Here is a 144,179-nt window from a genome sequence, read left to right as displayed (position 1 = left end):
TATTGCCAAATGCATTTGTGTCTGTTTGGCCCCAGTTAGTTTGATCTAGATTTTACTTCTGATCTACTTCACTGATAGCTTGGTTATCAATATTGGAAATTCACGGAATCACGGAATCACGGAATCTTCAGAGTTGGAAGGGACCTCAAGAGATCATCTAGTCCAACTCCCCTGCTAAAGCAGGATTGCCTAGAGCACATCACTCAGGGCTGCATCCAGGCGGGTCTTGAAAATCTCCAGAGAAGGGCACCCCACAACCTCCCTGGGCAGCCTGTTCCAGTGCTCTGTCACCCTCACCGTAAAGAAGTTTTTCCGTGTATTTGAACGGAACTTCCTATGTTCTAGCTTGTGCCCATTGCGCCTTGTCCTGTCACTGGGAACCATTGAAAAGAGCCTGGCTCCGTCCTCCTTAAACCCACCCTTTAGATACTTGTAAACATTAGTCAGGTCCCCCCTCAACCTTCTCTTCTCCAGGCTAAAGAGTCCCAGCTCTTTCAGCCTTTCCTCATAAGGGAGATGCTCCAGTCCCATAATCATCTTGGTTGCCCTTCGCTGGACTCGCTCCAGTAGTTCCCTGTCCCTCTTGAACTGGGGAACCCAAAACTGGACGCAGTACTCCAGTTGTGGCCTCACCAGTGCAGAGTAGAGGGGGAGAATGACCTCCCTCGACCTACTGGCCACAGTCTTCCCTATGCAGCCCAGGATGCCATTGGCCTTCTTGGCGACAAGGGCACACTGCTGGCTCATGGATAATTTGCTGTCTACTAGGACCCCCAGGTCCTTCTCCTCAGAGCTGCTTCCCAGCATGTCCACCCCTAACCTATACTGGTGCTTAGCATTCCTCTAAGTCACGGAGACATCCCTTAAAGGAAGGCACAAACACAGTATTATATTACCCAGCCAAAATGCTGTTGAACTACTGACTTGGATAAGCTCAGAGAGCTAAAGATCAGAGTCGAAAATCCTATTCTTCCTTTCAGACCCTGTGCTGGCTAAAATGACACTGTATTAAAGTACTTAACATTCCCTTCCACGCTGAAGGGAACCACCCTCTTCACTGCCTCCCTGTGTGGCTGCACTTCGTGCTACACAAATTTGTTCTTCCTTGTTTGCTTTGGAAACTCGTTGGCAGGAAGCCATCTCCAACTGCACATGGCATCTGGAGCTCAGGCTTTGATTCAGCGTGCTTCTCTCACACTACAAGGGATGAAAAGGGCAGCTCAGTCAAGCAGGTATTTTCTTCTTCAGTTCCCAGGATCGTGACGGCAGCCTCCTTCTCCTTTTGGTCAAAACACATACTTAAAGGATGTACCTTCACATTTCTGTGCAGATCCCAAAGGGGAAGGCAGTTAAACTCGGCTTCTTTATCAAACTTCAGAACAAACAACTTGATGCAAAACACTTAATTTTGATGACATGCAACAGCTGCACTTTTTTTAGGCGGTACTCTGAATTTTTCCTTCAACCTCTAGTAACTGAACTAAAATGAAACAGAAAAATGCCAAGAATCTAGAAATAATGTTCTTTCAGAGCTTGTTCCTATCTATTTTTTTTCAGCCTGGTTTCTAAAGGACACAAGACTTCTGCAATCTTTTTGTATCTGAGTGTCTGGTCCTGGGTGTCCCCTTCTTTCTCACCACCCCCGCTACACACACACACTAATTCTTGAACCACTTAGTTAATTTCAATCAAATTTGATACAAAGATCAAAAGCACAGTGATACTGAGACACAAGCAGTTTTATGGGAATAAGCTACCAAGTAAAGGGAGAGATCATTAAAAACACCCCCATCAAGGGGAGGCCCCTAGCTCAACCCATCAATCACAAGAAATCGCACGTGGTATAGAGACATTCCGAATAACCCACCTGAGAGAAAACCCCTCAGCCTCTACTTTATTAGACACCTGAGAATCCAGGCACGAGACACAAGTCCCTAGGCGAAGCATGCTTCGCTGCTTGTTCTGCTGCTAGAGCTGCTGATTTGAAAACAAGCATTAGGAAAATTTCTCATCCCTTTCATCCGTGTGACTCCTTTGACCTCACTGGATTCCAGCATCTGCATCTATCCTTCACTCTTTCAGGCTCATTTCTTTACCTGATGCCAGCTGATAATGGTTAGGCGGGTAGCAAACCAGATAAGGCTCATTTCTTTCCCCAGTGTTTACCGCTTACTGAGGGGCAAACCAGACAAAAAATGCACAACATAATTATGTTCACAAATTCTGCACTCAGATATCCTATGTAAAGAAAAAGTGCTATATCTTTATTAAGGGTAGGTGGAGCCTTTCCCATTTAATTTCTTTTTGCAGGATTTTTCTACACCACCACCACTTTTTGAGGAAAAAAATATTAAATGTTCAGGAAAATATTTCCTTTGCATTTAGCTTTTCCCCACACATTTTTAATTATTCCTCAGTAACCTACCACCTTTTCAGCTAAGACTTGTTTTGTTACTATCTTCTGTTCTCTTTGCACTTTCTTTGGCTGCTTTTCGTGCCTGTTACTTACATCTTGACTTCAAACCAATGCATCTGTCCCGCTCTTAATTCCTGGGAAATCCCAGTGCCACAGCTGAGCTTCCCATGTAAAGATTTAATTTCTGGGCAGCACCTTGCTCACTGGACCTCAGAGGTGCACCTACATTAGCACTTCAGATACAAAGTGTGGTTTTGGAGAAAAACTCCTGGCCATTCTCACCAACCATGCTTTTTCTTGTCATACCACTATGGCCTCTAATGAGCATTCAGATCGTGGGACAAGGCTAGAACTAGTCCGAAGTAAAAATTCCCTGCAATGTGCCCTGTGTGGGTGCCATTTCCTCAGGACCAACTGTTTTGCTCTATTTTAGCAGCACCTTTTCCAGTGACAGTAGACACCATCGAGCACGAGAGGAGAAATTGCTCCAGAATCTCTGAGCTTTTCTATAATCTCAATGCACCAGTGTTTATAACTAACCCACGTGCACCCTCAGCATTTTATCTCTGCTCATTTGACTTGTTTGAGGGTAAGTTTGCCGCTGCCTGAGCCCATTTGGTGACTAAACAGCTTTCCAAGTTCAAGTTCATTAATAACAGTTAGACTTGAGCTTAATGCAGCTGAATAGGATCCAGTCAGGCTGGGAGGGTTAAAGCTACATTGCCCCCAGGGGAATAAAATACAGAAAGCAAAATATCCAAGAAAGTTTTCAAAATTGTGGTTAGCCCTGCAGTTTGGGAATGCAAAAATGGCACCCTTGTTCTATAAATCTAATTGGCTGGCTGCATAAAAGGTTGTGTTGCGTTCTGCCGTCTGCTTGATCTGTGGCAACTTGGTTTATCACACATGCAGCAAGTTACACAAAATAATTAAAAATGGACTGTCAGAAGGCCAAGCTGCGATAGCAGTACACTACTTTCTGTTACACTTGTGACACATTGAGACCTAAATTCTCTTGACTTCACTATTACTGATTCTGACACTCATTGGACTACCGTGATACCTAAGTGAACAAGACCAATCTCAGTAATCTCCCCGGGTATTCTTGTTTTTGTTTTGTTTTTCATTTGTCAGTGCTGTGATATTTCTGTGTAACGACATTAATGAAGTTACAAGGCTGAAGACAAGATATGAAGAGACATCAGTATACTTCAGTGCTACTGCACAGAAAAATAACAAACTCCTAAAAGCACTTACTGAGCTTCCTTCTCTGAGGTTTACTCTGTTTTAGATGGAACTAGAGTCTGTAAATAACAATTCAGCAAATCAAATTAATGACATCGAAAGGAATTACAGAAGCATCTGGGTTACACATTCATCTAACCATATACGAGTTCCCCTTAGATGGCATTTTATGTTTTTGCAAATTGAATTAGACACAATCTCGCAGTGTACATTAGCAGAAATTAAATACTGAACTAGTTCCAGAGAAGCTACATCCCCAACATGCCCCCAAAACCATTTTATTGATGAGTATGAAACAGTTTCTGTAGGCTCAACAACAGCCCATGCATCTTTATTGAAATGAGTGAGTTTTACATGGGAAATAAATCACGATTATAGCAAACATGAATGCTCATCATTCTCTGACCTCGTCAGCCTGACATCCCCAGGGGCCCATGAGGTTAGTTCTGGGTTGCCACCGAGATTCACATAATGTAAAGACCAGACAGGAAAGAGATTTCTTTTCCTGGTTTCAATCACAACAGCATACAGTTATGGAGTGTAAGCCAGGGAAATAGCTGCGAGACAGAAACACTCACCACAGGTCCTTCTCCCCGAAGCCGTGCCTGCTCACTGTAGGGCTTACGGCAGTTTGGCACAGAGTTGCTGTAATTAGCTTGCACTGACTTGGAGAAGTTACTTTCTGTTGTGGCTTTTTTTTTGTATGGTTGATTTGAGAGTGGGGTTGGTGGGTTGTTTTTTTTCTGAAACCATCCATGTAGTCTATGTTTACAACCCTGAATATCTACCAGCCGAGGTGCATGGAAGGGCAAGAATAACACAGCAGCTGGCCTCCCCTCCTGCTTTCCACCCCAGCACTCAGGTGTCGTGCTCATTATCACCACACTCCAAAGTTTAAAAAAGTACAACTCAATCTGATAAGACTCTGAATGAACTGAAGCGAGCACCTGCCTCCCAGCAGATGATGGCCACCAAGAGAAGGGAAGTGACCTTTTCTGTTCGGAAAGCCCCTTGGATATAAAGAACATTCCCTTATATCGAAGCCCATTGTGCCTCTATTCTGGTTTATTCGTTTTGCATTGGTCTGGATTATGAACAGACAACCACTGCAAGGAAATACTGAAGCTGCGAAAAGAAAGGACAGAAGGAAAAAAGGTGCTTCAGTCAAGATGTGCTAGTCAAGGTGTTAACTGAAGTGAACTGGAACTGGAAGGTAACAAGAAGCATCTGGCATTTAATGTAGCCATAGCGATTTTGTAATTAAAGGAAAATAGCTACTGTGCTGAGGCTGTAAATATCAAGGCACTCTGGCCTACTTATCGTTCTAAATCGCAGACTATTGCCAAGCTGGCAAAGCTATATGGACTTTAATGATAACAAAATAGCTTGTGTCAGCATCCACTGACTTTGGTAGAGGTGTCTGAGAGAAGCGGATGGAGGTGTGCTGCAGCACAGCCTCCGTACCTTGGGCAGGAGTTGCAGGCACGGTAGAGGAAAAGACAAACACTGGTTTCTCTGCCCTAGCCATGCCCTGCAAGAATGAGAGCCTGAGGGCTTCCTAAGTGCAATGATTTGTTCCTTGAATGGCACTTTTTTCTTCTAGTGTTTCAGGTGTGAACATAAAATATTTGAAGGAAGGGGAAATTCTAATAATGTCCTGTCAGACCTATTTTAAAACTGTTGTGGTCAATGTTCTGCTGTTTATACCAGTCTAAAGGAATTCAAATCAACACAAGGTTATAAGTAGTTATTAGCTGTCTGACAGCTTTTCCTCCCAAACCTCATTATGGGAATCTGTTCCAAATGAGGCCATTCATGCTACACTGTCTCCTACACAGACAGCCTTGAATTTTAAATGTTTCACTCTCCTTTGTATGCCTCCACATTGCAGCCAACACCTTGCACAAAAAAAAGCTATATTCCTGCATTATCTGCATATAAGCAGATCCTGAGTTATGTATCAGAGGAATCATTAGCTCTGTCCACTCTTGTCAGTGGATTAGATTCATACGTACATGTCTCCTGAGGGCATTTCTCTACTGTGAAGCCAGTGGTCCATGGGCACACAAGAGGTGCAAAAGGGGGAAAGAAAGCAGAAGCTTTTTGCCTGAAGCATTTGTAGTGATTTGTCTGGACAACTGTCTGAGCTATGATTCTCTCTCGACTTCTGCTGGGCACTCAGCTGGCTTCTGTCTCTCCTGTCTCTTTTCTCCTTATGTTTACAGGTGAGAAACCACCGGTTTGCGTGCACCAGTAACTGATTTGCTGTTGTAGCTGCCTGAAGCTCTGAAGCTCTGCTGCTCCACTTGCTGCCTCCGGACTAGATGTGGTACAAACACAGAAGAAAACTGTTTCATAGGGCTCAGGTACCAGCTCATGTAGCAGCAAGATGTAGCTACCTGGGGTATTTCCACCCAACTTTGTCCCCAACACTTGTCACCACTCCTCTGCTGAGGCTGGTGAGCAGAAAAAGGCACCAAGGGCTCCCCAGCCACGTCAAGACAAAGGTGGCTACTGGGTAGGTTACATGACGAGGCTTCATACTGAAGCTCAGCTCAGCTCACACACATTGCTCTGCCATCTCTGCTTTGGGGCAGGTGACCTACGTCAAAGGAACGGGAACAAGAGGCTGGTGAAGGAAAGAGCACCACAAATGTCACAGATGAGTATGGTGTATGAGCATGAGCACCTACGAGCTCTAGCAGCAACTATGTTTTTATATTAATATCTCAGGTTGGTGTAATGTGGTATGGAAATACAAACTAGAGATACTGAGGAAGATTAAGGACCCTTTGTGCACCATGCTGTTACACTCACCCACAGCCAGAGGTGGTTCCCGTGTTAGAAAACCCCTACGGAGCTAAATAGGGAATCAGATGGAGTGGAGAAATGGGTGGAACAGGGAGTCGACCCAGCCCTGTAGTAGACCTTGTCCCTAGTAACAGAGCAAGGACATACATCCTCGGAGTGATCCATGGTGAAAACAAGTAACAAAACTCTAGTAAACTGTTCTATAAAACCTCCTCCAGTACGGTGGGTGGGTGGGGTTAAGTTCAGAGCCTGAAAGGCAGAGTCCCCATTTGACCTACAGAGCAGGCACAGGTTAAAAGCAGACTTACCAGAAACTTCTTTGACTGGGGTCATTCAACCATGACACAGAAAAATCCCTTTCTTGGCAAAAGCCATGCTATATCCTGCTGTCCTTGAGACAGGCGGGTAGCTTGAAGTGAGGCATCGTATAAATTGAGAAAGTATTTCATTTTTTAAATTCTGCATGCATATAACTCACCTGGTCACTAAACTGATTTATAAAAATCATCTGCATTTTTCAAGTGAAGGAAATGTTGGAAAAGAAATCTCAGAAGACGAGGCATTTTTATTACAAGATCTGCCACACTGGATGCTAGAAAAATAAGGAATCTGTGCTTTCACTTCTCAGTCTAAATTCATTTGCTAATTCTACTCTGAACTCCATTCATGTTCACTTTTAGCCTTTGACAGAAAACTGGAGCAAAACTTTAAAAATTCACTATAAATTATTATTCGCTATATTATTGATGTTCAAAATAATGTGTATTTGTATGGATTTATTTATAGCAGCAAATTCAACTGTAACTTAACAATATACGCGAGTAGTCTTTCTTGTCCTAAAATGAGTGTGCAGTATGTAAGAGCTAATCCTCAAAAACCTATCAAAAATATGCTGAATTGTCCAAACTTGCAACAAATGGTGCAATGTAGAAGAATGGAATGCAGTAGTAGAGAACTACGGCAATGTAGTAGAAGTGGAAACATTTTTTATTACTGAAATCTTTAAAAAGAACAACCCGCCACAATAGACACAGGCAAAGAGGACGAATGAACGGTGTGGCTGCACAGAGTGCACATCTCCTATTCTGGATAGTTATTTTAAATGGAAAACAATTTAGAGTAATTTTGTCCCTGGTATAAATCTATTAGCATTAATGGTGTTGTGACTGCTTGTACCAAACTCAGATTTGCCCATATCTTTTAAAGAGAGAACCATTTAATCAGTGGCTCTTAAGACTGCTAGCTGAAATAGCTGTGTTAGGACGAAGAGCTGTATAGGTACAAGCTGTTGGGGGCTTTTTCCTCAGCAGAGGGGGAACAAAGTGAACTCACCGAGTTCAAGAGAAACAGGGACTGTGAGAGAGAAAAGGCGACCAAATCCTTGCAGCCTCCAGGGAGGATGAAATTGCCTCGTGGCTTGGGTTGGATGAGTGAGGATGAGAGGTGATGGTGGTAGAAGGTAAAACAAGGGAGCTGGGAAGAAGAAATGGAAGAGAAAAAAGGATTGCTTAGGGAAGGCTGATGGTGGTCAGGGCTAGCAGCCGTGCCTGCAGCCCTTGGGGGCCAGGGTAGCAGCGCAGTGGAGCTGGATATCTAGGGAACAGGGAAAGGCCCTTCCGTTTTGGATCAAGGCCAAGCAGCTCTTAAACCAGGCTGTGCTGGCAGAAATACAAAAGCGGGTCTGCGCCTGGGCATATCCAAGGAAAGTTCTCTATTGAACACATTAGGGAGGAAAAAGTAAATTTAATACAAGCTCTTCCTTCTCCAAAAAGACAAAAAAGCATCCACCCAAAGCAAGATAACCAGTTTCTGAATCTGAAACTTGCTTGAGGCTGCAGAATTGGTGCTGCTTTTGGGGTCTCTGTCCAGGTTCCTGAGAGCACAGGAGCGTAAGGAGGGAGGACAGTCTGAAGCATCTTTCACCTGGTCCTTCAAATTGTCAAACTGTCACTGGCTGCTTTGGATGTTAATGATTCAGACATTTCTAGGACTTTCTCCTAAGGTTTCATGAGCTTTGTCCAGCCTGTCAGAAAATGAAGAATTTGAGAATGTGGCAAAAATACACGTTAGTGTGGATGAATATTTAATTTTTAATAATACCGGAAGACCTCTGGAATAGCTCTGTAGTGGCCCCCTCAGCCACATGGTTGTTAGTGGACAGTATTTGCTCCTTAGCAAAAGACTATGTGCTCTGCAGCGGTTCACTGGAGAGCTATCAACTCCGAAGTTTCTCTTTGATATCACGTGCCAATAATTCTGACAGATTTTCACAGTTAACCAAAGCAGTTTCAGGGAACCTGGTGTTAAACTCCCATTTAGATAGTAGCAATACCAGACTTCTTGCACACATGCATTTTTCCAATCTTCTGAGGAAATGATGTCTGAAATAAGATAGGTGCGTTACCCATCATGCTACTACAAGTTTTTTCCTACGCCTTTTCCTATGTGTGGCTTCTGTCGTTGGTAGCATGACCAGTGATAAAAGACATTTAAAGCACTGATCTTTTCCAAGGTAGCTTTTGGACAGTTTTGCTTCCAGCCATACCATCCATGCTCAGACACCTTGCACCGTGTTGAAGCAGACAAAGTGGTTTGAGTCTATAGGACTGGTAAATGGCAGTAGACAGGTCTAACGCGTATTGTTTTTAAGTGGCTCACTGCTCAGAATGAAAAATGACACTGGGTATTCGAGTGTGAGCCAAAATAAATACATTTTTAAATGGTGATCTCTCTCGCTGAATAAAAATTGAAGGACCATACTCTGACAACGAAGTACAGCCACCTACTTATGGCACGTCAGGATAGCAATAAGTGACTCACCCGCCCACCTACACTCCAAGGACACCAGGGCCTGATGTCTCTATCACGAAGCTGTCACAACACTGAATTTAGACAGTTTTTCCTACTGCCCACAGTCTGTACAGTACTCACCGCTTGTTCACTTTTCCAGGTCATCAACCACTAAAATATCTCAAGGTGAAAATGAGTGGGAGTGACACTATACAAACACTTCCCTTTCTTAGTAAGCTTGTATTAATATTTGCTTTAAAATCTTTTTGTTGATAAATGCTAATTAAATACCAACTCAAAGCTTTATTTTGTCCATCTCTTGGGGTATTTTGGACTCCTTAATTTGTGGGGCAATCAACAAATCCCACCTAATGTTTTCTGTAAGGTGATTAAAACCACCACTAAGGGAAAAAAAAGAAGAGGATTTTATATAGTGAGAAGAAAGTGGAGAGAAACATCTGGAGCAGAGAGATCATGAGAGTTCCTAGCTGTGCCATCAGTTTGTTGATGATGTGAAAATGAAGCACAGAAGTGGCTTTTTCATGTGATGGTCAATGAGCTGCAGAGAATATTCCATCTGCGAAGAGATTCAAGAAGTGGTTTGTCCAAAAAGATATCACACTTGCAGAGCTAAGCTGTCTCCTTCGTAACCTCCTCCCAAATATCCAGTACATATTACGCTTTAAACCATCATCCAGACATTGCCTGAAAGACTGGTAGGTGGCACAGAGCAAAACAATATTGGTGACCAAAAACTGAGCTACACATTAAGCATTACAGGTGATGATATGCTGGTGCACTTGCCCAAGCTTCGTTTCTGCTTTGTCTTTAAGCATGGGGGAGTCAAAGGAGACTGAATTCTGCCCCAAAGATTGTATATGGGGGCCTTACACACAGAGAAGCTTGAGGTGGAAGGGAGCAGTTTGACTGAGCTCTGTACTGTCCGCATAGTTGCTCCATCTGATTTATCAGTCAGATTGAGCCACTTGATATTTAAAGAACATATTCTCACCTAAGTTCCCAGTCTCCCAGAAGAGCCTCAAGGCATCACGTACACTTGCTAAAAGGTAGGATCTCAGCCCCTGCAATCAGTGATGACTGTATCATGGTGATAGCTGAACCCCCTTCACGAAGCATCCTTTACTTTCTGGGTTCTTAGATACTTACTCGGGAGTGAAGCTAATTCCTCAGTATACCAGCACAAGTGTAACCCCCCCAGGGTCACTCTGCATGCACAGCAGAACCAGAAGCTTCTCTGTCCCTTTCATAGGGTGAGACATCATTTCCTCCCCAAATTAGCTGTCCTTTGGTGAAAGGAGTCTTAGCAATGAAGCTGAAGGGTGACTGTTCAGGTCCAATGGCATCGCCTCATTTGTCGATCACTTCAGTGTAATCAGGCACTGGTGGTGGAGCCGCAGTTCAGGTCTGGGTGCTGCCTCTTGCCACCCTCTCCCCTCATCGACGTAGCCCGAGCTTTGGGAGCTGAGGAGGGTTTAGGTTGTTTTCACTGGTTTTAGGCAGAGAACAAAGAAGCATTGTAGGATTTGAACTAGTTTGTTCAGCAAAAGGCAGGTGATAAAAAATAATAATCCTTAAACCCCCAGATACTCAGACTGTGTTATTATTTGAGAATCTCAGTTTTCATTTAAAAACTAAAGCAGGAATTTAGTCCTGATTGCCTGAAAATGAGTCCCAACACTCCAAATACCATATGGCAAATAAAAAAGACCCAAATGTACTGTTTTTGTTCTGTGCATTAGAGGGGCTTAGGGAACAGAAAGATTCATTTTTATATGCCTTGCATTAGCAGTCTGATACAAAAATGCTTATATCCAGGTAACAGGAAGATAATTTTCTGAGGGCAGGCGCAAGGTAGTATAAAGTGTGTGGAGAATGTGACAGTAAAGATCAGACTACACAGAATTAATGGTGGCGAGGGGAGATATACAGTCTTGGGTATGTTTCAGAGGAAGTGCACAGGGCAAAGCAGGACGATGAGTGAGGAAGAGGGCAGAAAGAGAGCCAAGGCCATGGTGCAGGTTTAGGAGATTGACTTCTGGAGTGCAGAAAGCCAAATTTATGCTATGAGTGCTGTATGAGGTCGCTTGGTATTGAGAGGCTACGCTCTGGCAAAGTGTTCATACTCCAGTTGCAGGTTACACTGGGAAAACTCCACTTCTGCTGACAGAGCTTTTTTGCAGCCCTCTTGAAAAAAAAAGAAAGAAAAAAAAGTCATCCTGTAAAAGAGCACTTTTGCTGATATGTCTTGATCCATACTAGGGGCTTCTGCTGGCACAGCTATGCTGGCTGCAGATCACACTTCAGCGCTCCCCTGATTGATGTACATACCTTGCAACAGTTTGTCATGCTGATCCAGCCAAGGTCTGTGCTAGGTGAGAGGGAGTCAGAGGACCAGGCAAGGAGGGTCAGAGAGCAGAAGAGTAGAGAGGTTTTCGTGTTGCAACCAAGCAGAGAGTGAGTAATGGCGGAAAGAAAATCAACATAGTAAGAATAAACAGTATTCACCACGGTTTACTGCATCGACTTCTAATTTGAGCCATATAAACTTGGAGATTTTTTTGTTTAAAAAAGAAGTCTCTGTTTTATATTGCTTTCTTAGCAAATACAGCTTTGTTAGCTGGTGTTTTGTTGAAAGAGAATTATAAGATATATCCTTTCTTAATAGGAAGATATATTAGCATGTAAAATTGAAAGACAGCCTGTGCTTGTTGAATGCATGGGCCTTTTAAAATCACGGGCTGGTGCTTCATGACATGTAAAAAATGCTTTATTTTGATCAAAACATTGTGTTGCCATTGCACTTCTCCTCCACCCTTTAAATTTATTATGCTGGCTGCTCTTCAGATTTCTTCTAACTACTGTTGATACACCACTCTTTCACTGGCATTTTTTCTGGTTTCCCACGTGTTATTTATTTAAAACATTAGTTATCTCAGGTCCAGTGCTTTTCTTGCAAGGCATAGAGGAGCTTGAGTTGCAGTGTGAAATTATTGTTGTGGCTTAATGCGTGTGATTAATTTAATAGAAGCAAGCAACGCCCTACTGAAATCTCTCAGATTACAATAGCATTACTACGCAGTGTACTACATCTCTATATACTATGCAGAGATAGATCCAGTGTGTGTATGCACCGACTATGTGTATACATACAATGTGTGCATGTATGTGTGTTTATATTGTGTACATATGGTGGGTGTTGTACAGTATATATAGCCTATTTATGGTCACTCTCAGTCATGCAGGCATTAGTGGCATTACCTGATAATATTAAAACACAGACAATAAAAACCTCTTTAAATTCAGGCCAGCAGGGAAGACTGGAGTAAGGAAAGAAACATGGATCCCTGACACTGCTGACAAAACAGAAGTAGCAATTTCCTGAGCCAATAAGCCAGCACAGCACCATGGAAGTATTGTTCATGGGGAACCAGTTGGAAGTTTCAGCTTCTGGACAACAGGGGGGGAAGAAATACACATTTTTTCCATCACTGAGAGTTACTTCCAGATCAGAAGAATGCCAAAACTCATTTTCTGTTTTTCCAAACATGGAAAAAGCTGGTCGATTGTAAAAAGCCTCCCCTCCCATTTTAATGTACCGTCTTTGATATACAAGCTTCTATCTATTGCATAAGTGAATGCTGAATTAGAAATCATCTTTCAGCTGTTTCTGTGTCATACATCACTGGTACCTAGTTGTATCTGATGCTTATATACACTCCACTGCCATACAACCTTGAGTAGCTATTGCTCGCTACACCATAGAGAGATCTAGAGAACACTCAGATGAATCGCTATACCTAAAGTATACCAATTTCACTATTACACTGAAAAGAAAAAAAAAAAAACAAACACAGAAGAAAAAAAAAAAAACAAACACAGAAAACCCAACAACAAATAATGAGTGTCTGAGTGTCTCTGAGTTTTTATAGGTTTTTAAACTGTTGGGAAATTCTAGGGAATTCATGAGATCTCTTGAACCATCTTCAGTAGAAGCCAGATCAGGTATATTCAGCATTGCAGGAACACTTGGCTAGATACTGTTACTAAAAGCAGGGCTTCACTGAAGTTCATTAGCTTTAGTAGGCCAAAAGTATGTCTTATTTCTTACGGCCAGTGGCATATAATACAAACATAGACACTAAGTTTGACATGTATCACAGTGTTCTTAAAGTATGCAGTCTCTTAGCAGTCCGTGCTTGGAATTTTTAAGGGCGTAGCAAACAAATACTTGGATCCTGGCATTCATCACTGAATTTGGGCATAGGTATTATAAGCAGAAGTAGTCAGGAGCTTGTGTTGCTCTATTACAAGGAATTTTCTACTTTTTTTTACATTATTTTGTAGATACTCTGAATTGGTCCCAAACCACTCTTTAACTTCAAGTATTTTTCAGGATGCAAGTTACCAAAATCTTGAATTTGACAGTTTCTCTGCTAATGCCAGCAGACACTTTAAGAAGCCCACAAGCTGCCCGAGCAGCTAGAAGGGCCCCAGGTACCAGGGATGAGCGCTGCGGAGTCAGGGATCCCAGGCCTTAGGGCATCCCTTGCCTCTGCGGCAAGTGGAAGAGCAGACTGGGCAAACCTCCCCATAAGCAGTATCACCAGCCTTGTGACAAACCCAGCAGGTACCACAGAGAAAGCTGCCTTAATTACAGCAAAAGCTCTTCGGGCTATTAGGTTTCAGACAAAGCAGTCAGGCTCAATGAACCAGAATTTTTTCTGATCAGTTCTACTTGCAGATGAGCTCCCCATAGGCGGGAAAGTCACCCTTTCGGTCTCCTTCTGTTGAGGTTTTTTTCTTCCTTTTCTCTTCAGATCTTGTTGTTTACAGCCCATTTACAACATTTTGTACTAAGCCTGGCCATTCTGAGTCAGCGCTAGGCAGGTGACAATCAATCAGCGCTGCCCCAGACCTGCAGCAGACCGAAAGCGGCAGTCACCTTCCCAGGAGAAAGAGCCTGCAACCACCTCTTTTCCCCGCATAGCCGGCATCCAAACTGAATAGGAGTCTTGCTTTCACCCTGCAGAGTCACAAAATCCAAAGGCAAATCTGACCGTACTGACCAGCCAGCAAAGAAACCATGTGGTAATATTGGTTTGCACAACTTTCTCTTCAAGCCATCCTGACTAATGACCGAATAGCAGAAGAGCTTCAACTTTCCTTTGTTAATTCTCCAATGAAGGCACAGCTCCCCTCAGACAAATCCTTGTAAAAACTCATTCAAGCAGCTCCAATTAGCCTTTTTGGGAGAAGATTTTAAGAATGTTGCAAAATGTAAGCGTGATGGGTTATTAAATATCTCTTAATTTGAAGAGACATCTAATTTGGCATTCAGGAGCTATATTCTGAGACAGTATTTTCTTTTTAGAGACATGTGAAACCGAGACTTTGACGCGTGCAGGAAATCCTACAGCAGCTTCTATACAAGTAGAATCATTGCCAAGCACTTGGTGTAAAAAATTACCAGGATTAAAAAAACTCACAGAATTGCTTTAAGAATCACAATGGTTTCAAAAACATAAACTCATGTCTTTTTATATTCTCCTATTTGTTTTCTGCTTCTGGGGTTCCCACTTTCAAGCTTTTTCCAACCCTGGTTTCTTGCCTTAGTGAGCTAAGATTGTTTCAAGGTCCCATTATAGAAGGATATGCAGTTTTAAGAAGAGCAACAAATATTGTGAGACTCGCCATAAAATAGCAAGAGCTGGCAGAGCCGCAGAAAGGATATTAACTTTCGTGTCCTCCTAAACTGCAGTTTCTATAAATAGCAGGTCTGCTTTTACTCCTTCTGCAGTTAATTACATAGATTTTCCTGCATTTCCTCTTCTGCAGTGTCCCTGTGAATCAGTATGTTAGCTGATGGACTGAAGCCATGCTTATGGGTGTTCCCCAGCAAACACCTTTGACACGAAGCTGTTATAAAAAAAAAAAAAGTATTTCTGCAGGTGGGGAGGTTAAGTGGGTAAGGAGCTGTTTCTGCATTCCCACTGCAGAAGGGAGCAACTTGCCACTGTGTATTCTATTTTTTGGCCAGGCACAGACAAGTGGCCAGAGGATGATGACATGGCTGGGGTTTCTCCTGCATGCGTCTCCTATTGTGGGTGCCCCATCCAGCTTAACCTTGTCTTTCACAGTGGAGAGCTGGTTGTTCTGTGGTCTGCACTGGCTTGGGCAAGACATGAAGGAGGGAATTTACCTCACCCAGCTTCGCATACCACCAGGGAAGCACCTTCCTCTGCACTAGTCACTTAAGACTTCTTCTACAGTCAGTGGAAAGTGGTAAGCGCTTTTGAGCATGGGCTTTAGCTGACCTGTTTACCTATTGACCCACTTTAGGATGTTCTTGGTGCCCTAGAATTGCCAATCTCCCCCCAGCTGTGACGGCACTTTTTCAGTTATTTGAGATCATTAGAGGAAAGTTCCAGATCTGACAGCTCTAAATGATGATCAATGGCTCTATCATTAGTTCTTACAACTCAAATATTACTGGTCATTAAGTATCCACAGAGAGGTATTTTCCTCAAGAATCATACCTATAAGCTAACTATAGCTACATGAAAGCTTTATTTCTTTCCTTTCCAGCCTCTGCTACATCTTGACTAGTTTCTTATCTAGTTTATTATACAGTAGTATAGATTTCCGAATCCTTTGTCACCAGTCCCTTGTGTCTCTCCCAGGGCCGGACGGCTCATTTGCCAGAGACATGTATGCAAACATGTTCACAGAGCGGACGTGGCCGTTCAGGTGGTGGAGGAAAGGACGTGGCACCCCTCTGCTTTCCCAGGCAGGCTTCTTTCCACAAAAGACACCAATCAAAAGTATGTATTCCACGGCGCTGTAGTGTCCTTCCCACTCCAGCACCCCACATGGCAGACACAGCCTCTTTGCAAACCACAGATGAGGCTGAAGACCTGGGTCAGGTTCATGGTGTGGTAGAGCAGGAGACCCTACAGTGGACGTAGCTGTCAGGATATGAGATGCAGGTGCCCTCAGGGCACTGTAGATGGGAAAAACATTTCAGTGAAAGGCGTGCAGAATGTGAGAGACTGGCTAGGTCCTCGCAACACTGCTCTCACTTCCGAAGGGCAGAAGCTGTTCCTCAGTGCCTTACCATTGCACTGAAAATGTCTAGCAGGGCTGCTCAGGCCCTGCACAAGATCCACTTCCCTTAATGCTGCAATACTGAGCATCCCTCTTGTGCCTGTCACACATGGCTCCTGCTCTCCTTGGGACCCAAATCTCCCCTCTCTGGCTGTTGAGAAACTAAGGAATGGGATTTGGAGGCTGCTTCGGGTACATATGTGTATATGCCTCCGTGCCTGCATGTATGGGTCTGTGTATCTATGTATCTCCTGCAGAATGGAAGGAAATGAGGAACGATGCCATTTTGGCTGTTGTCTCCCCTCATCCAATTCTGGCATTTTTAGCAGGCTGTTCACACTACAAGCCTCTTGCCTTCTTTCTGCTGTTCGAAACATGTATGCCTGTCCCCTTTATGCAGAGCCAGATGGGATATGTCTCATCTGCAAAGGGCAGAACAGATTTTGTCTGATGTGTGGTACCATGTCTTTACAGCTATTTTTGTAGTTCTTAAAGTCCCAGATTCTGACTGAGGCCTCTGGGTGGTTCCATAATATTAAGCATATCAATATTAAAATAAGTCCTTTGGAACAAAGGTGATTTTGAGAATCAGGGGTAATTTGAGAGATGTTTCTGGCAATATCCAACACGAGAAATCATTATTTTAGGATCATATAAATATTACAATAGTGGCCTAGTAATTTAGACTGTGTTAAAATTAGATTTGCTTCACCTTATGATGATAGGAAGAAGTTAATTGTTAAAATGGAATAATGATAATGCCAAGCATTCAAAAACCACGACAAGCCAAATCATGAGTTATTATATCAGTAATATATTTAATATCCCTTCTCCTCGCCTATGGGGTTTTCATCCTCAGAGTTCAAGTGGATGCCATTTTCAAACTGTTCCATATAACCATCAGGCCAAAGGCATTTTTTTGGTCAATGTTGTGATTCTCACATACCCACAAAACCCCAAACCATAGGAAATACTTAAAATATAATCAGAGCTGATGACTCTGAAAGGAGGGAAAAAAATGTGTATCATCTCATCTCCAAGCAACCAGCCTGCTCACATAATAAGAACTCAATAATGATTTCAAGCTGTAGGGTGTGTGGCATCTAAAAGACCAAGTCAATACAATATCTCAGGCTGGACAATCCTGTAGCTCCTTGTAGCCTTAAAAGCAACGTCATACCTAAAGACTCAGCTTTTAATGGACTAGGCTATCAAACATGAGCTCATTAGGCATATTATCAGCATAACTGATGCTTAGAACCTCTCTCTTTTTTCAACTTTAGTCCTTGATCTGAAGAAAATCTGTACAGTTGAAGCATCAGGCATTGAGAAAGTCTCTGTGGAGAGCTTGAAATTCAAGAGGTACTGGGCATCAGGGGCTGGAGGTTCAGGTTAATGGCAGGAGAAATCAGAGAGCAGATACCCAGCAAAATGGAGAGCAGTTTGGCCAGTGAGATGGAGGATGGTCAGAAGCAGCCATGCAGCCACAGAGGAAGAGCTCTGCACAGGAAGGAGACAACAATGGATGGCAAGGATTGCTCAATCGTAGCACAGAGTATTCCTCAGACATTCCCCAGTTATAGTGCTTTGCTCCAATGACCCTAAAAATAGTAAAGAGCCCACATTTTAGTTCAGATTATACAGTAAACCTAGTCCTTGGCTCTTGCCTCCTCAGACTTTTCCAGTTAGCTCACGTTTCTAGAGGGTGATACTTTGTAGGGTTCCTGCGTCATCTCGACTGATTTAAAGCCAATCCACAGAAGACCCCATAAAAAGGAGATGCAGGTGTACTGCAGTTAACAACAAAAGCAACATTCTTGGCATTTTGCAATCCAAAAGCTAGGGCCAGACTTGTGCATGTGCACTTTGAACCAGTGGAAAGCTGAATTTGCTGCCTGACTCTTATTTGCAAACTCACGTACTTGGATCGTGTGGGCAAGGAGAGCTCAGACATGAGTTCAGATACAAACATTTATGCTTTCTCGAACTTCATGTGCACAGTTTCACTTAGAAAAGGAAAGACTAAATTCTTGGGAATGTCTACATTGCTAAAATCTTTGGCTACAAAGCCTGGCAAACACTAGATTTTATAGGTTTTTTAAAATAAGGCTAACTCTTGTTTTTATTTATCATGGATTACGTGTCTTCAGGTTTTAATATAAATATCCAGGATTTTGGATTCCTCATGTGACTGAGAGGTTGTTATAGTCAATGGAAAAATTTTCACTGCTTTGTGATAATCGAGCTTGCCTGTATTAGTAAAAAAGCAGTTTATTAGCAACAGAGAAATTCCCAGTCAATATGAGAACAAGACTTTTTCAGCTTTTGATCATTGGCGTGTTGCATACTTTCTACTCTTTTTTTTATAGTGAAGCTTTGCAAGGGTTGCCCTTGACTCTGATGTGCTCAAATACAAAGGCTTTAAACTGTTTTGAAAGTAAGGATTTAGCAAACAAACACAGGAGTCTTCAGAGGCTCCCACCCAATTGTTTGTTATCTTTCTGCTGCTGTATCTATTTGTAAAAGCCAGCTATGTGAGCTGGGGATTACATAAGAACTTTCAGCTTCTGTTTAATATCTTTAAACCAAGTTTCTTTCCTGTTACTCCTTTGTGGAAGAAAGCTTGTTAATGTGAACCCTGAGCACTGCAAAACAAAATGCAAGTAAAACAGGTTTTAAAATATAGCCCCCTGGCTTAATAGAACATTTCTCAGAGTTGTGGGGTTGTTAACTGGCAATTTTGGAATATCTGGTGTCACGGGTTCAGCCAATATCACAAAGTGTAAGCACAATTCATCACAGGTTAGGCTTTCCAAACTTCCCAATACACAGGTGTTTTCTTTAAACAAGTAGCTTAAGGGTTACGTGAGCATTTGTCTTTTCTTACCTTGCCTTGAGCACTGTGATTGAAAGTTTAATGTCACCACATATCCAATCCTCAATTCCCTTTCAGTTACTGTTTGCTAAAAATGCAGTGCAAAACCTGATCTACACACCATTTCTTACACGGCATCAGAGTGTGGAGGACCATATCTCAGTGGCTCAGCAACTGGTTCACTTCCCCTCCCAGCACAGGCTCACGAGACCCAGCAGCATTGGTGTCTACACCATCTTTCTGCTCAGATATGCCATACTCGAGCCACTTGTGAGTCAGCTGGCACTGAAAGAGATACAAACAGTTTGAGAGGTGATGCGCTTTGACATCAGGAAACAGCAAAGATTACTGTTGCTTCTCCTCTAACCACCAACTGTTGTGTAAACAAGCCAGAGGGCCGTCCAGAGAAAAGATGAAGCCCGAACGGTGCCTGAGCTCCTCGGAGCCAGTGGTGAACCAGAGCCCCACAAAACAGTGGGGCACAGAAGCCAGCAGACAAGTGGCAAAAAGTCCGGCAACCCACTTTTTGGAGTATCTGCAGCTGCCTGCAAGGAGCCCTCAGGTGGGTGAAGCTTGGTTTCTGGGAACATTGCAGAGTGATACTGTGTCCTCCTCATCCCATTCCAGCATTTCTGAAGCACAGGAAAAGGATTTTTGTTCATTCCATCTTATGCTTGAAGTTAATCCCAAGTGTAAACAAGTCGGCAACTGGTTAACCAAGGCAAAAAATGAACACAGAAATTTCAAATTCAGAGCTGCTTTTTGTCTCCTTTTCCTGTACAGTATAACAATTTTGTACTTCTTCCTTATCAAGAAAGGAGCAGACCTGGCAAAGAAACCTAGGCCAATTCTCCCTTTTCCCCTTGCACAAAGTAAAACCTTGTTGTTTCCATATTCAAGAGCTGGGAAACCCAGGAAATACCTGCTAAGTTTGCAGTAGCATCAGAAGAGTTGACAGCAGGATTGATAAAGGGTTTGTGTCTTCACACAATCCCTTCAGGCCATGTGCTGAACTAGCACTCACCTAGTCCCTCAGGACCTGAAAGAGGTTCATAATTAGAGAATCATAGAGTCATTTAGGCTGGAAGGGACCTTGAAGATTATCGAGTCCAACCATCAACCTAACACTGCCAAAAACACCACTAAACGATGTCCCTCAGCACCACATCTACATGTCTTTTAAATACCCCCAGGGATGGTGATTCAACCACTTCCCTGGGCAGCCTGTTCCAACGCTTGACAAACCTTTCAGTCAAGAAATTTTTCCTAATATCCATCCTAAACTTCCCCTGGCACAATTTAAGGCCGTTTCCTCTTGTCCTACTGCCTGTTACTTGGGAGAAGAGACCAACCTCCACCTCACTACAACCTCCTTTCAGGTAGTTGCAGAGAGCGATAAGGTCTCCCCTCAGCCTCCTTTTCTCCAGGCTAAACCATCACAGCTCCTTCAGCCGCTCCTCATAAAACTTGTTCTCCAGACCCCTCACCAGCTTTGTTGCCCTTCTGTAGACACATCCAACACCTCAATGTCCCTCTTGTAGCGAGGGGCCCAAAACTGAATGCAGTACTCAAGGTGGGGCCTCACCAGTGCCGAGTACAGGGGGACGATCACTTCCCTAGTCCGGCTCACCACACTAGTCCTGATACAGGCTAGGATGCTGTTGGCCTTCTTGTCCACCTGGGCACACTGCTGGCTCATATTCAGCTGCCTGTAAACCAATACTCCCAGGTCCCTTTCCACCAGGCAGCTCTTCAGCCACTCTTCCCCAAGCCTGTAGTGCTGCATGGGGTTGTTGTGACCCAAGTGCAGGACCCAGCACTTGGCCTTGTTCAACCTCATGGGCCTCAGCCCATTGATCCAGCCTGTCCAGGTCCCTCTGTAGAGCCTTCCTACCCTCAAGTAGGTTGACACTCCTGCCCAACTTGGTGTCATCTGCCAAATTACTGAGGGTGCACTCGATCGCCTTGACCTGGTTGTTGATAAAGATATTAAACAGATACTATGGATATTATCTACACACTTTTAAAAGTAACTACAAACATTGCAAATAGAGGAAGGAAGGATGAAAACACAGCACCGCATTATAACTACTGACTGTGAGACTCAGAAGTAATGGCTTTCACTTCTTGATTTTCAGGGATTTTGTCACAGCAGCATCTGAACTGTGGGACTCAGGTACTCTCCCCAGAAGGTGTCGTCTCCTGGCCACATATCAAGACTAGACGTGTATACTCTATATCTGTTTTCCGTGATAACAAGACACCTGCTGACAAGTATCAGGGGCTTCCTATTGTATTCAATGCGATCCCACCTTGGCATATCACAGGATCAGGACGAAGGGTCACACCACAAAATGCATCTGTGCTATACAGTTTAGACACAGCCTGGAGTGACCTGTGGAAGCTTTTTATGCTGCCTGAGGAATCCCATATTCAAAGGGTGTGCTATTAAATCCCAACTTAAAGTGATGCTGCAAAGTCTCATGTCATGCCCGGTAGCAATGATCTTCCTTATTATAATATTATTTGTTCTTAAACATCTGCATACATTTACTTGCTTGTGACGTTGGACTAAGTCTTTCAACCTGGATTATTCTCTTCTGTATTTCAAGTCACGCTCTCTGTCTCCACCCGCAACTGCATGTCTCTCCAGAAAAATGCGGAGCGCAGACCTCAGAGCATTTTCCATCCCTCGCTGGAAGCACCTACCACGAGGAAGCAGAAAAATCCATGTAAACCCGAACACTGGTCACAGCACCCCACTGCCTGGGTGTGCGCGGGGCTGGCGGCACCCAACACTTTCCATCAAGAATCCTCCTTTTTGGCTTTCCATCAGAAACCTCCTTTTCGGTTGCCACCTTTGGGGTTGTCCCAAGCACCTGCGGCCGCCACCGAATGAACCGGGGGGCACCAGGCAGGAGAAGTCTGGAGACGCCGTGCTGTACCACGGAGGCAGATGCAGGGTTTCGGTCAGAAGACGGAGTACTTTGACATGAGTCAGCTGATAAAGACTCCCACCGGCCGCTGCTCGGGGACCTTGGATACGGGCCGTTGCGGCGCTGCCAACGCCTCAGTGGCAGGAAATTTTTTCCTTTCTACACCCAAACCCCCCTCCTCCTCCTCCTCCTCCTCTTCCCCATATCTAACGGAAAGTCAAAGCAGCCGATAAAATGTCACCCGTGGGTCCGCACCGCGGGGCGCAGAGGGGAGCGGGGCGGGGGGAGTGTCCGTACCCCGGGGCGCCGGGTCCCGGCGCGGGGAGCGGGGCGGCGGCCCGGCCCTCGGGGCGTGCTGGGCGCGAAAGCGCCGCTCACCCCTTCCCGCCCTGGGCCGCCCCCGCCGGCGGCCCCGCCATGGCGTACGGGACGGCGGCCGCCGCAGCCCCCCGCGCCCTGGGCCGGCCCGCGGCGCCCGGCCCGCCAGCGGGACGGGGCGAGGCCGGCGGGAGGAGGCGGAGGAGGGCTCGGCTCGCCGCCTGCCCACGTCCCCTCCCCGGCCGAGGAGGAGGAGGAGGAGAAAGCGAGCGAGGTCCCGGCAGAGCGGTTAGGAGAGGGTTTGAGAGAACCCTCCTCCTCCCCCCACACCCCCCGGAGGGGAAGAGGAAAGGAGAGCCGTGGCGGGCGGCGGAGGATGATAACTTAGGGCCGTGCCTGGCGGTGGGAGCTGCCCGGGCGAGGGCGGCGGGGAGGGCGGCAGCGATGTCCCGGGGCACGGCTGGGGGAGAGGGATCGCGCCAGGTGCTGCCGGAGGGGAAGGAGAGGCAGAGGAAGAGGAGGCGGAGGAAGAAGAAGGAGAGTAAGACGCGGCTGGTGCGCTCCAGCTTGCTGTTACCTGAGGCCGAGGCGGAGAAGTCCAAGAGGACGGTCCTGGCCAGCAACCGCCTCAAGACCACCAAGTACACGGCCCTCTCCTTCCTGCCCAAGAACCTCTTCGAGCAGTTCCACCGGCTGGCCAACGTCTACTTTGTGTTCATCGCCCTCCTCAACTTTGTGCCGGCCGTCAACGCCTTCCAGCCGGAGCTGGCCTTGGCCCCCGTGCTCTTCATCTTGGCGGTCACCGCCATCAAGGACCTATGGGAGGATTACAGCCGCTACCGCTCCGACAAGGAGATCAACCACATGGAGTGCCTGGTGTACGGCAGGTGAGGCAGGGTGGGCGCCGGGGACGGGGAGGGCGGTGGTGGCAGCCGGCGGTGGGGATGCGGGCGAGCGGAGGTGTGGAAGCAGGGCGGCAAGCAGATCCATCATGGAAGGGCTTTGGTTTCCACTCCAAGCGCGAAGAAGCTCACACTTGCCCCCGGAGCTGGTGTCTCTCATCGCTTTACTGGGAACGGTGGAAGTTCCTACAGTCCTGTACCTTCAGGTGAAAGCAAATCCTCTCGGATCGGTGGGATCTCGCAGTAAATCATTGATTTATGAGCAAGCAGCATTTTTTTTATGCTCGGGGCGTATTAGTGTTTTGCGTTTTAAAGGAAGGACAGTGTATGGCAAAGTGAATGTAAGCATCACAAGTAGTGTTTTATTTGCAAGCCTTTATGCGGACACTTCCCAGTGTGAGCGGTCAATTACACCACTGTATAGTTTCAGGTATTAATTTGGTTTTAGCAATATGAGACCTCACTCAAGTAATCTGCTATTAAATCTTCACTGAGTGAAGGAAGAGGCTTCTGCGTTTGAGTTAGGACTGTGAGGTTTCACGACATCCAAATTAGCGAGCCTGAGATATGTTTGCTTTTCTAAAGAATGAGGCAGTCTTTCCACCGAATGTTTACTTCAAAGCGAATGCTTTTTATTTATCATCTCAAGTGTCATCATTCCCTGTGACTTCGTGATTCCCGGTGCTCATGGATGGAGTGTTAGGTCATTTATCTCCTTCAGAATTTTAAATTTTTTAAATGATCTGGGCTATACATTTAGAGCACAGCCTTGCTATCTGTAAATCAGACTGAAATGACTGTTGCACCAACATTTATGCACTCAGAATCCAGTTTTACAGAATTTTTGTTTTGCTTTTCTCTCCGTGCCAGACAGTCATCTCGTAGTAGCTAAGGCTAAGGTTTTCTGGGGACTGAGAGAAGAACATATTTTCCGAGAAAGCAGACTTTAGTTTTCTTTCCGATGCTTCTAAGTCTAACAGAAACGAAACACGTGCCAAGAAGCTTACACTCTGATTCCACAGGCTGTCTGGGAGGGGTCCTCTAGGCTGACGTAAGCACCGAGGCAGACAGTGACTCTCCTCTTGCAAGAAAGGCATATGAAAAAAAACAAAACAAAACCAACCTTAGAATAGGCTGCGTTTTCAACATCGGCAGACTCAGCTTTTTATTTCACAAACTCATATCGCACAAGAAATCTCACCCTGGGATATTCCCCCACCAGTAGGTACACATGCATGGGAACACAAGTAAAACGGCCTTATTTCTGTAAACGAAACCAAAAATAGCCTAGCCAAATCACACACATAGGCATCACTAACCTAAGGCTGTGCCTGGCACCTTGCTCGCCTGTAGTTGTCCTTAACTCCGAACACTTCTGGCGTTGAGGGAGATGGGTGGCAGGAGGGCTAGTAAAGGACTATTCTTGCAGTTAAGTAATAGTGCTAATAATCTAGCCTTTACCAAACAAAATAGATTTAGAAATAAGGTCTCATGTCTCCTACATTGAAAAAAAAGAAGTACCACCTGTTGCCGAAGCTGTTAAAAATATTAACAAATACTGGTACTGGGACATTAATTCTGGAATGCTTCTCCCCCCTGCAATTTTCCATATCGCTCTCTGCTGCCAAAAAAGTAGACGTGACTATGAGAAAAGGTGTACCTTTGGTATTAATGTCACTTATGCTCTTTTGGGAGCCCTAGCAAAGTGCCTTGCCCTTTGTACTGCTTACGCTGCGCCAGAGTAAAAGTCAGAATTGTTCCTTTTACTGCAGAGTTTGGATTACTGTTGAGTGACACTTACACAGATTAATTTGGGAGTAGTTTGCCTTTGCATCTGCATCAAAGGCACTTGTCGGACTAATCCCTGTGGGGCAGTGAACGTGGAAGTTTAGGAACTCCGTCACCTGTTGAGGCACAGCTTTTTGGCTGGGAGCAGAGCTGAATGAGGTGTCCTTACGGCCCTCTGCAGAATCCTAGTCCCTGGTAGCAGCTCACCTATCTCCACCTTCCAGCAGTCCCTAGGAAAACCTCCTGTCCTACAGTTAAAAAATAAAAAACAAAACAGGAAGTTAGAATAATTTGCTTATATATTTTTAATCTGCTCACTTTTCCTTCTTTTTTAGCCTTTTTTAAACTTCACCAACTCACCTTTTTGAACATCCTCCAACCCCAGTGAGTGAGGTGGGACTAGAAACTTGCTATTTTTGGAGATAAAAACTAAGGTTCTCACTAACTCCAGTGACAGGGAACCGAGATTGAGAGGTTTGTACCAAGGTCATGAAAGTTGCTGGGCGTGAGTTTAGAGAAGCTGTTTTCTCAGAAAGGTGTCATGCCAGGAGAAACACAAGTGATTGGACGTGACTTTTACTTTGTTTCCTTAGACTTTTTTGTTTCTGGAAAAAATGTTGAAGTATAAACATCACATAAGGAAGTAATACATGACAGCTTTTCTCCCCACATCCGTCTTATGCTGATGACTTTATCAGTTTTACCACCTTTTGACCAAGCCAGACTCACTCTCTCTCTTCCCGCCCCAGCTTTGCCACTTCCCTGTGGTGTCGTGCAGGCAGACTGTGATGCAAATGCTGTCCTCGATAGAGATGCTTGTGTAGGTAGGGCAGGGTAATGAATGTATAGCTGCAGCTGTGTGCTCCCCTAGGCCTGCCAGAGAGCAGCAACTCTTCTCTGGCTGACTTCGTACCTACGTAGTACTTCATAGCTCTGAAAGAGGCCTTCTGCGAGACGGGACGTATCTGAGTGCTAGGGCAGTCCTCTGCGCCGTTGATGGGCTCCCTTTCGTGCCAGCCTCCCGCACAGCTGCAAGAGAGACACCTCAAAGGTGGACTGTAGCATTCAAACACAGACTACAGCAAATGACAGCGAATTACAACAGTCACCTACTTGAGACAGGGACTTTTGCTTTACAGTAGCAGAGGAAAGTCCTCTATTGCACATTATATACTGGTTAGTGACCAAGTAAAGATTCAAGTCAGACCCTGTGCGTTCTATCATATATCCTCCACATGCTGCTCTCCTGGCTGCTGAAGTATCTGTCCCCTGTTAGATACAAGCAGCAATTAATGATGCAAGATCTACAGGACAGAGAGAAAGCAGGGGCAGGCAGAGCCTACTGCTGCTCAGGCCAGCTCATCGGGAGGAGGTTCAGCAGCATGCAAGCAGCGTCCGCTGCGAGGTCCTCTGGAGCAGCCTACACAGGCAGATCATGCCAGTAATCTGATGTGGAGGAAAATGACTGTTCTCCTGCTATGCTGACCGCTTGGCAGCTGGTGCACAGGCTGGGCCTTCTTCCTCCTGTCTTGCCGAGTGGTGTGGACTCGGATGACCCATTCTCATGCAGCCACTGCTGAATCAGTGACTCAGTGGCTAATAGTTGGCAACACTTATCAGAGGATAGAACGGCAAAGGGTGATGCAACCTAAAGTAAAAAGCTGAGGAGAGGTGCAGCTTGTTTTCGCAGAAAGAAGACAGCTTTCATTGAAAAATTATGGATATTTTGGAGAGTCCCTCAAAAGATACTGCTTTCCAGAGTCAGATGGTGGAAAGGGAAAAGACCTGATTCTTTGAATAAATTGAAAGAAACTGTTGAGTTTGAATTGCCAGCGTATGTCGAGGAATGAAACATGCTGGAGAATTGCAGACTTGTGTTGTTCTGTGATGGAGTTTGCAGGTCCACCTGTAAGAGCAGTCAGGGCCTTGACAGGTAAAGAGGGAAGGTTTCTTAGCCAAGTGAAGTTAATAGGGCCTCTCTCTGGAGGCCTTTAAGGGCATCTCTCCTGTTTGGCTATACAGAGGAAATTAGGCACTTAGTTTAGGAGGACAGTTTCACAGGTCACCTAGAACTTAAATTCAATGCAGATGCTTAAGTTAGGAATGCTGGATCACAGCCAGAAGTCTTTCTTAGTTGGTTTAAATGTAGCGAAGTTACAAAGGCGTTAGAGCCCAACCTGTAGAAAATTGTTTTGTGTGTGGTGTAACCTTTGCAACCCTGTGATCATCTTAGTCTCCTCTCTTTGTTCCTCTTTCTCATTTCCATCACCCAGGGATGGAGGTTGAAGACTAGAGATTGTAAATTTGCAATCTTAACAGTGAAATCATGTTTCGCTAGTTACTTTTCTGCGTTATTATCTTGGACTGGGAGGGTGGGAGGGTGATCTTTTCTTTGCAGTTACAGTCCTCCAGTGCTCACCAGCTATGGCTGGAGTTGTGGATCACACATGTAAATGCTTGCTCCAAATAATTCGGGATGCACACATTGCTGCTGCTGTTAAATATTTGATAGAACTAAATTTGTCACTGGAGCAGAAGTGTTAAAACTCTTCTAAGCAAGGGCTTTGTTTTTGGTGTGCTGTTACAAAGTACAGTATACATTTACATGGTATGGAAATAGAAGATGAATAGTGATAACTACAATCACAACAAATAATGGCACTCGTCCAGCAGGGAATTACATTTTATTACTGACTCAGTGCTGTGCTGGTGAAATAATCTCTGCTAACGTTTTTGTAGGAGCCTTATTTTCAAAACCAAAGGGCTTTGCTTTTCTAATCTATTCTCTTAACTCTTGCTGTGTCCATGAAGAGTATTGCTGAAGAGTGTAATGGTCTCTGCATACTGATCAGAGAGTGATAACAGCTTCTTCTGTCAACCTGTGACTTAGAAAATCCATGACAAATTGGAATTTACGACCGGATATTAGTCTCCCCTGAGGTGTGGAAAATGTTTAGTGGGGCATTCAGGCAGCTATCAAAGCAGGCTGTTTTACATTAAATGTCAATTTCTTTCTTCAAAACTCAAGAGGAGGAGAGAAGAGAGTTTGATGTGGGCAATGCATACAGTTTCCAAGATAGCTCCCTTCTTCCTCTCTTCTGTCAACTTGCCACTGAAAGCAATTCCAGCCTTGGAGAAGAAGATACAGCTGTGTTACCAAATCCTTAGAAGGGCACAGCAGATCCCACTCGTGGCCTCTAAAATAGCCACATGATGACTTGCCCTGCGACCACTTCACTTCTTAGGTGCCTTATTTTGCTGGCAACGCCAGTCTATGGGGAGTTGGGTTGTGATTATCTCCCACTACTACCCGAATAGACCAGAGCAGCTTCTTGTCCCAAACCATGCTGTCAGGGTAAGACATTTCTCACCAGAGGAAATAAGCTTGTCTCATCTCTTCCAGAACACAAATGTCACTAGATGTGATTCAGAAGGAAACTACCTGGGATTACTCAGTTTCTTCTGTGAGTGAGCTTGGTGCACCAAAAGCTGAAAGCAGAAAGTAGCAGTCTGAATCTGTTGGTGAAGTCAGTGTTCACTCCTTGAGTTTCAGAAAGGTGCGGCTCCGCTCATATTACTGTGTCTTTGTCCTTCAGTTTGGGCCGGGCTGACAGTGAGTAAACTCATTGGGGGATGTAGCAGAGGCTCTTCTGTTAGACTGGTAGGGAGCAATTTCATTTGGTAGTAGAGTTTATTCTAGTAGCAAGGGATGTCTGTGCGAATCTTCTGAGATGTAGCCAGCTGCAGTGCACAGGAGAACCCAACTATAGTCTGTCCAACTATATGTATGCAGTTTATTTACTCTTCAGGTACATTTTCCAGCCTGAGCTTCACTACTGGGAAAGAAAAATGCTTGCCTTTTATTACTAAGCTCTTTCATTTGTATAGGAAGTCATGAGAGCAGTTGTAGGCTGTTTCACATGCCTCTGGCTAACTGCCAAAGAAGATACTGTTAATCTCCACTGAAAGACCTAGGGATGTCCGCAGATTAATTTTTGCAGATACATGCTGCACCCTGGAGAGACACTGTAGCTTGTGTTAAGCAGACCGCAGCCCAGAAGTATAGGTGGCTACCTTGTGCACAGATCTACTTGCTCTCACGTGTCCGTGTTATCTTGAGACCATGACTATTGCTAGAGGTGGCCAAAAGAATCTGTCAGAGTACGTTTCCAAAGAAACTATACAAGAGCAAAGAATAGCATGTATTGTTCAGCTCTGTCTGATGCTGTGATTCCAGATTCCACCTTCCACATGTCATCTAGTCAGCAGAACTGAAAACCAGAATTGAAAATCCTGACAACCATGCTATAGACCAATGTTTTATGGAACGGCTTATTAGTTAGGATGGCATAACTTAGCTAGGGCATTCCTCCTGCTAGCAGATCAGTCCTCCAGAAGAACTTGTTAGAGTAGTGGTCTCAAGCACTGTCTGGGAGGCCTTAATTTTACTATGGTAGTGTTTGAGGACTCCAGCGAATAAACAAGACTTAAATGGGTTCTTCTGGGTTTCCCTCCTCCTTGTTACTGATGTTGGCTGGTCAGGAAGATGAAAATAGGGAAAGAAGGGGGCTCCCTGACACTGGGCAGGACTTGCTGAGATGCCTCATCCAGGCTTACACAACCTTTATGGATGGACAGGCTGGCTACCTTGATGCAGCAGCAGGAGAAGTCTGAACGCCAAATCTCCTCTTGCCGTGTAATCCAGGATGCTACCCGTTTGCAGGGGTCTAAGAGATGCCGCTCCTTTCCCCTTGCAGCACTAGGCCTTTTGGGTATGTGGACCTTTTGTGTATATATACAGTAAGGGCAATGCAGCTGGCAAGCCAAATGCACGACTTCAGGGTTATGCCCAGTTTGCAGGATTTACCCTGTGCAGGCTTGGTTTTAGCAACCACATATACTGAGAGCAGTTAAGTTAATTAAAAGCAGAACAGTTTGTTTCACTTCACATAGCTGGGGAGGCGAACCAGTTTCCACGGCTTACCTTTAGCCTCAGTGTTTTCACTTGGTAGTTGGCACTAAGGCAACTATGTTAGTGGCCAGCCGTGTTTGCACCCAGAAGAGATCCGCAGCAGAAACATGATATAAACCCTGCAGCAACACACTGCCTGACCTTGTCTCACCAGCATGTGGAAGCAAGACAGTGGGAGCCTCCATGTGCTGGGCCAGGGAGAGTTCATTTCAGTGAATGGCATCATCATCAGGTGAGGAGATGACTCGATGCTAAAAGCCAAGACACTGACCTCTTACTGATAACTTTGCATAGGCATGGGCAGTAGCTTCCTCTGATGTATGTCAAGCGCAAAAGTTGACCCACACCCAAAACGCAACCATAATGCAAACGTGCGAAAGGCACTAGTTTATAGCTTTTTCTAGGTAGGTGCTTATGGTGGTGAGGAGGGGAGAGGAGATGCAGAGGGCATAACAGTGACATCCTGTTCCAGGAGCTTGAGTGACCCTAACTTTGAGCTCAACTGAAGAAATGTACATATACAAATGTATCTTGGATTCTGAAAAATTTGATAAAGCAAGCCTTAGATTTAGTTTTAGGAAGATGACCTGCACGTTTCTGAATGAATTGGTTTAATCTTTGCTGCGTGTCCAGGAAGTGGTAACGAGGGGAGTTCAGACTAAGCTTTCGGTGGATGCAAGATGTAAGCTGAGAGAAATAAGTTTGTCCCTTTTACTATTTCTAGGATCCACCTACACAGCCTGTCCATAGAAGCTGCTAGCTACCCAGCTAATAGGGTGTTCTGTTCTGTGGACTGCTGAGGATATCTAACCCTTATGAGCTGGCAAACTACCACCTAGTTCTTTACTCCAACGGAAGCAATGCTTTATTCTGTTTCGAGAGTATTGCCGGTAAAAATCTCTGTCATGGTCAGCCTACATCCTTAAGGCCATGTTGTGTGGTCAAAGGACAGTCTTGAACTGCCAAGGCATGCATTTTCAGGGGCAAGGTATGCATTTTAGGGGTGGGAGACATCTGCCATCTCCTCTGCTATTTTATTACAATTTTATTCTTGTCTGATAACCATTTCTCTAGAGTGACAAATAGGCCAGTCTCTCCAGTGCAGTGGCCAACACTTGCATCATGCCCAGCCATTTCATAAACCCAGATTCTGCTAGAGATTAGTTATAACGGGCACGGAGGTCACTTGTTTTGTTTTTTTGTTCTGGTTGCCTGGAAATACTGACCTACTTCAAGGAAGAGTTTAAATGTTTGACTGACAGCTGCACTCCAGTTCTTATATATCTGTGCTGCTGTTATAGTAACACCGAGGGTGTGAACACTGTTGCAGAATATTTGGTATTTCTGTAGTTTTGATGGAGGTTTTAGTTTTGACCCTTTGGAGAGAAAGTTCATTACGAAGTTACAGCATTTGCAACCACAGCTCTTCAGCTTTGTATGTTATCTTATGCTTACCAGGCTTTTTCTAGGTTGCGCAGTCATATACCTATATGCTTGCCCCTTGTTGTTCACCTTCCTGCCTTCCAGTAACAACCCGAATATGCCTGTTTTGGCTATGTTAGCTGATTTTGGTTGTTCACTAACAAGTTGTGAAATTTCCCAAAATATTGAGGCTAACACACGTGTGGAACAACAGTCACCTAAATACAACTGTTGGCATGTTCAGGATCTCTCAAAGTCTAGACATGGAGTAAGATGCCTCAGAAGACATGCCAGTGGACAAATTTTAGCTGGCAGATTTAGCAGTCAAACCCTTAAAGTTGCAGGAAGTTCAATAAGTGCATTAGAGAGATGTAATCTATTTTGGGCAAAAGTAGATTATGAGAAATCAAATCTAATCGGCCCAAGTTTGATCTTGCAGTTGTAGTGCATTATTTTTCGTGGGGGCTCACACTTACATTTGTGGGTTCAGATGCTTTCTGTATTTTCTTTTTCTCCCTTTTTAGAATTCCCATGTTCTCATTGTCAGCTTCCCCTTGCTATACTTCCCTCTTTGCTATACACCTGCAACACTGTGAAGAGCTTGATCGGATACAGTTTACCAGAATAAAGACATATCTTGGTTTTATCTGCACACTTGAGAGCATTTTGATCTTCCTTCCTTCACTATCATATGTTCATATTCTATCAGAGATGCTTGGATAGTGGTGCCTGTCTCCTGATAGACAAGTCGATTTCCATCCTAACTCTTCTGCATATGCCATTAGTTGTCTTCCCTGTAAACAGTAGGGAGCCACTGATTGTAGCTGGCTGGCAGGAAACCCTCTCAAGTGCTAATTAGGTTATCTCTGACCTGACAAGGGTATTTCCTGAGGGAGTTTCTCAGGTTCTTTCTGGGACATGAGGTGAGATTTATTTCATGTTGCTTTTAGCTAAATGGTATGTGCCCAGTCTGGCCAAGTCATCTACACTTGTGCCACAGTCAGTGAAGAGCACTGAACGGTTTGTTGGGGAAGGGGAAATCTTCCAGGCTATTTGAGGCGCTTACCTTAGGTTAGTTTGAATCAGGAAATCTTTACCTCTCTCCAGTAATGACACAGGTGAAGCTGAACTAGATGACTTGCTTATACAGCTAAGTTCAGGTGAGATGAATCTCATTAGTAAACTCAGAGGGAATAGATTTTAATTCCTGTTAATGCTCCATATGATTTTTCGACTGTGGAAGAGTAGCCTGTCCTGCTCAATATATTTAATGATTTATTTAAGAACTACGCTTTGGAATCACAGATACAGGTATGCTCACCTGTCAGGTGAAGGGCATAACCCAGTACCCACTATTTCCTCTCCAGCCATATTCTGCCATCAGCATTAGCCATTAACATATTGTTCATACTTGTGAAATGTATTTATAGCATTTATCTCAGTGCTGAGAAACAATGTAAGAGATGAGTTGTTATCAATAAGTATTTTTCCTCTTTGAATAATTGATTACATTTGCATTTCTGTGGAGTTTTTCAGGCTGCCCACATAATGTGAGCAATCTTGGTATTTTGGGATGTTATTTGCTCTTTAACCTCAGATGCAGCTTTTGGGGAGGAATGTTGAAACATAAGGTAGGAGGTTCTTAGTTCTGCAGTCTTCTGTTTGTCTGGATGTACCTAAATATTAGGTCAACTAAAACCACTTTGCGAGCTTTGTGTCTCTTAAAATGCAGAGGGCAATTGTGTGTTTGACATAATCATGGCTTTTACAAGAGTGAAAGTAGGGCTTCACTGTCAGGTGGCTCAAAAATATCACATATGGCTGTTGGGATTATGTTTTATGACCAGTAGGATCAGATGTTAAAACCTGCAAGGGATATTGCTAGGTGATCAGGGATTGAATCTGAGGGATCAGCAGTGAAATTACTGTGCTAATTTTGAGTATCACTGATTTACCCTTGGTTACATTTTCTATGCAGTAATTTTAGTGCCTGTCCATGTGGGAGCACAGGCACATGCAGAGGCACCACGTAGCTGTATAAAAGGTGTAGCACTATAAGATGTTATGCCACTGTGTGCTATCTTAAAAGTCCTAAATTTTGTTCAGGCTTTAATGTACTGTTTCCTATTGGGTTTTTTTCTTACATACGTCTGTCTCATTTATTTTCAGTGCAGTTCCCTGTGTCTGTCTGCTTTCTGTGACGGGATCATGGTTGTGTGTGGGAGCTCCTATTTCTGCCAGATCTTGTGGGAGCTTTCCAAAATGCAAGTTCAAGAGAAAAGCTGTACCAGAGCTAAACCAACCATCACTCTAGCGGTGCTGATGTTTAAACTGGCCCACCCATTTTCCAGGAGTCCAATTCAAAGTCCATAACAGCCCTTGTCATGAAATGAACAATCCATGATATCCTCTCAATTTGAGGAACGCCAGAGCAGACCCTTATTATTTAATTCCTCCCATGTTATATAATAAACTTGACTTATTCGCAGTGAAATAGCTTTTCTTCCTGGAGTGGGACATGTGCCAGGTCATGCCAGAAAAATGTGTGTAAGACCTGTAAAACCCATCTGCCAAAGATTATTGCAGCATAGGATCCCCAGCCTGACAGTGTATCACTATACGTAGAGCTAACAAAGCCAGCACTGAAATGCAGTCTGGGATAAAAAGTCAACAACGGGTGGATTTTGTGTATTTGCCAAGTGTTTGGTTGTTGGTGTGTTTTTTATATTATTTTTTGTGTGTTTGTTTTTTCTTCCAGTTAATAAGCCAGGTAGAAATTATCAGTTATTACCCCAGTTTCAAAACTGTTAAAGAATAACTGGCGATATCACTAAAGATAAAACTCATGAGAAAAAAAGTCTAAAACATTTATTCCTTTTTCAGACAGAAGTACTGAAGAACAATCTAGCATGATAAAGACAGAAATAGTCTTTTAGGCACATAGCGTCTCTATGTTTTAAGGCCTTTGTTCAGCATTTTAGTGTAAGATTTCTCTAAAATTCCCCATAGTTATTCTAAATTCAGTCCTCCTTGGAATGCAGGGAGCAGAAGAGAAGGAGGAGAGTTCCTGAGTTTATTTTCAATGGCATTTGGTTTGGCTTGGAGGATTTTTATATTGCTAATTTGGTCCTTGCATATTAATTCATGTTCTTCCTCTGCTGCTCCTAAATTGGAAACTTTCCATTTTACATCTGGCAATCTTGTCCTCAGTTGTTTAACCTTTATGCTTTATCACCAGAAATAGATGGTTTGTGCAGTGAATCCAGCCTCTTAGTCATAATAACATTCCCTTCAGCAACTTCTAGAAAGGTTTTTGGGTTTTGTTTTTTGTGTTTTGTTTTTTAACCACTATCCACATTTACAGAAAGCATGTCTGAGTTGATGGTGATGCATCTTACCAAAAAGTTGTAAGCAAGAAAAACACTCTTTACCACTGGAAGAAAGTTTAGAAACGCAACCACATCTACACTAGTGGTGAAGACCAATGGTGCATTGCCCCAGCTAGTCGAGCACTATTCAAACCACATGCAAACCCAATTGCTGATCGTACGGGAGCAGAGTTCTTACTTTTCCGGTTACTGAATATACGTCCAGATGTCCAGCACTTGTGTGGGATGTCTCCTCATCCGTGTCTAACTCTTTTCTGACCTGCTTTTGTAACTCATTAGTTCCAGTTAGATTCCACAGCAGTTCGCTCCACATAGGTCATAGACAATATGAAAATATCGTCTGCAAAGGAAGGGTCCCCACTCAGTGTTCTCTGTAACTCTTATTACTGTGCCACACACCTGCACGTATTTAGTGGGAGCGCTAAGGTGGTATGCGGTACACATGAGCCGTGTATTTAGAAAGCTTAATCTGTTCATCTTTTTTGCCCAAGTATAACTGAAATAAGAAGCAAAACCCAGAAAGAGAGAGATTTATTTTTTTTTAAGTGTGGCTTCCTATGCAGTTGGTTACACAAATGCCAGTCCTTAAAACTCCCATTACACATTCCGCATGAAGCAGGGTTGTCCCAGGTGGTGTATCTAAACACCTTCAGAGCAGCATGCAGAGGTGTTTGCTGCTCTGGAAGCAATATGAGCCATTACTGCTGTGCTGTCTCTTAGTGGGTTTGTCAGCTCAAACACGGCCAAGTTCACATTACAGTTTTCTGTTTGTGGATGGGGCACAGCTGGTGGGAGTTTGGGACCCTGCCCCCTGCTTTAATTTATTGTCCTTAGGCTGAAAAAAAGCCAGTAAGAATGCTCAGTAAATGCAATGTAAATTGCGTGACTACACTTAATTTTGGGGGGAGGTTATTTCAGTTTATCTGTGACCAAATGGATGGTAAACCATGATTCTCGTTACTGGCAGTTAATGCAGTAGTGTTTCCTGAGTAACTTTGGATGAGGAAGTAAACTGTAAAAATTATAACCCTGTCAAAACACCTTTTTTATAAGAGACATATATATAATAGGTGTGATTTACCACATCAGCACGGATCAAATTACCAGAAGACTTATGATTCAGGATTGAAAAGGAAATTAAACAAGCTGTATTTAGGCTTAAGATATTAAAGTGAAGCAGATGTAAATAAGTGCTACTGCAAGTTGTTATCCTTCTACTGTATTTCTGCCATCTGAATCCATTTTTACTGAGAACTTAAACGAAGTGAAAAAGCTGCTTTTTAGTCCTTAGGAAAGGAGCACAACATTCTTAGGAGTTTTCCAAAGCTTCAAAAAAGTAACCTCTTGGTGCCACAGCAGCGTAGGCAGTTCTTGTTCCAGCGTAATGTTTATCCTGCTTGAAGTCATCAGGAAAACTCTCTTTGAGCCATGACTTTTCCCCTGGCTTTCTAAAACAAGACCCTTTTTGCAACTCAGACCTTCCTTTGGTCAGTATGACGCCCTCTGTACGATGTACGGCATCACCTCCCGTGACTTTAGACTTCACTGGCTTTCATATTTGATGTCTGTCTGCATCTGTCCCTGTTGTAAGGGCGATCCCTGGAGATTTGTGTAGGGAAATGAAAGGCACATTTATGCCGCCCAGCAAGGAGGTCCGTGTTGGCACTGTGGCAGGCTGGTGTGTTGGAGCCCAACGCGGCATTACTCAGATTAGTGTCTCCGAGCTGCTCGTCAAGGCTTGTTAGCTCCTCTGTGTGAGGCACGTCACGTAATGCTTCGTTAGAGTCTTACTGCTTGGAGAGGAAAGCTGGCTCTACAGCAGTTGGCTCAAATGTCTCCAACTCGAGTTTCAATATTATTTTGCACCTCGGAGGACTCTGTGAGCCTGCTTTATGTACATGTTCTAATCAAGAAGAAGAAATATTGAGGTTAAAATGTCTACAGCTGTGGATGGCACCATAAAACGTTCAGTCCTTGGACTGGGAAAGTCTTAAAAAGATGACTGAGAGCTTAATAAGTCTTAAAAGGTATATGAGTGGAGTAATAGTTGTTTCTCTGTAAGGAAGCAGAGGGCATTTTGAAAACATCAGTCAGTTTGCTTTACAACAGGATTGGTACAAGGAGAAACTGGCCAGGGGGAGAGTTTTGCTGTTTTGTCAAGAGAAGGTGTGACTTCACACTTAGCAAGTTATCAGTTTGTATGCTGGGACAGCTGTCTGTTTTACATAGCTGTACTGTTTATCAAGAAACCTCTGCATAATAGGCAGTGAACAGCCACCGAATGGGTAGCTGTTACAAAAGCAGAGATAGATCTTTTTCTGCAGGCCTCCAAAGAGTCCAGAAACCGGTGGCCAAAAAAAACCCACAGCATTTTCATGGTACAGAAAGCAGGCAACGCACAACAGCCGAGAATGTGGAAATCCAGTCGTTTCACCATGGCTTGGGATCATGCTTTGGCCAGATCAAACTTTTGGTCCTGGTTTTACCTTTCCAGGAAAGGTGCTTTACTTCTGAAGTTGTGCTTTGACCTCTCCTGGCACAGAGAGGGCTGATGATTGACAAAGAGATCAGGCTGCAAGGGTAGTACTGGCAGCTCTTAAGTCAGCCTGCTAGGAGAAGGAAGAACAGAGAGACTTCATGGATCAGTAGCACTGGCTCTGCCTCTTGTTTCAAATTATTAAAACAACACTTGAGTGGTTTTTTAAAAGGCATTTTTCTAAATGCTCTCTAATGCCCATAATAATTTTAGATGCTGGGAAGTAAATATTTTTCTCCTGCCAGTGTGTTTTGGTTTTTTTTCCCCACTTGGCAAACAGTAGCGTTTGGGGGTTTTGTGTTTTGTTTTGGTTATTCTTCTACAATATTTAGGATGAAGTATAAATTAGCTTTGCTACCAACACCTTGCAGATATATACTGACAAAATACTTGAACTTGTCAAAACAAGTTATTTTTTGCATCAGCATTCTTGAGTTTATTTTCTGCTTGCATGTTTTCAGAAAAAGAGCGCTTCTTACCAGCTGCTGTGGACAAAACATTGTGTCTGCAAGATGGACAAACTGATGGCTTTTTAGTTAGTACTGTAGAGGTCAGCTATGGGAGAGACAGTTGGAGGAAAAATAGGCAAAATTTGATTATTTGAAGGCCACTTAAGATAAGACCAATGTTAACATAAATTAAAAAATAGGGCAAAAGAAAAATGCAGTTCTAACCTCTAATGCCAGAAAAATGAACTGTTAGTGCTTATAACTGGGCCTTGCAATGGGCCCTGGGAGGAGACTGGTGCTCGGTGATGGTTTTGATTTACATACAGCCCTTGATTTCTTTTTTTGATGGACAGTTTTCTATATCATGACAGACTAATTTTGCTTCACAAGCACATGTAACTCTCCCTGCAGTAAGATGAGAGCATCACCTGTAAGAGAAAGTCAGCAGTCCCAAAGCAAGCTATATCCTCCCCAAGTCAGGCCTTTGAAGGCATTGGTGATTGAAGGTGTGCTTACTGCATCCTTCCTGTTCATCCAGAGCACTGTTAAATATCCCATCTACGCTAGAGTCATGTTCCCTCCTCCCTCCTTTTTTCTTTTCTTGTTTGGTCTAGTGTCTTGTTCAGTTGCTGAAAGGCCTTCAAGCATTTTGGGGAAGAGGATGGTCTTGAATGTTAAATACAGTTACGGGGAGTCAGCAGATCTCCACTAGGGCTTTGAACGGGGTCTTGAGCAAGTTTCATAACCTTTTGTGTGCATCAAAGCCATAGTCTACAAAATGGGAACAGCATGATTTATGTCACAGGGATTTTGAGGTTTCAACAGGGACTTTAAAAAGAGGTCTTTGTTGTGATTTGTTTCCCCTTAAAACTGAATGGGAGCTCAGTGTCTTGATTGTCTCATTTCAGGGATTTTCAAAGCAGCTATCTTATATGAAAAAGCTTGATTACTTTTTTTTTCCTTGGATTTTTGGGTTAGTGATCTGATTTCAAAATCTCTTTAAATGGAGTCAAAAATAGGTTATGGAAAACCTGCAGTCTCAGTTATAAAGAACTCTGTATCTGCTATCCATAAGGATGTGATTAGTCCCAACATTAAATGGATTATAATTACTCTACTTCTCACACGATTCTCAGGAAAACTCTGAAAAAAAGGTGGGTATTTAGTTAAGATAAAGCAAAATATTTGGAGGTGCCATGTGCAGAAATAACCACTCTCAGGAATGCCTCTTTATTAAAAAAATGTTACTGGACGATAACAGTTGCCAACTGGTAGAGGTGGAAAAATTTAGAAGGAAAGGAACAATACAGAATAAAAATGTATATACAGTAACAAATTATGGGCAGAAAGAAAGAATATTCCAAATTCTCCATTGTGTTTCTTAGCTACAAATAATCCTGTGAAATATTTGTTCCAAAGGTCAAATAAAAAAAGACTTCAAAGAAAAAAAGGGTAATACTGAATCTGTCTCTAGTAGGTTTATTCTGAAAATATTTCAGAAGGTAAGAAACTTGTCTCGTGCAACAGTCTTACAGGTTTTTACTGTAGGTATTGTTCTGCAAACACCTAGGCATTAAGATCACTTATGTCATCAGACTGCAGACGGGATGTGTGTTTTTGGAAAACTTGTTTGGAGGAAGTGCTGATTAGTGAGGGAAACATTAAGCCCAGCCTGTGTTCATTTACCTTCCCTTAGACTGCACTGTGCAACAGTTTTAAACTGTATAAGGGCAGATTTAGGTTGCATATTAAGAAGAAATTTTTTATGATGAGGGTGGTAAGACACTGGAACAGGTTGTCCAGAGAAGTGGTGGATGCCCCATCCCTGGAAGTGTTCAAGGTCAGGCTGGATAGGGCTTTGAGCATCCTGATATAATGAAAGATGTCCCTGCCTGTTGTAGGGCAGGCTGGACTGGGTGATCTTTGAAGGTCCTGTCCAGCCTAAACCATTCTGTGATTCTGTCATTCTATGCAGCAGAACAAAGGACTGCCACATGAATATCTGATCAGAGGGAAAGCTGGGATTCCCAGAAAGGGTGAGAGTCAGGCATTAATTACCCTCTGTATCCACCAGCCAAACTTGCTTTAAATTGCTGAAGTTGCTTGGTGTTCTCTGAAACCATCTAGAGCAGCATGAGATTTGTCTTGCTTGGCTTCAGCTATTTGGATATTAGGCATTCAGTCCCGCCAAACTCTTAGACCTCCTCACTAACCTGGGCAGAAAGATGGACATCTCCAGAGAGCTGCTTATCCCACCCATCTTCTGCTGGGAAGAATCACCCACCAGAATTGCTCTTGCCCACTGTGGAATAATTGCTGGAGGTGACTTTGAAACTAAAGGTATATTCACATTTTAAGAAAAAGTACAGCGTTGAAGAAACTTTCAGGGTGGAGTGCAGCTGATATGCAAGGAATGTATTCCACTGTGGTTTCCTAGGCCGCATAACCTGCAATCTTAGATTCTACGGTGGGAAAAAAACAGCATGGAGAGTGGGGCAGTGGGAAGATACTGTAGCCAAACTCTGCATCGGCACAGGGAATGGGAACTTTCGGTACTATGAACACTGATAAGCTGCATAGTTGTTACCCTGAGCCAACAGTTCCTTATTTTTTGTAAAAATCATGTCCTTAGGTTGAACTTTGCTCATTATAATGTCATTACAATACCAAAACACACCTCCATCCACACCTGAAAGCTACCCGGCTCCAAGATGTGACCACCCCTCACTGAGTCTGCACTCTGAATTTTTGATAGTCTATACCTTCAAATGCGAAGCGAGGAAATTTTACACCAATCATAACAAAAGTATGTATGACTAGAGTCACTCAAGCTCCACCTGAAAGGTAAAAAATAGTATAAATATGGCTTAAGAATGAAGGGATATTAGGGAAGATACCATCACAGACAAGTCAAAAAGGTATCGTCATGAACCATCATTGACTTCTGGGATCAGTCGATGGGCTGAGCCTCTCTTCCCACCTCCCCCGCCCCATAGGGATGCCTATTGGGTGAGATTTGAACACTCAGCTACACCCAGTGCTTCCCTGGGAAACTTAGAAATCTCTGTATAGGGTTGTTATATGCTACTATATTACTCAAGTTGTTTTATGCTGATACATTACTTGCACGTGCTTTGCAGACAGGGTACTATCACCTGCAATCCAAAAGAATCCGCAATTCTGTTGCCTCAATAAACTGCACTATTCATTAACCTAGTTGTGAGAGTTTTCATTCAACGCAACCAAACTCCTTAAATCTGGCTGTGCTAGTTCATTGAACGGGACTAGACTGAAAGTGCATCGCACTATTCTGCATCCATAATCACGGTAGTTCAATACATTGAACACAAACAGACCTATAGTGCCAAACTGGGCATCACTCAGAATCTAAGCCCAGCTGCCCCCAGCCCCTCTGATATCTGAGGACAAGCTGGAACGCAAGGGGACTTATTTTCTGCCAAATTCCTTTACCCTTTACACAACACCCTCCATTGCTGTTGGCTGTGGAGACATCTAGGCAAGTAGAGAATCACAGAATCACAGAATGGTAGGGGTTGGAAGGGACCTCTGGACATCATCTAGTTCAACCCCCCTGCCAGAGGAGGGTTACCTAGAGCAGGTTGCACAGGAACACATCCAGGCGGGTTTTGAATGTCTCTGGAGACAGAGACTCCACCACCTCTCTTCCAGTGCTCTGGTGCCCTCACAGTAAAGAATTTCCTCCTCGTGTTGAGGTGTAACTTCCTATGTTCAAGTTTGTCCTCGTTACCTAGTGTCCTGTCCCCAGGCACCACTGAAAAGAGCCTGGCCTCATCCTCCTGACACCCACCCTTTGAGTATTTATAAGCAAAAGATGAGATCCCTCACATCTGGACAGCTGAAACAAGGTGAAATGAAAACATTGTCTGACCAGGAGAGTGGATGTGGATGTGCGTAAGGGTGGTCTTAACAGAAAAGTATTTTACCTTTGTACTGGTGATAAGAAAATTGAATCATAGTAACAGACCCATCACCTGCTTGTTTGAGTTTGTTGTAAATACGAAACTGATACGAATGTGAGCCTAAATGTTAATCAGTTTTAGGCCTAATTACTGCTATTGTATTGCTTTATACAAGCCAGGGGTGTGCTCTCTCAGAAGCAGCTCTTCTCACCGTGCTGTGTGCATCACTAAGCTGCGCATCAGCACCAAACCCTGTGCTCCATTATAGGCCCAATTTTGTCAAAACTCTTGTAATTTTGTCAGCGCACCTGCTGTTTTTCTAACAATTGTCGGGCTTCATTTCTCACCAGAGAGACTTTGCTTTTCCTGTCAAGTGTGATTGAAGCTAGCAAAACCAGCAGCAAGCCAGAAGTCCGGACCCAGGCGGTCCCCAGCCCGGCGCCAGCACGCTGCCAGGGAAGACCTCTAATGCCAAACTCGTGTTGCTAGCGGATGGAGCCTTTCTGCCCGTGTACCTCTGCTGCCACTCTCACCCAAGAAGCACAGGCTTTCAAAAGGTGTGGGCATGTCTGAGTCCACCCAGATCTACTGCCAAAACAAAGATGTTATGTTAACCCTTTATGGCATCCTTTTAAAAAATTACTTCAGAGACCTTCTTACATGTCCTGGATAGTACTCAGGTTTTCTTATATAAAGTGGGATACCAAAATGCTATTTATGGTCAACCATAATTAAGAAGATGAAATTTATAAATAGTCAGTGCTAAAGTCTTTCTGGCAAAGACTTTTATGATGACGCAGGAAGCATTCCCCTATTGGATATATAGGCATTTAAAATGCTTTTCCATTGACATCTCTGCATTGACATCTCTGCAGAATAGTATCCTCCATAAAATGGGGGGAATGTCTGAAAATATCATGTACTTCTAAGAGTCTGCGTGTTGCTCATGCTGTCTTCTGTACCTCCATAATCATTTTGTAAACATTAGGCCATTTCAAACAGTACAAATGTTCTGCTTTATGTAGAAGGGAATGAGAGATTGCTGAAGAGCTGATAGAAATGCATTGTTTTGTGAAGAAATACAGAAATGGAAAATTTACATCCAGTATGATTTTCTCTAGATTCTTTTGGTGGTAGTGGCACATCTTTTTGCCTCTTTCCAAGCCCTCAGTTTTCTTCTTCTGTGTTGTTCTTTATGGGGCAGGGAGAAGGAGGGCAAGTTTATAAATAAGATGGGAAAAGACGGAGTAGTTTTATGTTTCAGAACATACCATCCATGTTATTCACTGACCCAGAAAAATGAGCTACATGTACAAGATTTACACTTTAAAAATGAAGGAAATCTTTCCTACCAGGCCTATAGAAGAGCTTTGTACTATAGCAGTTCAGGTATAGGAGTGAGTGCTGGGACATAGCAGTGTTGGAGTCTCTTCTCTTCCCCAGCTCTGAGAGTCTGCCTGTGTGCTCTTGGACATTTTCTCCTGAAATGCACCCAGCAGTAGTTTTCCACCTGCATCAACAAATCCCCAGAGGTGCGGGAAGCATTATGCATCGGTTCCGTGAAAGGTAAAAACAAGCTTATTGTCAGTAGGCTTAAAATGCTGGGTCTGTACTTCACCAGAAAAATGCTTGTATGTGAAAAATAAGATGAACCTCAAAAACCTCTGCTATCACTTATGCAAAGTAAAATGATAAATTTTCTGATGTCTAGTGTTTGGGATTGAAGCCTGCTTCAAACTGCAACAACTGCGAGACAGCTTGTTTGAACCTATTGAGTTCAGTTATTTTGATCCATCACAGCTGAGTTGTTGCCCCAGCACCTTTTTGCACAATTTTGGAACATCACAAATATAACAAGTGGACCAAATCCAATTTAGTGCACCCTACTGAAAAAAAAAATGTACTCAATCATTCTGTTATCACACTTAACTGCTGTCACCCCATTGTTTATTTCCAGACTGTGTGGTGATGAACAAAAGAGATTTTGGGTGTTTCTTCAGGGTGAGAAGCTGTAAGTTTATTCTATAAACACAACCTGAGCAGACTTGTAGGAAGGGCTGAGGTTCATGTTTTCTTTAAGGAGTGCTGTGCAGCATGCCTCAAATAGAGAGATCCTTACTCATCAGGTAAGGATGATGAGTAAAGCCTCTTTCCTCCAAAGAGTACTGAATTGCTTTCTCTTGGGGAAAAAAAGACACCAAACAAACAAACAGAAAATGGAAGTGTTCCAACTATCTGTAGAAGTTTTGTTTTCACACTGTGCTTCAATCTCATTACAGCTTTTGAGGAATAACAGTGATAGTCAGACATTCCTCAGATGGGAAGTGATTAGGGTGTGAATTGCTGTAGAAAAGCACTATTTACAGTAATAACACTGCAGGTGTTTTGAAAGAAAGCTGCTCTAACCTTTGAGATTGCAGAGGCATCCCAGTAGTTTAAGAATCACAATCTACAAATGCTTAATTTAACTGTTGCGTTCCTAATTAAGAGGGGGGAAAAGGTGTGAGTAAGTTGAATTTTGAAAGACATTCTTCTACAAATTAGCAGCTTCCTACTTGTGATCTGTCACTAAGAAATAAGAAGGTCATTCACATGTCGTTTCAGGACCTTCATGCCTGGACATAGTGTCGCTAGCATTTATGGGCACTCCAGGTACAAAAACTTAGGCTTTGATCAAAGCCTAAAAAAATTAAAGGCATTACACCATGGAAAATAGATTACACTTAGTGATACGAAGGCAATTGTCTAATAATTATGTTGTCTTCATGGCACAGGATGCAACTTCTTTAAAAGATTTCTGCACAAGTTCCTGTTCGATGAACAAAATTTCATCGTAAAGATTTCATCTGAATGCAAATCCACCACGTCCCTTTTGAAATCATCCTGATGCTGCAGTGGAAAACTTGCACATAATTTTCCATCTGAACTTTATTTAGATTTAGTTCTTAGCCAGTGAATCTTGTTCTTTCCTTGCCTGATCACTGCTCTGAGAATGCCTTGCCCCGAGTAGCTGTTAACAGCTTTTGATCAGGTCACTTCTCATCCTTTTCTTTCTTAATTAAACCAACGCATGGTATAGGAACCCAGTATTATCCTTGTCATTCACAGTATACCATGAGCTCAAGATACATAGCTGTACATTAGCTATTTATTTAGTTTACCAAGCAAATTTCTTCATGTAAATCTTACTACATTCCTGACAACCCAAATTATGAACAGCATCAAAAGAATCTAGGGTCTTCTCCTGCTTGGACTAAATAGCACAAGTCCCATTATTTTAATGGATGCAGAATTATTTCCCTGTTTTTGCCTGGTAAAAGTATAAGAATCAGAAGTAATGTGGACAGAGTAAATGAAATTAATCTATTTGTCATATTTTCTGACCACAGATTACATGTTGCTTTATTACTTTAGCACAGTATTCTGTTTTTCACTACTCACTAAGGACTATATTTTGCCTTTAGTTTTCATGCAAATCAGCTGTTAAGATAGGGGGAAATTTGCAGTGTTAAACATTGTGCAAGATATTCTCAGCATAGCGAGAATCAAGCCCATTCCCACCCATTCTAGCGTAGGGGTTAGTTCAGAGCCTTTTGCTTGGCAGAAATCTGAATGCACCAGCAACCTGTTCCAAAGCACACGGAAATCACTGCAGAAAAACTCAGTGACTTCAGTGAGTTTGGGATAAAGCACTGGGACTTTCCTGGAAGGAAAAAAAATGACAAATATTTCTAATTGTAAGTAATTTTAAAGCAGGCCGCTTTGTTCTCCAAAATCACTTTTAAGGACCTGCTAGAGACTAAAAACGTGCATAATTTGATTAGTTTGACGTCTAGGATATTTTTTTTCCTGCTTACTCTTTTTAGCTGATGGGAAAAAAAAAAGGTATTTTCTTCCAAGCTTACCTCAGATTTATCACAGATAAATTAAAGAGCTTTGATGTGGCCAGCAAAGCATACTTACTGATCTAATAACAAATACAAGTGTTCTTGGAAAAAAACTCTCGGGCGTATACTGAAATTTCATGTTTGTTTTTCTCCCATTTTTTGAATACTAAAAAATGAAATCCATTTATTATTTTTTTTTAGGAATGTTTCCTCAAGCTGATTGTTCTGCTTCAGCTAAGCACACACTCTATGGCAGAAAGGATAAACAAGTACGGCTTTGTACTTGGTCCAGAGCAAGAAACCCTACATTCAAACCTCTCATCATAAAAGCCGCTGAGAACTTAACCTGACTTACGTTGCCATTGCTTGGGTTTTGTTGTGTGTAAGGCTTACTGATACCAGGCCCGTTTGCTCTTACGGTTGCCAAGATTAAGAAAGAATATATAGAGATAAGAAAATTATCCTGTTTGTCCTAAAATTCAAGGGTAAAAGATCAGTTTTCCGTTCCTCTGCTTTAGGAACGTTAGCCTAAAAAAAAGTTAGCCTTTCTTCTGTAGATGGGGGAGCTGTGAATTACCCCAACACCTGGTGATAAGCTCCTATGTGCTCTTCTAACTGATTGTACGGTGGTGCTCACATATTGAAAATAAGGACACTTGCTTAGGAGCTGGAAACGCATAGGTGTCAATGCCTTTCTGAGCTCAGTGGGGACAGAAACTTGCCTTCCAGTAGAAGCACGGGGCTGCATAGGGTTCGCTATGGTGCCAGGGTCTTCCATGTTCAGGAGCTGTGTTACTGCGTGGATGAGGTGGACCTGGCTGGTGATGCCCTGTCCTTGCTACCTGTCAAATAGCCTCCTTCCTGAGTGCATCACGCTCTGCCTTAGAGTGCCTTCGCTGCTTGTCCAGACCACTTCTATGAAAAGGGTGTCCTACAGTACCTTTCTCAGGTCCTTAGAAATCCCATTCTTGCCAGCCTTAGTTTTTCATGGACAGTTTCATACCCACTTGGTCTTGTCCAAGGATTTCCCAAGTAGCCATTCTCTTCCTCTCATGTTTGCTCGCATTGTAAGAAACAAGCCACTCTCTGGGCTTGCTTTGTATGCCAAGAAAACTAAGCAGAGGTAGGTGAAAAGGAATTTTTTCTTTGATTTGCCTTCAGATCATTTTAAAAGCTCAAAATGAAACCAAAAGCTTTTTGATGGGCACAAAATGATCTTCTTTTTCCCATAATTTGATCACTGGAAACCTTGAAGCTTTACTTCTAAATTCTAAAATAATTAGGGAGCAACAGTTTGAAACAAAAATTGTTTTTAACCAGAAAAAGATCAAACTTCTGAAAATGGTGATCTCTCTACAATCAGGCATCTTTAAGATTCACCGTTTGCAGTGGAATAGCCCTCCCTTTAATTTTTTCCTTCTGAATTAATCCCTGTTGCCCTTCTCTAATAGTTTGACACCTGTTCTCCAGGCTCTGTCCTGATATCGGTGACGACGCCATATACAGCAGCACCTTGTGCCCTGGAAATAATGCTTCTCTCCCCATCTTTGACACGTCAGCCTTTTAGAGCCCTGGGCTTTGGAAGGATAAGGCCTGTCTAGTATTCAGTTTCTAATAAATTATCAATTGCTTTTGAAAATGCAAACTCCTGCCTTCCAGTGGTTAAGTTCCATTTGGAGATTCTTGTTTCTAGTTTGTTCCAGGGGTTATTTTTGTTGGGGAAATAACTTACCTTAAAATGTGTACTGTGCCAGCTGCTGAGTTAACAAAGGCTGGTTCTATTGAAAACTAGAAGCCCAAGGGGTTTTTTTTGTTGTTCTTTTGGTGTTTCTTTTTTTAATCCCCTGAAGCTATCTAGTAGATATGTGTCGTGGCTGACCAGAACTCCTAATGAAAACCAGAACAGAACAAAGTTGTTGGGAGACACGTAAACCTAATATTAGTTTGGAAGGAGTAAATATTTATTCAGGGAGAAGGAGGTGACTTATTTAAAGACTGACCTAATTTATTATTTAGGAAAACCACCTTTCGGTATCCACCCTGCAGCCAAGAATTGTCCTTCTTTTTCCTAGGGAATATTATAGTTTAAGAAACGAACCACACAACCCAGAATATACTGGCAGGCGCAGTCTCCCAGAATGGAACTACTCATTAAGCTCATTTATCCTCCTAAGAGACCATTCTGAAGGTATTGCAGCACATTAGGGACAAAGCTGGATGGCTGAAAGGTCACGGCTCTCAGACACAGTAGCTGGAGCAGAAGCACTCTGGTCAGGTTTGGGTTTGTACTAGGAGTTTGACAGGATGCTTGTCCATGACAGACATCTTCACTCAGCGGTACTGTTTAATACCTCATTTTTAAGCTACATGCCAAATAAAGCCACAGAAAAATAAGTCTTGCACAGTGCGGAGGGGTCAGGGAGGTTGTTTATGTTTTCCTCATTTCATACTCTGTTAAGGTGAAATACTGGGTGAGGCAGGGGATCAGAAACATAGTAGAGTTTCTTATTTAAGGATGATTGGTTTTTTAAATATTTTTTTAAATCTTGCACAGACTGGTAACAATAAGGAACATTTCATATTTGCTGATAGCAATTGAAGTGTCAGATAGTTTGTGGTCCTAGCTTAGTGGGCCAGTGGACAGGCCACCACAATTATTGGCAACTGTGATGGTTTCTCAGCCGAGAGGGCTTGAACGGGCTTGGAGAAAGAACTGCTTTCCTCCAGCAGAAACATCCTCTCCGACATAGAGCAGGGGACAGCAGTGTGGTTGCACATCCTGTTCTAGCGGCAGCGGAGCCCTGTAGACGCAGTTACCCCTAGGACCCTCTCCCACCCCGTCAGCTGCTCAGCTTAACTGCTTTTATGGTCACTTCGTAGCTCAAACCAGTCAAAATGATTCAGATGAGCTCCAGCACTTCTAATAGTGGGTTATTCTTTTTTTTTTTTTTTTTTTTTTTTTTCCTGACCTGACCTAAAAAGCAGCCACACCAGCAGTTGCTCCAGCAACTGGGGTGATCAGTCACCCATTACAGGAAGGCGGTGGTGAGCAGCCTGCGGTGAGCTGCAGAGGGTAACCATTTCACGTGGCCCAGCAGCACCCAGAACAGGCAAAGCCATCGCAGTATCTTCCCAGAGCCATGCAGGGAAAACAGCCTCCGTTCTCCTGGTGCTTGGGATGAGCCACAGAGCTATGCAGCCCTTCCCTTCCTCCAGTGTGAATAAAATACAAGTTTCTATCAATGTGTGTTGATGTTGTGCTGCTTGGGCACAACAGTAGTCCTGTTCTGGTAGTCCCGGTCTAGTAGTCTATATTAGTGTATTTGCTGCCCAGGTGTAAAACACCTGATGGATTTTAATTCTTTTGCTCTGTCTGTGCCCCTTTGTACCACACTAAATATGCTTTCCCTCTTTCACATAATAGCTCCCAGTATTTGTAAGGTTATCACATCTCTGCAGATGATTTGAATGCACTGTTCAACATACTTAGTTATTTTTATATTTCCTCATAAAGACCTTTCCATGTTTGTGTTCTCTGAACTCTGCCCAGATTCTCATCCCTTTCATTCCTCTGTTGAGGTTCTTGGCAATATTTCAAACTGCAGAGCGGTAAGAGGAGTAGAAATCCCTGCTAGATGATGGGATCGTCTCTGTGTTCAGCTACAAATTGTGCTGACCTTCAGCTGTTGTGTTTCAAGACAGGATTGCCATCCACACCCTCTTCTAGCGTTAGCGGGACTTGTGTGCTTCAGTGCGTTCTCACGTCCTAACCTCTATGTCATCTAGACCTGTGACATGACCAGAGGATATCACGGACCTCTTCCACCCACAGTCTACAAGCCCATGCTTATGTGGTGCATTTAGTAGCTCACTGCATTTCTCCTTCATACGCGTAATTTCCAGAGGGTTTTCAGGAGAGGGGTTCTTCAGTGCTGCTTACAGTCTTATACTTAACTTGAGTGTCCTGCATCTTTCTGCAACCACTCAATTAGGAATCTCTCTCTGAAAGGAGGAGCTGCCTTAAAACCAGACTGAATACAGCCTAGCGCTAATAAAATCATCAGTTTAATTTAACATGGCTATGCCTGTGTAATAAAGCAGATAGGAGATATCTTACCTCAGTAGGTCCTGTACTCTATGTGTGTGATGTCTAGTTTACCGTGGTGCATACCACTGCCTACAGATCATTAGCTTTGATGGTGACTAAAACTGGAGTTGATCAAGCACTCCTCTGTGACTCTTTCTCGCTACTCCATATGCTGACGTTTATTATTAACCTATGTCAACAGCCCTTCCAGTAATTTATAAACTATATTACACTGCTCTTTACACCTGGTACTATTAAAAGTAACATTTCCAGAAAGCTTTCGTGAAATACTGTATTGATGGCAGCACTTACAGTCAGACTTTAACGTACTGTCTTTTCTTCTTGTACTTTTAAGCTTTTGGAAATGCAATCACATTTAGAATTACGTCCTTGGTAGGTGTTTTTCTGCAGCTGTTTCTTGCCAGAGAGGCCAGCCAAAAATCTGCAGTTGTCATCAGTGAGAATTTTGACACATAACTGTTTGAGAGGTCTGTGATTCTTCTGTCATTGTTATTCATTCTGGCGCTTAATGTATTTCTTCACATATTATACTATCACTCTAAAAATATGATTGCAAGTTTTGAAACTCACAGTACCCGATTCTTTTTTAAAGTTTAAAAAAAAAAAGTGAGGATTTTAAGTATACTGGTGACAAAATCCGGACTCATGTCTCTCATCATGTCACTTCAATTAAGAAACCACCAAAATAGTCCACCTCTTACCATAAATTCCAGAGTTTCTCATAGACTGCAACAGAGTATTTTTTTTTAGCCAAAAATTGCCTAAATACTGTCAAATAATAATCAGTACAATACAATCAGTACTTTTATTTACAGAGTTATTTCTCCATATAAAGACAGATACAGTGACCTTGGTAAGTGATCTACTTTAGACATAGAGTTGAATGAGACACATTAGCAGTTAAAATAGTCAGAGTCCCCAGACACTTATATCTTTTCTTATTTTTCCATTAAGCTATTTTAGAAATATATAAAAGCATGTGATTCTGCTTGAAGAAAGGAGCTCATGTCTTGGTATAAAAAGAAGCCATAGGTTTTTACCATAAAGGAATTGGAGAAGTCACCTCCATAGATTGTAAACATTATTATTGAACTTGAACTTTGGCCAATTTCTTAGATTTGCTCAAAGCAATTGATTAATCTTAGAGAAACACCTTTTTGTATTTTCTTATCTATATGCAATAGTTTATGTTAGACCAGGAATAATAGATTTAGTGATATTTAGAGGTAGTATTCCATCTTCTATTGAAATACAGACATTCTGTCTCTTCTGAGGCCTTAAGACAAGTTTCCATTGAAAGCAAAATGACAGCAACATCATTAAAATGTCCCAGCTTTTTTGAGATAGGGAGGTCTGACACGTGGGGAGAATGTGCAAACCAACCACCTACCTACTTCTGCAGATTTCTTAAAAGTGAGATTGCATGATTTTAAAATAATATATTTCAGTGTTTTATGATCTGGCAACTTTGATTGTTTTCTACTATTTCATTTTTTTTTCCCTTGTAGAAAACAAGGAGTCATCTTTATTCATTTTCTCTGGATTTCAGATGATGCTGGTGTTGACCTCGTGCCAAACACAGCTTGCCTTGGTTTAGTCTGACCGGTCAGTTCTAACCAGCAGTCTGTCACTAGTTTGATGCTTAACATTTGTGTAAATTTGTAGCTGGCAGATGCTGGAATTTGGCTAAGGCACTCTCAGTTTTCAGTGCCTCGCTGGACAGATTCACAGTCTGTGGTAAACCTACGATTGCCTGACTCCCACACCCATATTTAAAACCTTTCATTTTGAAGCTGTACTGTGCGTGCTATCTCAAATAAATTATCTCCTGATATAAAGAGGTTTTGAAGTCCAGTCTGGCTTCCGTGGCTTGAAATGCTTGTAATGTTTTGCTGGGAAAATACTGAGTCCACCCTGAGCCCCAAGCACCCGAGTCCTGCTAAATACTGGATAACTTTAGTGATAGCTGTTAGCAGACAGAGCTCTGCTGAGCTCAGCGTTGAAGTTTAAGGTTGTTAAACAGTATAGAATACTCAGTTCACTGCAAGATGGAATCATTTGAGGCTTTCTGACTCAAAGATAACTATCAGTATGTGCATGTGAAAAGATAAAATGTTTTCACTGAAAATTTGGATCCTGCTGGATTCCTGCTTTCCCATCTGCTGCTGTGCTTCACTTACCTCGCTGTTAAAGGTTGAAAGAGACACAAAGACTTCTGGATCTGGGTTTACCAGCTAGAATGATACACTCTTTCGTTTTCAACTGCTGGATTTCTTTGCATAAAATTCACTCTAATAAGAAATCGAAAGAGACTATTGATATACCGTACTAAGCATAAAATCCCAGTCTATGGATTATATCATTTTACCTTTATCATTCAGGAAGACTTTTCAGTCTCACCATCCTCAGATTCCAGATTGATTTAAAAAAAAAAAAAAAAGTTAAGATGAATTCTAAATCAAAGCAGAAAAATGGATCTATACAGTCTCTGTAATGTTTCCCAAATAAATGATGTGGAAGCAAAGTGTGATTGGTAAGAAAGTGTAACAGGATGTACTGTATGTATCATACATACAAAAATATTACTGATTCTGTACTGAATGTACAGATCTCAAGGTGCTTTACCAAGTGAACTAAGGCTGGCTATGAAAGCCACAAATAAGGAAATTTGTTTTCCCTCACTAGGTTTCTCAGGAGAAACTGAGGCAGTCTCGCTGCTCTGAGGTGGATCTTTGCAACCCTGACATTTTGCCATAGCCTCTCTCTGAAAACTAGTCTGCCCCATCTATGGAACTGAGTTTCTTTTTAATGTCTTCTGGGTTGCTAAAAGTGACTCCAACAGTGCAGCCCTCAACATATATTCAGCATGTGAATTTATTCCGTAGTCTATGTCTCCAAAGACCATTGTGGGCCACAAACTGGTAGGGTCTCAAAATTAATATGGCAGAACCAGAAGAAAGAGATACACAGTACTGCTGTGTTTTGGAGCCTTAGCAATAAAGCTTAGGAGTCCCCAGCAAAAGCAGAGTAACAGAATAACCTTTTATTACTAGCCAGCCTTAGTTTCCCCCCATTTTCAAATTGCTGACTGAATTTTTCCAAAATCAGGACTTCTGCTCTCTTGCTTAAGTTAAAGGAAGTTGTCCTTAACAGCCCTTGCTCCATGGGCTGTTTTCAAATGGCCATTAGTTCACTTCTCTGCTTTTAGTCTTATTTTACAGGCTTTCCTCTATGAATACCTCACACTTTTGTCTTCTGTATGTATGTATCTTGTGTACCTCTTTCTCATTCTCTGTCCCTATCCATCACACTCTTCTGCTCTCCGTCTCTTTATCAGTGTCTGAGATATACATGTAAAATCAGGGTTGTCCTAAAAGAATGTAAACCCAGCCTGGAAGGGATCGGCTTACTGATGTAAAGATGGTAAGAAAGGAGAGAAATTTTTTGTATTCCTTGTCAAAAAAGTATTTATAGACTGGCAAATGCTTAGGGCTAGAAGCTCTCTTTTAGTCTGAATTGAAAATTAGTTGCGTTGTGACTAAGATGGTTTGATTCCATGGGTACCTTTCACAAATGTAGCTCCATTGCACAAAGTGCCAAAGTGCCAAATGCCATTGCACTTCCTGCAGGAGTCTCATTTGGTGCTGCCTTGGGCTGAGGCAGATGAACCGTGTGTTACAAACAGTGGCCTGGTCTTCTCCAGTGGGTTGCCAGCTGTGATGGAGTAGCGTATGGGTGGTAGCACACGCTGTAGAAACTTATTTGCTAGAGAATGCCACTCTTTCTCATGGTTCATTTGACAGTCTCCAGAGACTAAATATTCATGTCATTAATATGTCATAGTAAACTGTATGTTAGAAATTAATATGTATGTGGCAGACAATTTTACCCTTGCAGAACACAGTGGTTTCCATTTATTTTTAGAATTTATCAGGTGGGATTTTTTGAAGGCATGCTCTGTAGTCACAGAAAGAATTTGGGGCTGCCTGCAGCATTGCCTCTCAGATTAAGATCATGTCACTGTTTCTGTTTCGTCCTGTTTGAAAAGTTGAAGGAAAATGATGCTCTGTATGTAGAGTTCTCAAACAAGGTTTTGGGCCAACAGCAATTTTTTTTCTCATCTTAAACAAAAAATGACTGAAGATGCCTTCCTGTCCTCCATAAAACATTCTGCTTACTTTTTTACATAGAAAAAAATCAATATAAGTATAAAAATGTCAAGGAAAGATATTTGTTTGGATCATGCTAAAAAAAAAATTATAATTTACAATATTTAGTTTAACCCTGAAGAATTTGTACATCTTTCTCACAACACTCTCTTGCTCTAATACCACAGGTCAATTACCAGAGTAGATCGGGGTTTTGTGAGGGTGCCAGCAGTGAATGGCTTTTGTCTCCATGGGCAGACCAAGCTGTAGGCAGCACACAAGCCAGCAGCATGCTGATGGAGTGACCTGCTGTATGTTGGAAGGCGTCTAGACTGAATTTCTGTCCTGGTGACACAAGTAACTCTTGACATATGTTTACAGAAGAACTGGATTGTTTTAAGGATAGTCGGGAAAGCATTTTCAGAATTTGTACTATGCATTTACAAAGCAGCTTGGTCTAAATTAGTGCCCTCAGATAAAAGATTATTTTCCTTTGATGACTAAGACCCACATCACAGGGGGATTGCAGTTATGACTTTCAGTTTTAGGAGTTTTACAAGCTGGAGTGTCTTCCTTACAAAGAATTCTCCTCAGTTAACCTCACAGTTGTGGAACTAAATGCAATCCATTTAATGTCTGGAAAAGCGTTTTATCCATAAGAGGAGTCATAAACAAAGATATCAATCATGAGGTGCCAACAAAGAAGGTCATGATTTACAAATGCTAGATAAGGAGAAGGAAGGTGCTTTGGCGAGGATTTAGCTTTCAACTGGAGGTAGCAAAGAGGAGCCATTGAGTTCAAAGTCATTAATTGCTGAGGACAGAGAAGGAAAGTGATTGTAGATTGTGGAAAAAGGATGTGGGCAAGACTGGCAGTAAGCATCTTGATAAGAGTTTGGCATTAGGAAGAGAAAGGCAGGCACACATTTAAGATGTGGGGGGTTTTTTTATGATGGGGAGAGAAGGAGTGAAAAATAACCCTCAGTTATGTGTTCGAGTAATAGAGATTAAAATGGCGATGAACAAGGGAGAGAGAAAATTCTGCAAAGGAAGTTTAAGAATTGGACTTTGAATGTGTTACAATTCAGGTAATTTGAAGACCTGTGTGCTCTCTAAAAAGCTGCAATTCAAATTTTTAAATTTCCTTTTGAATTTCTTACAGACTTGTGTGAGAAGGGTTCAGGGTAAAAAATTCTTTTGTTTGGTCTGCTACTTTTATCTGCAGGACTAGATTGGTTTAATTTGGAATAGCACATTGAGCGATCAGACTGAAGTTCAGCTTTAAAACTGATGTTCCTGCCTCTCTAAGCTAGCTTCTGCCTAGAGGTTGTGACACAAAATGTTTTGGTCTCAAATACGTTCCAGGTTGCTGAGTGATGCTTTTTCTGCCCATGACCAGGGTGGCCTGCCACCTGCTGAAGTGTTTCAGATCTCACAAGCTCTTTTAGGCTATTTGTTCCCCCCTCCATAATTCAAACCCTTTCAATAAATACTTTCTTTGTAATTGCTTGCTCTAAGCTTGGTTTCTGGGTGTTTCAAAGACGGAGTTGTCTGCAGCCAGTCACTTTCTTCTGTCGGCTGCAGTAAAGACCTTGAAATTTATTTTTTTCTAGTATATTGAATTTCAATGTTTTATTGAGTATACCTACCCCAAGGAAGGTATGATTGCGAACTAGAGAGAAGTTGTCCTTCTGGAGTTTGGCCAGAAAGAGTGCTTTTCTGCCTGCATTTAGACATATATTTAGGTACCTTGCTGAATTTGAGCCAAGATTTGTAGCCTAGTTTTGGAGTTCAGTGAACAGTAAGTGAAAATCATGCACGAACATTTTTTTTTCTATTTGTGAGAATAATATTTGCAAATAATTTATTTAGTAATTACCAAGAAAGATTGTGCTTGATGAGGTAACCCTTTCATGTAAAAAGAATCAAAGCACTATATCCTTTCCTTTAATTGGCCCACTTAGAATTTCATTTCTTCAAAAAGGAATTAAAAAAGAGCTTCCATGAAACAGCGTTCACAAATGACACTATTTCTTTATAACAGGGCAATAGTGAAGAAGTATTTATATTTGTAAGTGTGCATGTTTTTGTTTAAATATGGACAAATATGTACACATCTGACAACCAACAAGCTGTTGAAAATAGTCAGGTTATAACCGCCTCAATGATTTTTTTGAAGTGTGGAGAGTTATTATAGAAATTATTATGGAAAGATATACTTTGTTGTGAAAATGTATTGACTAGTTAACTGATGGAAATAGGCTATCAAAATGTATATTGATGGTGTGTCATTCTTTATAAATTGCCCTTTTTATTGATGATAGTTCAGTAGTTGTGGACAAGTGGCAAAGATGACTTGCTTCCCTGAAGAGCTCTTTAAATACAAGGCCTTTGAATAACTATGATGTTAACCATTTGAGATGTACTGTCTGTGTTAGCTGACTGTCTCTCACAGTTCCGTTGGGATGACTATAATTCATAGCCATTTTGATTGTAAATCGGTGGGACAGGAAAGGAGTGCCTTTACCTCTGTGAAAAAAAAAGTATTATTCCAGTTTAGTATTTCATACTCAACTACATTCACTGACTGGCACCAGTAAGGATGGAATATTAATAAGATGAAGACCAACATCTTTAATTCAGGGGAAGCAACAGATAGTGTGAAAACAGGGGCTCTCAGTATAGTCAAATTGACATCAAAAACATTAAATGAATTCTTACCCTGAATTTTTTATGTGTAGGTACCAACAGTAGTCAAGTTGTTGAATCTGAACTACTCAAAAGTTGCTAAAGGCATCCTACATTTCCTTTAAATAGTAGAACTTTGCATTTTGTGGTTCTCGCTTCTTCAATATGGATCTCTATTATTTACTTTCACCAAGAATTTTGAATATAAAATTTGCATCTGCAGACGTACTTGTTTTGACTCAAACCTTCAAAGATTCATATCACTGCATATGATTTGCAGGGAGTTTGGTCTTCTAATTCTTCTGTGAAGGAAGTGAGGGACATTTTTATATTCTACGAATTTCTGTAAGACAGCCGTATATAAGGCTGAATTCAGACCGCATTAGGACATAGAGCACGGCAAAATGAGGCTTATGCACACCCTGGTTTCAATCTAATGTAGGATCTAACCCAGGGTGTGTACTCGGTCATGAATATTGGGAAGTGTTCCCAGGTCCCAGTTTAGATGTGGCCTTGTTGTTATTTTATACCAGATTTTTAGAGATTTTCAGATTGTTTCGTTTTGAGAACAATACAGTAATTTAAACATCTCTTAGAACTAAGATACAGCCTGAGGCTGTTTGCTTTTCCTTGCATTAGTATTCTTGTCTTGTTGGGGCAAGCAGTGATCCAGAAACGTAAAGACAGGCTACATAACCTGAGAGCAGCTAAATATAGCGAAATTGGCTACATATAGCCTAAGATAAGTCACTATGTTTAAAACGTCAGCTGTGCTTTTCAGATCAGCCCGAACTACAAGTTAAGGCCTATTCTCCTGCCAGCTCCATGGAAGAATTAGGATTCTTCTGAGTTGTAATGCCTTTTACTGCTCCTTTACTCTTGGGGATGTGCTGATGCTGGAGATAGATGTTTATGCTTCACATCAGGGGCTCCCCAGGGGTTTATACTGATATTGCTTCTCACAGAGTGACTTTGTAGATCTAAATTAAAAATGTCAGGCAGTTCTTCCACTCTGGCTACCAGTACAAGCGCTGGTGAGAGCACTGCAGCAACCTCCAGCTCTTCAGTGTTGGGTTCAGTTACTGTGATAGAGGTGTCTCTTCTGAGCATAGCTCTTGTGTTTAAAAAACTGCATGGAGAAATAGCAACAAAGATAAGATAAAAGGTAAATACTAAAAAAAAAAGGCTTTAAATAAAAAGATCTTAATGTTCATATTTCAGGTTCTTAGCTGACCCTTCTGTTCCTCCAGGTTAGGAAGAAACTTCTGGGAACCCAGTTACCCCAAAATTGCTAACCTCCTTTCTGCTGAGCCACAGCCAGTTAGGAAGACATAAGTGTGATGGGGCATAAGCAGTGGCTCACAAGTGAAGCGTTATCTCACCCCACTGGGAATTCGTACTGGGGCATAGGGCAGCCAGTTATACCAGTGACAGGGCTCTAAAAGCAGCATACAAAAACAAAAGTTTGATCAACAAAAGTTCAACAAAAGTTTGCCAGATGCTACTGTGATACACCCTTTGCCCGACTTTTGAATATTCTGGGGCCGCTTTTATTCGCAGGTTGGCAAATTCAAGGTAAGGTCAATGCTTGCGTACAAATCCTGCCAAACTTTTCTTCCATCACCATCACAAAAGCGCACAGATGTGTCCAGTTTGCTTTGCCTGCTAGCCAGCAGGCATCCACGACTGCCAGGTAAAACTGCCCACTTTGCTGTACCTGCCTGGAGGTGTTTGCTGCAGGCATCTGACTGAATAGAGGTGGAGACAAACCACAGTTTTATGCAGGATAGCACCTTAAATCTCCCTCTGTACCTCTCAGTGTCAACAGAGGTGTGCCTGAGTTTGAGGTTTCCCTGTTTATGCAATCTCCATTGAATGCATCTTCTCTGACAGAGAGGGGAAAGTATTTACTTAGTAACTCTAGATTTAAATAAAGTTCATGAGAATTGACAAATGAGTACAATCAAACATACTTCCAATATCCTTGCAAATCAGTAACCCACATAATATACTATCTTGCACCTCAGTTTCAGAGTAGAAAGAACTGTTAACATGTTCTGCAAATATACAGTAGCATCCAACTTTGGTTTATTGTAGAAGACTCCTCCACTAATATTACAGCCAAAAGGGTTTTTCTAATTTATTTTTTTTTTTGATCATTACCAGTTCAGTTTTGTGTGGCACTGGAAGTAGTAAAGTCCGGTGTATGAGCTAAAGCTAATTTCTGAAATTGCAGCCAGGAGAAATTTAGAGACAACAACATGCAAAGCATCATCTCGGTTGTTCGGAATGTGAGCATTGTACCCTGGGATCCGCTGAGATCTCAGCTGGTATTCAGATAGGTAAATGTTTTTCCTGTCGTCAGCCTGAACTTTATATTGTCCAGCTGAGAACAGATGAGAACATCCAGATGAGATGGATGTCATGGATGGATGTTACCCAGACAAGAAAAGAAATGGAAGGAAAATGTAAAACTTTATAATTTTCAGGAGGAACTGGAGAAGATCAAACACTTATACTTCAGTCTGAGATCTTGATTTTGCCTGTTAAATGTGAAAGTGGTGAATTATTAACGTTCTTTTCATTAATTGACTTGTTAACATAAAGTAGCTGAACTATGTTAACTTTTAGAGTGCTTTTGTGCAGTGATGAGATAACTTGTGAGCTTTAGAGCTTTAAAGGAGATGTGTTTGTGTGGCACAGTTATGTGGAGAAAAATAGTTTCCCAAACTGAGTATCAGTGAACACCTCCATCAGGGCTGTGCATGTAAATAGCAGGAAAAACTTTTCCTGGTAAAAATTCTTTCAACTGTTACATGTTTAGCTAAAAGAACTGGAATGATTTTTAAAATAAAAACTGTTGTATTTAGGACTTTCTTTAGCAGTTCTTTACATTGCTATATATATTAATACATTTTTACAGCCTAGGTCAGGTAGACCTGAGATCTAATCAGGCAGGTGTGTAGAACCAGAGGAATGAGAGGAAAAAAACTTCCATTAAAGTGTCTGAAACTGTTCAAGAATGGGATTTCCCTCATTAACTCTGCAGGGTCATGCTAAATTTACCTTTTAAGATGTACCATTAAGATATGAAGAGCTCCCTTGGAATGGTCGCCTGATTGCACTGGCTTAAATGCATTGGGAGAGCACCGGGTGGAGGATTTAGTCCACTGGATTTATGCTTCTAGCTTGCACCTGAATTTTAGGCACTCCATTTTCCTAAGTGTCCTCATGTCATTAAGTATTGGTTTAGAGGACAAGGAACCTGGAAGGGTCCCTTGATTCAGAGACAAGGACCCAAGGACTCTGTGTTGTACACAGAGCTTATGTCTTATCAAAATTTGGCAGCCAACATCTGCCCTGGAAGAGTTCCTCTTTTACTTTACTTGTCTGGGAAGCAGGCACAGATACAGGAGATTTGTGTCGTTGGGTATCTGTAATCTGGGTGGGTTCCCTTCAGACAGGGGATTGTTTCTCTTTCTATGTTTGCACAGCACCAAGCTCAGGTGAATCTTTTTGCAGTGGCTTGGGACACCACAGTAGTTCAATCTAAATATCTGTTATGGCCTTGAAATTCAGGATGAAAACCTTACCTGGCTGTGGGGCCACTACTGAGGTAGCTGTCTCCTTTGCATCTGTGGATTTTTGCTCTAGGTACCAGCAAGTAATGTTGTCAAGTGCACAGGTTGCGTTTGGTGATGCTCAGAAAGGAGACATCTGAAGACAAGTGCCTGTTGCATTGCTTTGTTCAGAAGAGAAGTTCTCACATATCAAACTATCAAAACCTTTGTGGCTTTAGTATGGAGGTGTCTGACTCATGGGCTTTAACATCTATAGGACTGGATGCAAGTTACATCCAGGCCGTTCTCCCACTTCTCCCACCCTTTGTGTAATATCTGCTTAGGAAGCCTCAATACTAACCATTACCCATCCATCCTGCTAATTATAAGCAATTGATAGTCTTCTCTCCCAATATATCTGTTTACTGGAAGAGTGACAGGAGTTTATTAGCATTTTTGGCAGTAAACATAGGAGCGTCAAGAGACATACTGCTTAAAATTAATACTATATGTCTCTCTGAAACAGTCTTAGAGTTTTAAAATGAAGTTGTGGAAGACAGCTTTTTCTTTTTTCAGTTTGTGTAAAGTTTCATTACATGTTCTGCTTTCATGTTTCATGTTGTTATCGCAACAACAAGTTTCTTGGCTGAAAAATCATTTATTCCGGGTAGTAAATGTTTCATTATAGTGAACAATAGTGAGGTTTCTTTCAACATGAGGTATAATGGAGATAACACTGCCAAGAGAATTTAAATTATTACCTCCACATTATAAACCTGAATCACTGAGGTTTCCTGGGTACATTTTTTTTTTTCATAGCAAGTTTGACTTGTAACAGAAAAATTAGCAGTTTTCAGAAAGTGTGAATTTAATAAAGGCACCTTTATGCCTTATCGTTGCATACGTATTTGCTTCTAGCAACTGTAATGTACATCTGCACTTGCTAATAAAAAAAAAAAAGAATATTTGAAGTCCATGAAAACAATAAGACTTTCAAGTGCCATTAAAATAATGTGAAGATGAAGGGGCCTATTTAGAAACTTCGGTCATGGAGAGACTTTGTTCTCTTAAACATTTCTCGAAAACACACTCTGTTGATCTGTTTTGTCTGATTAATATCAGATTCAGAGCCTCTTAATTATTTATTTTCATGGAAACAGATGTTATCGTTTGTGGTGGAATGGAGACATATTCTGGGAATTATGTAACCTGCTTTGGCATTAACTTATGCTACATGTTTTTCCTTCATTCTGCCACAACATTGTAATTGTACCCAAATGGTTCTCAACTCGTTTCTGTAGATACTGAGCGTGTTCAGACTTTGTGTAATATATGCCTTGGTCTCATAGAGAGCTCTTGTTTTTAAACTCCAAGATCTGCTACACCTGTAGTTTTCAAATCGTTATTAGTACTGGGTGTAACACAGTAGTTTTGTGCACGTATTCCAGTGCTGTCCACCAGCTCTGCTTTTGTAGCCTGTGATGAGTTATGCAAAATCTCTGCTTGCCACCAAAGTGTTAGTAGAGCACTATGGGCTCAGTTAGTGTGAACCCTCTCCACATCTGCAGGAGTGTCAGGAGGAGAGGTGGATTGAAGGCAAGGTCTCCAGCCCAGGCGAGGGAAAGAACAATTTGGGAAAACTGTTTAAGCATGAAGGACCTGTTGAGAAACAGCTGGGTGCTGAAGCCTCCCTAAAGCTAGTTTGGGCTGCAGTGAGGCTTCTGTGTTTGCGATACAGTTTGAGGTGCTCCTTCAGGAGTTGCGGCTCTGCTTGTGCCCTGCCAGTTAGCCTCAAGTTTTTTTTAGTTAGCTTGGTCCTAACCAGGAGACTTGTCACGGCACTTGTAGCCAACTGATATGAACATGTTTTAAGTCACTGGGAACAGAGATGTACCCGATACATTCTTTTGCACTACCCCACTCTGTTTCTGCCTCCTGAGATGGAAAGGAAGGACCTGGCTTTAAAGAACTTGAGAGCTCTCAAGAGCAGCTCTAAAGTATGCCTTGTACTTACACAACAACCTCTTTGACCTGTCTTTTGTTGAAGGGCTTTTCCTCTTCCACAGATTTAATTTCTTGCTGTGTTTCTTTTAAAGCCTACTGGTTCAATGACCAACCTCAGCTGGCAGGGAAGGCAACGGAGTCTGATTTCTTTTGAAGTGAAGACGATTGTTACTTCAAAAGCAGGTCTACGGATGGGCTTGGACTGGGAAACAACACTTCATTTGGATGTTTTGAGAGGCTTAAAAACCTCTGGATTGCAGCTGCAACTGTGTAGGGTATGCCATGTAAACCAGACTGAGCTTCCCAAAAGGTACAAGAGAACATTCATCTTTTGCTAAACATGTTTTACAAGCCCTGCTGAGATGAATATGGGAGCCTATGTTGGGACTAAGTTAGGGCAGCGTTACACAGAAGCACAGGTGCCCCAACCACTTACTGGAATTGGTGGAGCAAATCTCCATCTGCCATTCCCACTCATGAACTGTAATTTTTGTCAGTGGAGAAGTACAGGAAGCAAGAAATGATTGCCTAGTAGTCCCATCTTCTCAATTTAACATACAAAATTTCTAGTATGCAGGCCTTGCACAAGTGGAACAGATTACAGCTTCATGGCCTTCACATTTCCTACCAAGTACTGCTTGTGGTATTTTCCCCAGACTTAAAACAAAAACAAAAAGAACCCCAACAAAAAAATAAAGAGAAGAGGGAAGATTCCTCTTAAATTTCATGTATATGTAATTCTGTTATCTCCCTTTAAGTATGGTCATTTTGAATAATTCTTCACTATACCAAAACAGTTAAAAGCTATCCGTAAGAAGGAAAGATTTATGTAATGCTTTAATAGAGACAGTTTGAAATCTTTTGTAGATAAAAACTGATGTCTGCATGGCCAGAAAAGCAAAATTATGGGCATGATCTTTATCAGCTCATACTGCAAAGGAGATGAGGGAAAAGCATGATTAATGGGAAAAGAAAATGTAATTTCTGAGTTTCCATTTAATATTGAAATTTAAGGAAAAAAATTATATTTTTTGTTTAGTTTAGTTTTTGCTGTTAACCAAAGCCAATCTCAAATTTGGCACAAACCTGCAGGCTGTCCTGCTTCAAAACAGAGCATAGGCCAAATATATGTGGTAGGTAGACTAATACAAATTTTCAGTAGCAATTAAAGTAATTTTCTCTACGTTCATGCACTTGAAAGGATGTTGCAGACTTTCCCTTGTACGTTCAAAAGGAGATATGCTGGGATAGTCGCACTTCATTGTTGCAGAGGAGGAACATCAACCTCTAGAGGAGTTTGACTGCTGCTAGGGCCACACTTGCCCTTGGCTAACAGTGTTAATGTCAACGCAGCTGTGCCGGGCGACTTTTTAGCCATCCACCTTTAGATTTCAGTCAATGTCTACCTGTAAAGATACGCTTTGAAAAGTGAAAGCACTGGCAAGTTCTGCTTCTGATTGTGGCAGAGGAGCATGAAAATTTGCGTGACTATGGGTTTAAACCACAGCTGATATATATGCTCTTTGCATGCAAATGCGGTGATAAAGGTAAGGTTGTGTGCAGGAGGCTGGACATTTTTAATACGTGAGCCTGTCACAACACGTTACAGTAGCTGGGCATAGCTGTCTGAAATTAATAGTTCATCATGGTGATTTAACTGGAGAGTACCAACAGCATCTATTCTTTTTGCAGAATAGCAGTAGTTCATGACGGCATATTGATTTGGAAGACTTTTATCTAACTCTTCAAGTTTGAAAGAACAGAATTAATATCTCTGACCTCTTCCTGTGGTTCATCACAGTTTGCAGCTTTGGCTTCTTGTAACATCAACCTTAGGTACTAAAACGTATCTTCAGACTTGTGATAAGTGAGGGCAGGTAGAACTAGAGTCATAGGGAGTCAGCTTCTAGCTTAAATATCCATGTCAGGGTTTCCTGAGACTGTGGGAAGGGGGCTGGTCCCACTAATTGAGATGCTGCCTCCAGTCCTGTGTTCCTGCCAGAATTCTTTGAGCCCTTCAACAAAATATTCCAGGAGGTCGTATGATGTTTACTTAAATTTGCCAAAAGCTTTTGTTGAAGAGTCCCTTGCGAACAGTGCCTGAAGCCCTGCGCTGAGGCTGCAGAGGACTGTCATTGACCACACAGTAGCGATAGAGTCAGGACAAAGCGTGAATAAATGGCAGGATCCCAGAGAAATAGACCAAAGCATCTGTGTTTGAAACATTAATATATCAGCTGAGCAATTATAAAAGGAAAGACAGCAAAATCTGCGGATGACTTTAGGATATTAAAGACCAGAGACACGAAGGCCTTTCAGAAGCACCTACCAGGTAAATGGAGACAGGAGTCTCTGCCAGGAAAAATCATCCTGACTGTTGGATGAGTAAAGAGTGCCCACGTTGCTGCATTTTGTTGATATTCTCTAAGAGGACATAGGGTGGTCTCCAATACGTAAATGCCTTGCAGGTGCAAAGAGGTGGTCCCTGGGATCCGGTATTCATTCCAGTCCTGTGTGTTGAACTGTTGGTTTCCCCAGACCTGGCCATTACTGTGAGGAGCTCAGCTGAAGCATCTGCTTAAATGTTGTGTTTGCTCTGAAGTTGAAAAGTGTACTGAACCATTTGAAAACAACACCAAGCACGTAATGATGCACATATACCCACACATGGATATACTGCGTTTAATTCAGGTTTTCTATCACAGCAGGCCAATGTAATATACACCATTAGAGACGTGGGAGGGGTCCCTTCTGAGGAGGGACTGGGAAGTAATGTCTGAGGACACACTGAGGCAAAACTGCTCAAATCCCTGCACTTCAAATAAAATTTGAACCAAGTATTTTGGTATGCTACACCTTACAAACACAAAGGAGAGCTTTCTCTTATAAGTGTGGCATTCCTAGCTCTCTATATCATATAACTTCTGCAATTTACAGGCACAATATAACAGCAAGAATAAACATTTCGTAGGCGATACAAAACTCGGATGACAAAGTCCTGTCTCTGAAGCAGTCAATGACAAAATTGTAGCTGTATCAACAGGGTCACTTGGCTAGAGGTATCACAGTTCTCTTGAGGTGAGGTAACCTGTCTGTTCAGAAGAGCAGGCTGAGCGTGATAAAGGAATGCTCCTAAAGGACTGATGTATTTATACTGCATCTGGTATCTGAATCACACCATCTGAAAAGAGTATTGTGCTATACTGTGCAGAGAATACTTGCAGTGGCCACTCACTGGCAGCAATGAGACAAGTCTGAGTTCAGAGCTGTGCTTGAGGACATAGACCAACCCTGGCTGAAGAGGATTAGGAAGTAATTTTCCATGCAGATAGTAATTTTCCATCCACTACTGGCCCTTGTTAGCCGAGAGCGGATCAAGTGGAGCACTGGGCCAAATTGTTCCTGTGTGTCTGATGAAGGAGGCTCTGCCCCGGGGCCCTGGTGCATGTGCAGGAGCTCTTGCATTCATAGATTCACAGAACCACAGAATGCTTTGGGCTGGAAGGGACCTTTAAAGATCACCTAGTCCAACACCCCTGCAATGGGCAGGGACATCCCTCACTATATCAGGTTGCTGAAAGCCCTACTCGACCTGACTTTGGTCCGAATACTTCCAATGGTGGGGCATCCACAACTTCTCTGGGCAACCTGTTCCAGTGTCGCGCAACCCTCACCCTGAAAAATGTTCTTCATTATGTCTCATCTAAACCTACCCTCTTTCAGTTTAAAACCATTACCCCCTTGTCCTGTCACTACAAGCCCCGGTAAAAAGTCTCTCTCTGTTTTTCTAATGTGCCCCCTTTGTATATCGAAAGACTGCAATAAGGTCTCCCCGCAGCCTTCTCTTCGCCAGTCTGAACAGCTTCATTTATCCCAGCAGAGGCATTTGGCCTTGTGTTGCTCGATACCCACCCTTCCTGCCACAGTGTATATAGTTGTGGCAGTTGCTAAGCATGTGAGAGATGAGGAAATGCTAAAATAGCAATGCTTCTCAAACAATAGAAGTTAAATAAAAAATTGTAGTGCTTATAGCATAATATGGGACTACTTGCTATTTTTATCCTGATCATACTTCTGTACTGCTACTCATTATACATGCATTTGAACATCACCCGATGTCACCGATAAATTAAAAAGGATGAAGAGCAACGGCCACATGTGAAGGGATTTGAAGTTACAGATTTCATGGCTAACAAAGCCTTCAGGTCTGCGCTGTGGTGATTTGTACTACGTTACAGCACACTTAGGTTTCAAAGCACTTCATACTCATTAGCGGAAAAAGTTAAATGTTAGTTTCAGCCTGAGTGTGAAGGGAATGTGTAATTTCAGCACCTAGTATGTGTATTACCTGCCCTTGTTAGACTATCGTGTTTTATACTTGGCTCTTATTTATCCTTTTCAGGCTTTATCAAAATAGAACTCACAGCTGTAATTTTCATTCCTCCCTTTATAAACTGAATGTTAGGAAAGGACAATGAAGAAATTCTGGGAGGTAAAACCTGATCTGAGAACATCCTTGTTGTGCTACCTGACACATTATTGTTTGGGATTTAGGCTAAATACATGAATAAAAGCCAATTAAGTTACTAATCCCTATAACAGCAGTGAAGGCACGACAAGGATGAATTAGGCATGGCATTACTATCAGTAACTCCAAAGTAACAACGTTGGCAGGACTTGCGTGTTTCCACTTGGTTACAAATCTATTGTCGTTACTACAGAAAGCGATGTATTTTAAAATAATAAACTTTGAAGAACACAAAATAGCCACCACCTCTCCCCACCCCCATCAGAATCCCATTCTGCCAGTTCAAGTGCTGTCACAGGAGACTCTCTCTGGTGACAGTGACAGTGCAGCACTGACAGCCATCTCGGTGCTCGCACAGCAAAAGGCCCTCTGACGGCTTAGAAAAGTGTCAGAATAGCAGCTTCCCGTTTTCAGGAGGTATTTCACCAAGTTAATATTGGGGCTGTTTTGAAATTAGTTTCTTTCAAAGATGCAACAGAAGAATGCAATTTACACAAATGCCAAGAAAGCACATGAGTCTGTGGGTGTCATGAAACTAAAACCTTGAATTTTACATAGAATTAATTAAGCAATCACCTCTTCCTCCCTCCTCTTGCTCTCAAGAAAAAGTTAAAAAATAAAAGAAGAGCAAACTAGCATGATTTTTAAATCTAGAGAGGTTTAGTGGCTGTACCTAAGTGAACAACATACACATTGGAGTGTTTCAGGTGAGTAAGTCTTTGAGTTGACAAAGAAATTATACACCAAAATAAAAGGTTCAGTGTAACTAAGCAGAAATTAGCTATGTATCTGGTGGTGCTATGGCTAGAATGGAAATACTGCAGAAATATTTAAAAGAAATGGCAGTGCCCTTTCCCAGTAGAGCAGTTGGGACTGCGTTTTTCTACATGACGTGTCCTTGTAATTCTAGGTTTAATGATGAATAGTGGAAGTTCCTTTCAGTTAGGGATTTTTGGCTCCTTCATCAAAATATCAGGTGCAGCACTATACAAAGGTTGTCCCTCTTGGAAGGAGGGAACAAGGGGAAGCGATCAGAGGGTGCATCAGAAGGTGCTGCGTGATGGAGGACGTTCAGTAGCCCTGCGAAGCAGGTGCCCTGCGCCCAAGCCTGTTCTCAGTTCCCCCCTTGCCCTGAAAATGACACCTTTTCACCTGGCATGGACAGCAGTCCCCTGCCCTTCATGGGGTTAGATGGATGGCTTGGAGCACGGAGGTAGGGAGAGTGTGCTAAGCTCCTCCTTACCCTGCTTTGCCAGGTCTAATGTCCACATGTGGTCCTCTGAGCCTTAAAAGATCATCTTGGGAACTCAGAGCTGGCTCTGAGTCGGTGGGAAGTGGCCTCCTGGCATCTGCATCACCTTTTCCCAGCGGAGCACCTGAGGACCTTCCAAAGGCACTTTACTCCTGTTACAAGTCAAACCAGATCTTATTGAAAGCACCCTGGTCTGTGCATTTTTTTTTATATATGTCCCGTAAATGTCTTTTTTTTCCAGAAATGAGAAGAAATATATAAGCAGATACTGGAAAGAAGTGAAAGTCGGAGACTTCGTGCAGCTTCGCTGTAATGAAATTATACCTGCTGACATACTGCTGCTCTCCTCAAGTGATCCCGATGGGCTGTGCCATATAGAAACAGCTAACCTGGATGGTGAAACTAACTTAAAACAAAGACAGGTGGTGAGGAGGTTCTTAGAGCTGGTAAGTCCCCATTCCTAATTCTCATTTAAGATAAGAATTTGTTTCAGGTAAGTAAGCTGTTCACCGATCCACTTCACAACAGCGAAATGTGCTTCTTCTAGTACTACTAATGAATTACTGTTATGGTTGTCATTAAAATGCTAGCACTTGCCAATAGCTGACTTCATCATAGTATCAGAAGTTTTACCATAATTTTTCCCTGAATTTGAATAGGAATTATTTGGGGCAATTGTGTGCGGTTGGAACATGTTGGGGGTTTTTAATGGCTTCTATTGTAGCTTGATTTTTGAAAACACATTTTAACTGCCCAGTGAGAAGATATTTAAATATAAACAACTACTTTTCCTGCCTGCAAACCAGATCAGTTTCAATTAGGAATTTTGCCTGAAACTCCATGTTGCAGAATATCCCTCCAGCACTTGGAGTATTAAAGCTAGTAAGATTTAAAGGGACAGCATGCATGCATTTGGGAGGTGTCTGTGCTGAAAACGTGTTTTACTGCTCTCTCTCTGTGCTTATCTCTCCCCAACAGCACTATTTTGAAACAAAACAAAATCTAGATCAGTTACTGTCAGCAGAATTAGAGGAAATTACCTGAAGTTCTACTTTCTTTAATAATCTTATTGAAATAGTATTTATTTATATGCCCTCCTCTCCCATCCCGCTTGCCAGCTAACCCCGGTTTCCTGTATTTTGTCAGGAAAAAAATAAATTATTTTCTAGAACTCGGCTACATCTTTTTTCCTAGTATCTCTTCTTATTTGAGAGATTTTGCAAATAATGGGAGCTGCTGCTCTTACCCCTGTGATCAAAGGTAACTACAGAAGCCTATAGCTGTACTGAGGTAGATCAGCATTAATGAAGTTGCAATCTGAGGATAAAAATCAATGTGCCTTCCAAATAATTATTTATGGTAGATAGATCCTTTCTCTGAATGGCTTGTAAAAACATGAGATAAAGACACGTTTAATCATCAGTGATTTCCACATAGAATTGAGACATGACACGGCAGCTACCACCATGGCAAGATGCTTAATCAGCTACGGGCCAAATGTTTCAAAACCTCCGATTGTTTCAAAGAAGCTAATTGAATTGCTTCTCAAATGTCCCATCCTGTTCCCCCTCTGAGGAAATTTCTCCCAGTGGGTAGAGCTTCAGGGAGGTACTCAGATGATGTGTCCCAGTTCTCTGCCAGTGTAGACTTCCTACGTGACTTCAGCCACATTATGTAGGACAAAAACTGTAGATTGCATATAGGCTACTGAATACAGGGAAGGGTAATACAGGGAAGCCAAGGGTACATCCCAGCTCTATCTCAAAGGAAGATTCGGGAAGGCACCAGTTCCTCCACTCATCCACAGCAGGTGATTGGATTTCTGTGATCCAAGACCATCTGACACACAGCAGGAGGTGTTGGTAAACACAGTGAAAGGAATTGGTATGTCCAAGTACAGATCATCACAAGACTGGCTTTCAAGAGCCTTGCTGCCCAGAGGAGTCCCTTACACTACATCCAGATCCCCGGCTTCCTGGCAGCAGAGTCGCAATTCAGCACTAGAAGTGTGATTCCCGGAAGCTGGTGGGCTTCCCCCCTCTCAAGGGTATCTGCTGACCTTACAGACTCAGGGATCTGCCAACCCTACAGACTCCCCTGCTCCTGGGAGCTGTGACACCTAGATATGTGCCTGAGCCATCAGCTGGGGAGTGACTCTTCTGTCTTTAACTAGCGAACACACATGCATTAAAACAGTAGGAAAAACAGGAGGGAGTACAACTGCAATCTTGTGTTTGGCATACTCACTGAGGTATAAATTGCTTATCCAAAATACGCAGCTAAAGCCTTCAAGCCTGGGTTTTGTAGGGTTTGTCAAGACCTGTAATCTTTAGACTATTGCGTGAAAGTGAGTGGAAGTGCCATTTCCACCTCAAACAGGTTAAAAAGTTAATCAGAGATTGAATTGGGCCCCGTCAGGGAAGAAGGCTGAGGAAACAGTGCCTACCTAGGGATGCAAAGCTAGGTTTATGTGCCAAGTAGCTCAGCGTATCAGGGTATAGGTGGCATGGCTTGCTCAGCATACCCTGCTTTACTGAGGAAATCGGTTGTCATATAGATACTTACTGTCAGCTTTCTAGACACCTAACCACTTTGCATTTCCAGCCCATCCTCCTTTTGTATCTTAGTTCTCTCTATTATATAGATGATTATGGAACTTTTCTATCTCAGAATTGTGCTCCAAAATATGTGGATAAATATTTTTTTAAAATAAATTTTAGATCACAAGATGCCTAGCAACAATAGCAGTGAGGTCCGTAATAAATTGTCAGGGGTTAAACTGGGGTCAATGACAGAAAGCTCATTTATTCCAATGAAAACAGACCTGGGCCCCAAGAAGTCAAGTATTGAACAAGAGCTTTTAAGAAAACCACATGTGACTACCTCCCCTCTCTTAAAATAGCTGAGAAAGCAAGAAATACCCAAGCTTGGGTTCCTGCATCAACTAAGTTGTAGGCAAAGTGCACACCTGCAAGTACCAAGTCCTCAGCAGCTGCAGCATCACAGAGCCTCTCTGTAACAGCATCCCAAAAGTTATTCAGCAGAATACTTGCCATCCTCCTTAAAGTCCTGGCCAAAATCTGTCTGAGCACACTGTTAATTCATGTAGCAGCATTAGCTTCCTCACCCCATACTAGTAGGGATAGGCTCTTACTGGTTCTTGAAGGTGTTGCCCTGCTGAAAGACACTCAGCAGTGGGATGGAGGGAGCTACCAGGGAAATGTTGGATGAGTAGTAGGCCCACAGCCAAGTAGCATGGAATAGCAAGGTGATGCCGTTTTTTGGAGCGAGGTTCAGTTCCTATCTGGGTATGTCTTAAGTTGCCACAACTGAAGAGAGCTTATTGTTAGATCTCATAAAATACTTTGGAAAACCAAAATTTTCTTGCACCAAATGCTGACCATCCTCTTACATCAAGACTCTACATCAAGATCCCCAGCTTCCTGGCAGCAGAGTCGCAATTCAGCACTAGAAGTGTGATTCCCGGAAGCTGGCCAACCTCAGAGAAGCTGGTTCCCAAATCTCTTGTAGGGCCTGCATCCCAATCTGTTCATGCATTGGACAAGAATGCTTTCACATTTTTATATTACCACCGCACTCAGCAGAACAACTCTCAGTTATGTTTATAGCTTTTTGGTTCTGTGTCATTCTGCAGCCCTGTTGTTCAACCAGGAAAACAAACAAATAGATTATGTAGTCCTGACCCTCTCTTTCCCACACTGCTAAACTCTTCCCCTGCCGCCCTTACAGAATGACGTGCCTGGTCATGTGCCTTATCATAGGACACGAAACACAGATCTTTTGGAAGCTGCTTCTTAAAATATCAGCTGTACATAGCTGCCTTAGAATAATGTCTCTGTAGCAGTATCCCAACCATTTAAAAGAAGCTGTGTTACAAAGTTTGGCCTGTCTGCGTTTCTTATGTGAATTAACTGGTAACTTCCAAGCACGTGCCTGTGAAGCACGTCGATGAAGGAGAGCTATTTCTATACCCATCACTCTGCTGGGCATGGGAAAGGAGTGGGGGTGAGGGTAGGAATAGTTGTTTTAAGCCACTTTTATGCTTTCCTTACTCTGTCCCTGCCCTGTGCCCACCCACGCAATTTACAGTCGCACAGGTCTGTGCTGAGCTGCTTGCCGTAGAGAGCCTGGTTGCCAATTCGGAGTCGCTGGAGTGGGGTGTGCGCTGGGCAGTCCTCTTGCAACCACAGCACTCTCTCCAGATGCCCTCTCCAGAAGCCTACAAGCCCAGTGCTGTTACGTTGGGTACAGCTGTCCTCTGGAAAGGCAGCCATTCTGCCAGCATGCTCTGAAGGATCTTTGTGTGTCTCCTTTCAGCATTAACAGCGTGTCAGGTCCATAGTCTCGGAGAGTAAAAGGTCTTACAGTCTCCTCCTTCCAAACTTTCGTTCAGAAAAGTACCATTCTGATCTCTTTTTAGCCCGACTCTTGAAGCAGCAATAAGCAATTACAGAAGCTGTTCTGTATCCTTGTCTCCAGTGCTTTGCAGGCATTATTTTACTCTAAACATATGCTCAGAAGATCCAAGATCAGCATTTGTGGCTTTGAATTGGACCTCTCCACTTGTGAATTCCAAGAAACTGTTTTCCTTTATAGTGCAAGTGACCAGAAATATTGCTTATTTTAGTGCTGCTTTGATTTGACTGAGTAATTTATAGTAGACTGGGAACATACTGCTAGTTGGCTTTGTGTTTTTGTTAATGAATGTGATCTGTCTGACATAAACGTGTACTTTTTGTACATGATTCTACACCCTATCGATACACAGGCTTTGAGAAGAGTCACTGATATATATTCCTCTGTGGCTTTTATGTCTGAAGATACCAATTTGTATGTATACCTTGCTGTTGAACACTCAAAATAGTCAGTCAAGAAAAAAGAAAATCACTCAGTGAGTAGGTTAAAAAAGAAAAGAGGAAACAGGAGATTTTTCAAAGGCCTTGACATTTTTTCCTCCGAGACTTTAAATACTGTGGTCTTGTTATCCAGCTACTGCAGTGACAGGATGTGTTAGAAATGTTTAAAATAGACAGAAATGTACTTCTGCGTGGTCTGTCTTTAAAGCCAGAAGGACAGTGGACTGTCTTCACACTGAAACACGGACCAGATCCATGTGTGCAGCATGGCGCGCTAGAAAGGAGAAAGCACGGTGCTAAATCCCACTGTGAGTGATCTAACAGTGTTAGCAGTGAGCGGTAAGCATCTCTTGGAAAAAACGAGTGTTTCTTGATATTCCACCAGTTTCCTTCTAATTTCTAACCCACCCTCACTGCTGCCGAGTCACAGCAGCCACTTCTGGTGCACTGGATCTAATAGGAGGCACAGTAGGCAGGAGGAATCAATGTGTTTTCTGTGCTACTCTGCAGGCTGCTGTGCCACCACACCCTCTGCAGTTGCTTATGGAATGTTTTCCATCCATCTGAGATGTCGTGTCAGCCTCTCTTCAGAGAGTGGATACGCAGATACAGCTTGGGCTGTGAGAGCTCAAAACTCCCTTTCAGGTTTCATAAACTTGATTTAGGATATTTTGATAGTATGAATCTAGACTCATGCAAAACATTTACATTTCCCTGCTCCACTGTTTTTACTCAGTATGCCTTTTAACAAAATCCACAAAGACTCACTGTGGATTCTGGAGCAGCTTATGGTTTATTAACCACTGGCCATGTCCTGGATGTTTATGTGGAAAGCTTCAGTTCAGCTGAAAGCTAAGCTAAATCTAGCAGCCACCATCCCCTATGAGAAGGTGCGTGTATCCCTCTGAGAGCTGGTGGGGGTAGGGGATGCATTTTCTCCTAAGAGTAGGCCTTTGTTCAAAACAAGCTTGTACTAGCATGATTAAACAGGTTTAGATAAGCCTTGCAAATGACTTTGTGGCTGCTTATTTACTTAGTCTAAAAAGCACATCTGAATTTGGTGTCTGGTTGTTTGTGAGGGTTCATTTGCATGCAGACTAGCACCAAAATAACTCATCAGTCTGATTTCCTCACAAGTCAGTATGTGAACCCTTCTGGAATATGTATAAACTCGGAGCCTGTGCTTACTGCAGGCATGTTTGCTCATCTGTGCCAGCCTGGAAGCTGGGATGAATTGACAGATCCAGCTTTCATTCCAGTCCTACTGTTCTTGCACAGTGCTGGAAGTATACTGGGTACAGTTGGACCTAGAGGAACAGTTCCACAGCTCCCTGTTCCAAGCATTAAGCCATTTATAGCATCTCTTTCTTTCCCTGTGACACCTGTGCAGAAACTGGTCCAGAAGAGAAGAGAAGACTGCTTGCTAGAAGGGCTGCACTGTAAGCCTGACTGTTGGTGGCTGCAAGCTACTCTGTATATGAGATACTTTGGGAAGGGCAGCTCATGCTAATTGCATGAGAACAACTCACATGGCAGCCTTGGTATCTCAGATCCTTTGGCATTTAGTTTTTCTCCCTCAAAAAAATGGGGGAAAAAAAAGGAAAGAAAGCAATTTCCAAATTTTGGTCTAGCCTAAACTGAGCTAAGATTTCTTGTGCAGCCATCTGCATTGGTTAAACTAGCCCAGTTTGAGAGAATAGCTGAAGTTAAACCAGCACAATTCCCAGGCAGACTAGTTTTCAACTCACCTGCTGCTTTAAGCTTCTTGTCTCAAAGAGTCTGAGTCTTCTAAAGCAACACAAGAATGGGCATAACTATACTCCCCCTGTGCTTGTTGTCCCACTAATACCCCAAGGCTATCACCTACCTGAAATTAGTGGGAATAGTACCCTATTATAATCAAGTAGATGTCAGCTAACCAGCAACGTGTGCTTGCAGCCCAGAAAGCCCACCTCATCCTGGGCTGCATCAAAAGCAGCGTCACCAGCAGGTCAAGGGAGGTGATTCTGCCCCTCTACCCTGCTCTGGTGAGACACCACCTGGAGTACTGCATCCAGCTCTGGAGCCCTCAGCACAAGAAGGACATGGACCTGTTGGAGCAAGTCCAGAGGAGGGCCACGAAGTTGATCAGAGGGCTGGAGCACCTCTCCTATGAAGACAGGCTGAGAGAGTTGGGGTTATTCAGCCTGGAGAAGAGAAGGCTCCGGGGAGACCTTATAGCAGCCTTACAGTATCTTAAAGGGGGCCTACAGGAAAGATGGGGAGGGACTCTTGACCAGGGAGTGTAGCGATATTTAAACAGAAAGAGTGTAGATTTAGATTAGGTATCAGGAAGAAGTTCTTTCCTGTGAGGGTGGTGAGACACTGGAACAGGTTGCCCAGAGAAGCTGTGGCTGCCCCATCCCTGGAGGTGTTCAAAGCCAGGCTGGATGGGGCTTTGAGCAGCCTGGTCTAGTGGGAGGTGTCCCTGCCCATGGCAGGGGGCTTGGAAATAAATGTCTTTCAGGTCTCTTCCAACTCTTAACCATTCTATGATACTCAGTGTTGTTTAGACTGTACATACTTTAACAGGGTAGAATCAGGCCTCAAGAACAGTGAATGTCTCTCTAGCATCTGGTGGGGGTTATCCCTTGTGCCTTTCTTTTTTGCAGTATTTTGAGAAGGTTTACAAGCCTCGGAAAAGTGGCTCAAAAATTCCAGATACACACATGTTAAAACAGCAGATTAGTGCTCCATCCCACACATGTTGCCAAAATTAGATTTCCCTGAGGGAAAAGAGAGTTAAAAATAACCAAACAAGCAAAAGAAAACAATGTTTTTCCCTATGCACTACCAGAATATTAAATTTAAAACTATTTTTTTAGCTTTACAGTTTAGCTGAAGGTTTTAGAGAAGCAGGTCTTCTAAGAAGACTTGTGTTTGTCAATGCAAAATGCGAGAATGTCACACGCCCCATGAAGACCTTTGTCCGAGGTCATGCCTTGAACGTTCTGTAGATTTCTTTCCTGAGGGTTGAATCACTGTGAAAAGCTTTACACCTATATTGTTGTATCTTTTTTTGGATAGTACCATGTTCAGAGATGACTTGTTTGGGAACGGCAGACATGTCTAGTTAAAGAGGAAGCAACTACTGCCTCTCTAACAGAGAAAAAAATGTATAGCAGCTGCGTGCAGAATGGCCTGGTGCAGAGCAGGACCCAAGTCACTGCTGTGGCAAACCTTCGTGCAAGCTAAAAGTCCTAAAGGAAGGCTAAGAACAATTTTTCACTCTACCGTTTTACCATTTAGTCAGCAGTCTCAGACTGGGAGGTATGGGGAAATAAAAAACACAAGAATGATGGTTCACTTCCTCTTTGGTCAGCTTTGAGCAAGGTTATCATCTCTTTCTAGTTTCCATTGTGCAGGTGTCTAGGCCGCAAGTTTGACTGTCGAGAGAGCTTCATTAGAGGGACAAATAATTTGAATAACTGTAAAAGAAAATTTTGGATATATTAATCTAAGCAGGGGGAGCAGAGGAAGAGTCCAGTTCCGAAGAGTGCTGAGTACTTGACTTTTACCATTGGCACTGGCTTTTTGTTTTTGTGTTTAAATATAGGTTAAAGGGGCTAAATTGATGAATCTAAGTTTGAATGTCTTGGCTGTGAAGGACCTCCCATCCCTTGGGTAATCCTTCCAGCACCGGTGGAACAGTGGTAAATCCATGTAAGGAAATGTATTATGCCAGTGCTTGTGCTGCGTCTGACCTCTAGAGACGCGGGACATTTCATTCTCTGTATTGATAGTCCAGCATCTCTCCATTCTGTTGTTTCTCTGAAAAAGCATTAGCAAACAAGAAAGCATTTCAGGTCTGTAGAGAAAATAAAATGCTATACCGGCTTCCTGTTATAGAGAAGTAAACATTTACATTTAAAGCAAGTTAAGAAGAGATTTTCTATTTTTTTTTTATTTTATTATTTTTCGTTGTGACTTTTCTGATCTCCTAGCCTAATTCAGTTTTACTGAACAAAAGTTTCTTCTGGAACTGTTTATTTCTTAGCCATACATTGGCCTGTCAGCTGGGAACAGGAAATATCTATAATATTTGTTCTCAGAAACAAGAATTTCTAATGTAACACTGAGAACTCCTGATTTTAGAGCCGGGATTGTTGAGCTGGAAACATGTCACACTACACTTGTCTCTGATACCACTATCCCAGTTGGCAGTATCAGGGGTTAGGAAAGGATGGGAAAGCCTTCTTTTCCAGAGTGAGTTCACAGAATTAAGCCACGTGTAATCCCACCTATGAAGGTATGGTCTCACTTCTTTTGGAAGCGCTGAGGTGGAGAAGGAGTCTGTTTTTCTGCCGGAAAAGGCAGAGCAACAGAATGAGGAACTCCTGCATTTATCTCAGCATCCAGGAGGTGAACCCTCACCCCACTTCTCTTTTCTCCACCTGCTACCCTCCAAGTCTCTTACACATTTTCGTACTGATAAGGGCATGGAGGCCAGTAGAAATTTGCATTAAAATGTTACTTACATGGGAAGTACTCAGGTTCATACTTTCAAGCTCTGTTATGACTCTTTTATGGTCAGACGCTTTACATATGTGTAAGTGCTCGTGAGAGAGAAAGCTATGATTGTCCTGTAGGTACGTGACTGGAGAAGATGCTGTTTTCCACACAGAACTATAGTGCTTATATTTCCATTTGGTTTTGAATAAAAAACATCATTAGTGTATGGAAATTTATAGACAACAGTGTTAATACAGTAATTCAGTTTTCTTAATGACACAGTAATGGACTGGTTTACATCAAAACAGTGAACACAGCCGTTTGGCTACTAAGAAAAAGAGAATTTGATATTTAACGTACCACATAGTTAGAAATCGCATATAAATTGTCATAAGCATTGTACAGCCTCTACTTAACTTTTTCAAGCTTTTTTGCTTATTATATTTTTGGCCTGACTTAATCAAATGCCAGATTCAAAACCCTATCCTGGGTGGTTTAAGTATACTCATATACCTGTATAGCAATGGGGCCTGTATGGCTGAGATCACAGGGATCTGACTTAAGGGCTGCTGCAGTCTAATAGGAAGGGATAAAAATGACTTTGTCCTGCTATTAACTACATGGAGGTGCGTCATGGCAGCTATTAAGAAAAAAAAGCAATGGAGTATCTCCTGGTGGTCCACAGGAAGCTGTTTCTACCTTGATTAAGGTAGATAACTGTTAATAACATGGAAGAAAAATTACACAAACTATTTTATTAATTTGTGTTCTCCCTGTCAGTCTTGTTCTTGACATTTGTTCTCACTGGTTGCACTTCCACATCTCACATTTATTGAATGCTTATAATAATGAACATTTGCATAAGAATCGTGTAATCATAGAATAGCTTGGGTTTGAAGGGAAGCTTTAAAGACCATCTAATCCAATACCCCTGCCATAAATCTATATCTGCTCCCTTTCAATTTAAAACTGTTGCCCCTTGTCCTGTCACTGCAAGCCTTGGTAAAAAGTCTCTCCATCTTTCATACAAGGCCCCTTTATATATTGAAAGGCCTCAATGAGGTCTTCCTGGAGCCTTGTCTTCTCCAGGCTGAACCCCAACTCTCTCAACCTTTCTTCATAGGAGAGGTGTTCCAGCCCTCGGATCATTTTTGTGGCCCTCCTCTGGACCTGCTGTAGCAGGTCCATGTCTTTCTTGTACTGGAGACCCCAGAGGTGGAGGCAGTACTCCAGGTGGGGTCTCACAAGAGCGGGGTAGAGGGGCAGAATCATCTCCCTTGACCTGCTGGCCATGCGTCTTTTAATGCAGCCCAGGATGCAGTTGGCTTTCTGGGCTGCAAGCACACATTGCTGGCATATAACCAGTTTTTCATGCACCAGTATCCCCAAGTCCTGCTCCACAGGGCTGCTCTCAATCCATTCATCCCCCAGTCTGTATTGATATTGGGGATTGCCCTGACTCAGGTGCAGGACCTTGCACTTGGCCATGTTGAACTTCATGAAGTTCGCATGGGTCCATTTCTCAAGCCTTCAAGGTCCCTCTGGATGGCATCCTTTCCCTCAAGCGTATCAACTGCACCACTTAGGTTAGTGTCATCTGCAAACTTACTGAGGGTGCACTCAGTCCCACTGTCTACATCATTGATATATAGTACTGGTTCCAGTACAGACCTTTGAGGGACACCCACATTACTGTGGACATTGAACCATTGGCTGTAATTCTTTGGACACAGACATCCGGCCAATTCCTTATCCATCTAACAGTCCATCCATCAGACCCATTTCTCTCTCAGTTAGCAGTAAGAATGTTGTGGAGGAACGTATCAAAGGCCTCGAGGAAGTCCAAGTAGATGACATCTGCCCATAGGATAAGATACCTGGTGAGGGAAGCCTTCACAGGAGTAATAGACTCTGCTGTCCTTCTGTGTTCTGATTCAACAGATCATATTCATCTATGTTTTAGTACTACACTTAACTGAACAAAGCATAAAGATTACTGAAGACAAGACTATGCAGGATCTCCATAACCATCGTGCATGCCTGAAACGTGAGGCTGGCTAGAGTGCTATACAGGGAAGCAAACGTCAATCCCTACCCCAGTGATACATGTTCATCCCCCTCAGCTCATTTCCCAGCTCTGCTGTCCTGTTTTGGAACTGTCAAGGCCATCGTGAGTTTCTTTTCGTAAGATCTATGCAATCAGCTGGTGTCTGAAAAAAATCCCCCTTGAATTTCTTAAGTTTTTGAAAAGGTGTTTTTCACTTTGCTACTGGAGTCTTTAGCATGTTGTTTGAAAAGGAACTTGTTCAGTAAAATAGATAGTAGAGGCAAATAGACAGACCAGAGAGCAAAGGTCTTAACCAAAGTGTTCTGCAGCTATCCCAACTTCCCCATGTACTCAGCAGGCCAACCATGGCCCTGCTGCAGTCAGACTGACTGTAAATCTTCACAGCTGCCCCTCCACCCTCTCCCCAGGGCCATGAGGGAAATAGAGAAACAGCTGGGAATAAGCGGAGAAGGTGCACTCTGAATGCTGTGTTTGCCTTAGGAGCATTAGTGGGGCAGGCATGTGATGGTGAATGTTGATAGAAGATACATTTCCAAGCAAAGACAGCAAGCCAGTGTCCAACTCGGGGAATTTTTACTTGGTTATATAGCCTTCTCATGCTGGAGATGCTCGTGGAAGGGCTGACAAACGTGTGATAGTGCTGGTATGAATGCTGCCCTGTAGTGTTTGGAATAAAAGGTGTCTTTTCATTGGGACTTCTTCTTTCCCTCTGTGCTCTCCTGCAGCTGGCAGGGGATGGAGTCTCTCAGTTTCTTGGACAATTGCTGTATGTTACAGGTTTCCCTCACATCCCAGAAATGTTTCTTGAACATTATGCCATGCAAGGTAAAGCTGCTTTTATCCAGATTCCCTGTCCTCAGGCTGAGATGGGCTCATTGAGCTTTGGTGTGTTTAACTGTGTCGTGACACTACAGCAGCTACTGTTAGGTTTTACCATTCATAAGGAAAACCCTTCATTACCCGCCACTCTCTCTTCTGTCAGGACTCTGATGTTCTGGTTTTTATTTGTGCAATGATGTAAGCGACGTGCTTGGCATTTCCCTCTTCTGATTGAAGGGTCTTAGTCCTTCCCATTCCCATTTCTTCTGGCAGAACTTCATCCCACAAGAAGTCAGACTGGCCTGCAGCCCGGACTAGAGCAGGAGTGTAGGCCAAGGTATATTCAGAAGCTGACCTGAGCTGTTGTGCTACTAAATTAAAATGACCGTGCAATGCTTCTGCCACTGATCAAGTGAGGTTTTCTTCCAGCAGTTAAGAAATGCAGCAGAAATACTGCTAGAAATCTCTCCAGAAAGGGGAAAGCCCTGGAGAGTGGGGAGGGTTACGTCTTACCGAGTGTCTGTCAGCATGAAGCAAAAAGCCTCTGGAGGAGCAGTGCGAGTTGTACACAGAGTTTTCCAAGCCCTGGAGAGGCTCGGTTTGTGGTTTAGCAGAAGCGCTAAGCTAATGCCGAGGTTGGTTCTTACAGACTATGAACCCAGTCATTTGTTTCAGTGGCTGGCTTTTGGAACAGGCAGATACCACTTTCTTAATTGTCCAGGTCTGGGTGTCCATATTTCAGTCTTGACATACTCCCTTACCACTCTCCAATGCTACTACAGTCCATGAACGAATTCATTTGTATCCCTGTAATTTTCAGTGCATTGCTAAGGATGGCCATCATCCCAAGGGACATTAGAACTTTCATGGGTTGTATTTTCAGTGTTGTTGACATTTTTTTGGTACTTTTGTCCTGTGATTGACCAACAGCAGTGTCAATAGATGTCATAGTGTCAATGGGTGTCACAGAATTATTGAGGTCTTCCTAGGCCTTGCAAGCAACACATTTCTTTTCCTGCAAGCTGAATCCCTCTATTATTTTCTACAAAGGAAAAAACTTTTACTTAGGTCAGCCAGAGGAAGATCAGCCCCGTAACATGTATTTGGCTTGCTCAGCTGTTCCAATGTTTCTGAATACTGAACATCTCTGTTCCATTTAAACAAACAGTACTGAAAAAATCCAATTATAGTAGTAGTTGTCAGTGTAGAAAACAAAGCTATTAAATTCTGATGTATGGCTGGATCTATTTAGTTCCTAAATAGCATAGATCAAACTGTTTCTTACTTTTCCTGTGAATTAGTGGCACAGATAAATTCTGCCAGAGAGACTAATGCAGTTCGGACATTAAAACATTTCACTCTATTAGTATTTAAACAGTCTGCATGCTTTGGATACATAAAATCAATATTAATTCCAGTTGCACATTAATAAAAGGTCAGATTAATTTTATATGGTAAATGCAGAGTACTGCTAAGTAAAGCAATAATAGGATGGACAGATGCATTAGGAGAACGCGTTCTTATTGCACTTAAAAGCCTTTAAACTGGAACGCAATTTTTCTTGCTGAGGCAGATTTTTGTCTATTAAATATTTCCTTTGAGTTGTCCCCATGACTCCATTTCTCCCTTTGTGTTTCCTCCAGATATAAACGCCAAAACAAATCCCAGAGCCCTCATCTAGCAATTGTACTGCAGGGAGAAGTCTGGATAAGACCCCAGCATAGCCAGTAAACACAATGTGATAAGCGGGTAACTGTCACTGTCACCCAAGGGCATCCTGGGGTACTCATGCTGTCCTATTGGAAGGAAGAACTGAACATCAAACTCTGGTTTCTGCGGCAGTAAAGTAGGGCAGATGAATAAAGAAAAACATTTTAATAACTATGCATTATTAATATCACTAGCAGGCCATTAAATCACCCATACAACACACATTTAATGAAGGGGAGTATGTTGTTTGAACACTCTGTAATTGTCAGACTAACTCATCTGGCAGAGCAGCATGCTTTGCTTCTTCAGCTATGACAGTCCGTGAGGTTGCCAGCAGAGTCGGAAAGGCTGGCATTTCACTGTAGAGGTTCAGAATGATCTTATGGCTGGAGCTCCAAAGTCATGTTGGAAAGAGCTAAATTCAATCCCTTTTTTTGGTGTCAAATCTGAATAGTTCCTTCATCCATTTACCTGTTCGTTTCCCACTCTGTAGAAGCATTGTAAGATTTTCTTCCCCTCAACACTTTGCCTTTTTAGGATATAAGTTTTTCAGAGGGTGATACATCAACAGTCACCTGAGAGATAAGGGACAGTGGTTTACTTTAAGAAAAATTTTGAAGAAAACACCTTTCCGTTTGGTTTTCTTCTCCTGTCTACTTTTGTGCTTCCCCCCAGAGACACAGCTCCCTTATTGCAGACCTAAGGTATTGTTTTAAATGGAACTCTTTATCAGGTGTAATAGGTAGAGCATTGTTAAAGCCTAGTCACAAAACTCTTTACATCTGCAATTTAATTTGAAATTCAGCTTTGAAAGAATCAATATTTAGCAGGTTTTTGCAGTCTGACTAAGTCTGCTTACGTAAGTAAAATAAGCCTTCCCATTGCTGCATTTAGAGTAAGAGTGAATTTCCCTATTTTTAAGAAATTGGAAGAAGTAGGATTTATGGAGAGGATGCTAAACATTTCCCTAGCAAGAAAACTCCTGAAGGAAAGAAATATATTCTGTGGAATCCCTGAGTACATAGAATACCTAATGTAAGTATCACTGTGTGTCCTTTTGACAAGTTTCAAGCTTTCAGAAATACCTATGAGTTCCTAAAAAGTCAGCAGTTTTTTCAGAGGAAGGCAGTGAGCTAAGGCTATTTTGGCAAAATGAAAACGTGAAGTAAGGTATCTGAGGAAAGTTAGATTCTTATTATTGAATTGAATCCCTTCTTTTTTTTTCTCTTTTTTTCTTTTTTTTTTCATTTTGATATGACATAATGTGGCAGAAGAGTGAAGCAAGAAGTGATCTTCACTCCTCCAATGTATCTTGGGCGTCATTTCATACACGCAGAAACCTTTAAGACCTGTTTTTTTTAATTATATTGGTAAGAAAGGATTCTTAGCCCTAGAATGAAGTGGATAACATTTAGTCACTGTACACTTTTGAATGCAGGGTATGAACAACCCCAATGTGGGGATATACCTGAATGTTTCCATGTATTTGTGGTTGACAAAATGATTTATTTCTTTATTTCTGTATTTCTGAAACTCTCAAACTGTATGGAAAGAAATGACTGAAACCTCTGTTTCACATCTTTCAAGACCTTGTTATGACTTTTACCCACAGTAAAAAGAATTGTGTTGTGCCATGGTCACAGCACCAGGTTCCTGGTGTCTTGCTAGGCCATGCAGCACAGGACAAGGCATGCCACCAGATTTACCTTCTCATCCCCTGCATGCAGGCCTGTGGTCATTCAGTTTTTCAGACAGTGTTTACCAATCATCCAACCATTCCCTGCATTCTCCAGAGCAAAGGCAACCAGACATATTTTGTGGTTTTACTCTGTGAAGTAACTTGCATCCTATCACCAGTGTGCAGACAGCACGGCTTGGGAGCCTTGCTGTAGAGTGACATTGCTGTGATACCATGATGGTGATGTGAAATTCAAACCCAACAGGAGCAGCAGCATCCATCTGAAAGACCAGCAGAGAACCAAACTGGCACCTGGATGGGATGATGCTTATAGACATCCTTACTGTGTCAAAAAAGCAGTGGCAATACCTAACACTGGAAAAGAATGAAAGTACTAATTTTTTAGAGCCTGCAAGTGCTAAGATAGCATGAATAGCGTGGGCAGAGGGGTTTACACTAGTCCCATTTGCTCAAGACACAGAGAAACAAGGATACAGTTCCCTGTTCAGTTTCTTGGAAGCCAAATCTGCCTTTCTTGACTCCTAAATATCATCCATCTCTGGTACTGTTGCTCTTTCACTGTTTCAAAGAGAATTTGAGATTGATTGGCCTGGAGGGAGAGAGGCACAAGCGGGAGTATGATTGTGTGCAGCCTTAGGGTGTTAATGCAGGAGTAAAAACTTTTGACTTCTGGTTGCTGTTTCTTTTTCTCTGTTAAATTGAGCGTGCTTGACTTCGCTTAGACTTTGACATACATGGTGCTCATGTTGGCTTTTTTCAAAGTCAGCACTCACTGAAACTAGTATCATTTCTGGTCCTTCTTTTAGATTTCTTGTTTCTCGAAGTGACCTTCAAGTATCCTTTCAAACACAGTTTTCCTGTAACATCTTAACAACGACCAGTCTGTGCTCCAAGTTAAGCACTACCTAGTAGTAAGACATCTGCCTTAAGTGTAAGCAAGATATTTTGCCTCACTTTATTTTGCAGAGACTTCTCCTTAGAATTAGTTACAGCAAGTGTACAGTGTAGCAAAAGGAGAACAAGTTGTTTAACAGAAATATATGACTGACATGAACAGAATTTAGCGCTGGCCTTTGCCATCTGACAGTTCTGTGAAATACTCTGGGGAACTTATTTGCAATCAGTGAATCTCTCCCAGGTTTGTGTCAACCAGAAAGTCAGTTGTTCAAATCAGTGGTGTGCAAGGCACAAGTTTGGGACACATAGAATCAGAATCTTCATGGTTGGAAAGGACCTTTGACATCATCGAGTCCAACCATACACACACCAAAAAAACCCCTACAATCTCTGTCACTAGAGCACGCCCTGAAGTGCCAAATCTACACGTTTCTTAAATACGTCTAGGGATGGTGACTCAACACCTCCCTGGGCAGGCTGTTCCAGTGCCTGACCACTATTTCAGTAAAGTAATTCTTCCTAATATCTAATCTAAACCTCCCCTGCTACAACTTCAGACCATTTCCTCTGGTCCTGTCATTATTCACCTGGGAGAAGAGGCCAACACCCACCTCTCTCCAACCTCCTTTCAGGGAGTTGTAGAGGGCAATGAGGTCTCCCCTCAGCCTCCTCTTCTCCAAGCTAAACGTGCCCAGCTCCCTCAGCCTCTCCTCATATGACCTGGTCTCTAGACCCCTTGCCAGCCTGGTAGCTCTCCTCTGGACACGCTCCAGCACTTCAATGTCCCTCTTGTACAGAGGGGCCCAGAACCGACCACAGTACTCGAGGTGAGGCCTCACCAGTACAGAGGCACCATCACTTCCATACTCCTGCTGGCCACGCTATTCCTGATACAAGCCAGGATGCTGTTGGCCTTCTTGGCCACCTGGGCACACTGCTGGCTCATGTTAACCTGGCTCCACCAGCACCCCCAGGTCCTTTTCTGCTGGGCAGCTTTCCAGCCACTCTTCCCCAAGCCTGTAGCATTGCTTGGGGTTGTTGTGACCGAAATGCAGGACCCGGCACTTGGCCTTATTAAACCTCATACAGTTGGCCTTGGCCCATCGATCCAGCCTGTCCAGGTCCCTCTGTAGAGCCTTCCTACCCTCAAGCAGATCAACACTCCCACCTAGTTTGGTGTCATCTGCAAACTTACTGAGGGTGCACTCAATCCCCTCATCCAGATCATTGATAAAGATATTAAACAAAACTGGCCCCGAAACTGAGCCCTGAGGGACACCACTGGTGACCGGCCGCCAAGAGGATTTCACCCCATTAATCACAACTCTCTGGGCACGGCCATCCAGCCAGTTTTTAACCCAGCGAAGAGTACACTTGTCTATGCCATGATTCGCCAGCTTCTCCAGGAGAATGCTGTGGGGGACAGTGTCGAAGGCTTTACCAAAGTCCAGACAGACATCGTCCACAGCCTTCCCTGCATCCAGAAGGCGGGTCACATGGTCATAGAAAGAGATCAGGTTGGTTAAGCAGGACCTCCCTTTCCTAAACCCATGCTGGCTGGCCCTGATCCCTTGGCTGCCCTTCACTTGCCGTGAGAGCTCACTCAAGATGATCCTCTCCATGATCTTTCCTGGTACCGAGGTCAGGCTGACAGGCCTGTAGTTTCCCGGATCCTCCTTCCGACCCTTCTTGTAGATGTGCATCACATTAGCCACCCTCCAGTCATCTGGTACCTCTCCTGTTGACCAGGATTGTTGATAAATGATGGAGAGAGGCTTGGTGAGCTCTCCCGCCAGCTCCCTGAGTACTCTTGGGTGAATCCCATCTGGCCCCATAGACTTATGTGTGTCTGGGTGCAGAAGCACATCATTGACTACTTCCTCCTGGATTATGGGTGGGTTGTTCTGCTCTCCATCCTTATCTTCCAGCTCAGGAGGCTCAACACCCTGGGGATAGCTGGTCTGACTATTGAAGACAGAGGCAAAGTAGGCATTAAGTATCTCAGCCTTCTCCTCATCATTCGTTGCAACTTTCCCCCCCGCATCCAGTAAGGGATGGAGATTCTCTGTCCCTTCTTCCAAAGCTGGTAAACCCTCTTTTTAAATATTATACATACCTTCAGAAAAAAAAAAAAAAAAAAAGAGAATGCCTCCAGCTGTTTTTGTGAGTGACCTGTCCTTGTTGATGTGCACTGGGAGTCAAGTTTTCACGAAAATTAAGCACTGGAAAGCCTCAATACAGATTGCAGTCTGTGTAGGCATGGAGCTTTTCATTTCTCTTGAGGCTGGGACGTCTTTAATGCCCAGCAGTTCTGTAAGTGGAAAATAAGACACTGGAAATCAGGTGCATCAGATAACTGCTGCACAAAGCTCTGGGGAAGTGCTATTTTTGACTATATTTTGATCTTGTTTTCTGTGCCTTAACAGTGATGAAGAAATTCACTGTAAGAGAAAAATTAAAGGTAGCAGTGGAGAATTTAATTTTTTTACCTAGAAAAAAGCACAAATCATGATTTGTGCACTGTAAAAGTAACACTTTTGGCTTTAACTTCTGTCTAGCTGCAGCTTCTCTTAGTTGTTAATACATGAAAATGTCATCACAGTTTTTGTTTCATTTGCTGCTGAAGTGTGGGTATCAGCATAAAAAGGGACAAAACTTTGATGACTGTGAAATCTTATGTTAACTTTGTGCTTCTTTATAACCACTGAAAGCAGTCACATGCAGGCAGTCTTTAATGTATTTTTTCATTCATTTACCAAAAAGCATTTTCACATCAAAACAGCGTCATCAACTGTAATATACAGTGTATATCTGCCCTTCCATTTGACAGGGAAGAGATGGAGCGATTTGATTTATTAATAAACCGAAGAGCTTTTGCCATGAATCAGAATTCAACAGTTTTGTTTCCTTACATAAACTACTATTTTAATTGGATTTTCTCTCCTCACAGATATTATCTGGTTAAAGACCAGAATCACATATTTTGAGTTAATTGTAACAGAACACAAACACACAGACGGTTAGATTTAATGATAAAGGACTTTCAGTTCCAAAACTGAGTCATAATTGAAAAGAATCCAACAAACAAAGGAGGAAAAAAGACTATGTTGCATGGTAGCGATGGGGAAGTCGAGTACGTTTAGTCCTCTCTGATCTTGACAAGATCTTTTTTTTTTTTGTGTGATGACTTTAGCTCTAGTTTTTAAGTAGATTTTTTCTTCTTTTTTGTAAACTCACTGGATTTGTTACCAGGCTTTCTTAGCAGAAAGGAGATTCAGTCTGCAAACTTCCAGTTGCTCCAGAAGTTAATGTGTCTGTAGAGCACTGAAACCATGCGCTGAGTTCAGCAGCCACAGAAAACCTGCATTTGATTACCTTGGGTTTTATTATTACGTGTCTCTACGATTCCCTCAGGGGCATTCATCAAAGATGTTAAGATTTCTTTCTTTTCTTTTTTTAAGACCACTGAATAAAAATTTGTGCTAAATTAACTGTGTTATATATAGAACGTAATAAAAAGACAAGAAATGTTTCCCTTCCCAGTCTTTTCCCTCCAATTTACAAATGCAATTTAAGCTACTGTGGTGACTCTGCTTTAACACAATCCTTAGGCAGACAGACAGTATACTATTGAAAAACCTTGAGCAATGTTTGTAGATTATTTTTCCTGGATTTTTTTTTTTTTTCTGCCAAGGAACATATCAGGGCAAGGAAGGAAAAGGTCATTTTCTGGGGCAGCAGAGCTGGTGTTACATAGACAACACAGGCTTTCCCAGCACAACAAGCTCTGGTGTGACTTGGGAGAACTTCATCTTCTCCAGCAAGCTGAAGTAAAGGCAGCTGCCGGGTAGCACTGGCTGTTGGTATAGAGTCTCTGTAACGTGAAGCTTTGACTGCTGGAGGCAAGGACAGTTTAGGAGCTGTAGTAACAGATTTCACATGTCAAGGCCTGAAAGCTTCGTGATGGCGGTTCTAGCCGGTAGTTGCTTCCTTGTGACTGCTGGTGTCTGTGCCCGTTTACAGTGAGCAGCTGAAGAACAAGGGTCAAAGGGAGTGAATGTGTGGCTTTACGATATCTGCCCCATTCTACAGCCTAATGATGTCTAAGGTGCCTCTGTAGAACTAGATACTCCCAAGCACTCCCAGTCACCTAGAGAAATTCAAGGCTGACCAGGATAAATATCTGATTAGCTTGAATACCAACAGTATTTGGTGCTGAGGCGATCACCTGGATTTCTTGCTACGGCTCGGGTAGTCGACTGCCAACTTTGACATAGTTTAGGGATTCTGATTCTCAGTATAGCCATCTTCTTCTTTGCTCAGAGCTGCCCTTTGTTTTTACTCCTTTCCCCCAGCCCCCCTTGTTTACAAGATGAATTCTGCATATAAAAGTGACTCTTTCCTCCACTGGGCTGTAGCTGTCTCTAAGTGGCAGCCCATCTTCACGGTTCTCTTTATCATCCCTTGTTTCTTGAAAATACAGGAAAGGTTTCTAAAAGTGTCAGGCATGGGTGGTTTGAATTGTCTCCTATATACTATAAGTCTGTCTTTCTTCCAGGTGTAACTGGTAGAAAAATGAAGGAGGGCATTGATGGTGATGCTGACATATCTGCTGGTTTCTTTTATGTCTTCTTTAAAATCTAGTTTCTTTCACCTCTTCTGAGTAGAGTCAATATTTAAAAAAAAAAAAAAACAGACATACCTGTGTGTTTCAGAGAAGCTGGCAGTAAGATTATGTCTGTCCTTTGGTTACTGATTCTCAGTCATCTATTCCCATAATGCCTTCCAAAAAGTAGTGGTTGGGGTCTACAGCTGGTCAGCAAAACTACTGTAAAACACAACATTTGTAGTGTTATCACTGTTGAAAGCTTAATAAAATTATAATTCACAATTGTTTCTTTCATTCAAATGGTGTGCAAAGCAGTTTTGTAAAGGTAGTCCTCATTGACGGAGACAAACAGCCTTCTCAACAGCACCGGGACTGGGTACCTCTGAGTTCACTGCGTAGTTTGTTTGGTCTGGCAAAGAAGGGAGAACCTTGATTTTTATTTAACAAAATCAAGTAATTATGCTGTGATAGGATGTTTTTCTCAGACACAACAAGGTACTAACTACAGGTAAACATATATAGTCAGCAAAAATAGCAGCTTCAGACTAATGAGCTAGAGAATCAAGAAGGTTTTTAAGTGTTAATTAGGAAAAAGTTATTCTGCTATATCTGTGTAATTTACTGTAGTAGATTACTTTATCTGTGTTGGCATAAAGCAATTAAGAAGTCTTGCTGATATTTCAAAAGCTCTTACTGGCTTTTTCATAAGTGGCAGTATATTGACTTCTGTCGTCCTAGATTTTCAGCAGCTTCACTGAACATGAAGCGTAGTGATACTATTGAAGAGCCTTCCCAGATAAATTTCGTTTTTCCAATCCAGACCAAATTCATTTGACTTCTGGGTTCGACATCTTTTATCTAGTGCTTTCAGAAACTCACATTCTTCCACTTGCAGAACAAAATAGTCATCTGTGTAAGGGAGATTTTGGAAGGCACTAAGGAATTTTGGTGGCCAGGTCCCTTTGATTTTCAGTGCCAGTGGTCAGTGTCATTCATTTGATTGCCTTTGAAGAAAGATGGACTTTAATATATTATGAAAGCTAGAAAAGAAAGCAATTTTGGCTATAATTTGCAAGTCTGCCCTAAGTAATTAACATTTTTATTATTCCAGGACTCAGAATTTGATCCCTTGAAGTTCACCAGTGTCATTGAATGTGAGAAGCCAAACAATGACCTAAGTAGGTTTCGAGGTTACATGTGAGTATTTCATATAATATCATTCAGTATACACTCCTTTTCTCTAATATGGAATAAAATAAATGCTCGTTTGGTTTAGACTGTTCTGTAAGTTGCATCATCATCACATCTAAATAGGGCTGCATATTTAAGGCTCTTTTAGAGGAACCTCACTTCAGGGTGAGATGGGAGCCTCACGTTTCCATTCCTTAGGGTGGATTTAGTTGTTAGCTTTGATCGGTTTACACTCCAGAAATGAATGCATGAAGCACTGTAGTTACAGACACTCTTCTCCCTTTCCTTCCCTCCATGGATCAAAAAAGCCCATCTGGAAATGGGAGGAAATAGAAAACCAGTTCAAGAGAGCCAACAAACAAACACAATCTGTTGTACACTGCTTTTATGAAGATGGGTCTATTTGATGTTTCTTTTAATACAAGTGTAATTGAGGAAAGTCTGAAGGCGAAACTGATATTTCTCCAGCTATGGCAGTATTCCTTTCCTCTCATTCAGACAAAATAAAACAGTTGGCTCACACGATGGGTGTGCTCCTACATTACCACGCAGAATCACCTATAGCCACTTGACTTAATTCTAAACAAACAGAACTGCATCAACAGGGTGCTCATCTCTGGCCAGTCAATCCTGCTCAGAAGCAAATGTTTTAGCATGTGCAAAGCACTTTGCTTCTAACATAGCCAGGGCTGTAGTGTGTAGACATGCCAATAGTGGTGACTTCGGAGATGCACTGTTGCATGATTTATTTTTCTATAGTCTGTAACCACATGGAGAGTGAGAGCCCCCGATATTTAATTTTTGTGTAAACTTTAATGAAGAGAGTTAAACAGACACAAATTCTATTTAGAATGCAGTGATTTATCACCCATATTGATTAGGAGTGATAAGCAGTATTGAATTGCGTAAATGGCACAAGGTAAATCACTGGAGCTTGGGGAGTTTTTTATAGTGATGCTATTTACCACCTCAGTTACTACTCTCAGATGTCACAGATCGTGTAGGATGTACTGTCAACTGGTGTAAATCAGGACAGTTTTTTTGAAACTACATCGAGTTGTAGTGTGGGAAAATGTGTTCCTTTATTTAGCAGCACAAAGCCCTACAGTTCATTTAAAGATAAAAGTTTGGTATTAGACATAACCGCATGAGGGTGTGTAAATGTCTACATTAACAGAGAGCCTGCTCTACTGCAGAAATGACATTTCCAGATATGGAAATGGAAAGTTTGGCAGCTTTTCTAGAACACTTCATGTGTGTGAGTCTTAGTCCCCAAAATAATAAGCCGAGGTTGAATGCTGTAGAAGATATGCATAAATGTGTCTTTCATTATATATTTACTTACGTACTCCATGTAGAAAATGTCTGTAGTGTGTAAGTCACAGAAACATTTGAATTATGTAGCAGAAAACATGGTAGTACCTTTTGGAAGACTGTTGTTTAATATTGATTCTATATAATCTTCTTTATGTTTTAATGTTTCACAAATGATGTGAATATATTTTGACACAGCAAAAAGCCAAGACATCAGTTTTGAATCTAGCAGAAAGCATGAATTGATTTCCAGGTCTCATCAGCTCTGCTGCAAGAGATTTACAACTAAAGGACCACGGTGCATTTGAAGTAAAGGGCAGGGATCAACCCTTCAACAAATAAACTCTCTGTTTTGTAATTTATCACTGGAGAAGACTTTTTTCCCCCTCTTTTTAGATTTCCCTCATTAGTATCATGAAATCATCAGTCTATTCCAAATCATATGTTAGCAAGATGAATAGTAATTAGCACATCGGAACTGCAACATGTCATTGCCGCGTCAAACTCAGATCTTAACTCTTGTTCAAAATCTTACCAGTAGTCACTGCTTGAAAGAAATGTTCAGGTAGCTCCCAGATGATAATAGCTCAACTAAAAAAAAATGTTACTGAGATATTTAAATAGGGATGCTATGAAATAATAGACTTTCAATAGATCCATATGTAAAAGCTCTGCCAAGACATTATTGTCAAAGTTTGCTTGAAGTTTTGACCACTTTGGAGGTTTCCAGTTTTGATTAAGACTATTTTTTATTATTTGAAATACAAAGGGCTCCTTTGGTTCTAGTGTCTGTGCTGGCAAATGTTTCAGGAAATGGAAATATTTGTGTGTGTGTGTGTCTTGTAAACATGTAAAAATTTTGTTCCCCAGTTATTCTGATATGTGATCACTATAGGTAAACAACGTAGCATTGGCAGGCCAGGGTAAAGGGAAACATGATAATAAAAAAACCAGAAAAGTATTGCAAAATGCATTGAGACAGGCCTGGCCCTAACTTATAGCTGCTAAAATGTAGCATGCACATTTCTACATATGACTTCTTCAGCTATATTGGCACAGTCTGCATTGAACACGCTCTGGGTGTGCAGACGGGCAGGCAGACTGCCGGTTCTACTCAGGCGCTTGCTTTACTGCTGTTTTGCAGTTTCTGCAGCCTCAGATATCCCAAGCATATCTCCTCATTTTTATTTCCCCTCTAAGAAGTCTCCTGTATAAAAAGAATAGAATAAAACCTAACATGTCCCCTGCCTGTATGGGTCTGTCCAGATTATGTACACTATGCATGGCAAACATTCAAGAATTCCATGCCAGGTTCCAAAAATAACAAAATTTGCTTTAAAAACTTGTTTCTAGCTATTTGTGTGTATATGGGCAAGGGAAAAGGAGAAGTAGTAGTTGGTATTCTGGCTTTTCAGCTTTTCTCTGAAAGTAAAAATTTTATTATTAGGCAAGAACAGAAAACTTGATCCTACCAAAATAAGTAAAGCAAGGGATGTGTGTATTTCTATTTCAAAGCTTTTCATATGATAAAAAAACCCCAAATTAATACAAATTAATGTTACAAATTTTTTTAAGGAAAAAAAAGTATAAATCTCTACAGAATTCTCTGTACTGTGCTATAGTGACACCACCTGTCCTGGAAAAAAAAAAAACCTAGGCTAAATTTCATCAGAATTGAGAGTCAGGAAGATTCTGACTGATGATGTGCGCTAAGAGTATGTTTAAGATTGCTGAATATTTTCTTTGGGAGTGTCAAGCCTTGGAAAGTAATGCCCGCTCTACTATTTGCTTTATAAGACACTTGAGAAACCAGAGTGTGAAAGAAAATACTCTCTTCTGAATACAGTTTTGATATGTTACCTTGGTATTTAATTCTGGTGAACACTTAACAAAGAAAAAATATAATAGAAGGCTGAAGTGAGCTACCATCGGACTTATTTTTGTGTTTCTGCATTAAACCAGGAGGCTACACAAACACTTTCAGAGTGCTGTAGTGAAGTAGTAGCTAACTGCATCTGGTCTGCCCAATTCTCCTTATTCATGGTGCATGTGTATTTTAGATGTTTAGATACTGACTATTTGCAGTGTCATCCATGTGAGAAATTGCAGAAGAAAAGAGCGTTGCACCTGCACTTGCCAGCGTGTTTCCTCATGGGCTACCCTTCGTGTTCCAGGCATCTGTTCAGCCGGCCACTGTTTTAAACACTGACAGAGAAAAGTTTCCTTCTTTGCCTCCCAAAGTTATGCTGGCCTGAATCCAGAAAGGGGAAAAACAGACTGTTCAGCCTCTGTAACAAGCTTAAGGTTTATAACTCTGTGGGGCTAGAAATGGGATTTCAGCCATCTCTCCACCCAGATATAAAGTAGTGGCAGGTTTGTTATCAAAGTGAGCAGTTTTGTCTAACTCTATTTTTCATTATTTTTTAATGCAGACCTTTATGTCTGTAATTTTTTCTTCCTTTTATCATCAGTGGCCAATTGCCTTCTATGTATGTTCTGTTAGTGAGTCACTGGGAGTGAGTGCACACAAAAAGGAAACTGAGTTTCCTCCAGCCCCTGCCAGCTTCTCCTTCCGAGATTCTGATTTCATTCATGTTTTCTAAAGGTCTGGTGAGCAACAGGTGAGTTGATTTGACTTCTTTTGCATATGGAAAAGTAAAAAGCAGTACCAAAGGCATGTAAGGGTGAGTTGTGGTGAGGGCAGTAGATTGCGGTCTTGGCACCTACAGGTTAACTTCAGGTGTTGCACCATTGCTTTGGAGCAGTTGTATAAGCTAAGACAGTAAGAACAAATACATAGTTGTATAGAAAAAATACACAAGTAATTGTATATAAAGGTTGCCATGTGCAATATACCTGTCACAGTCCACTGTTACTGTGAAGTGTAAAAAATTGATGAAGGCTATAAAATCGTAAGCCAGAGCAATTACTTCTTAGTAATTTTAAAGTAGGTTAGTAAATTTTAAAGTAGGTTTATCTTTAAAAAGTCCCATTTATTAACAGGAATCATAACTATCGTTTGAAGACTTCATTGGTAATTCAAACTAACATCTTCATGATTTACGAGAAAGGCTAATGTAGAATTCAGCCTTAAAAAGCAGAGGAATGGCAGAATCCTGGTAGTAGTGTAATTTCTACAGTATGGAATCGTTAAGAAATTATTTCCCATAGTTCAAGCCCAGCCAAATTTGGGTAATTCTCCAGCTGGCCATCAGCACTTACACCTATCGGCGTACTGCAAGAGGGCTGTTGGGCAGACCTCAGTTTTTGAAGCTCCTTTGGCAAGAGGTGAGGCGGTGGGTTAACGAGGTTTGCTGAAGAGGACAGAAGCAAACCCTCTGTTCTTGTATCTGAGGCTGGCGGGGAGGACGAGCTGAGCAGGGGAAATTCTCTCCTACTGAAAAAACCCACCTTCATTTTGGTATCAGAATCGCAAACTTGATGTTATCTGCTTCTTCTCTTCTCCATTTGTTTCTGGTCTCTAGTCAGCTCTAGTCAGATGTTATCACTGCTGCAGCTACCTCAGCCGTCAAACCCACCACTTTTTTTCCATCCCTACAGTGAAAAGCTAAGTATACCTGTTGAAACACCGATGCTTTTAATTTATATTTTTGAGCAGAAAGTGGGTATAAAGTATTATACTGAACTAAAAAGGGCTGTGTATATATACATATGTATGAATATGATATATATATTATTTATGGGTATATTCTACTAGAATAGGTAGCACAACCAGCATAACAGCAAGTAGTCCTACTAGACAGGGGAAGAGTACAAAGGATTCACCAGTGTGAACCTTTTCTTCTTGCAGATCTCAGGATACTTGATAAAGTTCTTCAGGCCTGAGATCCTAGAAGGATGTGCTAAAGTTAGAATTTTGGTCCTCATTTAGAAAAAGAAAAGATTCTAACAATCAGAGACAAGCATGAAGATCTAACCCAGGTGTGAAGGCTTACAAAATAGGAAGCAAATCAAAAGAACTCCACTTTTTTATAAAAGTCCAGTTTGCAAATTTCGGGCGACACAGGATTTTAAATGTTTAAATCCAGGTAGCCATAAAATTCAATGTTGCAAGAGCACAATGTTAACTTTAGTATAGCACAAGTGCTTTTCCAGGATTTCTCTTGAACTCCCAGCTTTTGCTAGTTTTTTTTATTGCACTCTGTTTTTTAGACTTTGAAAGTGTGGTGGTTTTGATGCTCTGAAAGTGAAGGCAGAATATTTAAACATTCCAGACTTTGCTTTAATCTTCTCTGAGGCATTGAGATACTACACTTGATTAAATTAAATTAAATTTTATTCATTTAGAAAAGGTTTGAAATTATTATTTGGTTTGTATTTTTTCCCTAATAAAACATTCTAATGCTGTTCTTTAACTGTTGTTATTATTGTTTAGCATTTCCCTGGTGACTATTGATTCTCCTAAGGCTGTTTTCTGTATTTCTCTGTCAGCTGAAATTTGTGTCAGTCCATACACAGCAGACAATAAGTTGTAGTAGAAACATTACTCTGTTCCATTCTTCTCATGTTTTGGTTTCACATGTTTTCTCATGTGTTTTGGTGCTAGTCAACAGGAATCATCAGGGCACAGGCCATTTCATCTTTCTTAGAGAGCCAGTGAGACACTTCTGAAAGGAATTTCTCTTGTTCTTACTGGTGAACACATGGAATTTTTTTCCTTTCTTCTTCACTGAACTGATGCGTGTCATCCCTGGCACATCCTCCTTAATATCGCTGCTTCTGAAGCACAGTCCTTTCCCGGTTTCACTATATTTCTTTCTAGGATTTCTTCGGTAAGAACATGTCAATAGTGGGTTAATCATATGCACTGCACAGCTGCTCTTGGGTGGACTGGATTAACTGTGATTGCACAGTCGATTTGCACATGCACAGAAAGTCCAATGCATTTTTCAAAGCATTAGACAGGCTGCACATACGCTGTAGGTTTGGCCTGCGTATCTCCAATGAGCATTTTTCCAGTACATTTGTATATCCAACAGCAACTGGTACTGCTCCGGCTGGGCTGCTGCATGTTTGGGATTCTTGTGTAGGTATTCTCAGTTTTCAGAGTCTGCCGGAGAATCTTCCCAGGAGAAAGATCTAAGGAAATACTTCACCATCAGGTTGACAAAACTTCTTAAACTTTGAAGATGTTTCCTGGGCTTGTTAAATTACAGAGTGGTATGATTTAACACACTCAATGTTTTGATGTGCTGTGCTTTGTTCTGTTTTTAAATTTTCTGCAGTGTACATAAAAATGGAAAAAAGGATGGACTGTTCAAAGAAAATCTTTTGTTACGTGGATGTACCATTAGAAATACAGAAGAGGTTGCAGGAATAGTAATCTATGCAGGTAAAGGCTGTTTTTCGGTCTGACTAGGCGCACTGCCTTTTTGTAGTTTCCGTAAAATAATAACAAAAATCCATATTACATCATTTGATGTAATTGCTTCTGCAGGGCATGAGACCAAAGCTTTGTTAAATAATAATGGACCCCGTTACAAACGCAGTAAGCTTGAAAGACAGATGAATGCTGATGTCCTTTGGTGTGTCCTCATACTTCTAATCATGTGTCTGTTTTCTGCCATAGGTAAGTGCTCTTTAAGAGTAGAAACTTAAGTATCAGACTCTTTTGGGATTCCTGTGCTTAACTTTATCAAAAACATATGTATCTGCCAAGACATTAAATCTGTACAGCTGCCTTCATACTACCTAATTTTTGTTGTGTTTTCTTCTTTGAAATCAAGATCTCTTGATACATAAGCTCATCTCAATAGCTTCTTAGTATCAATCAAATATATGCTATTACTACCAGAAATCCGAAGGCTTAGATTCTACCACCTTGATAGCATCCAAAAATGTCAAGTCCAAAAGAGGCCACTTTATATTTAGTCCCCTCAAATTTACAGGTGATGGACTGTGACATGCCATTAATCAGTCAACAAAATAATTTGTGAGCAGAGAATAAACTAGCACAATGCTGTTCCCCAGTGTTACTTATTTAATCAAGGGGACAGTATACAACATTGACGCATTGTCCCTAAGGCTGCAGCTTTAACAAAGAAGAAATAAATTAAAGTCTAAATCTGCAAGCAGAAGACTCTCTAGACTTCATGGAGTGATTAAGGAAATGCTGAGATTCAGGTTAGTACTCTTCAGGCTGTTTTTCCATTCACTTGTGAGAATGAATTGAGTTTTATGTTTGGCACCCAGAATTATTCTTTATATATGGCATATGAATTCCATATCCTTAATGTTTGTGTGTTCTGTAATGTTTGTGTGTGAGTCATACAGCATAAACACTAGAATGTTTCCTAACAACCATGGTGTAGTTTATTAACAGTCTTATGCCATTTTAATACGTCTCTGTGTGCCTTTTTCCAGGTATTGTTAAATGCTGCTTAAAGATGAGTTTTTCCAGACGTGAATCAGCCAGTATATTTGTTTCCATTGCATTCATGACACTCTTTTGCAGTGTCTCAGTGTCGGGTAGCCCGGTCCTCAGGGGCTGAAGTGCTGTGGTAGGGAGGCTTCATTGTAGGGAGTCACTGCCTGCAGCTGTCCCCTCGGCCGCTGCATCCCAGGTGTTGCCCCCGGAGCAGCGGCACCGGGATGTGCGCAGCAGCGGCTTCACATCAGCTGAAGCCCCTGGGATGCGTGAATGTGAACGGAGGAGGTGGCACACAGTAGGTGACAATTAACACCTTCCCTTCTGTCACTTCTGCTACCACCAGCAGAGGGCCAGAGAAGGCTGCTGGAGGTGGCAACAACCAAAAACAGCTGGAAAGGAAACCAGAGCCCTTGGAAACCAGAGGTGCCTTGTGCTTCAATACATGCAAAGCTGTGTTCTCTAAGAGTCAGGCAATTTTTGTACCTTCTGCTGATGTAGAAGTGGAGGTACGACGCTTAACTAATTCTTTTGAAAATCTGAGTCAGGATATTTATAAAACAAGTCTTGATGTAGGTCATTCTCAGTGCGGGGCTCCCAATTTTTGCTGTCAAGAATAAAAATAAAGACATCAGTAAAGACATCAATATGGTGGTATGCTCATGTCGGTAGTACAGGGACAAAATAATTTGTTCACTTGGCTGAAATACTGTTTTTATTTTTCAAGAGTTCAGTGCTCGTTTTATGTATCAAGACATAAAGGACCTTGTCAGATGTGGCTTACAAAAGATTAATTTTACAGTAGGCCTTTGTCATTTTTTTATGATTTCTGACATATAGTAAAAATAGCTTGAATGCTTCTTATCATGGGGGAATTATTCCTTGTTTTTAACCTTAAAAACATCAGGGATGCCATTTTAGGTCTTTCGTGACTGCAAATCCTAGTGCTCTACTTAAAAAGGCAACTTTCTGTCTCTTTAACAGGAATGTCATTTTCCCAAAATAATAATAATCTTATCTTTATTTAGTTATCAGCACAGTCAATTTAAAAAAGGGTTTGAATAAGGCTTAGAATTTCTTCTGTTCCTAGTTCCTCGCTTTCCATGCTCTTGACTGCTGATACTGTTATTTCAGAGATTAAAGCCTGTTCTGACTTTATCCAGCTGAAACTAGTTTAGTGATAGCTGGCTAGTGATACACCTAGTGCAGTCAATGGAGTTCTTTCATTTTAACACATCAAATATCACTGAAATGAGTCGCTTTCTGAAGAAGTCTAGTTTTCTCTGGTGATTACACAAAGAGCCTAAATTACTAATTTAGACTGGCCAGCTCACCTTATTTGGATAGAGTTATGTGAAATAACTCTTGCATGCTGTCCTTAAGGCCAGACAAACTGCTTTCCCAAACCCCAGGTCCCAAGGCAGAAAAAAACATTTTTCAAGCCTTTTTCAAAAGTCTTTCAAGCCTTTTTCAAGCCTTTTCCAAAAATCATGCAGAATAGTTGAAAACAAATATCCCTTTCCCATGTAACTCAAGTCTAAGAACAAATTCATACCATAAGCATTTTTCCTTGGAGGTAATTTGCATTTTTCTCTCTTTTAACTCTTCTGCAGGTCATGGACTATGGGTATGGCAATACGGTGAGAAGAAGAAACCAATTTTTGATGTTCCAGGGCCTGATGGCAAATATTTGTCTCCTGTTTTAGCTTCAGTATATTTATTTCTGACAGTGATCATAGTTTTCCAGGTAATCAAGTTGTACATGCTGTCACCTCTGTTTATAGTTTGCTGTAACAAAGCTATAAATATGCAGTATATGTAGTATCAAGCATAAAAAGAAGTACATTAAGTCACTTTAAAATTAAATTTTAGCTATAGGGAGTATGATAATATATAAACAGAAAGCAAAATTAAATAAAAGAAGTGGTCTACCCAGTGGTAAAAAGATGATAACTTCTCTGAAAAATAAACAAGCTGATGCACACGGTAAACTGTCAGAGCTCCCTTGGCGCTGGAGAGGAAAGTCATTGGAGAACCTTCCCCAAAAGATTCATGTATTTTATTTTATTTTATTTTTAAAAAGTAGGAAGAGATAGGATGGAATGGGCCCTGCTGGGAGAAAACAAGCTTTATGCTTCGTATCCACCCACTGTGGAACACCTCAAAGACTGTGAGTGCCCCTTCGGGTACAGTGTCCTGGTATGAACATACATTGTATACTTTTTTAACTGCTGTCCAAAGATACTGCTCTTAACAACTCCATGCCTCAGATAAGTAAAAAGCTCTGGTAAAAGCTTTTTTGGTCACGAAGAGAAATCTATTGAATGGTGAAGGTGGTGGTAAGTCAAGAGAAGTAACAGAGACTCGTGTCACTGGGACATGGGAAAGTATGCCCAGTGCCACACTAGAGGAGGTTGTGTTACTAGAGGCAGCAACTCCTTTATAAAAAGGAATGAAAAAGGATGAGTTACATTACTTTTTACTGTAAGGTATTGGGTTATGATATTGGTTAAAAAAATTCACCACAGAATTCTTTGAACACCAACCTTTAATTGTCGTATTTGTTTAAATAGCCACATTTGCCACTTATATACAGGCTATAATTTATCCCTCGTACCTAATTCAGGACGCTAAATAATGTATGCAGGAGGGAATTTCTGTCCTGAAAACATCTGCGGGGAAAAATTCATGTATAAATTATATATTTCATGGAGTTTTGACAATTTTCTAGAAACAGTTGAAAATCTTTTCTGAAGAAACGTCTCACATCTTTCTCTTCACCAATTATAAAACGTGTTCTTCATTCAGATAATCTGCAGTGCAAAAGCCAAGGCCAAAAAGATTATTCCTGTGGAGAGATTTACACTTCTTATATTGTTTCTCCTATTTCTGCAAAGTGAATGTGTAAACCGTCTATTATTTATGCAGAATATATTTATCCCATTCTTTCACATTTACAGGATTCTGACTGTACTGTCTGTCTGGGGGTTTTTGTTTTCTTTTTCTTTCCTAGTTAGTTTCAAGGTCACCCTATTAGCCAAAAAATTATTTGCTTCTGCCCAAGTTTTGGTAATCACCCTTCTAGACATAATAATATATTTCAGCTTTGCAATTCACCATAGGCTTTCCTCATCTAACACAGTAAGTAAACTCTTTTCAAACATGCTAATAACTTTACAGTACATGGTTAAAGTACATAGCCTCTTTACATTCTAGTAAATGTAGTACCAAGTTTAGTGGATTTTACTAGTTCAATGTATCCTTGCTTCTGTTTTCTCCTAATTCTCTTTCTTTTTGTGTATTCTAGGTTATGATTCCAATTTCTTTGTATGTATCCATTGAAATAGTTAAAATTTGCCAAGTATACTTTATTCATCAAGATAAAGATTTATACGATGAAGAAACAGACTCTCAGCTGCAGTGCCGAGCTTTAAATATCACAGAAGACTTAGGTCAGGTGCAGTTTATCTTTTCAGACAAGACTGGGACACTTACTGAAAACAAGATGGTTTTCCGAAGATGCACTGTTTCTGGAATAGAGTATTCCCATGATGATAACGGTGAGCTCATGATCTTGTTGTCTATCTAACAGTTATACTTTGGGCAATCTGAAGCAGATATAAAAGTTACTATAATCTTAAATCAAAAAGAAAACCAAAGAAATTGCATGTATCCACTCAGCAAACTCCGTAATAGCTGTTTTCAGATTAGTATAATTTGGTGTCTGTGTTCAGCTGGCAATGACAATCTTATCAAAGTGTTCTGTAACATCTACAGTATGTTGGCAAGACAGTTAAAGCTCCTGGCTTTCGCTCCTGATCTAGTAAAGCGCTTGAGCACATGGCTAATTTAAGCAAATTGAATAGTCCCGCTGGTATCACAATTGGTTTGTGTGTTTGGAGTATATTCTGTAAAATATCAGTTTTAAGCATACAGCCAGATTAGCGTCTGATTAAATACCTGGAAATACTTGTGCTGAGAAATAAATGTAAACGAAGCTGCTGGTTTTCACGTTAACAAGAAACATAATCTGATCTAATAGCATTTTAGATCTAATTTTATGTTACCTTTGTCAGAATCTTTTCAGTGCTCCAGTGTGACAGGTGTCTGCGTTAAGGTATCTTCACTGCTGTATGAATACTGCAGTTGAGAGAATGCTCCCAAGTACCAGGTTATTGAAACACTAAAAAGTCATTCTGTGACAAGGGAATGTGAGGGTTGTCATCCCTGTGTCATTTCGTCACCCTTTTGAATTTATGAAGTGATTTTTTGTTTTGTTTTGTGATTTGTTTGTAATTTGTGGGTTTTTTCCTCTAACATTTTGTCATTATCATTTTTGACATAACAGATCTTCCCTCTTCAAATACTTAACCTGTATGTAGGAAAATACTGATAGCTACAGTATTGCATTCCTATTTGCAAAAAATATGTTTCTTAATCTACATAACATATAATGATCACTGATTAGAAAGTTTTCTCAAAGACCATTAAAGAAGTTCAGCTTACAAAGAAGACAGAATAAGAGAAATAATCAAAATCGATGGGAAAATCTAAAACATACTTTAGAGAGTTCATAAGATTCCGAGTTAGAAAAAGATATTTTGAAGTTTTGGATTATGCAAGGATTGTTCTTTTTTCTCCGACTTTAAAGTAGTACTGAGACCTTACATTTAAGGTACTCTTTTTCAAAAACTAGGTATTCGAGTAGTGTTATTATCCCAGTGTTACGGAAAGAACTTAAATGTTACAGAAAGAACTTAAACAGGGAGAAGCTGTGACTTCCTACCTCTGTACTGTAGGTAAGAAAGACAGAAGAATAAGAATGAAGAGTATGTTTCTGGACTCCTAATTCTGATTGTGACACTCTGATGATTCGTGCTTTTTTTCTTCTTCTTGGCCATTTATCATTTGCTTATTTGTACTAATTTCAGAGTGTACTTCGTTCCTTGCAGGAATGATTATGGTGCTGCCAACTAAATTAGTGCAGAAAGGGTATTTTTATGAGCTTGGTATCATCAGCAAATATGTAGGCTGAACTAAGGCTCCCGAATTTGACTATTGAGTTTCAGATCTTTTTCTTCGAATGTAATGTATTTAAAAGAAATCTAAGTTTGCACATGCTTTCCTGTTATGATTTCAGATTATATAAATGTTAATGAAAGCAGAGTGAATTTCACTACTAACAGAAGTGTCAAATAAACACATAAAATAAACTGATTATTTTTTTGGCCATTCTTTGCACATATGGCTATGTTTGGGCTTTCTTGTAACTCCAGTCAGTATAAAATTTCTGACAAATATAAATTTTAAATTAACACAGAGTTTATATACAATATTTTATACACGATATTTTATTCTTTTTTTTTTCTTCTCTACAGAAGATAGGTCTTTCTTTGTCATTCTATATATGAAGGGTGATGATTTCTATTGATTTTGTTCCCTATCATCAGGATTAATAACACAGTAAAAACTATTCTTCATTCAAGTCTTTTGTCAGCTCTATTATCCAGTCTGATTTTCTAACCATCTCTTTTCTTTTCTATTGCTGAAACCTTCTTGTTTAGGTATGGTAAAATGTCTATCACACCTCTTTCTGTTTTTAGGGAGTGCATCAACAACATTTCATTACTTGCAAATGATTTGTCAGATGCTTTTCTATGTCTTATACCAGAGTATCTGAATTCCCCTCTGAGGTTTTGGGGCATATGTTATAACTGATGCCATCCTGCTCTGCTCCTCAGGTTTTGCTGAAGACTTCATTAATTAGAAAATTCTGAAATCTTTTACTTGGCAAGTGATCTGAGGCTGCCATATATGCCAGAACATCAAGTAAAATGTTTCTGCTTTTTCTTATCTATTCCAAATACGATCTGTGTCTTTCTTCACTTATTTGAGTTATTTTTCAAGCATAGTAGTTTGTTACTTGGAATCAAATTCTGAGTGTCACTTTAGATGAAGAAATGAATTTAAAATTGTTGTACACGGGTCAAGATTCAAAAACTGGAGTTAACAGGTCATTTTCTACTGTAAAAGCAAATAGCTCAGAATGGAAATATCCTGGTTCTGAGCTCTTTGGCCTTAGTTTGATATTCTGCTGTGGCTGAGTAGCAGTGCCTGTTATTCCAGTTGCTTGACCCTTCTCATGATAAGATCCTGTTTTCAGTTATGGGTAGCTTTACAAAACTTTTAACTATTCAGTTCAAGTTTTCCGTGCCAGATGTTTGCCTCAGGCATGAATTCTGGGGGACAAATTTCAGTCAGAACAGCTCCATTCAGCCAATATCCAAGAACAAGGCTAAGATGTAACACACTTTTTTTTTTCCCATGCTACGCAGTTCTGGCAAATTTTCCTCTGAAGTCATCTAGAAGCCCTGTATTCTGGGGCTCAGCCATGCACACACACAGGGCGGGGAAGGGGGGGGAAGTTATGCCTACAGTGGCAGATTTAGGTCTGAAATTTCCTCACTTTAGAACTTTAATTTTCTGTTGAAGCATTTCTGCATAATGTAGGACTGCTGCGTCTACGCGCGCGATTGTGCATAGCTTTCACAAATTTTCTCTGTGCTGCATTACAAGCTTTTCTCCCTAGATTTTTTTCACAGTTAGGAGCAGTTATCCCGTTCTTTTCTGTTCTGCAGGATTTGTTATACTGCATTTGTCATCATCGTATCTGAGTTCCTTCCACTAGTGTATTAAGCAATGTGTGTGACTTTCCTTATGTGTAGCTTGGTCTTTCCCCTTCTTGCCCTCCCTGTGCATGCAGTGCACAATTTGTTTGGGCTTGGGGGCTACTTAAAAGGCATAAGCTATGCTGTGTCAGGTTTGACCTATTTGAGGTGGCATGTCTTTTTTCTTGAGTGGTGGAAGCATCCTTATTTTCTTTGGGAATTTGTTCCACAAAGCCATGTAAATTCCCCATGTGAAAGGTGAGCTGTATGCTTAGAGGGGTGAGTTCTGGTTTTCATCAGACGTGGACATGTTAATCATGGTTTTCATCACAGAAGCCTGTGTGGACCTCATGCAGGGTTGAAGCAATCAAATGCTTCTAAAATAGAAACTGAAACCATGAACAACATTTAATACTTTTCTTAGGTAGTATAGGGAAGAAGGGGAAGTTTTCATTGATTTGCTGGAGGAAACATCTTCCTGCAGAATTCTGCATTGGCGCTGAATTTCTTATGAGGCTGATGGCGCTACACCCAGGAGTATTGCATTGTTTTAGTCTAGACAAGAGGTGACAAAAACATGAATAATAGAGGCCAGCAACTTGCATCAGCGTGGGACAGTCTCTTAGCCAACTGGAGGCAGTACAAAGTATTACTCATGGGTACTGCTATGCGAGAGCTTAGCACCAAAGAGGAATGCAGGAACGCTTGTGGAGGCTGTGAGGGAAGGTGTGAGAGTACTTAGCAACAATTCCATGATGCAAGCTCTATCAAATATTCATCATTGTTAAGGTCACCTGTAATATTTTGGTGATGGATTATGCGCTGATCAGGATCAAACTACAGGAATTTGCAGTGCCCATTTGGGCCCTGTGGAGACTACGTTGATAGGGGTGGGATTCTTGTTACCTAATTTTAGATATTTGTATGGAAGGTAATTCTCTAGTGACTTTACAGTTAATGGAGAAAATTTAGCATTTGTAGGATCTTATTCATAAGGCCTGTTTTAGACATCTAGGTTTGTTGCCTAATACGTGCCTGTTTCTCTGTAGTTTAGAATTCTAAATACAGGTGAAGAGAATTCCCACCTCACGTCTGTATGACCTGCCTTCTTAAATCTGTTCTATTGTCTCCTTCAAAGGTTATTGATTTGCAGAGTGTTAATTCAGGAACAGAGTATGTCATGGACCACTCCAAGCAAAAGAATGATTGTCCCATTCATAAATGTCCTGGGCATTTATGGAATACCCATTGGCACTATACTGTCATTAAATCACAGAATTATTCTTCCAATCAGTACTTCCTTCTAGCCCAAAAGAACGTTAGCACCAAAAAAAAAAGTAATTGTTTCCCTATATGTAAAATGATGCTGCCATACTATAGCTCTTCCCTTCAGGCTAGCAGCTAGCTTCTGACAGTTCCTGGAACTGGCCATGCCCCAAGCGTATCTGCTAATCCCAGAGATAGTAGATGCCCAAAAGCTGCCTGTGCTTCTGAAAGTCGTTAAATGATTTAGCTACAACCAGATGCTCTTGGCCCAACATTTGTCCTAGTTGTCTTCCAAATGCTGAATTAATCGCACTCTTGCCTATGGGGTGTGAGCTCTGTTTTTCTAGTTTTAGCCACCCATTGTATGGAACTTTTGACAAAACACAAGTTGAATCTCCATGAATGCAACCACACAAATCTGAAAAATCTGAATTTTTCATTCTTTGCATTCCTCCCCCTTACTTCCAATGACTGTGAAAAAAACTCTAAACAACATAAGAACAAAATAAGTTTATGGGGGTGAACGCAGATGATGAAAACCTCAGTGAATTTTTCTTGACATGCAAAGTTTCTCAATCAGTAAATCTGAGAAGGAGTTTCTGCTTTCTATTTTTTCTTGTCGAAGATTGGCCAGCAACTACTTTTCATAAGAAAGTGTTTTACGTTAAAAAATATGTTTCTTAGTTTGGGGGGCTGTTTACTAGTGGAAATTTCTTACACTTTTTGTATGTAGTCGGGAGAACATGGACTGCACGCTCCAGCCACTTTGGAGAATTGGATTTATTTTTTAAAAAGTCATAAAAATCAATAAAACCTTTTCCCTAGATGCAGCTGTTGCTTCCAAAGGGAATTCCCATCTGCTGCCTTTGCAATTTGACAATCTTCAGAAATCAGGATAGTGCATTTAGGCCTTACCCAGAAAGATCAAAACCTTTAGCAGAACTGGCTGCTTCAGGCATTCTGTGTAGCTTGTTTGTAGTTTCTCTTTACATTTGTTATTGCTTTTTGAAAAATTTTAATTGGTAACTGAGAAGACAATCAGTGCTAGCAGATGTAGAACTTAGTACATTGGGAGTGACCCATTTTAAATCCTACAGAAGACAGACTAACTCATATTTAGAGAGAGGTAATGCTTTTTTCTAAGCATATACCTACACTCACAATTGCTGTGGGAAATCTCCAGAAAAGTAGGAATCACTATTTCTAAGTGGAGTAAAGAGTTCTTAATGAAGGGCTTGAGGTTATTCATTGTAAGCCCCTGAGGATGCCAAGAGGGAAGAGGAAGGAAAATCTTGCTGTTTTCTAATCTCTAATCTCAAGATTTGTCCTTACGGGGAAGTTCTTGTGAAGTAAATTAAGACTATGTTAGCACACTTGTACAAATTTATAGCATGCTAGCTGCTCGGCTGACTATGTAGAAACTAGAATGCACGTCAAAGTGAAATTAGCTTGCACTATAAAATAATAAGGAAATAAGGTGGTGTGGTGGTGTGAGTGAGTACTGCACATCTAGATTTACTTCATGATCTTTCAGTAACAGCCTTATTCAATGGTTTGGGGCAAAATGGAATTATCCCATGGTGAAATCAGGGCCCCCACACTGACAGCTGAATTATTCTATAGGAGTTTTATTTATAGCTTGTGGTTGTCTTCTGAAAGATGGAAGAGTGTTCATGGAATAAGTATTAATTATTGTTTCTTCTCTCTGCCATCATTATAAAATTAACTAGAGGATAGTGAAATTTGACTTTCATGAATTGCATTGCTGTGTTTCTCAAAGCTGTTTGTGTCTCTGCCCTTAATAAAAAAAACCTCTAGCAGACAAAAGATCAAGGCCATCAATTTTCAGTGCTGAAACTGAAAAGCATCCCACAACAATGTCTTTCAGGTTATAACGTTCACAGGAAAAGGTTCTGAGTTGGAGAGGGCTGAGTGGGTGGAGAGAACAGCGTGTTCCCAAAGAAGCACGCTTTGCACAGCTGAAGCATTGTGAACCTTAGCCATAACATAACAATTGAACTGGGCTTTCTTATTTCTTCAAACTTCTTAATTCTTGCTGCATAATATGTAAGACTGCACTTGAGAAAATGTTGAAAGGTGATACGGCCTGTTTTTTATTATCAAGCTTACCTTGATATAAACTGAAAAAACACCATTTGTATCAAAAGAATCACATTTGACTTGGTTAAATGAGATTCTAATCTTGTATCTACTTTCCCTTCTCCTTTTTCTCAGTGGCAGGAAGAATGAAATGAATGTGCTGCAATGAAAATCTGTGTAGAGAGCAAGAGATAGCTAATATTCCATAGACTAGAAAGCACCACACTATTGGTTTAATACTAATAAATCAGCTGAGGGTTGCATTAGAAAACAGCTTTTGCTATGTTGAATAAACTAAATAGTTTTAGATGTAATGTAGGAAAGAAGAGCGAGCAATGAAGAATACAGAGATATAGTATGCAAGTATAGCTGTCTATTGTGCATGAAATGCATTCTCTGCTTAACCGTAGAGTTTTTATACATGGAATAAAATGATAATCAGTTCAGGGTCTTTGGAGTCATGTATTCCAGTAGGTGTTTTCAGAGCAGAAGCTTAACTTAGGTATGATTATTAAAGATGTCCTTTTTTTAAAAAACTCTGCTCGGAAGGGAGTTGGACCAACTGGGTAGCACATTTTGCAAAGCTGAAAAGAATAATTGCAGCCGGTCCTTTCCCTGTCAAGAAATATTACCTGTTACAAGAAGTGGTGCAGTGTTCTGCCAGTCTACCATTCAAATGCCCAGCATCCACAGTGAGGAAGATTATCCCTATGGCAAATCCAAGTTTTTCTTATGCTTTTCCTGAGAGAGGCTGAGTGTCCACATGTTGCACCAACTCTCCTTGAGACTGGGTTTGCAGCTAAGAGCCTTAGTGAAGATGAGGCACAAAAAAGTGCGGCTTATGATTATTTCAGTCTTAAACAATAGCAAAGTGCAGAAAACCTTACTGGTGCATCATCGTGAGCAATGGCTTTTCAACCTGGGGTTAGCAGCATGTGACTAGGAGCCTGCAGAAGGTAATGAAAGCAGAGCTTGCACTGTCGGGCTGGGCACTGCCCTCCGCAGGCCTCATCCCAGGGTGTGCATTCCATCATACCTCCCCAGATGTGCACCCCATCATACCTCCCCAGATGTGCGCTCCATCACACCACCCCACTGCAGAGAAGGACAGAAGTCCTTCAGTGTGCCACTCCATTCTGGTACTTGAGGCATCCTCTTCAAGTGGCACACTACAATGACCACATGGCTCCTTCCTTCCTCCCATGCCTGGGTTTGCTTTAGAAGGAAATTGGGATGCTGGGGGGGGAGCAGTGAGCAGCCTGGCTCACATATTCATTGAGGGCCTGGATCAGTGCTTATGACATGCTGCAGATGAATTTGGGCCCTTAGTGTAGGCTCCTTCTGATACAGACAAACCTGTGATCAGTTGAATTAAATTCACACTATAAAGATCAGCACTTCTGCTGGGAAAATGCATAGGGGCTGACAGAGCGTAAGAAAGTGGGAATTAGTGAGCAAGAGCGATGGGCCAGGTTAGAACTATGCTGCCCCAAAGCATGTGCAACAAGTTGCAGGCAGCAGCCTGTGAAGGTGAATTTAACTTTATTTCCTTGCAGATCATTACCATGCAACAGGAGGGCCAAGGAGACCAGAGACCTCCCTAATTTTTTGAGCTGTCTTCTAGGTTCTGCTGCATAAATCGTAGGACAAGGTAGGCACTGAAAGGAGAAGGCAACGGTGCTGTGCTCTTCTCTTTGCAGCTCAATGAGCAGCTGCCCTCACAGCGCTGAACGTGAGGTTGGATGTTGCTCAACCTCTTTCCCACCACATAACACAGAGCAGCATGAATCACACCAAATAATGCTAATGAAGGAAACTCCTCAGTCATCCACAGTTAGTCTACATCAGCCCCAGGGCCCGGGCTGCAGGGCTGTGTTTGAGCTACGGGGCAGAAGTGACCTGCAGGGTGCCCTGCAGCCTCTTCTCCATCTCTCAAAATGCACTATGGCCCTTTCTACCCCCATGGCCTGAATTTTCTTCCAGCAGGAGCCAGAGTGCAGGGCAGGACGTTGCGTGCAGTTAGAGCAACGACCAGGGGTGCATTCACAGCCAGGACTGGGAAGCTCTCCCAGCTCCCACATTTCAGGCACAGCCTGTACATGTTCCAAACGGAGTTGAGAACACCTCTATGTATGATATTGCACTGATAGAGCTATCACCAGGTACTGCGTGTGGTCTGATTTCCGCTCCTCCAGCTGCTTGCTGACAGCTAAAACATGTTTGAAAATTGCAGCGGATGGCAAGGATGGGTTTTTCTTTGATTGTAAAGCTAGCTGCGTTAAAAGTGATCCCATGCCAAGTGCACTATATGTAATACAAGATTTTTCTCAGTAAGTATTTTGGAAGAAAAATCTTCCTTTTTTTTTTTTTCTTTGTTAAATGCCTGAATAATTAACTTACATGATAGTGGTTTATCATTTGACATTAGGAAAATCTAATTTGTTACACCAGAGAACCGAAACAAAGCCGAGCCACAAGTATGTAACTTGTACTGTATATCTGAATAGTGTGGGTTATTTTGAGAGTATAATGAAAAGCCTTTCAATGAATACCTAATGAAGGAGAAATAGATACCTGGTAAAGTGGCATGTGCCTGCCTAATGAATAACTCAGATTATTAAATGCCCATGGTCTTTAGGAATGGAAAAATATGTTATACATCAGTTAGAGCTAAATGGAATCTGTCATCACAGGGGCTGGATTCCACGGCTGTTTCACACTTCTTCTTTCTGTTTCTTTTTTAACTTCTGTAAATCAAACTGCCAGGATCGGTTTCTAACATTAATTGTTGTAGTTGGAGTCTTGACTGAGGAAGCATTCATCTAAAATGTGTCGTTTGGAGAAACTCCTTCTGTGTACACTAAGTATGGCTCACTGCAGCAAATTGTGATAGAAACAAGTGTTGCAGCAGGTGAGGGTACCCTGATTTTGATACTGCATGCTGCATTGTCCTGCCTATCCTGCTGTTCAGAAGGGAAGGGACGGACTCTAGGATGGTTTTAGCACTAGGCTAGGAGTCAAGAATCTAGGGTCGTGTCCCTGCTCTGCAACAGATGACCCTGACCTTGAGCGAGGCTTCTACGCTGTCTGTTCCTCATCTCTGTTTATAAAATGAGGGCAGCAGTGCTCTGTAGGTGTGTTGTTCTGAGGGCAATTCAGATGTCAGTTAATTGGTACTGGGTAGATGCGACATTTTTGCTTGGAAAACACTTCCTGTGAAATTTCCATATTCTGCTGGAAAGGACAAGAAATTTTTCTGGATTGTTTATTTCCTTCACAGACTGCAAGTGAAGACCAGATTATTTGCTTGATTTAACCAGGCTGAGCTGTGAAATAGTCTTCAGGAAGGCACTGAGCTACCGCAGAATCTAACTGCCTTTCAGAGAGAGTGTGATGATGAGGGAGGCAGTGCATTGCATTACATTTCCAATTATGTTATCTGCATCCTCTGTTAGGTACTACCATTCAGTTAAGAATAGACTTTGTTATCCCCAGATAATGGAGTCATTAATTCTTACCGTGAAAGCACAGTATAATATTAAAACCAGATCACTTGAACAAAGTCACCGTGTCCCTCTCCCTCTTTCTCAGCCACGTTTAACATACGCAACATTTCTTGCTCTGTATTTTTTCTGATAGCCAAACGCTTAGCCATGTACCAAGAACCTGATTCTGAGGAAGACGAGGCAGCCCCAAAAGGAGGAACTCTGTCCCAACGTGACAGTATCTGCAGCCATCAGAGCATCAAAGTAATCCATAGAAGCCAGAGCACCAAAACTCACCGGCGCACGGGTAGCAGAGCTGAAGCAAAAAGAGCAAGCATACTCTCGAAGCACACTGCATTCAGTAGCCCAATGGTAAGTCAGGAGAACCAAATGCATAGTGTCCTGTGTCTTTTAATAGAACAATGTCCTGAAAAGGGAAAGGTAAAGAAATCTTAGCACATTGCGTACCTCTTATAGACTTCATGCTGGCATTTTTTCTTCTGTAGTTACAGCCATTTGTACAAAAACAATCAAGTGTAGGCATAGATCTTATCTAAATACCTTCTCTGTGGGAACAAGCTGAAGGTAAAGACAATCTGAAACCTTTGTTTTAGATATACCTTGATTTTGAAAAGAAAATGTATTCCTTCCCTCTGTCTTCAGAAGCTGAGAGTAGCGTATGGTTTGGTGTCAAGGATTCTAATTGCTCTGCGTAAGCCTCCCCTCCTTTTCTCTTATGTCAAAGGATTTTAAAATTAAGAAATGCTGGGCTGGCCACCGTGTATTCCAATTCTTAGACACTGTTGATATACACCGTAGCATAATTTTTAGTGTGACTCAAGATTATCAGTGGACTGCATGTGTTTTATTTAAAAAAAAAGAACAACTTTTACATTTCAAAATGTTGGTGAGTTTATGTACTTACAACTTTGCTTTTGTTGATTTATTTTGTGCCCTTGTAATTCCATGGAAGTTTTACATAAGCTGAATGGTCATACGACAGTAGAGAAGCCAAGTCTTATCTATCTAGGGGTTTTGCATTGTTGCGCTGCTGACACAAATTCACCCTCAAAACAAATTACAAATGTAGACACAGAAAGATGCTGTTTACAGTGGGGAACTTCTTGATTTCAGTCAAGAGTAAATTCTTTTCGTACAATTCAAAGTTGCACTTTTTACACACGGGGTTCTGTGATTGCTGAGATTCATCAGCTGCTGAGCATCAGCAGATAAAATTCTACTAAATAAAGAGCCTTAGGTCAGTTTATCTTTTAATCTTTTGTATCCCTGCATCTTGCTATCTTAAGAAATACCAGGGTTTTCTCTGACAAGTAATGGATTAAAGAAGTGGAAAGTGCTGATGAAATGAAGTGGAAACTGCTCTGTGTTTCAATGTGAAAAAACACATGAATTACTCTCAAACGTGTGGATGGTTGTTGTACTCTAACAAATAATCCAAGATGGTTTTATTTTATTGTGCTGACGTAAGACAGAGCTTTGAATGGCATGGCTGTCTAATTTTTCCACTCTTTTGGTCTCTGTAGTGTACCACCCTTTAGTATTAGATAATAAATATCTTGAATTAGGCAGGAGAGAGGGAGAAATATTAGTATGTAACTTTTTTCCTATCCACTACCCCCAGAGGAATATTGCCGCTATAATTATCTGTAGTGAAAAAGTTGACAACACGGTTACTCTCATTTCCATTTCTATCAGAAGGCTCATTGTTAGCTGTTTATTGCCTAGAATGGATGTCTTACAGTCCTCTTTACCTCCACTCTGTGCTGTAAGGCCACCATAAAACTCTTGACATTGACCCTGCTTTGGATGCTTCGATTGCATGTTGCTGCTTTGGAAATTTGCAGAATCACAGTTATTAACCGCTGCTGTTTGTTACTAGGAGAAAGACATCACACCTGACCCACGCTTGTTAGAAAAAGTGAATGAATGTGCAAAGCATCTGGAGGTCATGAGGAGCCACGAGCAGCCATTATCCCATCTGAGTCCAGAACTATGTGACATTTTTGACTTCTTCATTGCTTTGACTATATGTAATACAGTTGTGGTTACTGCACCAAATCAGCCCCGACAGAAGGTGGGTTAAAGAAGCAGCGAAAGAGAGTGTACGCCTCTTTTGCATTAATGCGAATTGTAAATTGAGGAATTGAAAACCTCCTGTTCTAGCGAGAAACGACTAGAGCTAGTTGTGAGACAACTCTTAGAACCGCTATGTGAATGAGCAGGTTCAGTTAAGCATTAGTTAAATGGAGTATGTCAGTTTACCTTCAAGTAAGATATACTTTCATCTACAGTTTCAGGATACTTCTGAAACTTTCCCAGTTTCTTATACTGTAATTTATTCACTTAATAAAGGTAAGTATGTGTGTAAGTATGTATGGAAACCAATTTGTAAATGTGCAAGACTTCCCAGAAAAGAATATAAGCTGTCTGTGAATATTTTGTACGTATGGATTAAATTAAGAAAACACCGAGACATTTTTTAAAAGTTTAAAAAGAGAATATACTTGAAAAACATGGCTTAAAACTTTCAAATTATGTAAAGGTTGCATCTTAAGCACATTATGAGAAATAATGATCATTACTGCTTAAATTGGCTTAAACCAATGTCATTGATGAATGAGAATTTCAAAAATGCAATCCCAAGATGATCTGTAAGACAAAAATATTATGGAATGTAGTATTAAAGCTAGCCAGCAGCTGGAATTTCCATTCTGGAGAAAATTCTGAGGATTGTTTCTGTTCCCGATTGGAATAAAAAGTGAACTAGTCTGCAAAATGACGTGTTTTTGCGCCAGGGAAACATTTGGAGAATGCTCAGTTCTGCTGTTTCAGGAATGTTATGCTGTTATACAATAATTTAATATATATTACTATGAATATGCTTTTACTATTAATAACACTGTATCTGTAAAAAAAGATTTAAGTAAACCGAGATGAGTGATAAAAGTGAAGCAGAATGCTTTGATGCTGAAAGAGAAGACAGCGGAAATTATTTATTTCAACATGTTCCCATTGAGAATGTTGTCGACATTGGCATATTCTCATAAAACTTCTGATACCACACTTCTCAATAGAAAACTCTTTCATTAGCTTTTTTTTTACTACCTTCACTGAATATGCACAAAGAATGCCAATGTTTCCTACTAACAGAACAGGTTTTAGTATGCACTACTGGTGGCAGTGCAACATTGATAGTCTATCCATTAGTCATATTTGAGGAGGTGCAAGAAGAAAAAAAATGGTTTTAATACAAACATATGTGCTTTCACACAGAGGCACAATTCTGAAGTTCTAGTAAGTTTTTTGCTCTTGAGTCAGTTTTGTCTGTTTACTTTCCTTTCTCAAAATACAAATGCCATTACTTTTTGTTCTCCAATTCTCCTCTTTAGTTGGAGCTGCTCAGACTGAATGTCGGCGTCAGAATTCTCGTACAGCTTTTCTTTTTTTTTGTTCATTCATTTGTTTTTTACTTCTCAAGGTTAGAGATCGATTTGAACTAAAATCTCCAGTAAAAACCATAGAAGACTTCATACGAAGATTCACTCCAAGTCGCTTGACCTCTGGGTCTAACAGCAGCAGTTCATCTAGTCTAGCTACAAGCAAATCAATGCACAGATTTGGTTTAAGTGTGCTTTCGTCTACATCTACGGATAGCACTTTATTAAAACTGGAAGAGAAGCTGGCGTACTCTGCACAGATCAATAACAATGGCTACGGCTCCCAGCAAGGCAGGACAGCTGTGGGGAGTGGACCTGAGGAAGGAGAACTCCGTTATGAAGCAGAGAGTCCAGATGAAGCTGCTCTTGTCTATGCAGCAAGGGCATATAACTGTTCCCTGGTTGGAAGGCTGTCTGACCAGGTATCAGTGGAGCTACCTCACCTGGGGACATTAAGCTTTGAAGTATTACATACCTTGGGCTTTGATTCCGTCAGGAAGAGGATGTCAGTAGTCGTCAGACATCCTCTCACAGATGAAATAAATGTTTACACTAAAGGAGCAGATTCAGTTATTATGGATCTTCTTCTACCCTGCTCTTCAGGTACACCTCTTCCTTACCTTTGTGGGAGTCTGGGTGGGAGGGAGGTGGTTCTGGTTAACTACTGAAAAACTCATCGTATCTTACTCCCTTCTCTAGCAAGCAGACCTGCCTGCTTTTCTTGGGAATAAAGGGAATGGTAGAATGGCAGCCGTCTCTCTTCTTTTATAATACTTTGTTATTATAGTAAATTTTCTGTAACAAATTACTGGTTCCTCACCATACAAGAATGAGTTAAATCAGTTTCTGTACAACATCTTCTACTAGCAAACTTTATTTTAAAGGAATTCCTTGAAACTCTGCCAAAGCAATTTACATTTCTTCAGGAAAGCCTGCCTGGCAGTGCTTGGCTATTTGAGTATTTTATGTGAAACCCAAGCGCTTCCTGTTGCAGCTCCCCTCTCTGTTTCAGTTGTGAATCTTTACGTCCTTTTGCTGCAATACGTTTGCATGAATCAACGCCTTTATGGTGGTTTGACTATGACCCTAAAGGGCACTGTGAGTCAATCAGCCATCAAAACAGAAACGTGGCAAAAGAAGGAGAGATGCTGTTCGGATGAGAAATCTTGGCTTCAAATATGTAGTTGACTAGCAGGGAATAGGCATGTAGCTGTGAACATGGAGACCTTCCCTAAAGCACAGAGAACTTCTCTAGCATCCAGATGTTGCATGAAACAGGGACAACTTTAAATAGCTGCTAATTCTAATGAGTTGGATTCAAGAAGAACCCTGTAAGCTTTCAGAAGTTAGAGGAGGCGCACTGGTTTCAGTTTGCATGAGTCAGTTTGCATCTAATTTACTGTATTTTCAACACTGAATTTAATACAGTATTTAAAGGTTATCCCAGTATGAATGGACAGAGCCCCAGAGTGCTAGAGGTACTTCCCATCTTTCACTAATGCATTGAATTTGTGGTTACTTTGACATTAGTTGGAGTAAACAATTGTGAAAGGCTTATACTGTGTAATTTTAGTTTATTGAAATACAGAAAAATATTGGCATTAGGTTGGTTTTTTTACAGCCATATAAATCAAAGCTGATCCAAAAAAATTAAGAACAACTTGTCCTTAACTATCAACAAAGTATTCATTAATAATTTTCTAGTGAAGATCTGTTATCACAGAAGGTACATAGAGCATCTGTGGAAACTCGTTTCCCTCCAAAGTACTAACAGACAATTTGTAGTACTGGGAATTTCTTATAACATACCTAGAAAATAATGTTTGAAAATAAGTTCTCAGAATGACAACTGAGCATTAAAAAGAAAATATTATTCTATGCCAAGTCTCAAATATTTTGTCACCATATAAGAGACTATGTTTGCAGCTGCTGTGTCTACTCAACAGATCAAGGAATTTTCAGGCAAATTTGAGGCAGATCTCAGACCCACCTGGGTAAAACCAACAAGGTCAGTTAGAAGCCAAGTGGCAACGTTACCAAAGGTGGCGTATGTCAGAGAAGGGAGAGTGAAGTTCCTGAAGATCGGTGCTGGCAGTGACCAGATTCTGTAGCTGGGCAAATACAGCCATTCCACCATCTTTACAGGCAAGCAAATTGAATGTGGCTTTGGAATTGTGCCCATTTTTGTTAGTTTTTTAGCCCAAACTGAACTGTGAGTTTTAGTATATTTTACTTTTGCAAGCAATGTGAAGTGCAGCCACTAAAACCTCATAAGCAGTTTCCTTTGTTTTCTAGCCCTCTAAGCCACTGCTGGCTTCAGTAATTCTGTGCGTTTCAGCGGCTCTGTCTGAAAAGCGTTTGACATTTCTCTTGAGTGGCTTCACTCCTGGAACTGAATTCACAGTCTCTGCCGCAGTATCCTAATGTCAGTGGATATGTTGTCAGTTCCTGAGGGATCGGCATCTTTTTCCCATTACTGGAAGGTATTCCCCAGGTAGAGGGAGCCTTACAAGATTTATGCTGTGGCTATCATCTATATCGCAGGATCTGTCGGTGGTTTCCTCCTGGTCTCTGGTTATGGTGTGAGAGGAGATGCGATGCTATGAGAATTCAGGCATTTATCATTTCAAGGAATTGACCAATAAGTGAATCGACATGACAGCTAATCCCAGTGCTCCCTCTTTGCTATCTTAGTGCCTCAGGGACGCGTAAATTGTACACCAGTCAAGCCTGCATCTTGAGACTTTGTGCTGCTTGTGCTCTTGGACTGAAAGATCAAGGCAACACTGTGTCCCTGATCTCCCAGCTCTAACATCGCGTTGCACGACTGGGTCCTATCAGACACAAAGGTCCTGTTTGTTTGGGAGGTAGAGCATTTTAAAATACGACATGAGGAACAGCCAGAAGCAAATGTATTGTGTTATAGCTTCAGCTGTGTCTTATAGAAAATCAGAAATCACCCTAAGCTTCAAAGCTTAAAAAGTTTCTGAATTTACTCCATTTGTTCTGCCCATGTATCTAGTTGAGACTGTGAAACCTGATGTTTTCTGATAGCATACAGATATTTCCAAAAGCCTTGAAATTATTCCCAAGAGGGTGTTGTTTTTACTTTATCTCAAGAGTCACCCTGTTCATAAATAAGAAAATTACTGTTTGAGTCAATAACCAGCTCGCACAGGAACTGTGAACATAAGTCATTGAGAAAACAATGACTGGGCTGGCTTTCTGCAGCTTGTGATTATGGAAGGAAAGGAAGCAAGCAGAATGCCGCTAGCTCTCTTCTGGAGAAGACTTATTTGCAGGTTTTCACTTCCATGGTGCACGGGGTCACACTGCTCAGCATAGACACTGCCTCCCAGCTAAAAAGAATCTCCCACAACTAGGTTTTATCTGCAAGAGATTCCTTCCCTCCTTTCAACTTCTGAGCATAAGATAAATCTCAGGGCAAGACTGATGAGGAACATGAAGAGCTAGAAGGGGTTTAGCTCTCATTGATAGGCTGGTGAGAAGGGAGATGCAGTCTTCCATGGTGGAATTAAGAATTTGCATGGAAAAAGGTGTGAGCATCCCTACTTGTAGAGAATTACTGTCTTTGTTCATTGAAAGTGGTATAAGCATTTGTCATTGTGATCACTATGTCAGTGCCCGTGGCACTCAGACAGATCTGAAGTGATCGACAACATTTAAAAGTGATAGAAACTACTTTTGGTGTGTTTAAACCTATTCAAGTTTGCACCATTTGAAATCAGCGAGTGAATGAAATAGCCACTTCCATAAAACAGTCTTGTGGGAGATAGGCAAGAAATATGGCATTTCTGTCTAGAATAGTAATGTGTCACAATAAATTAGGAAGAGTGCTTGCCTATTTTATTCTGCTAAAGTTAAAAAAGCTGACTCACAAATACAAGAAGCCCACAAGATTTGCTGCAGTACTTTTCCCAGAAAAAAAATGTCGTATATTACATAGCCAAGTCACATTTGCCAAAAAGATTATCATGCACAAATAGAAAAGAAGGTAAATGAAACTGTGTCAGGTTGACAGTTTAGTATATGCACATTTCCACTTTATGTTGCAGCTGAATCTAGTTGTGAGCTGGTTTAATAGCTTCTGAAGGAGCCTCGTGGTGCGTGTGTTGGAGCCACAAGCTGTAGTGTAAGAAGGGGCTTTCCAGTTGCAAATAATATTTGTAGGGGTGTTCTTCTGGAATAGTATGTCTGTATTGACACTTTGAGAAACTCTATAGTGATAGCATAGGTAGCATTAATAGATAGATGGACAGGCCCTACCAGTATTCACCACATGACCTTAATGAGAGATAGAACTAAAACAAAGGAGTGCTTGAAATACCACAGTCTTTATGGAGTCCTTAGGAACAGCTGGTTATGTACACTCCCAGCTTTACAGACCTAGAAAGGATAGGACAGTCTTTAAACGTGAGAAAATGTCTAGAGAGGGAGTAAAATGTGCTGATACATGGTTGAGATAACAGGAACAAAAACCAGAATATTGGGATTCCAGCTCCTTCCTTCCTACAACATCAGTACTTGTGTGTGTTTTTTGTGCTGGAGCCTCTGAATACCCGGTTAGACACTGTGCTGCTGTATAAATATGTAAGTGCTGAATGCTGTGTAAGTTTAGAGACAGACAGATGGAGGTGTATATACGTGGTCACACATAGCAAGATCAAATTGGGTATGAATGCACACTGGGAAAATGGGCACCGAAAAGTATAAACAGTAAGATATTTGTGTCGTCTAAATTAGACACCTGTTTTAAGGGCTTAATATAAAGGTGTAGTGGCCATAGGTTCTCAGTATGGTTGGTTGAGAGAGGTGAGCGCATCCAGTGGTGAACTGAGATGATGAACTGAGACCTATGCAGTAGGTCTCTTCAGGTGCTCAGACTTCTGGCGATGAGTGGCGTTCACCTGACTCCGTGACTGGTTACTGTGCAAGTACCAGTAACACAAATATTACATTAAGGAACAGCTCCAATTACAAAATTATAATCCTGAAATGATTCTACACCCCAAAAAACATGCAGACTTTAGGAAAAAAAAAATCTGACATCAGGGAAGAGAAAAACCTGCCATAAGGTACCAGTCGTTCTCACTCAATAGTTCAAATCTCAAAACTCACCAGCTTGTACATTAACTTTAGTACTAACCCTGCAATTCATATTATTTAAGATTGCTACTACGGTACATTGTACATGAACCTGTCTTGATCCTAGATGATAAAAAAGATGCATATCACCTGTTTTTAACTTTTGAAGACATCATTTCAGGTAACGAGATGGAACAAAATGTGTTACCGTCATATTCATTACTCTTTTTTGATCACAGTGTGAGCACATTGAACCAAGCCCAGCTAAAGAGAGAAAAGGAACAGATGCTCAGTCCTGATTTTGAGTTCTTACACATGGCTTTAAGTGAAGAGTAAAGCTAAGTGGAAGTTGTGTTGCTGCATTCAAGGTAGAAGGTAGCTGTGGGGTGTGCACGAATGAAAATTCGCTTCTAAATGAAGTCACATTCATACCCAGAACTTCTTGCATTGATTTAGGCTGATTGATAGGTAGTATCAGCACAGCAGTAACAGAAGTACCTTCATACAGTTAGATATATGAAACAGAGCGTTGTTTCTGGTCTTTTGAGATACTAACCTTGGTGGAAAAGTGCTATTTTTAAGTGTAATTTTTCTGCACATAATGAGACGTGGAGAAGCATTTGCTAGTAGTGTATGTGAAATTATACTTCTCTTTCTGACACTATTGTTTGCTGTGAAGATTATCATGATTTCTTAAACTATTCAGGCCAAACAAATACTTAAGGAGTAAGAAAAAGAAGGTCTTTCTAACATACATTCACAATGACTTTTGAAGAGAGAAGACAGAAAAGATAGAACAAAAAGACAAGACTTTTTTTTCTAAATGGAATGTTTTACTTGAGTTTCCCAGGAGACATCAGCAGCTCTGTAAAAGTATCAGTTATAAAGTGCCGGTACAGTAAGTACTGTAGACAAGTTTTTATTCTCTGAGGCCATTCAGCTGCTGTTATTTTTCAATCACTAATTTCTTTTTTTATTCTTATCTAGACGACCCTCGGGGCAAACATCAAAAAAAAATCCAAAGCAAAACCCAGAATTACCTTAATCTGTATGCTGTAGATGGGCTGCGGACCCTCTGTATTGCAAAAAGAGTAAGTAAATGCAGACTCTTAGTTTGCTTTTAAGGAGAGTCTTGACAAAGATTACTGACGGCATTTATTAATTTATTGTTCTCAATTCATAACTTCTTTTTCATTTTATTCAGTAAAGTATGAATGCTTCTGCATCACATTGACTGTGCCCTCACATACTCTTTTTAATAGGTTCTCAGCAAGGAAGAGTATGCCTGTTGGTTAAAAAGTCATTTAGAAGCAGAATCCTCTATTGAAAATCGTGAAGAACTTCTGTTTCAGTCAGCACTGCGGATAGAGAAGAATCTGCATCTGCTAGGTAATGAAATGAGAGCTGGACGTGAAATTAAAATGTGTTAAAAATTCTGAAAGCTTGGCAATGAAATCCGTTCTTTCCCTCAAATGGTTTCTGACAGTACAGAAATTGGCTTCTTTTGGACTTTGTCATGGCTGTCATGTGCGGCACCACGAAAGAACGGGGTATAATTAACATAACAGACATATCCTGTTTGCCTTTCTCCTGCCATCATTTTATCACTAGTGAAATGAGTGGAGTAATAGCAGGGATGGATTTGACACAGTATCACAAACGGGAACTGCTGCTCTAAACAGGAGGAGGACTTGGCCCAACCTGTCTACAGAATTCCATTAGCTTAGTGACACTTGAACATGTCAGAGACTTCTATGACTCCAGGGGTACCAGAGACACTCATAAAACAGAGCTCATAAACTGCATTTGTGAGAGGCATCAACTCTCATATACATATATATGCGCTCGGGGCCTGTCTTCTGTGGAAGGGGATTGCAGTACTTCATAATGATGCAGTTAAAATCGGTGTATGTAAAATGTATTCCAAGAAATAAGTCATACTCTTCCTCTGCTGAGTTGAGATGTTGAAAGCACTGAGATTCTAAAATGTGTATATATCCACTGTTACTCCAAGCACCCAACTGCTTTCTCTGGCAAAGAAACTGGGACAGCCATAACACTGTCGGAGATAACAACCTTCACTAATTGCCCACATGCCTGTCTCTGGGAGATGAGATCCACCTCACCCAATTTTTGATGTATCTACTGCAGATCTCTAAGGCTCCCCATATAACCAATGGAGAGACAAAAAAAGAAAGTGCAGTTCACTTGGTCTGTCATAGATACCCACTTTAGGATTAGATGAATCGTGCCTGTGAAGTGTCTGTTTCGCTCCTCTGACTTAAACGGGAGCACGAGCTGACTAATTTGGACCACATTCATCAGGAAGATCCCACCATGGTTGCGTGTGTTGGCTCTGGCTGCACTCTGGAGAGAAAAAAAAAAAAAAAAGAAAAAAAAAGGCGAAATTGAGCTGCCAGACAAATAAGCCACAAGTAAACTACCCATTCAGTCATTCCCCCAGAACCTCATACTGTGGTTTGTATCTAGCAATGATCAGTTATGCTTAGGTTGTAGGAATAAAAAAGTGAGTCTGGAAAAGGAATATCTTTTCCCTTGCACACTGTTTGGATAATAATAGGTTTCCTGACATTGCCCTAAGAATCTGTTTCCACCTACATGCATGGTGCTCAGACTTCAAGTGGACTTCAGTTGCTAAAATGTTTTTTTCCAAGGAACAACCACAGGAATAATCAATAGCTGAGAAAAGTTTACTTTGCTTTTCCTGTGTTTCCAGGTATCTTGCCTTTCTGTCAGCTCCTCGTTCTCTGGTAGTGAGGGCTTACATTTCCGCACATTGAAGCCTCTCTGAAACTCAGTGGAGCACTGATGCATCAGTGGTGACACTGAACTTGGTCCTGAGGGGCTTTTGCTATGTCTTTGAAAATCTTGTCTCTGTCAATTGATTTATGAAAGCATAGGAAAGATACTCAGTCTTTTATAAACAGGTAGAAAGATACATTGAAAGTGTGAAAGAGCCACAATTTTACTTTCACATCATGGCCAACAGATTTATGATTTATTCTCTGCTTATTTGGCAACCAGTGTCTTTCTGTGAGAGCGAGGAGCAACAACAAGGCAGGAAAAAGTTTGTCTCCAGCCTAATGTGCTGTTGCCGAGCTGCAGTCGTGCTGTCGTTGCCCTTCCAAAGGGAGAAATCTCTGGTGACCCAGCCCCTTCTGGTTGAGGAAAGGCAGTTTTAAGACCCTTAAGAACTGAAACAATCTGCTAGGAACAACAATATGTTCTGTAGAAACGTTTCAAAGAAATGGTGAAGATAGATACAGAGCAGAGAGACAATAAGCAAAGATACATCAGCCTTGTGAACCTCTGAGACTAGAAGTGGCATCAGATTGCTTTGGAAGTTTTGAATTCTGGAATTCTTCTTGACTGTTGATGCAGGTGTTCACCACAGCTACTTTCCGTTCCTCTTTCTTGATACCCCAAAAAAGCTGTACGAATCCTGCAAGCATTGGTAGTTTAGCTCTTTCCCAATAAAGGTGACTGCTGTTTTTTTCTTTAAAAAACCAAGCTTACAATTTCAGGTGAACCCTAAGTGTTCATTTAATGTGGAATATTTTGCTTTTTCTGTGTGCTTAGGTGCAACTGGCATTGAAGATCGTTTACAGGATGGTGTTCCAGAAACCATTGCAAACTTGCGCAAAGCTGGGTTGCAGATTTGGGTTCTTACTGGAGACAAGCAAGAAACAGCTGTTAACATTGCATATGCCTGCAAGCTACTAGATCACGATGAAGAAATCATCACTTTGAATGCTGAATCACCAGTAAGCAGATCCAATACACAAGTTTACTTGTGAACTAGCTTTGCTTTATTTTTAACTTGTACAATTAAAAGTTTGATGGCTTTTTTTCCTTTCCCTCTTTTTTTTTTCCTTCTTTTCCTGCTTCATCCGTAATTTTCAGGTAGGACACCTCTTTGAATACTTTTCAGTAAATCATGCTTCTAAGTCATAGTGTCATGTATCATAAACTTGCTGGAGACATATAACTGTGTGTAGTGGGTTCCACCATGAATGAAAATATGCCATAGCAGGATAAATGCCTTTCTTTGGTATGCATTCTCAAAAAATCCCTAGTTTTGCTTATTGGCACTAATGGGTCTCCAAAGCAACCTGTTATTAAACATGTGTTGAGGAAAAACACAATTGATAACCTATTTAGAATTTCTGCTTTATTTTATACCACTGAAATGTAGTATTTAGATAACTCAGTCATTCGTGTTTTCTCAGGTGGCTTTTTCTCTGGAGATAGAAGCAATACTTAAATTGCGATGCTAACACTGAAAGTCAGAACAGCACATCTGCAGTAACGCCTTGCTTCCTAACAGACCTTTTCTGATTCTTCTGAATTACTGATCTTTCCTGTGCTCAACTTGTTGCAAGCAGACAGTCACAAAGAGTTTACTGATATGGTCTAACATACAAGGAACCAGACTGATAGTGCTGTAGTCCTTTAATGGGGTGATAAAATTGGACTTCAGATCAGCAGAGGAGAGGTAGGCCAGCAGTATCCAGCTCCAATTTCTTTCGAAAAGGAAGAAAAGATAACAGCATTTTCCATTCTTGAGTGTATCAACTGAACTGGTAAATTGATTTTCCGTGATCTTTCTTTCTTGTCATACTTTGCTATAAGACCAATAGCATTTCATTTTAAATGTTCATATGTTCTCAATAACATCTTTTAGTTGAGATGTTAAGAGAAAATTAATCTTAAATAACCTTTAATTGGCTTTTAACAATGCATAACTATTTGATCAGAGTTGTAGGCGTGTACATGGTGTTCATCACCATACTTAACTTGGTACTGAAACTGATTATATCATTTCCCAGCACTGTTATTCTGAGAAGGAGCTAAAAGAACTTAGTTTAACATACAATACAGCATGTTAAAGAGAAATTAGATTTTAAGCCTTTCAAGCCCTCAGTGCTGTCATATCTTCTGCAAGAATTAAGTGAGTTTAGAGTGAATAGAAAGGAAGATTATTAGAAATTTAAAAAAAGTCCATCAAATATAACACACTCCCCTATTCTTTATGACTAAATATACAGCAAACAAACATTTGAATATGTGTTCTTTTCTCTCAAGCATATTTATTTTGAATTTTTTTTCAGGAGACATGTGCTGTCTTGCTGGAACAGTGTCTGCAATGCGTAGAGTCTAAATTTTCAAACAACACAATAGACGAAGCTACTGGAAACATGACTGTTGGGTTCACCCCTCTCTCTCCACCCTCTTCCTCTGTGCTTTCCAGCTTGGGCCTAGTGATTGATGGAAGGACTCTAGCTTATGCCCTGGAACCTACACTAGAAGATAAATTTCTTGCACTAGCCAAGCGATGCCGTTCAGTACTGTGTTGTCGCTCTACTCCACTCCAAAAGAGCATGGTAGTGAAACTAGTCAGAGACAAACTCAAAGCGATGACCTTGGCAATAGGTAAATATCTCAGTTTAAACTAGCCTGCCTTGATGTATACTGTGCCTTGAGAATTCTGATTTTTTTGACTTGCAGTAGGACCCTTCCAGCTGCCTCACAACTCAGATAGCCTTCCAGTTTTGTCTGAAAATGCATCAGACAACTCTAACATATTTGCTCTAACATATTTCTTCAAAGACAAGATAGAACTCTGGAGTAGTGTTTGGGATTTCTTCCTACAGAAGTTAGGTAATCAGTACCCAGGTATGCTATGAGGTTTTGGCGTGTCCAAACACAGCTGTGAAGAATTAGGTTAGCTGATGCTGTGCAGAACATCATTATGCGATCACTCTATTACACAGAACAAAATGGTGCTCTGTGTTGTTCATCCAATCATGTTTGAACTCAAGGTTCTGCGTTTTTCATCGCAAGTCGGCCATACAGCATAGGATATGACTTGGCCTTGTCAGTATAGACAATGGATTTACAACTGGCATCGTGTCAGCATTTACATTTCTTCCCAGGTAATTGCTCTGTTGGCGAAGGGGAGATTTTGTCAGTCACCCTGTTTTAAATCTGGCAGCATCTTCCATGTTTCCATGATGTTTACATAAGGAAAGTAAAACAGCTCTTCTTTCCCTATCTCGAGTTTAGGCTCGTGTTGCATTAGAAGGTATGATGGCAGTTTATATTGTCACAAACGCACTAGCTTTCACCTACCTGTCTTGGTTAATCGTAGCAGGAACACATGTGGGTTGGACCAACCCGTGAGAAACCCTAAGTATACATATAATTGCCAGACTCCTCTGACATCCACATCACTAAATGTGTGCTGATTATAATAACCCTCATGCTCACAATATTATATCTAGCTCAGATATCCCTCCCTCGTACTGAATTTATATCTTTGGCTGAGTGACTGTGGACATAATCATTTGCATATGTTGTCAAAAACATATGGCTGGTTAACTTGAATTACCCAGAATGCTTAAAAAACTAGTGGAGACTGGGCAGCTTGTGTTTTCATTCTTTCTGAGCATCTTGAGCCTGTGAGTTGAACTCAAGCTCCTATTCTGGCTTAAACGCCTAGCTGCATTCGTTCTCCCTTTTAACCAACATGAGCTAACTTGGGGTTGAGTCACACAGTCACCAAAACATCAGCTTTGCCAGGTGAGTAGATACCACTTTTATATGTGCCAACAGCAGGCAAACAGGAGTGAGATATGAATGTACGCCTCAGCCACTGAAATTTAAAACCAAGTGTCTTGTCATCAGCTAGTACAGTTTCATTTTCCACTAGCACACTGGCTGTAAATTTAAGAGGTTAAGAAGTAGAGACATGTCCCATTCTGGTATCCTTTCCATGGCACCTATCACTTGTGGTATCATGATTGGAAGCAGAGCAAGGGATGGTGACTCTGCAACCATTGCAGTTAAATCTACCTGTGATGGGTGTATTAAAGATCTCGGATTGGTCAACCCGAGTCAAGAATTCATCTACTTTTTAACTTTATCATATTTTTACTGTGTAGACATTCTCATTGGCTTTAGGCCTCCTTGCACATTTCATTCTTAGTCATACCTGATTGCAGGCAGACAGTATTTTAGTATTTGTGCAGTTTAGTATTTAGTATTTCTGCAGTTCAGGCCTGATACTTGAATTTTAGGTCTTACTAAAAGGAGAGGGATTTGGTTTTTTCCTTTTGTTTTTCCATGATAAACAAAGTCTACAAAGATCAGAATGTCTTGGCAGCTTTGCCAAACTTTGAACCTCATATTCCAAAGATGCATCCTTTCTTACTCCACATCTCTCTTACTCTACCCACCCAACACTTCGTACATATCTCCCTTACTATATTCAGCCAACGCTCAGTAAGAACCGTTTTTCCTTTGCTTTGCTGCTGCTAACTGTTCCTGGTCTACTATTGACAACAAAACTGTATCTTGTCATCTTTAGGTGATGGTGCTAATGATGTCAGTATGATCCAAGTGGCAGATGTTGGCGTGGGGATCTCTGGTCAAGAAGGCATGCAGGTAATGTTGCTTGTTCACTGAAAAGCACTTCCATGAAAGTGTGAAATAGACACTTCCCACGTGCCAGCTTGACCAAGCTGCCTTTGGGTAGCCAGCAAAAATAAAAGAGAAGCAGCAAGTTGTGCTGAGGAGTGCCAGTTGTACGTCGTAAAGATGCTTTCAGCTTCAGTTTGAGTTAATGTTTGTTCTCAGATCTGTGGTGAGTTTAAACATGCTGCCTTCTCAGAAAATTCAACTTACCAGATCTCTCTAAGCAATATGTTTTAAGAAATCATTTATAAAGTACTGGTTTAAAGGAGGAAAAAAGCTCAGCTATGCATTATTTAGGAAATAAAGGTTCACCTTATTCTGGCTTTTATTCTCCTCTCTCCTGTACTGCTTGGGTATGCTTCACCTGTGGAGCATCCAGCTGATGCAGCTTATTTGCATGGTGTGGTGGTGACCTGTAGCCCAGCCACCCACACATCCCGCTCACTCAGCCTATTGTGAGAGCAGAACAGAGAAGAAAGAGAAAATTGCAGCCCATTGCAGAACCACTGCTCCATACACACTGTTCCAAGTCTTGGTTTTTCTCCCCATTTCCTGCCACAGGGAACAGCAAGGTAAGGGGACTTGGATGTGTTCAGCCTGTGATTACTGTATTCACCACTTCTCCCATCCCCAAAAGAGAGGGTGTATATGTACAGGATGTATTACCTACTGTATTACCTATTACGTCTGCCTCCTCTACTGCTAGTGTAACTGCAGTGTTAGCACCAGCTGTGGCAGTAAGACACAGAGAATGAGGAAGATACCTCATTTCCAGAGTCTGTCTTGTATTTGGGCCGGGTGCAGACTGATTGCATGAGAAAATGGAGTAGCTGAGTATACGTCAAAGAGCTTTTCAGAGAAGATGGGAAGTGTTTCCATCCTCAGGACCTGAGCAGATGAGCATGCTCCCTAACTTAGTTACCAGTGGGTGGTTCTCTGACCCACATGGCATATTTTGCAACAGTGGCTGGATGTTTTGCTCAAAAGGGAAGGCCCCCTTCACACAGAACACAAGTTGGCTATAAAATTTTATTCCATGGCATTTCATGAATACTATAATTTATTTGGGTCAACACAAAAGTTTCTGAAACAAAAATTTAACTGAGCTTTTAGCTTGGATGTCAACTTTGTGCATTTTCTGACATGCAGATCACCAGAAGCTAGGAGAGTACTTTGGAGAAAAGTCAGTAGATGTTTTTCTTATTTTTTCATGTACTCTTCCAAAGGCATCCTCTCTTGGCCATTGTTGGAGACTGGATACTATGGAAGATGGTCTTCAGCCTGACCCAGCAGAGCTATTAGACAAGTTCTTGTAATCATCCAGACAACGTAATCTCCAGGGCAAATGAGTGTCCATCAGCGCTCTTCAAACAGACAGATTTCAGGCCTGCAATCCATTAAAAATGCTTCTCCAAACATATTAGCAGCTTTCAATTTGACTGGAAAGAAGCTACCACAAAAATATTCAGATATTCATTGTGTATTTGGCATCCCAGGCATAGACCCTATGAATTTGACTTTGATGGCTGGAGAGGGCGGGAGAAAAGGAAGTCTTGGATTATGCTGATGCCAACTGTATCTGTTGTTCCACAGCCTTCACCCGGCTCCAAGAGCTTTGCATAACTTCTGCAGTATGACTCTGCAGGCAGTCCAGGCTCCAGAGAGCCCAGCAGAGATTGTTTTTGTCCTGTCAATTCAAAACTCTGCCACAAACTCCTTGGGCCTTATCATCTCTTATGAACTTATCAGCTCCTATCATCTATGTATTAATTCAGATCACTTTTTTTTCCCAATGCAGCCATAACAGTGCTTGTAGCATTTTTTTTTTTTTACTCCTCTCCCCATTATGCCACTTTCAGTTGAGCTCATACACTTACAATAACCGGTCCTCAGATGCCCCTGGCTTTTGAGATGTATTCAAATCTGAAAGCTATTTGCTCATTAACCCATTAAACTACCTGTTTTTTCCTAAACGAAAGTTCAGCAGAGTGGAAAATGTTTATAGATCCCTGCCTTCTGCAAGGTCCTAAGGAACCACACAGGCCTCTCTACTATAAACAACTGTCAGAGTCTTACACATGCCAGTACTCAGAAGGCATTGAGCATTTGGACGTCTAAACCAGCAATACTCTCTGATTTATTTTCTTTCCACATTCTGTGGAAGCATGTGGAGCATGAATCACTTTTTCCTGTGAAAAAGCTGGAAGAAAAAAATAAAAATGTGAAAATCAAGGGGATATTTTGAGACTAAATAAACATGCAAATTGGATTACATTGGATAACACTATCTTCCTCACTGTGTTCCTCACTATAATCAAAATGGAATAAAAAAGAAAAAAAAAATCCCAACACTTCTCACAATGTGTTATGAAGTACTATGTTAGAAGCACAAATGAAGAGAAGCTAACAGTTTTGTTTTAACATTGGAATAGGCTAAGATGGGGTGGAGCACAAGCAAGCAGACATAGCACAGCTCTGTTCTCCTCAAACTCCAAGATAGCTCTATGTTTGCAAGACAAATCAGACTGTTCTGTGCGGGGAGGTTATAACAAGTGTATCTCAGTACCTGAGAAATTCTAGGATGTGTCAACATATTAATAAATGTCCCATTTTATATATACATCTACTGGTACATTGCAATGCATTATTACATCCTCTTTTGCATACTGTTTTAGAGTTTATTTTAGTAGCTTCTACAAGCACTTATTTGGGAAAACTGAGCCCTTTTGATGATTTACCAAGAAAGGGAATAAGAAAAGATTGAAAGGAAAGATGTCTCTCATTTAAAAATACAGCCAGAATATACCCTGCAGAGTGTGAGGAAGACATTGTTCCTTTGGGGGTTGCTACCTTTTCTCATGTTTTTGCTGAACTGTGAGAAGAAAGGTGATACCAGAATAGAAAATGAAATGTAAAATAATATTAAGTGAAATATTAGTGTGATCCTAGGGATAAGGAAAATCATGAAACAACTGCAGCAACGCTATCATTTACAGGAAGGTCTCATCTAGATGTACAGTATCCTGAATTTTAGTCAGAAGTAGAGAGAAACTGGGTGATTCATTTTGTCAATGTGATTTGGCAGTCTGCAAAGTCCCAGGGGAGTCTCATCTAGTGTGATTTTTTCATAAACAGTTTTAGAAAACATGCAGTTTTAAAAATACCTCAAAATACTGATCTCTCAGGACAGCCAAGTAAACTTTATTAGCCAGGACTGCAAATGTAATTAAAACTAACATTTTTATTGCTTTGTCTTTTAAAGTCCAGTAATTATGATGCAACCACTTAATTGTGCTTTTCTTATTTTATCCTCTGGAAATTCATTTTGCCCTGTAAGTACCCTGTGGTTTTTACAGAGAAAGATGTTACAGCCACCAGGATGTTCGCAGGCGGGCCCCGAGCCTTCGTGCTCATGTGACTGCGATTGCCAGCCATTCTCCCACCTCTCGCTTTTTGCTGCTGCTTGTCACCATCTGGAATGTAGACTGTAATCTCCCCTGGGCGAGGACCAGGCTGCCTTGCATGTTCTGCCAAGCTGCCGGGTTTGCTCACGGGTATTCCAAATCAATGCACCAATAGCTGCATTTCAGATGACCTGTAGTGGATTTTGTTCTTCATCAGTACAATTTCCATTGACTGTTATGAGTTGAGATGACAGCTAGATTCCCTGTTAGTGTTGAAAGCGACGCTTGACAATAATCGTTCCAACTTTTCCTTCATTGAAGGCGGTGATGGCAAGCGACTTCGCAATCCCAAGGTTCCGGCATTTGGAGAAGCTCTTGCTTGTTCATGGCCACTGGTGTTATTCCCGACTCGCCAACATGGTGCTGTATTTCTTCTACAAAAATGCGGTAAGTGTTTGACTTGGCAGCTTTATGCCACCACATGTTTCTAGGGTTTATTTTGTGCTAAGTGAGCATTAGGTCAGCCTTCAAATGCTTTATAAATAAGCTGCAAAGAAATTTGCAGAGTTGAAAGACAGCTGGCTGCCATTCGCAGAAATACGGGACCTACTCCATAACAGCTACAGTGTGCTGCTGAATGTGCAAATTAGGTAACAGAAATAACAAGCACTGCTTAAGAAAAGTTTCTTTATAGAGCAGTTTTGCAGAATTTAGATGGCTAGACACAGGAGTCTTTAATGCCAAAGCCATCCAGCATTGGTCCAAAGTAGCTGTTGAGTGTGTTTTCCCTTCCTGACCCTATCTCATCATTGCTTAGGAATCACTGTACGTATTCCCTAGTGACTTGAGATAATTTTAGTCCTCTCCGTGTCTCAGATGCAGAGATTTGGAAGGTTTTTTCTTTATTATTTTACTCACAACTAACCAAAAGAGCTCATTAGAAAGGAAGCACACTGTGGTAAAGAGCAGACTATGTGTCTGGGTTTCCTCCCTGGTGTACGAAACAGGAGTTAGTCCAGTACTGGGCACTGGGCCAGTGGCAGCTCGACTCCTTGGGCCTAACAAAGGCCCTTTGCATTGATCTTGGAGTGCAAAGATGACTGAATGAAAACTGCCTAACAAGACAACCAAGAACTCCATCAGCTGTGTGGGAGTCACTGGCAGGCACACAGATCTGCTCACTCGCAACACCTACAAATCACCTTGGGAGCGAGGGATATGAAGAAGCGGGAAAAAGAAGAGAGCCATAGATCTCACACCTCTGTTTGTTTGTTTGCTCTAGAGGGCAACGTGTGAACTGTGAGCGGGAGACTGGATTTTTTCCTTAATAGAAATAAAGAAACTTTAAATTTTGTAAAAATTTTGTACTTTTTATAAATTTACAAATTAAGTTTTTACAAATTTGTCTCTCAGTTTTGCAAAAGTTGCTTTCCAAATTTAATCTAATCCTCAATTTTTTTAATCAGTGGTAACTTTTTAGTGCAAATTCCTCTTGGCCTGACTAATCCCTGTCCAATCTCAGTCTGAAGGTACGTATTTTATCAGGAGAAGACTATAATTTGCTCAAAATTTTGAACATCATAGGGATACCTAAGGGAGCTAAAGAATTAATAAAGCGTCTTTGTGTTAACACAAGTGTCTTAAAATACCTTCTGTGGCCTGATCAGAAACCGCATGCAAGCACCCTTCCAGACACAAAAGAAAGGAGGGATGTGGACGGTCTAGAACTGCTGCCTGAGTCTGAAATAGCAAGCGGATTTAAATAATGCTGCGTGGAGTGGAGAGCCACCTGTTGAAGCACAACAGTGAAATTTGTGCTGCTGTTCAAACACCTGCATTTTAAGGCTTGATCCTGAATGATGCCGAACGTCTGTGCTCCCGCTCCCAGTGCTGTATGTTCCCAAGATACGCTTTGACAGTATCGAATCTCAACTTCCAAAAAGTGTATGCAGAGCCATCTTACATTAAAATAAAAAAATAAAAAAAAGAAGTAATACACATAAGACATTCCAGCAATCAGCAGCCAGAGATGTTGTTTATACATCTATGTTTTCGTTTAGCTGTTGTAAAATCGTCCATTTCCTTTGGTACAACTCCCCTTGATTACAAGTATTATTTCTCATGCCACTTTTAGTAAGACATTTTCAAAAGCTGCTGCCTCAAGGCTAGAATATAACTCAAGAAATCTCTTTGTGTTGTCTCTGCTTTGGCAGCCTTGAGAGCTTTCTGAGCAATACTTGTTGCTACTGACTCTAACACTGTAGTGGGGTATCCAGCGTACAGACGGGATTATGTCTGACACGGTGCCTGCCCTTAAGGAAAGAATATTCAAAAATGAAAGATGTGAGCACCTGATCCTTTTGCAAGGAGGCTATTCTGGATGATTCTCTGCAGAGGGTCTAGATAGCTACACTGCAAATGTTCTGCAAGTTTCCTGTTTCCTCAAGTGTTTTTTTCCCCATTTGCTCGTATTAGCAAATTTTCCATTCTCCACTAGAACCTATCTAACTCAAAGTTTAAACTCCAAATTGTTGGAAAAGCCATTTGGAAACTCAGATGACTTATCCAAGAAGATGTTTGGCTTGGTGGAGATGATAAAAATACAAGTAAAATATAAACTGAAACATAGCATGACTGGAAATATCTGAGCTTGATGGAAAGGGATTTCGTGTAAACAAAATTCTGCCTGCACAAGCATGCGCTGCTTCTTCCCCTTTGTACATTATCTCTGCCAGACAGCACTGGACATTTTTTGGCACATACTTCATTCACTGAGAAATTCTGTCGCAGCCACATTCATAAAACAGTCTCATCTGGGGGGAAAAAAGAAAACCTTTTTTGTTTAAAATTTAATTAGATTTTAATGTAAATTTGTTTTGACTTTTTCAGGGGGTTAATGCACAGAAGCAAGAGGGAGCGTTATATTTGAAATTAAGTTAGACGCTTGTTTAATCCAAAACAAAATTTCAGGGGAAAAAAAAAATCTGATTTAAGCTTGGTTACTGAAACATCATTTATTTGTACAGCGTTCTTTGACAGCACTGCTGAGACCCATACTAAAGGTGGTAGGAAATTTTTCAGCTGACTGTATACTCATCAAACTACTCATTTTTGTAAGAGAGAAACTGTTTCCAAGAGAGGTTAATTTTAGCAAGGGCCTAGAGAGGAAAACTACTTAGGCCCAGGATTAGCTGGATTTTGTTTACTTCAGATGAGTGAGAGAAAAGTATCTAAATTCACATATATAAATATGCAATTCCATTTTGAGAAAAGACTTGGGAAGTTTTCTTGGGTTTTGGGTGTGAAAAGGAAATAAATTTCAAAATTGGTTCAATTTTGAAATGAAATTGCCATCTCCCAGCCAACTGCACTGAAGAGGGTAAGCTCTGGTAACTCAGTCTTGTTTTGGCCAGAGGAAGATGTCTTTCCTGAGATGTATTTACAGAAACATTTCTAGAGGTGATCCTTAAAAAAAATACTAACATTTAACTTTCAATAGGCTCGTTTATAGTATGGGCTCACGAAGAGTGAGATGTATGTTGCTGCTGATATACAAGCCATTTCAATGTAGTATGCAAACATTGCCTGAACATATATATACAATATATCTATATATATAAAAAAAATCTATACATTTACCTACAGCAGGACTGACCCTCTTATTCTGTGTCAGTTCCCCTCCACAAGATAGGCTTACTCTCCTTATAGCAGTTTTCACTGACTAAGCAAACCGTAGCTTTTTTTTTTTCCTCCTATGTTTAAATTTCAACCACATTTTGGCATACAGATAGAACAGATCTGTATTTACCTCTGTATAACTAAAAATGATGAAGGGTTAACATACTCCAGCTGGCTGAAAGCTTTTAAGAGCAGAATATAAAAAGAAGAGGAAGTGAGAAGAGAGGTCATGTCATTTCCCTTCTTCATGGTTAAAATGGGGGAAAACCCTCAAGGGACAATTGCCGAGGTTTTTCTGGTTGCCTTCCGTTTAGTGTTAATTGCTTTACAAAGAATAATAAAAATTGCAGTTTTAGGAGGACCAAGCCTGGGATTTTACTTCCTTCCCTAGGAAGCTGCCTGTCTTTTTCTAGGCCTCAAATCCCCCCTCACCATGTGAGGTTGGCACCTCTCCTGAGCCCTAAAACCCTCTGGATCCTCCAAGCTGCCGAGATCGTAGAAGAAACAAGTTGTGTGGTTTGTCCCTTTTTGGGTGATTCCAATCCAACTACATGAACAATCCCACTGCAGCTGTGTCTGCAGCTGATTTCTTGCTACAGCTGATGAGTAAGGGGGACTGAGGAATCTTTACAGCACTGCTGATTTGCTGAATTCCAAAGCACAGAGATAGAATAGTTAAGAAACCTTTGCTAGACCTTACAGTTTCACCTCCCTTGCTGCTGCTAGTCTTATGTTGGTCTTGCAAAACATCTCTGCATTTACCTATCGTAGACCAGCAGAGCCTCACAAAACATCTCAAGGCAGCAAAGGATATTATCATGGAAATGCTTATTCTTACAATAGTGGCGTAGGTGTTGTGAGATGAGTACTCATGTATCTAGAGGTCAATGATGGTTGGGAGAGCTCTTTACGGTTAGTTAAATTGCACCTCAGAGTTTCACTTGAACTGAAAGTTAATTTTGTCTGAAGTCGTCCCTGACACCTGAGATCTGAGGTTCCAGCAGCACAAAGACTTGCAGGTGTGCCAAATTTTTGCAGCTTAGCTAAGTGGCCCCAGCATCAGGAACAGCAAGTTAAAGACTAAGGTATCCTTAGAAGGAATGCTCGAGTGTTTAGCGTTCATAGATAAGTCCTTGCAGAACTGGAATCAGAATTGTTTCAGAACACAATGGGATGATGCGTATCTTGCCATATTTACAGCATTGCTCGTTCTCTTTCAGATGTTTGTGGCCCTTCTCTTCTGGTACCAGTTCTACTGTGGGTTCTCTGGCTCATCAATGATTGATCAGTGGTATCTCATCTTCTTTAATTTGCTCTTCTCTTCTCTTCCGCAACTGATTACTGGTGTGCTGGATAAGGATGTGCCAGCTGAAGTGTTAATTGCTGTACCCCAGCTTTATAAAAGTGGCCAGAATATGGAGGTAAAAACTTCTTGCTTTTTGTAATTTTTTCCTAAATGTCTTTAGTTTCAACTGAAACTAAAGGTACTAAACCCCTACTCCCAAAGGGTGAATGACTGGTATCAACAGTCTGAGAAGTTGTTGTTGTTGTCATTATTATTATTTTGTGATTATTTCTCGTCTGAGTCAAAATATCTAAATGCCAAACGTATGCTTAAAACAAGCAAGCAAGAAGAAAAACCAGCTATATTTTGAAATATGTAACAGGAGAGAAGGCTGGATGCTTTAAGTCAGCCTAAGCTGAACACCTGCCTCATGGTCCAGGCTCACAAATAACCCAGAAGTAAAGCAGATTATACCTCGTAGACTAGTGCGGCCTTTCACAGAATAACCTCACGGTACTTGCTCAAAACTTCAGGCCCTAGCCCTTTACAAACAGTCAGAAGAGAGAGATGGCTTTAGGATTAAGCATGGAGGTCAATAGACTGGGACTCTGAGGGAGGTAGTCACCAGCAGATGACAGATTCAGCTGTTGAAAACACCTTGTCCCCATCTGCTTGAATTGTACAATGAAAACAGAAGGAATTGCAGGAGGGATTGGAGCTAAACCATTTCTGGTAATTACAGCTAGAGCGTACTGCGGGAAAGTCTTTCTGCTGGGCAAAACTATCCATGTTGAGACATTGCTTCCAAGGCAAAAGCCTTTCTTGAAAGTATCTGACATTGTGCCCTCTGAGAGGAGACAGAGAGTGTTTTTTGCCTCTAACTGTACACCTGTGTTTGGTACCCCACACATCTAGTGGTATCACTAGACACTGTCGGGAAAGATAAAAGGAGAATTTTAGTGTAACTTATTTTTAGTGCCTTAGTCCAAATTCTCTCTTTTTCGCCCAGCTGTTGTTTTGCATTTTCTACATTTCTTCTGTTCCAGTGCATTGCACTCTAAAGATCTGTAACATTAATACCTTCCTTTCTTGCATGTTTTTAAGGTGATAGAAATCTTTTAATGCCTTAAGTTTGTTGGGAAGTTGTGTCTGCCTGTCTTCAGCTGGCAAACTGAGGAGAGAAGTCTCCCAGGTTCACAGTACAATTATTTCTCATAGGCCAGCCTAGGGACCATTCTAAGTTTGTTTGAAATCTAGTGAGCATATTCTCTGAATAGTCACCTTAAAAGGCATTTTAAAAACTTGCCAAAAATCCTGCTTCGGGTTGGGTCTCTTTCAAAAAGATGTCACCGATTCAAAGCCTGTAGGATTATAGAATAATTTAGGTGGCTGTGGAGGCCATCTGATCCAGACCCCTGGTCAAAACAGCTTCAGAGCTAGATGAGGTTGCTCAGGTCTTTATCTAATCCAGTTCTGAATGTCTCCAACAACAGAGATGCCACAGTCCCTCTGAGCAACCTGTTCCGGTGCTTAACCACATGTTATTTCAGTAGGCCAAAGAACACTGTAATTATTTCTAAGCATCTTTCAATTCCCATTTTTAGGCTCCAGTGGTATTATCCATAAAGGGAAGGAGCCCTGATGAAGCCGGTGCTTGGAGATGTAGTCTATATCCCAAAATGAAATAAATATTTTGCCGTTTGCAAACTGGTTTTCCTTATATGTATGGCTTTTGTATGACCACTCATACCCCTGCATTTGTATATTTCTTTAAGTCAAAATTTTAGTTTAACATTGTTTCTCAGTGAGCAATTTTGTGCGCACGCATACAGATATATGTTTTATGTACGTATTTATAACATTGCTGCATGAAATACTGCTAAAGATCCTTGTCGGGGATCTTCCTTTACTAAGTATGTGTGCATTTTCTGTTTTCTGTCTTGTGAATAAATACCCTGGGCTTCTATGTAAATGATGTAAAACCCATTTACTCATCTGCATAGACCTCAGAGAGCTCCTCCTGAAATCAGTGATCTAAACGTAGTGCATAAAGTTGGGCACCTTCATAAATGTTTGCTGGCCTGAGTGTCAGATTCACATTACACCCTCTGCCAGGGGAAAAAAAAAAAAGGCAGCAGAAGAGTCTCCTCCCAGAACAGAGTGACTCACAGGTAGACTCTTCATACCCAAGGGTATGTAACTGATTGGCAAAGTTGTGAAGCACAAGTCGTGAAGGGCACAAGCCCTTAAAAGTGCCCGTTGGAAGATCCCCCTCAAAATACTTATCCCAGCAAATAGCATTTTCATTAGGCTCTGACTGTCTTAATTTTTTTTATGCCACAGGAGTACCAACCACACATGTTTTGGATGAACATGATTGATGCTATGTATCAAAGCCTGGTTTGCTTCTTCATCCCCTATTTCGTAAGTGTTTGGTGTAGGCCATTCCATTTCAAGCATTTAGAGGAGAACTGGCAACACAGCTTGGGCTAATTTCCGTCTCCTTCTTTACAGACTTACTATGATTCGGAGGTGGATATCTTCTCCTGGGGAACTCCCATCACCACAATAGCTCTTTTCACCATCATACTACATCTGGCTATTGAAACCAAAACTTGGGTAAGGTATCCACAGCCTACATAGAAACTCACTGGCATATACGTAATTCTTTTCTTAGTGCCATTCTTCAAAAACAGAAGATGATCGCTTCGTTCCCTCAGTACATTCTATTTTTAGTAAGCATTTTAAGCAAACATGGAAAAGGTTTTAAACTGTGATCTGCAAACAGCTTTGTAGTGTTTTATCTATAATAAGAATATTTGAAAATACAAGGCTCTAAACTCTTTGCTGTGCATGGATTTGGCTGCAGAAATCAAGAAGTTTTAATTCAGAATCACAGCAGATTTGTCAGAATATAAAGAATCATTATACTTTTGTTGGTTTTTTGTTCTAGACTTTTCTTCACTGGTCATCTTGCATCTTCAGTATCCTTTTATTTTTCTTTGTGGCTCTGGTTTACAATGCTTCCTGCCCAGCGTGCCATCCTCCATCCAATCCCTACTGGACTATGGAAAGGCTGATGGGAGACCCTATGTTCTATTTCACTTGCATTATATCACCAGTTGTTGCATTGCTGCCCAGGTATTGTATCTTCTCTCATATCTTTTCTCATATATGAAAGCACTTTATGCGTATGGTTGGGAGGGCAAGAAACATTTCTTTTTCCACTCCCCCCTTTTTCTTTTTGCCTTACCAGCCAAGGCAATTTTGTTCAGCAGCTGATCATATGAAGTCAGGTTGTCTAACCTCTTCTGTGCTCCTGACCGCAGGAATAGACCACATCTCCTGGCCGTAGACCACAGGAGTGGGATAATTGTAGACTGTTGGTCAAACCTCCTGGCCATGCAGAGATTTGATACCCTATGAGGTTTTCCGTGATGCTTCCAGATTCAACCCATAACCCATACGGGAGGACCCATAACATGCACAGTACAGAAATTCTGTTAGTATGTTGTGGACTTAATTGCCTTCTTGTGGATGTAGGAGGCCTGCTCTGCAGACCAATCCCCATTGCCTTTGATTCCTCATCAGGAAAAATTAGAGAGAGTGTGTAATCACAAGATGGATCACTGGCTAAAGACACAGTTTTATTACACTGCTTGTTACTAATCAAAATGTAAGCACAGCATTCAGAGCTTTTCATCTGCAAGCTTTCTTGTGTCAAACATAAGAAAGGCACATAAAACTCTCTCATTTTTCTGTGTTGTGCTTTTGTCTTGGATATTTTCTCTTAATAATATCTTGGGTACTTCCTTCTTTCAGTTCTTTTCACGTGCACTTTCTCCTCTTGCAGATTTCTGTACAGAACCCTCCAGGGAACACTATTCCCAACCCAGCTTCAGCTTGGACGCCAGTTGAGTAAACTGTCCCCAGAGATTCGCACCCAGCTTCTGACCAAGTTGAATGTAAAGGAAACAATACGTCAGGCGCAACCCTTTGCAGACAGCTTCTCACCAAGCCTTGCCTCAAATGCTAGTGATTGTTACACGGCTTATAACCAAAGCACACCTTTGCCAACATCTCCTCAAAGAAGTGAGTCGCTTTTCCACACAAAGGCAGAACATACAACAGATCGGACTGTGGATGCCTCTCCACAGGGTGCTGTGTTGTATGGGGAAAACAAATTCCCCTCACCAGCAAGTACTCTGGAAACGTCCATGGGATTTCATGAAGTTAGACACGGCACTTCAGAGATGGAGTCGTTGCCCGTGGGAGCAACATTCCCATGGAGCTCAGCGGTCGACCAAGCAGACTTCAGTTTGTTGAAGTGGATCACATCAACTCCTCTGTTCAGTCGCATCGGGTCTGTTTTACAGGTGTCATCGAGCAGTTTACAAAATGAAACGCAGGACAGTATGTGTGTGCTTGGCTCTTCTTTGCATGTGGACTTCAAAGGCTTAAAAGAACAGAGCTCAAATAACTTGCAGGACAAAATGAAAGGGACCCCAGCTGATCATTGTAAAAGTGACAATTCCGAGACCACCTTTTTATGACATGGGCCTTAAATATATTTATATATATTTTCTATTTGCACACATTTATAGTGAGATTACTCTATTTGTTTCCAAAGATGAAACAGAAAATCAAAGGTACAGAGTGATTATTTAAGAATGTTTAAATACAGTATATTGAAATAAGAGCTTTAAATATAAAAAGAAACACTTGAAAATTCCATTTATATTGTTTTATTTTTTCATCTCATTTTGTAAGGAAATGCCGTCTTTATTTTTCAGATGCTTCTCTTTTATTCTGACACATACTGTAAAAGCAAAGGACCTATCTACCATATTCAAAAGGATTAGATTCAGCAACAATTATTGATATCATTATAGGCCATACAGTAATCAAGGAGGAAAAACCATGACAATAAATAGGCACTGTATTCCATCCATCACCTGCTTGCCAGGGTGTTTTGTCACTGGAGCAAACCATTAGGCAAGACTACCGAATTATTATACACCTCTCTATAAATGTTAACAGTATCTTACCACCGCATTAATAATACTGGTATTTTATAAGCGACACCATATTTTGATATTGCAGCCATAGCATTTTACGTGTCATGATGAAACAATAAATAAATGACCATCCATATTGCAAAGTGACTTCCCAGTCTGCCATTAATAGTGATTCAGCCCTTCACCTGGAGTAGCGAGCATTTGGCCGCTCGTGGCCTTATCTCAGGCTGTTCAACTTCTGAAGGAAAGCTGCTGCTCGTTCCTGAGGAATGAGTTGGTGGCGCATTGTGTCCGCTGTAGAGTTTGAGCTGGGAGGGCCTGTTATCTTCTGTGCTGGAGCACTGCCGCGAGCAGGCTGGTTTTGCTGCAGAAGTCAGTCCTGCTTGCTAGTGGTGGTGGGGGAGGACAGGCAGGGTGGAGTTCTGTTAGGCACCTTCGCTGTTGTCTCAGCCAGGTTAAATCAAGTCCCTGGTGATCGGGAAGGGGCATGACCAGCTGCGGGGGTGCAGTGCCATGCAGAGGTACTCGAGCCTGGTCTAAGACAGGCTTGCTCCAGTCCCCAGATCAGGGAGCTGCACTGCTTTCTGAGGTTATGTCCGAGCCCACCTTACGTGGTTGTACATCACAGCCTGCTGCTGGGACGTGGGTCCGCGGCTGCGCTGCGCCAGCCCGACAGATCCCAGCGGGGTTTGGCCTTGGAAGGCTGCTCGGTTCTTTCATATCTAGTCGCCATGACCGTGTATGAACTAGCTGCTGAACTTTGTTGCTTCCTCGTCGCAGGTTTTCAGATGGCCTTTGCCTTGCTTGCCGTCCGTTGTGTAAGGCCAGGACTTGTTCGTGCCATGCTCTGTGCCAGGCGACTTGCCTCTCTCAGCCCTTTAAACCACAGTGCCTACCACGTGTCACTTGCCAACCCACTCAGGATCTTTTTTTTTTTTTTCCAAAGATTTATACACTGGCCTCTTTCCCAAAGACAGAATTGACAATATGAAAACGTAAAATGCCAATGACAGGAAGAGGTGAAAGCAACCTAAGTAAGAGCTGTCAGCCTGTGAATACGGTACCCTCATGAAACATGACACATCCACGTGTAGCTAAATGGCGTTTTGGGATTAGAATTGACTAGGGACAGGGCAGAGACCTAAGGGCCTCAGTCTTTTGGTCTCCTGTGAACAGCTCGAAGCATGTGGTTGATTAAAAAAAAAGTACTTGAAGCACAAACTTCTTCCTTTTTGCCTCTAGTTAAAGGGGTACATGGGTTTATATGTGTAGGTTTTGGTGCAGGAAAGCACACCTATTGGCTCATTTGTTACTGGCTGAAGACGTCTTGACGTTTCTCTGCTTTGTATTAATGGCGATAGAAACGGGGCAGAAAGAGCGGGCACTCGTTTTCCATGAAGCTAGGTGGGCATCTGCCTTGTCGGTGCCAACACAAGCCAGGAGCCACAGGAGTGTGCATCCTGACACACACCTCTGAGCCCCACGGCCTCAGAGCGCTTGTTTCTCCCCACTCTCTGGAAAAGGGACTCAGCTCGGGTAGAGAAACACCTCCTTTGCAAGTGTCTGTAGCTGGCTGAGATAGCTCCGAGTTCAGACATCTCTGCTTGCTCTACGAGCCTTCTCAGTCTTGATAGTAACTCTGTTGGGATGACTTTGCAGGTAGTTTTTTGCCAGGTTAGCTGCCTGTGTTTAACACAAACTGTGCAGAGATCGCCGTTGTAAACAAGTCACCTGTGTGGAGCTGCAGTGTCTTTTCATGTCAGAGGGGAAATCGGATGACGCTATGACGCTGTGAAGTGTGTAAATGTTGCCATCTGGTTAGAAAATGTTCCTCTGCTTGTAAAAGAGGATCTCGCAGAAGGACACCACATCAGGTACCAGGTAAGCAGAGTTCATAGTTTTGCAAGATGTTAAATTCAGCCTGTGTCACAGGGTTGTAGCAGGAGCTTGCCGTGGACGTCACATGTGTGTGACCTCTTGGTTACTGCAGCAGCCCCAGCAGGCAGGTGAGGATCTCTCGAGCTTATTGATTCCTCCACATCTTTCCACAGCATGTTTGGTGTCCCACAGGCCTTCCTGGGATTTGCCTGGTGCTGGCAGCAGAAAGCGCTGTAGCATCACTGGACTTTGTCTCAGAGCTGTATTTGATGATACTCTCATTTAAAAAAAAAAAAAAAGAGAGAAAACTAAATTCCTCGCTAGATGTGCGATAGATGTGATACAAGATTTGGTTCAGTTATTATGCTTTCAGTGTTTCAAAGGCTATTTTTGTAGGTAAGGGGTAAAAGGGTTCCTTTGGGACTGAGAGATGCTCATGGGCTGCCAGATGATTGTGTTAAGTTGCCACTGTGAGTGTGAGCGCAGTACATCTGTGTCATATATTTAGGGAAACTGTAGATATAGATCCTCAGCTGCTACAACCATCATAGCTCCTTCAGTTTCTGCAAGCTGACTTACCCCATCTGGGAATCAGGCCTCAGTAACTGCTGTATTTTGTTGAAAAAAAAAAATAAAAAAAAAAATCCATAGCGATACACATTTTGAAATGCATAAAGTGTAAATGCTCCCTTCCTACTATAAGATGAAATATCTTACTGTGGCGGCAAGCCTGCAAACATGTATGAGTTTAATCTTAAATAAACGAAATAATCCTGCTGACCTTAATGGAGCAGTGACCTCAGCAGGATTGCTCGTGTGCTTATGGATAGACAGAAAGATGTGCCACGCTGAGGCCTCCCTGTGCCAAAACCAAAACACAGCGAGACACCAAAGGGCACAGAACCAGGGTCAGTAGGATGTCAGCAAGCGAGAGATGTCTCCATTTGCTTTTGGGAGATACATTGGAAAATAACATAAATAAAATGTAATCTAAGCCACGGTTTGGAGAAGAAAACAAAAATCCCAAACAGCTTTCACATTCGGAAAGAAAATATTAAGCAAACTAATTCTTTTCATTTCAAATCAGAAGTTCTCTCTTCGGCTGCCAGAAGACAAACACATCAAAACATATTACTTGCTGGGCTTTAGGCCTTGTCAACATTTTGAAGCTGCTATTAATATT

General features: G+C 41.5%; 1 protein-coding gene across 1 annotated transcript; it reads left to right on the top strand.

Annotated features, from left to right (window-relative positions):
* The first annotated feature begins 22,815 nt into the window (after positions 1–22,815).
* Positions 22,816–141,419, top strand: ATP10A (ATPase phospholipid transporting 10A (putative)). Its single transcript, XM_063340047.1, has 21 exons — positions 22,816–23,403; positions 68,332–68,536; positions 90,372–90,457; positions 97,012–97,118; positions 97,224–97,355; positions 99,767–99,900; positions 101,461–101,713; positions 111,827–112,044; positions 113,573–113,767; positions 115,172–115,733; positions 121,224–121,327; positions 121,499–121,625; positions 123,837–124,021; positions 125,369–125,690; positions 127,627–127,703; positions 131,459–131,584; positions 136,036–136,236; positions 138,444–138,524; positions 138,615–138,719; positions 139,054–139,241; positions 139,954–141,419. The coding sequence occupies exons 1-21, from the start codon at positions 22,961–22,963 to the stop codon at positions 140,651–140,653; spliced, it is 4,551 nt and encodes a 1,516-aa protein (XP_063196117.1). The 5' UTR covers positions 22,816–22,960; the 3' UTR covers positions 140,654–141,419.
* The last annotated feature ends 2,760 nt before the right edge of the window (positions 141,420–144,179 follow it).

The sequence above is a fragment of the Chroicocephalus ridibundus genome, chromosome 1 (assembly GCF_963924245.1).
Source record: "Chroicocephalus ridibundus chromosome 1, bChrRid1.1, whole genome shotgun sequence".
Classification (NCBI taxonomy): domain Eukaryota; kingdom Metazoa; phylum Chordata; class Aves; order Charadriiformes; family Laridae; genus Chroicocephalus; species Chroicocephalus ridibundus.
Note: the sequence above shows the minus strand (reverse complement) of the source record. Positions and strands in the feature narration are given on the sequence as shown.

Coding starts and splice junctions, on each gene's coding strand:
- ATP10A (XM_063340047.1), top strand. CDS start 22,961: ATGTCCCGGGGCACGGCTGGGGGAGAGGGATCGCGCCAGGTGCTGCCG. Junction 125,691..127,626: donor AGCGATGACCTTGGCAATAG/GTAAATATCTCA, acceptor TGTCATCTTTAG/GTGATGGTGCTAATGATGTC. Junction 131,585..136,035: donor ATTTCTTCTACAAAAATGCG/GTAAGTGTTTGA, acceptor GTTCTCTTTCAG/ATGTTTGTGGCCCTTCTCTT.